The 143,859-nt window shown below is 49.1% G+C and overlaps 3 protein-coding genes across 3 annotated transcripts; 2 read left to right on the forward strand and 1 right to left on the reverse strand.

The window, feature by feature from the left end:
• The first annotated feature begins 18,196 nt into the window (after window positions 1–18,196).
• CD5 (CD5 molecule) lies at window positions 18,197–50,538 on the forward strand. The gene is made up of 11 exons (XM_030810886.1): window positions 18,197–18,550; window positions 37,489–37,527; window positions 40,950–41,255; window positions 41,684–41,746; window positions 42,003–42,344; window positions 44,339–44,632; window positions 45,551–45,676; window positions 46,536–46,589; window positions 47,661–47,780; window positions 48,438–48,528; window positions 48,974–50,538. Exons 3-10 carry the CDS (start codon window positions 41,027–41,029, stop codon window positions 48,524–48,526), a joined length of 1,317 nt encoding a protein of 438 aa, XP_030666746.1. The 5' UTR covers window positions 18,197–18,550; window positions 37,489–37,527; window positions 40,950–41,026; the 3' UTR covers window positions 48,527–48,528; window positions 48,974–50,538.
• A 2,412-nt stretch (window positions 50,539–52,950) lies between these two features.
• VPS37C (VPS37C subunit of ESCRT-I) lies at window positions 52,951–86,670 on the reverse strand. The gene is made up of 5 exons (XM_030810887.1): window positions 86,372–86,670; window positions 61,821–61,919; window positions 56,809–56,980; window positions 55,944–56,026; window positions 52,951–55,233 (listed from the first exon to the last, which is right to left on the reverse strand). The coding sequence occupies exons 2-5, from the start codon at window positions 61,911–61,913 to the stop codon at window positions 54,514–54,516; spliced, it is 1,068 nt and encodes a 355-aa protein (XP_030666747.1). The 5' UTR covers window positions 61,914–61,919; window positions 86,372–86,670; the 3' UTR covers window positions 52,951–54,513.
• A 23,633-nt stretch (window positions 86,671–110,303) lies between these two features.
• LOC115834651 (pepsin F-like) lies at window positions 110,304–124,352 on the forward strand. Its single transcript, XM_030810044.1, is given in 12 exon segments — window positions 110,304–110,356; window positions 111,496–111,538; window positions 111,540–111,653; window positions 113,481–113,598; window positions 113,690–113,808; window positions 115,066–115,265; window positions 117,709–117,825; window positions 120,338–120,482; window positions 120,572–120,670; window positions 121,889–122,012; window positions 123,289–123,365; window positions 124,314–124,352. Coding segments are annotated over 12 exon segments (1,248 nt in total).
• Window positions 124,353–143,859: the final 19,507 nt, after the last annotated feature.

Below are 143,859 nucleotides of genomic sequence, written 5' to 3' on the forward strand. Positions count from 1 at the left end.
GAGTTGGGGAGATCTGACAAATTTATTTGAAAATGAAGAAGGATAGCTAAGAAGTGTTAGAAGCAGAAGAATAATGCCCTTCCCCATAATAAGATTATAGTTCAATCTAAAGATTTACACAATTTGAAACTGGGTATACCATTTTAGGAACAGATTAATTAATGGAAAAGAAGAAAGAATTCAGAAAAGGAAATTCATATCATTTATTTTAAAATTCAGGCCGGGTGCGGTGGCTCACGCCTGTGATCCCAGCACTTTGGGAGACCGAGGCGGGCGGATTACGAGGTCAGGAGATCGAGACCATCTTGGCTAACATGGTGAAACCCCATTTCTACTAAAAATACAAAAAATTAGCCGGGCGCAGAGGCGGGCGCCTGTAGTCCCAGCTACTCGGGAGGCTGAGGCAGGAGAATGGCATGAACCCAGGAGGCAGAGGTTGCAGTGAGCCAAGATTGCGCCACTGCACTCTAGCCTGGGCAACAGAGCGAGACTCCGTCTCAAAAAAAAAAAAAAAAAAAAAAAAAATTCAGTGATGTAGTGCTAATCCTAAGCAGTGGAAGGGAACCTGGAATTTTCAAAAAGTGATGTTGAAGCAGCTGTTCTCCTTTTGGAGAAAACAAACTGAAAAATAAAAAACTTTAAAGGTAATTTTAAATAATTAAAACAAGTCACATCTCACACCTACTCAAAAATAAAGTACAATTGGATTAAAGATTTCTGTGTAATAAAAAAAAAGACACTAGAAGAAAATATAGGGGAAAAATTTTTTATAACTTGAATGTGGAAAATGTCCTTCTCAGCATGGTATAAAAACTAAAAATCATGAAGAGAAAGAATTTGGACCCCATGAAAATTTAAAATGTATGAATAGTGGAAGATATCACAAAAAATAAATAGTAGAAAACAAATAACAGTCTGGGAGAAAATATTTTCAACACATGCAACAGACTAAGGATTAATATCCATTATATATAAACAGCACCTACAAATCAACCAGGAAAGGACTGACAACCCCCACAAAAACAGGTAAAGAATATGAATAGATAACCAATGAAGAAACACAAATGTTTTGTGGACGCAAAACATGTTTAAAAATGTTCAATCTCTCTACTAATTAAAGTAATAAAAATTTAAAACTCAAATGATATTTTATACGTACCATATTAGTAAAAGTCAAAAAGTATTGGTAACATTCAGAATTGAGGACGTAGAAGGTAATCAAAGCTTTTCTTCCTTGACAGTAACAATGTCAATGGTTCAACTTTCTTAAAAGAACCATTTGGGCATTATCTTTCAATATTTTTAAATGTTCATATCCATGCAGCAGCATCATATCTGAAAATCGATCCTACAAGATACTAAACACAGGTGCCTAAAGACATGTTTGCTGTGCTCTCCTTGTAACAGGCAGACAAATTGTTGATGAATGATAAAGAAGGATAAAATAAATCATGGTAGTCCCAGCTACTTGGGAGGCTGAGATGGGAGGATTGCTTGAGGCCAGGAGTTTGAGCCCAGCTTGGGCAACATAGCAAGATCCCCATCTCAAAAAAAAAATTATTGCACATTCGCGTTATGGATGGCTGTGGAGATATTAAAGAGAATGACATAAATCTGCCTGTATCAACATGGAAAGTCACACACAATTTATTGGGAAGTGGAAAAAAAGAAATAATTATATACTAATCAGTATAATATTATCCCATTTCCATTTTGTAAAACAAACAAATAAATAAATAAAGATTCAGACCAAATTTTTAGTGGTGGTTACAGCTGAGGAGTGGGGCTGGTGGGAGTGATAGGAAGATGGAATGTTGCTATTTAAAAATGTATGTTGGTCAAATTGAAAAAAAATAAAAGATATCCTTCACATATTTCAATAATGAAAAAAGCAAGAAATAAGATAAAATAAACGTATTTGGTGCTCTTTGAATGCGTTTTGATGATATCTGCAGTTTTGCACATACATACACTGTGTGTGTGCACGCCTATATAATTAACAAAGAAACATATCCTCACTGGCCCTGTGCAAAGCTGTTACAATGTTTATTTTAGGAATGAGGAAAGAGTCCTGAGTTATATCACTTGCCCAAGAAACTCACATGCTGTGAGTGACTACAAAGGAATTCCAGTCCCAGTCTGAACTGAAAGCCAGGGAGGACCCTTCCCTGCCAACTCACCTGCCCTAAGTACAGAGTGTGGCTGTGCGAATTGCAGACTTGGTGGATGACGGCTATGGGGAGTTAGAGGTAGCGAGTGATCATGCATTGTTTCTCCAAATGCTGTATTTAATAATATTTCAGATCATCAAAACTACTGTAGTCAACTGGGGAAGTATAGAATTGTTAAGAAGCAGGAAAAAAAAATACCAACCCCCAAGAGACAATTACCATTAATATTTTGGAATATTTCTTCCAATATTTTCATTGCGTTTATAAACATGGTTCATATTACACTGTAGGTGTGATTTTACATCTCTCTTTGAAAACAACACTATCAGAGTTATTTTCTTTTGTCATTAAAGTCTTTATAAACAACAAAATTTAAAAACAGATCAATATTTTAAATAGTAGTATTTTACTTACTATTTAATTTCATCCTGCTTACCTACCACCCACCCAAACCCAACCAGCAGAGCACCCAAGTGTCCCATCAAAGATAAAATATACTTGGTACACATATTCTACACCAAGCAGAGAGGTGACTAAGACACGCTGTACCTCATAGCACACAGCAAAATTAACTCTGGGTGGATTAAGGAGCTAAGGGAAAACAAAATCACAGAAAGACTTGAAAAAAGTTGATGAGAGTATTTATCAAACCTCTGTGTGGGGGAGGACTTTCTAACCCTAAAGCTATGGAAGAAACCACAAAAAAAAAAAGATCACTAGATTTGGCTACCTAACATTTTGATACCCTGTAAACAACCTGAACGAAAAAGGTCAAATAGCAAGTGGGGTAAAATCTTTGCAACAAATGTAAAAAAGATTAGTAGTCATCATAAATAAAGAGCTCATACAAATCAATATAAATCCCCCACTGAGACCCAAATGCCTAACTAGGGAAAGGCTTAGGAGTGTGCTATCCAATATAGTAGCCACTAGCCACATGTGGCTACTTAAATTTAAATTAATTTAGGATTTAAATTAAAATCTTAGGTAAATTAAATTAAAACCTTAGTTTTAAATTAAAACCTTAGGTAAATTAATTCTAAATTTAAATAAAATTAAATTTAAATTTTACTCAGTTAACTAGCCATATTTCAAGTACTCAATGGACACATTTGACTGGTTGCTACTGGACAGGCAGATATAGGCCACATGGACCCTATTAAACAGGAAGATACAGGCCATTCCTATCATTGCAGAAAGCTTGATTGGAAAGCACTGCTTTAGACAGTGTGCAAAAGAAGACACACCAGTGACCAATAAACACGTTTAGAAATTCAGCTTCATTAGAAATAAAAGGAATGCAAACTAAAACAAGGTCACATATTCATCTAGTTAGGAGTAAACAGCGTATTTGCTAATTGAAGAGTAAAGAGTTACGGACCATCTGGAAAATAATTTGGCAATATAAGTTAAGAACCGTAAAAACCCTCAACCCAGCAATTCAGTTCCTAGGAATATGTGCAGCCTAAAGAAATTGTCAGAAATACACAAACCATTTTGTGCAGAAACATATTGATTCCTAAATTATTTATAATTTCAGAGAGCTGCAGCCTGAAAGCCCAACCTCAGAGAAGTGATTACACCCATCAAGACCGACCACTCAATGGATGGACAAAGTATCAATACACATTATGTTTTGCCAAGAGGAACTAATGACTTGGAAATACTTACAAAAATAAATTTTAAAAACACCACATTCGAAACTGAATGGTTAGGATAACATCAACTATAAAAATATGAAGACTATGCACAAAAAACTGCCAATTGCCAGAATAAGTATCACTGAGTGACAGGATTCTGAATATTCTTTATGCTGTTCAGTAATTCCTGAATTTTTAACAATGGTCATTTTCTGGTTTTATACAAAACTAGAATGGTCATTAAAAATTCACAAGAGGGATAACCTAGTGATTAATAGCAGGGATCTAAGCTGGCTGAGCCTTCGACGCCCATCCCCTGTTGCTCCCTGGCTCTCAGACCTCAGATGAGGTCAGCTCAGCTTCCTTGTCTGCAAAATTAATAACAACACCTGCCTCATAAGGTTTCTCAAGAACTGAGCAAGATGGTGCCTGCACAGTGCTGGGCAGAGTCTGTGCACATGAGCCCAGAACATACGTGAGGGCTACTGTTTATATTAACATGGGAAATGCTTATGTTACTCTGTTGTTGCGTGACAAACCAGGACCCAGAATCCTCTATAGAACACGCTCTCAACTGGAAAAAATATATGCTTTTTTTTTTTTTGAGCCAGAGTCTTGCTCTGTTGCCCAGGCTGGAGTGCAGTGGTATGATCTTGGCTCACTGCAGCCTCCACCTCCCAGGTTCAAGTGATTCTCCTGCCTCAGCCTCCAGAGTAGCTGGGACTACAGGGGCACACAACTGCGCCCAGCTAATTTTTGTATCTTTAGTAGAGACGGGGTTTCACCATGTTGGCCAGGATGGTCTCGATCTCCTGACCTTATGATCTGCCCACCTCGGCCCCCCAAAGTGTTGGGATTACAGTTGTGAGCCATCGCGCCTGGACAACATATGCTTTTTCAAAAGTCCACAAAGACCAGAAGCTACTCCAAACTGCTCATGGCAGTCACCTTGGGGAGAAGGGAATAAATTTCCACTCTTTGCTTAAAGAAGCATGAAAATATCTTTCTGTGCTTTCCAAATTGTCTCCAGTGAGCATGCTATCTTCACAATGAAGGGGGAAAAAAGCTTTATAAAGAAAGAAAAAAGCTGAAGTAAAGAAAGGTTTAACTGGTTGTGCTGAGGACGTCATCAGCTGGCACACAACTGAGGCACACAGCCTCCGCACCTGGGGGTTACTGGGGAGACCTCTGCCTTGTGGGATTCTGGGCTGATTTAATTTTTTTTCTTTCTTGAGACAGAGTCTTGCTCTGTCACCCAGGCTGGAGTGCAATGGTGTGATCTTGGCTCACTGCAACCTCCACCTCCTGGGTTCAAGCGATTCTCCTGCCTCAGCCTCCTGAGTAGTTGGGACTACAGGCACATGCCGCCACACTTGGCTAATTTTTGTATTTTTAGTAGAGACGTGGTTTCATTATGCTGGCCAGGCTGGTCTCGAACTCCTGACCAACAGCCAGGTGAACTGCCTGCCTCGGCCTCCCAAAGTGCTGGGATTACAGGCACAAGCCACCACGTCCAGCCAGATTTAATTTTTTTCTACATATTTTATGTTTTTCCAAACTGTACAAGAGGTAGTAAATAAGCATTATTTTTCCTAACCAGAAAAAAAGAGGTAGTTAAGAAAACTAAAGAAAACCTGGCCCTCTGCGTTGGGACTGGTGAGAGAGACGAAGGTAGATGGAAACAAGAACTGAGGGGCAGGGTGGGGGTGAGTGTTAGCACAGGGGCCCACCCTGCTGAGCCTGCGGGTGGGGCTGCAGGGCAAAGGCCTCTGAGCCTCCCCTTGCTCCACTCTGAGCCTTGTCTCCTCGTCCACCCACAAGCCCAGGCCCGGCACAGCTGCAGACAGGCCAAGGTGATGGGGGGCACACTACCTGGACTGAGAAGGGGTTCTTTTTTATTTCCTAACCTTCCAATAAAACATCTGTGAATTTTTTCACTGTCAGATCAAATAGGAAAGGAGCTTGCATTTTGCAGTGCGTAGAGCTGATAACAGATCTATTGCATTTCTGAAACGTACAGAATTTTTTTCCTCTTGAGAACCTGGGAGTAGTCGTCCCCACCCTGTCCCCAAAGCTAGGCCTAGTCATGACAAGCACTCCAAAACCCACAGGTCCCAGGTCCCCATACACCTGGGAAACAAAAGCATCTAACATCAAAAAGGACCACGGCCATAAGGAGGAAGAAACACCTTCTCAGGGTGAGGCTGGCCCACCCCCTCTCTGCCAGGCCAGGCTTTACTGTGTCCGATCCCCTCTCCTGATCTCTGAATTCCTCAAATTCCTGGGAGAGATGAAGCCTGTAAGGCCTTTTTGTCCACTAAAAGTAGGGGACCAGTGGGACTTAGTATCAGATCTGTTCGGCTGGTCATACTTCTGAGGTGCTGAATTTAGAATTTTGGTTGACATGAATGGGCTGTTCCTGGAGTCGGAGAAGCCTGTGGTGATGCAAAAAGAGATCAGGAAAATACAAAGGAACAGGACAGTTTTGTGGGACACTCAGGGACTCTGGGGTCAGACAACAGAACCATCCACTCTGGGTCACAGCTGTAATGCACAGACAAGAACCCATGCTTGTAGGGCGGCAGCGTGCAGTAGGTTACACGGCTGCTGCATGAAAAGTACTAGAATTAACCCTCTCTGGCTCCTTCTGTTGTTGCCACAGCAACAGGGAAGGTTGGGGAATAACAGGATGAAAGGACCCAAGATCCAGAACCTTAAGTCTGGACCAGCTACGTGGGCCTGTGTCAGTCACTTGACCTTGGGGGGACTCAGCTTTCTTCTCTATATAACGGATTTATCTCAGCTCCAACTATGAATCAAGCAGGCCCCAGCAACCTACCCGAGTCTCCTCAGAACAGGGGCATCCTCACCTTACTGCAGGAGCTGGGAAGACGAAAGAAATGCTATAATCTCTAGCGGAACAAGCAACTGCACAACGAGCTCAGCAATAAAGACACAAAGCACAAACCCCAGGTCACCAAGCCGCGGTCTCCGAAGTGGGGAGAAGTTGCATTCTCTGCAGCTAAACCTGGCAAACCAACAAAATATGAAACCACACTTTCAGGCAAAGCCGCCTTGTACTGCACCAGAGCTTCTAGAGCCTTTTTTTTTTTTTCCTTTTCTTTTCTTTTTTCTTTTTCTTTTTTTTTTTTTTTTTGAGACAGAGTCTCACTCTGTTGCCACGCTAGAGTGCAGTGGCGCGATCTTGGCTCACTGCAACTTTACCTCCTGGGTTCAAGCGATTCGCCTGCCTCAGCCTCTAGAGTAGCTGGGAATACAGGTGCACACCACCACACCCAGCTCATTTTTGTATTTTTAGTGGAGACAGGGTTTCACCATGGCCAGGATGGTCTCGATCTCCTGACCTCGTAATCCACCCGCCTCGGCCTCCCAAAGTGTTGGGATTATAGGCGTGAGCCCAGCATAGAGCCTTTTTTAGGGGCATGGGAGGCACTGAGGCACAGACTAAAGGTGCGGGCCTTCTCCTCAGAAAAACACACAAATGCCCACCCATGATGTCAGGCAGCTGGTGGAACACTGAAGGACAAACCTGGATCCCAAGGTCAGGATGCCTGTCCCACCAGGGGCTCAGTGTGCCCCTAGACAACTTCCTATGCCAGGGGCACCCTCAGAGGAGCCAGAAACCAGACTAGAGTCCCAGTAGCTCTCAATGAAGTGCCTGGACAGGGAGCTCTATCCCCAGCTCTGAGGCCCATGTGTCGTTCTGGCTACCTTGAGAACCTGGGAGTAGAACCTCCTCCCAGCTCCCTGGGATTCCCAAACTCTGGCCAGAACAAAGGGAGCTCATTAGCTGGGCCCCACAGGCCTCCCTTTAGATTCACTCACGACTGGGAGGCAGTGAATAACAGGACCTCAAAAAAGGAGTTCTCTGTCCCAAGGCTTTTGAGGGTTTCTTGGGCTGAAAGATCCCATTTCCAGGGGTGGCTGCTCCGTGGCATGCCCGACTCTGGACCTCAACATAGAGAAGCTTCTCTGACCCCCGACATCAGCCCTTGTCCCCAGCATGCAGCCTCCCTCTTTGGGATCCAGATGCTGGAAGGACTTGCAGCTAAGCTCTGGACCCCGCAGGAGAAATCCTCATTTGCACTTTAAATAGCCCATTTTCTCCACACATCCTGTATCAGAAATTGTCCTGGTACCTGACTGGACACGCTCTGTCCACACTGTGTATTAGCAGGGTCTGGAGAGGAATGGGCTCTCGGGATTACAGAATTTGAGACTTCTCACTTTTCTCTCCAACCCCTTTGTCAGAGGGGAAAGTCAGAAGGGAGCTTAGAATCCAGAAAAGATGGAGGAAGAAGGAGCAGGCCATACCTCAATGCAGAGGGGGAACCGAGGAGGTCTTCCTGGGGGAGGAAGCCTTGGCAGGGCCTGGCTGAGGGTGAGAGTGGAGGCAGGGCCAGGTCCAGCTTCCTTCCGCCCCCTACACTCCTTCCCACACCCTACCCAGACCTCACCCGTGGGCGTGTTGCCCAGCATCAAGCCTGGGGCTTCCTGCCCAATGCCTGTCTCATCCAGGGACCTCAGCAGCCCTGCACACTGGTCAGATAAACCTCACCAGGGCACAGAGAGCAGGCACTGAGAGTGGCCCCCTGGAGGGCAGGATCCAGCCCCCACAGAAACACACAGCCCAGTAAAGGGGCTCCCCTGCAGCCCCCTCCCTGCCGGGCAAGCCCACAGGCAGGGTGTGGCTTGCATGCCATGGGGCACGCTTTACTTCCAGCCTGGTACACACGCGGCAGAGGGGTCTTGGTACAGAATCAAAGGGACGACGCTCCAAGGTCACAGATTACCCGGCTGGTGCCATCTGCTTCTGACAGTTGGATTGCGTTTTTCACAGTTACAAATCATGTCCCCTCAGGAATATCGGGAGGGGACCTGTGTTCGTAGGCACACACCCACCCCAAGCTGCCCTCCTTGGCAGAGCATGTGGGGAAGTGGGTGAGTAGTGAATGTTCCTGCCAGACGCTGGCCTCTGCTCTAACTACCTCACCCCATTTAATCTTCGTGACAATCCAATGAGGCAGGTACTAGTGTTATTCCCACCTTTCAGAGGAGCTTGCACAGCTGGTGATTGACAGAGATGAAAGGGGGCTCTAGAAACCCATTTTAACCCTCTGTCCCTGCCAGGGAGGCTGCCCCGAAAACCAGTCTGTTCTGGGACCCCTCATCACCTAGTCTCCCTACCAGCCCGCCCTGTCCTGCAGAGAGATTAGGACGCAGGAGCTGTGGGTTCCCACCAGCCCAACCCTTCTTGTTGAGCATCCTGGGGAAGCCCCCTAACGTTGCTGGACCGCCATGCTCCTGTGCGTAGGGCCCCACGGCCTCAGAGTGGGGTATGTCCTAACAGAAGGCCTCCCGTAGAGGACAATGCCTGATCGAGTGGAGGGTATCCTCTCAGCGGGAGAATCAGAAGCCCTGGGTCCCTGTTGGTTCCTTAACTTGCTGTGTGATCATGGGCAGGGCGCTTCACCTCTCTGAAAGACGGGGCAAATGTCATCTTCGCTGTCTTCCTCCCCGGGTTGTTATGAAGATTAGGTCGATCTCGGTGATGAATGTGAAAGTGCCACGCTCAGTGAGGATGACTCGAGGCAGACACAGGCAGGGGTTGTTATTGACAATGGTGACCACAACGCTTGCCCTGCCCGGGAGCAGAGACCCTCCCCTGCTTTGCAGATGAAGTAAAGTGAGGCTCTAGGGAAGGCAGATTTCCACTCCAAAAACATCAGAGACTTGTTTTGCCTTTAAATCCTTCACAGAGGGAGACTCAGATCCCAGACTACAAGTTCCCTGCAAGGGACAGAAAGGATCTCCAGGGCCTCAGATCTCCCCTGGATTTACCAGGCAAGTGGAACGAGGTATAAACAGCCAAGGACTCAGTATCCGGAGATGCAAGTGCAGCCTCTGCCTCTGTTTCTGTTTCAATGGGGGTGTCGTAGTCAGTTTCCTCCTTGATTGCGCGGGGACAGGGCTGTCAGGGACATGAAGTGCGATGCTTCTGTGCAAATGCTTTGTAAAGTGCAGTGCTCCAAGAGAGGCATTAAGAGTGTCCAAACCATACACCACCCAGGCCACCTCGAGGCCACTCTACAATTGGGAAAGCTCCTGCCTCTGTAATTGTGGCGTTGTGTGTTTCACACCCTCCTTGGTCTCCAGCTCTCTGAGAGAAAGTCCTGTTTACTCTGTGATATGCAGGTATCTGCGGGTGGCAGCAGAGCTTCAAGGTTAAAAGATGTAGACTTTGTATGACCAAATGCCTGTCATGGTTGAATGTGTAAATAAATGGTGGTATAGTCACACAGCAGAGTACTATACAGCAATGAAAAGGAACAAGCTCCTATACATAATAACATGGATGAATCATCCAAGCACACTGAGTGAAAAAATCGAAACACAAAAGGTATAAACCTTGTGATACATTTAAAGTTCAAAGAAAAGGGCCCAGCACAGTGGCTCACACCTGTAATCCCAGCACTTTGGGAGGCTGAGGCAGATGGAGCACTTGAGGCCAGGAGTTCAAGACCAGCCTGGCCAACAAGATGAAACCCCATCTCTACTAAAAAAATTAAAATTAGCCAGGCATGGTGGTGCACACCTGTAATCCCAGCTGCTCTGGAGGCTGATGCAGGAGACGCATTTGAATCTGGGAGGCAGAAGCTGCAGTGAGCCAAGATGGCACCACTGCATTCCAGCCTGGGTGACAGACTCTTGTCTCAAAAAACAAATAAAATAAAGTTCAAAGAAAAGGCAAAGCCAGTCCACGATAACAGAAGTCAAGACAGTGGATACCTGGGTAGGGAGCAGTGCGGGGCAGTGGGGAGCCTCCCAGGTGCTGGTTACACAAGCACATGCAGTGTGTGAAGTTACATTTATAACACACTGCATGCACTGTGCTGTGTGTATCCCATATTTAAGTAAAAAGTTGTTGTTGTTGTTTTAAATTAAGCATCTGGGTTCCAGCCCAGCTTTACCACCTGGATGGTGTATAATCTCAGGCTAATTAAACTCTAAGTATCTACTCACTCCTCTGCAAAATAGAATAAAAATGATATCTGCCCCCAAATGCTTCCAAATGTCAATGATTCAAAATTTCCATTCACGTTTACCTTATCCAAGTACCAAGTATTATTTTTACTTGATATTTTTCCTTTAAATCAACTCACTAGTTAATCTAAAAATGAAATGTATAAATCATGAATCTGGTGAGCTAGTTATCTATTTTCAGTATATAAATTAATATAAAGTAAAACAAACACATTATTAAGATAAAAATGTTCATCTGTGAGCCACCTCAAGTCATCCTCCATATCAGTGAAGGTGGTATGTATATATTCACTCTGTCACCCAGGCTGGAGTGCAGTGGCATGATCACAGCTCACTGCAGCCTCAACCTCCTGGGCTCAAGCAATCCTCCCATCTCTGCTGGGACTACAGGCACACACCACCATGCCTGGCTAATTTTTTTTATAGTGACAGGGTTTCACCATGTTGCCCAGGCTAGTCTTTAACTCCTGGGCTCAAGTGATCCTCCTGCCTCGGCCTCCCAAAGTGCTGGGATTACAGGCATGAGCCACTACGCCCGGCCAAGGTGGCATACTCACTCTGGGGAAAGAAAACAAGATAATGTAATTACATAGAGTCCCTAGCACAGTGTAAGCCCTTAGTAAATGGTAGCTATTATCACCATCATCATCATCATCATCATCATAATTGACATCATCATCACCATCATCTTCATCATTTCATCACCATCATCATCATTACTGCCATTATCATCATTCTTATCATTGACATGATCATCACTATCATCATTATCACCACGTATAACACCAATAAGTATTTGTTTCCAGATCATCCCACAGGGTCAACCCAACATGGCCCTGGCCTCAGAAGAGCTTACAGAATTAGGAACACATAACCCATGCTGAAGTGTTGGGGCTTGCTGGGACACATATCGAGGTGAGCGCTCCACATGGGTGTGGATGGGGTAGAAGTTATTGAACTATGCCCTCCCACCCTCCACACCAGACCAGAACCGACTGTCCCCAGATTGCCTTGGGGACCTGCCTCTTGCCGCAGGCCAAGGCTGACTGCACCTGGACCCATCCCCTCATCTCTCAGAACTCCAGTCTCCTCATCTCTGAAACAAAGCTGGTGACCTCGGCTCCTCCAAACCTCCCAGCAATGGGCAAAGGGAAGGACCCGCCATCAAAGACAAACAGAAGTCACTCGAGGAATGTCTTGGACATTCAGTAAATGATCACAAACATGTCTTACTCTTATATCAAATTTGTCCCCCAAGATGGAGTCCTGGACACTCACTAATGATCAGAAACATGTCTTATTCTTACATCAAATTTGTCCCCCGAGGTGGGCCTGGACCTCTTCCACACTGACGGTCACAGGGCACCTAGAGTGCCCATCATGGAACAGAAAAATCCTGATCCCTAAAGTAGTTATAAACCTACTCAAGTGTGTCCCTCTTTAAGTAAACTCAGCCAATCAGTATTCAGATCTACTCGAACTAAGTTGGGATGGAGGTAACTAATTCAATTTTTATAGTGTGCTTTTAGTATTTAAAATGGTCATAATCCTTGATTCAAATAATTCTAATTAAAGGAAATAAGGATATGATTGTGCAAAAATATTTATCACAGTTATTTTTAATAGCAAAAAAAAAAAAAAATGAGGAGCTGGGCAAAGTGGTTCACGCCTGTAATCCCAGCACTTCGCGGGGCTGAGGCAGGAGGATCGTTTGAGCCTAGGAGTTTGAGACCAGCCTGGGCAACACAGTGAGAGTCTATCTCTACAAAAAATTTGTTTTTAAAAATTAACCAAGCGTGGTAACTCATGCCTGTAGTCCCAGCTAAGGCCGAGGAAGGAGGGTCGCTTGAGCCCAGGAAGTCAAAGTAGCAGTGAGCTGTGATCGCACCACTGCACTCCAGCCTGGGCGACAGACTGAGATACTGTCTCACAAAAATAAAAACAAAACAAAAAAAGAGTAAACACCACAAATATCCAATAATAGGGATTGGTTAAGTAAACATCAGAACTTTTATTAGCTATTGTAGACCCATTTTTAAAAACCATGTTGGCCGGGCTCGGTGGCTCACGCCTGTAATCCCAGCACTTTGGGAGGCTGAGGTGGGTGGATCACGAGATCAGGAGATCGAGACCATCCTGGCTAACACGGTGAAACCCCATCTCTACTAAAAATACAAAAAAATTAGCCGGGTGTGGTAGCGGGCGCTTGTGGTCCCAGCTACTCGGGAGGCTGAGGCAGGAGAATGGCGTGAACCCGGGAGGCAGAGCTTGCAGTGAGCTGAGATCATGCCACTGGACTCCAGTCTGGGTGACAGAGCAAGACTCCGTCTCAAAAAAGAAAAAAAAAAAAAAAAAAAGAAACTGTGTTATACAAGTCTATGGCACGACACTCAAGATATACTTTAAGAAAAAAAGCAGGATACAAAGATATCTCTCTCTATATATCTACATATAGATATCTTTGTGTATTATATATCTTTTTAAGTATATTTATAAAAGATATATAATTTATATAAAATATATATACCTCGTACATATAAACATGTATATCACAAATACATGATACTAATTTTGAAACAGTAGATTATCATAATTATAAATTGAAAAGAATAAAATATATAACATATTAACAGTGGTCATAATGAATGGTAGGATTGTGAGTGGTTTCATTTTTTCTTTATATTCTATTCTAATTTTTCACAAAAACATGCATTATTTTTGTTATCAAAAAATCATGTTATAAAAATGTTATATGTTATATATAATTATACAAACAAATACCAGAACTTTTCTCTTTAAAAGATTTTCTGCAGACCCCTTTTATGTGCATAAAATAAAATCCCTACCCAACCTCATGCTACCATCTTGATCAAATCTCACCCCCACAATTAATTTCTGTAAATGTAGAAACTGTTCAACTCATTCATATTTTTATTTTATGAAAATAAGATTGCAATATATAAATTGTTCTGAAATTCAATGTTTTCACTGAGCAAAAATATCATGTGTCAGGATATGGGGATCTATGAGCCCTTTCTTGATGGCTGTATTCCCGACTATTCCAGAGTGTAGCTGGTTTGGAACTTATTTGCCCTTTGCCCTTTCTTTCCATGTTTTATTATCCCTTGGTGACTTCAGCACCCCTGTGCGTACTGCCTTGCACCCTGGTGAGTATAGCAGGCTTCTCTAAAGGTAATAGTGTATATGAGATTTTTTTTTTTAATGTGGCTTTTGCCATTTTGTCCCTTAAAAATGGCTGTATTGATTTTCCAGCTTCTGGTAACTGATATTCTTTAAATGAGATTCCAAGCTTCAACTCACAGATTGAGGAATCTGGCAGACCATCTGGTGCAGCGCCTTTATTTCACAGATAAACTGAGACCCGGGGGAGAGACTCCACCCTAGGCACGGAGCCTGTGAGGGGCTGAGCCAGGATGCTGCCCACAGCTTCCCACTTCTGGACCCATCTAGAAGCCACTACGCTAGCAGGACTCAGAAGTCATTGTCCTCATGCTTCTCTCAGCCTGGAAAATTGATCCCACCACCAAGCTGGAAAAGCACTCATCCTTTGGGTCTTCATCTAGATGTCACCCCCTCCAGGAAGCCTTCCCTGATTTTCCCAAAGGCTGGATTGGACACACATCCCCCTCTGTGCTCCCTCAGGCCTGGCCTTTCCATGCTGTGTCCCAGTTGCCTGTCAGGTAGTCTCCCCACTGGGCTGGAAGCTCAGGGCGGTGGTGAGGGGCACGGGGAGCAGGGTGTGCTTGTCAGTCTGTTTCATGTGTCCCTGCTGAAAGCTTCTCTGTCAGTCATTCATTTGTTCAAGAAATAGCTTTGTGCCGGGTGCTAGGTGTGGGGGAGAGAAGGCAGGAGCGCTCCTGACAAGTGTCAGGCCTTCAGAAACACTAAGCACTGCTCTAAGAAGCTGAGAGCCATGCTGAAGCTCTGCATGCTGACCGCCATGTGAGCCTTTCCACAGGCACGCCCGGCCAGCCTCCCAACATCCCTTCAAGGCAGGCTGTGTTCCACCCATTTTACAGATGGGATCTGAGGCTCCAGAGCCAAGGCTGCCACACGGAGGACACACTGTTGGGTCAGCTGGCCTCCTAGGCCCCCAAGATCTCTACTGTGACACAGCAAAACCCCTAAATGGCCAAGGGAAGCACCAGCCTGAGATGAGAGAGAGGCTGCGCCAGGGAAAGGGGTGCCTGTGGAAGAGGAGGCCTGGCGATCCAGTCCAAAGCTCACTGTTGGTTATCTGTGCACCTTGGAGAATTCACATAACCTCTCTGATCCTCAATTATTTCACACGAACAACAGCCTTCATTAACACCTGTCGTACACTACTAGGAGGCCTTATTTTCTCAACCAAAGCCTATGCCTTATGGTCGAACAAGTCTAATCTTACAGTAGCAGCGGAAGAATGAACATGAATGCTGAGTCCTCAGGGCATCAGGCTGTGGGATGTGTGACTGGTACCCCGGGCTGTGGGCAGGCCTGTAGCAGGCCTGGGTGGGGTGCAGGTAGCAATGGAAAGGGGCTCCAGGAACACAGCCCCAGTGAGGGGAACTTGAGGTGGGCCCAGCAGAGGCGGGGGCGAACGCAGCCTGAGCCAACCAGCCCGCCCACTCCAGGGTACCACTGATCACAGACCTTCCAGAAGCCACAGGAGGCTGTCTAGTGTTGTCTGTGAGGGGCTAGGAAAGTAGGGGGTCGGTGGGGGAGCCTTATCTGTCCCTCCAGGCAAGACGGCCTCCTCCCCAGCTGCTACACTTGCACCTGGACTTGGGGAAAGTACACACACTGAGACACCTTCCCAAACCAGCGGGACCCTGTTCAGGCCACTTGGAATCCTCACTCTTCTGCCCCTCCCCAAAGCCCTGACACTCACTCAACACTCAGCTCCCTCTCACACTAGTGAAAGAGGTAAACCTCCAGGCCCTACACAGAGAAATCCCCCACCTCTGACTGGACTCAGCACGCCAGTCGAACACATTCATGCTGGGTTCCTAGGACAAGAGAGCTGGGCCTCGGGACCATCCAATCTCCACGTTTTGCAGATGAGCCAACCTCGGCCCAGAGCATGACAGGGACTTGACTGCAAAGGTGCCAAAGGTGAGACTCGAATGCAGGTGCCACCAGGCCAGCGCGTCTCCACCACACTTCACGTCACATGCATGTCCAGACCTGGATCCTAGAGCCTCCTTCTCCCCCTCCCCACCCCCCACCAACAGCCAAACTGGGTAGGAACGAAGCTGGGGGAGGAGAGGCACTTCCTGAGCTGGGGGGGATGGGAGTGTTGCAAAGACAGCTCCCTGGATGCCCCCACCCCCACAGCCAAACAGAGGTTTCCAAGGATCCAGGTCACTGAGTCATCCACACACACTTGCAGGCCTCTTCCGCCCTTCTCATCTGGCCACCAGGCCATCCATTATCTTTGGAAATCATTCCATAGATTTCTTCCTTCATTCATTCAACAAACCCTGAGGTCCTACTATGCACCAGTCACATTCCTCAGCCTCCTTCCCCTCCTACCTCCCACCCTCAGCTCCTCCCCTTTCCCCACATCCTAGTGCCCCTTTGCCCCAGTGAAGAGGGCACACCTGGGGGCACTGAGGAGTCACCGAGTCCAGAGGGGTGACAGACACAGGCACACCCCACCCCAGGTTACCTGGTGTGGCCCAGGGCAGCACCGGCAGGCACCTCTCCGGTAGAGGCTGAGGAGGTTCTGACACCCGGCCCTGGGGGCTCAGCAACCCCTTCCCCCACCTTCAGCCTCTACTGGGCCGGGCTGCCTGGAAAACCCAGCCTGGGCTCAGCTGACTTCCTCTTGTGTCATGGAAAGTGCAGTGATGGGGACAGGAAACTCCCGCCAGGGATCTGGGGTCTGAACGGGGACAGGGGCCCAGAGGTTTCTGGACCTAGAGGCCCGGAGGGGTGAAAGGGGCAGGGGTAACTTATGGGGGTGGGAAGCAGGGAGGGAGCCTATAGGGCAGTGTTCTCAGAGGGCAGCGACCCCCTCCACCAGGGTCGAGGCAGTGCCAAGCCTTGGGGGCCTGCAAGACAGAACCCGAGGCCCTGAGCTACTTTCAGTTTTCCAAAACCAAACTAGCAAACAAAAAGAGTAGAAATTGTACTGTGATGAGGACTCCGAGATAAAAGCAAAGCCCAAATGTTCGGTTTGTTTTCTTTTCTTTGGGTAAGGAGGTGGGGAGTGGTGGCAAGGGTGGCAGACTGAGGAAAACGTAGGATCATACTTCAGCATTGACCTCCTGGGGCCGAATACTTTACCTTCTGAGCCTCAGTTTCCTCATCTGTGAAATGGAAAGCTGTGCCCACTCCCATGATAACTGGGAAGACTGAAGTAGCTGACGCCCCTGGCTAGAGGAAGGTGCTTAGTAAAACTTTCCTCACTCTTTTGGGCTGCAATTATGTACACTGAGTGTGGGAACAGGGGCTGTGAAGGGCTGCTTACTGCACACAGCTGTGTGACCCACGAACAGCACTCATCAAGAAAAAACATCCCAGCAGAGTCTTTGGTGCTAAGAAGGGTGGAGCCATGTCTGTCTCTTTCGTCTTCACATCCCTGGGCTTAGCATGGGGCAAATATTGATGAATGAATGAGTGAATGAATGAATGAATGAATGAAAGAGGCTGGGATTTCCAGAGTCAAGGGACCAGGAAGGATGGAGGTGAGGGCAGGGGGCAGGGAACTGGGACAGGCCTGGCCGGGAGGGGCCGGGTGAGGTTTCCCCATCCCAGGCTGAGGCCACCTCTGGCAGGAGGAAGAGACACCTCTGAAGGCTGAATGAGGGATGGGTGTGGCCCCAATCACAGCTACCTTAGGAGTCCTCTTTCCTTGGTCCTGGGGTGGGGGTCAAAGCTTCCCTCTGCTAAAGAGGTTCAAGCACACAGCACCCTCCAGCCCTGAGTGAGCAGAAACCAGGGAGTGTCTAAGTGGGTCTAAGGGAGGAGACCACCCCTCATATTGTCTTATGCCCGATTTCTGCCTCCAAAGAAAGAAAAAGTAAAAACTAAAAGGCAGAAATGAAATCCACAAGCAGGCAGCCCAGCGCCACACCCTGGGCCTGGTAGTTAAAGATCGACCCCGGACCTAATCGGTTATGTTATTTATAGATTCCAGACATTGTATAGAAAAGCACTGTGAAAATCCCTGTCCTGTTCTGTTCTAATTACGGGTGCATGCAGCCCCCAGTCACATACCCCCTGCTTGCTCAATTGATCACAACCCTCTTTTAAGTTGTGAGCCCTTAAAAGGGACAGGAATTGCTCACTCGGGGAGCTCAGCTCTTGAGACAGGAGTCTTGTTGATGCTCCCCGCTGAATAAACCCCTTCCTTCTTTAACTCCATGTCTGAGGGGTTTTGTCTGTGGCTTGTCCTGCTACATTTCTTGGTTCCCTGACCAAGAAGTGAGGTGATTAACGGACGGTCGAGGCAGCCCCTTAGGCGGCTTAGGCCTGCCCTGTGGAGCATCCCTGTGGGGGACTCTGGCCAGCTTGAGCGACGTGGATCCTGAGAGCGCTCCCGGGTAGGCAATTGCCCCAGTGGAACGCCTTGCCAGAGCAGTGTGTGGCAGGCCCCCGTGGAGGATCAACGCAGTGGCTGAACACCAGGAAGGAACTGGCACTCGGAGTCCGGACAACTGAAACTTGGTGAGACTAGTCCTTGGGACTTGCCCACTCCATTTGAGTGGAAGCGTGGCCCGATCACCCACGGCTTGCCTTTATCGGCACTTTGGTTTTGGTTTTGGTTTTGACTTGGTTTGAATTGCTTGACAGGACTGGTCTTTGGAACTTGCCCACTCCATTTGAGTGGAAGCGTGGCCTGATCACCCACAGTGTGCCTGTACTAGCTCTTTGGTTTTTGTTTTTGACTTGACTTGGATTGCTGGATACTTTGGTTTTGGTTTTGACCTGGCTTGGATTTCTTGATACTCTGATTTTGGTTTTGATTCTGATTTGCTATAAACTGTAAAAGTGTGTGTGTGCCCTTTTTACCCGTTCTTTGTTTTGTGGTGTGAGCATGGTGTTTTGTCTTGAGGAAACATGGGTCAGGCACAAAGTAAGCCTACCCCACTAGGAACTATGTTGAAAAATTTCAAAAAAAGGGAGACTCTGGAGTCACTATGACACCAGGAAAACTTAGAGCTTTGTGTGAGATAGACTGGCCAGCATTAGAGGTGGGTTGGCCATCAGAAGGAAGCCTGGAGAGGTCCCTTGTCTCAAAGGTATGGCACAGGGTAACCTGTAAGCCAGGGCACCCAGATCAGTTCTCATATATAGATTCTTGGTTATGGCTAGTTTTGGACCCCCCCACAGTGGTTAAGAGGACAGGCAGCAGCAGTACTAGTAGCAAAGGGACAGTTAGTTAAGGAAGGTTCTCACTCCCACCTGCCGAGGGAAGTCAGCACCAAAAGTCCTGTCCGACCCAACACCAGAAGAATCATGGCAGGAATTGGTACCAGCAGTACCCTCTCCTTATTGAGAGGAAAGTCTCCCCACTCCTGAGCCCATAGCACCTACAACTCCACCAGATAACCACACCCCTAGACCACCCAGAGTAGACAAAACAGGAAGTGAAGCCATGGGAGAAACTCCTCCCTTGAAAGCTCGCTTACAGCCCAAGACTGGAATCCAAATGCCCGAGAGAGCAGTGATATACTGGGGTAGATGAGGAAGGACACATGGTGGAAAGGCGTGCCTTTGTGTATCAACCTTTTACCTCTGCTGACCTCCTCAATTGGAAAAATAATACTCCATCTTACACTGAAAAGCCTCAAGCTTTAATTGACTTGCTCCAAACTATTATACAGACTCATAATCCTACTTGGGCTGATTGCCACCAGCTGCTCATGTACCTCTTTAATACAGGTGAAAGGTGAAGGGCACTCCAGGAGGCAACTAAGTGGCTAGAGAAGCACGTCCCAGCCAATTACCAAAACCCCCAAGAACATATAAGAATTCAGCTGCCAGGAACAGACCCCCAATGGGACCTGAACAAGGGACCAGACATGGAGAGGCTAAGACAGTACCATGAGGCATTAATAGAAGGTCTAAGGAAAGGGGCTCAAAAGGCTACAAATGTAGATAAGGTCTCTGAGGTCATCCAAGGAAAAGAGGAGAGTCCAACGCAATTCTATGAAAGACTGTGTGAGGCTTACTGCATGTACACTCCTTTTGATCCAGATAGCCCTGAGAATCAGCCCATGATCAACATGGCCTTAGTTAGTCAAAGCATGGAATATATCAGGAGAAAATTGCAGAAACAGGATGGGTTTGCAGGTATGAATAATACCTCACAGTTACTGGGGTTTGCGGGTATAAATACCTCACAGTTACTGGAAATAGCCAATCAAGTGTTTGTGAATGCAACCAGCCACAGAGAAAGCTGTAAGGAAGGTGAACACCAGGCTAGGCCAAATGCCGACTTACTGGCCATGGCCATTATGGGAATTCCCCCGAAAGGAGAGGGAAAGGGGGGTTCCAGGAAGAATACCCAGTCTAATCGCCCATGCTTGTAACCAATGCACCTATTGTAAGGAAGTAGGACATTGGAAAGATAAGTGTCCCCAACTGAAGGAAAAGCAAGGTGATTCAGAACAAAAGACCTCAGATAAAGACGAGGGAGCTTTGTTCAATCTGGCTGAAGAGCTATTGGACTGAAGGGGACCAGGCTCAAGCGCCTCCAAGGAGCCCAAGGTCAGGATTACAATTGGGGGCAAGGACATTAAGTTTTTGGTTGATAGTGGTGCTGAACTTTCAGTAGTGACCACCCCGGTCACCCCCTCATCCAAGAAAACCATTGATATAATCAGAGCAACAGGAGTTTCCACTAAGCAGGCTTTCTGTCTACCACGGACCTGCTCGGTGGGGGGACATGAGATAGTTCACCAGTTCTTGTACATGCCTGACTGTCCCTTGCCCTTGCCAGGAAGAGGCTTGCTTAGCAAGCTGAGAGCCACCATCTCCTTTACAAAGCAGGGCTCTTTACAGCTAAAGTTACCGGGAACAGGAGTTATCATGGCCCTTATGTTCCCCCAGGAAGAAGAATGGAGACTTTCTCTAACCGAGCCAGGCCAAGAGATAAAACCAGCTCTAGCTAAGCGATGGCCCCGAGTATGGACAGAGGATAATCCTCCAGGACTGGCAGTCAACCAAGCCCCCATACTCATAGAAGTTAAGCCTGGGGCCCAAGCAATTAGACAAAAGCAGTATCCAATTCCCAGAGAAGTTCTCGAAGGAATCCAGGTTCCTCTCAGGTGCTTGAAAGCCTATGGAATTATAGTTCCTTGCCAGGCTCCACGGAACACCCCCCTCCTGCCTGTCCCTAAACCAGGGACCAAGGACTACTGGCCAGTACAGGACTTGGTCCGAGGAGAAGTTTACAAATGCTCTCCTGAGCCAGTGTTTCAAATTTCTAAGATGAACTAAATGTGCCAGTACCAGAAATTCCAGGAAAAACAAGAAATTTATTTTTGCAATTAGTCGAGCATGTAGCCCAGTCTCTCAGCGTCACTTCATGTCATGTATGTGGAGGAACTGCAATGGGAGATCAATGGCCATGGGAAGCCCGAGAATTAGTACCTACAGACCCAGTTCCTGATGAATTCTCGGCTCAAAAGAATCATCCTGATCATTTCTGGGTTCTAAAATCCTCAATTATTGGACAATATTGCATAGCTAGAAAAGGAAAAGAATTCGCTCACCCCGTAGGACAACTTAGCTGTCTGGGACCAAAACTGTATAATGGTACCACAAAAACAGTCACTTGGTAGAGTTCAAATCACATAGAGAGGAATCCATTTAGTAAATTCCCAAAGTTGCAAACCATGTGGACCCACCCAGAGTCCCACCGGGACTGGACAGCCCCCACTGGATTATACTGGATATGTGGGCATAGAGCTTATGCCAAATCACCTGACCACTGGGCAGGTAGTTGTGTTATTGGCACTATTAAACCATCTTTCTTCCAACTGCCCATAAAAACAGGTGAACTCCTGGGCTTCCCTGTCTGTGCTTCCCGCAAAAAGAGAAGCATAGCTATAGAAAATTGGAAAGATGATGAATGGCCGCCCCCTCAGAGAATCACACAATATTATGGGCCTGTTACTTGGGCACGAGACGGCTTGTGAGGATACCAGACCCCCATTTACATGATCAACCGAATCATATGGTTACAAGCTGTCTTAGAAATAACCACTAATAAAATCAGCAGAGCCTTGACTATTCTGGCCTGGCAAGAAACTCAGAAGAGAAATGCTATCTCTCAAAATAGGTTGGCTCTCGACTACTTAGTAGCAGCTGAAGGAGGGGTCCGTGGGAAATTTAACCTTACTAATTGCTGTCTACACATAGATGATCAAGGACAAGTAGTTGAAGACATAGTTAGAAATAGGACAAAACTGGCACACGTGCCCATGCAAGCATGGCATGAATTTGACCCTGGGGCCATGTTTGGAAAATGGTTCCCAGTGCTAGGAGGATTTAAAACTCTTATAATAGGAGTTTTAATAGCAATAGGAACCTGCTTACTGCTCTCTTGTTTGCTACCTGTACTTCTTCAAATGATAAAAAGCTTCATTGCTACCTTAGTTCACCAAAATGCTTCAGCACAAGTGTACTATATGAATCACTATTGATCTGTCTTGCGAGAAGACATGGGTAGTGAAAATGAAAGTGAGAACTCCCACTAATGAGTGAGATTCTCAAAGGGGGGGGAATAAGGGCAGAGAACACCCCTTATACTGTCTTATGCCCAATTTCTGCCTCCAAAGAATGAAGAAGTAAAAACTAAAAGGCAGAAATGAAATCCACAAGCAGACAGCCCGGTGCCACACCTGGGCCTGGTAGTTAAAGATCGACCCCTGACCTAATCTGTTATGTTATCTATAGATTACAGACATTTTATAGAAAAGCACTGTAAAAATCCCTGTCCTATTCTGTTCCGTTCTAATTACCGGTGCCTGCAGCCCCCAGTCATGTACCCCTCTGCTTGCTCAATCGATCACGACCCTCTCAAGCAGACCCCCTTAGAGTTGTGAGCCCTTAAAAGGGACAGGAATTGCTCACTTAGGGAGCTCAGCTCTTGAGACAGGAGTCTTGCCAATGTTCCCAGATGAATAAACCCCTTCCTTCTTTAACTTGGTGTCTGAGGGGTTTTGTCTGTGGCTTGTCCTGCTACAGGTCTAAGTGGAATCTAAGTGGATGCATCACTGAGCTAGCCTCTCCAGCCCAGGGACGGGGAGGCCCCAGTCCCTGGTGGACCTGGACCAGTGATCACGTCCTTGAACTGCTTCCTACCTGCCTGGGGTGGCCCAGAGTACAGGGAGCCCCAGGAGCCAGGAGCTTTCTCATCTGGGAGCACAAAGGATGTGAGGAAAAAACGGAACCCAGCCCAGCCCAGGGAAACACAGGGCCTTTCCCCTGCCCCAGGCTTCTCCATCTTCTTTGCAGAGACCCTGCCTCTTCTTCAAGGGGGTTGATTCCAGACCCTCCAAGAGCAACAGGGACACGGAGCTCACATACATACCCACACACCAACATGGAGATCACACGCCTCAACACGGAGATCATACACATCAACATGGAAATCACACACACATATATCAAATGGGGATTACACACACATCAACCCCAACAGGGAGATCACACACACAACACAGAGATCACACAAGTCAACATGGAGATCATACACACACATCAACATGGAGATCACATTCACACACATCACATGGAAATCACATTCACACACATCAACATGGAGATTACACACACACATCAACATGAAGATCATACACACAACATGGAGATCACATTCACACACATCAACATGGAGATCACATTCACACACATCAACATGGAAATCACATTCACACACATCAACATGGAGATTACACACACACATCAACATGAAGATCATACACACAACATGGAGATCACATTCACACACATCAACATGGAGATCACATTCACACACACACAACATGGAAATCACACACACACATCAACATAGAGATTACACACACAACATGGAGATCACATCACACACATCAACATGGAAATCACATTCACACACATCAACATGGAGATCATACACACAACATGGAGATTACATTCACACACATCAACATGGAGATCACATTCACACACATCAACATGGAAATCACATTCACACACATCAACGTGGAGATTACACACACATATATCAAATGGGGATTACACACACATCAACCCCAACATGGAGATCACACACACAACACAGAGATCACACAAGTCAACATAGAGATCATACACACACATCAATGTGGAAATCACACACACACACACATCAACATGGAAATCACACACATAACATGGAGATCACACACACATTAACATGGAAATCACACATACACATCAACATGGAGATCACACATACACATCAACATGGAGATCACACACACATCAACATGGAGATCACATTCACACACATCAGTATGGAGATCACACACAACACGGAAATCACACACACATCAACATGGAGATCACATTCACACACATCAACATGGAGATCACACACAACACGGAAATCACACACAACACAGAAATCACACACACATCAACATAGAGATTACACACACATATCAACATGGAGCTCACACATACACCTCAACATGGAGATCACACAACACAGAGATCACAAAAGTCAACATGGAGATCTCTCTCTCTACACACACACACACCCACACACTGGCACAAGCCCAGCATTCATGGCGGAGCCATCTCTTGTACTTGCCAGAAAAACAACACCTGTGGAAAGTCACCTCAAACTTCCAACCTCATCCCTCACAAAGGGGAAATGGAGGGTTTGGTTTTGGCTTTCACTGGAGTCTGCGGCAAGAACTGGCATCATGCTGCCCACTTCCCGCCTCTCCCCACCCAGACCCCTGCCTCAGGTACGCCTGTCCTCAGCCCAGCCCTCAGCTGCAGCCAGGCCTTCAGCCTCCATAGCCCCCGCTCAGGGTCCCCAACCCCTGCAGCCCTGTCCCTCCAGGATGCGTGGCATTGTCCTGTGTGGGGGTGGCCGAGAGCACTGCCCCAGCCCTGGGTACCTTGGGCAGGAAGCTGGCAGAGGCCAGGGCTGCCATTCAAACAGGGGCAGGTGGTTTTGCCAGGAGGAAGTTGACAGTTCAACTTCAAACATGGGTGACGCAGGCCCCACACTGCCTGCTCCCCGTCCCACCCCTCCCTGAGCATGCCGCCCCGCCCTCTCGGTCTCTGAGAGCGAGATACCGAGCCAGACACCCTCACCTGCGGTGCCCAGGCTGAGGCAAGAGAAGGCCAGAAACCATGCCCATGGGGTCTCTGCAACCGCTGGCCACCTTGTACCTGCTGGGGATGCTGGGTGAGTACCCCTCCCAGGTGTCCTGCGAATACCCGGGCTCGCTCCGTTGCAAGGAAGGAGTTCCCAGTTTTACCCAAGGCTGACTCTAGGGTCCACATGTCAGCCCTCTGGAGCATTGTGGAGATATGGGGCCACTGGGATCCCTGCCTGCTCCCACTAAGCTGCAGCTTGGCCCTCTGTCCTGCAAGTCCCACCCACCAGGAGCACAACCTTGCCTCTCTCATGTGCTGTTGAGAGCCCTGCTTTACCCTTCCAGTGCAAGAGAGACTGCAGGGGGGCCCGCATCCGAGAGGGCCCAGATAACTTGATTCCTAGGCTGAGTCGGATTTTAGCAGAGCAGTCAGGCCTCCCTCTGCGGGGTCCCCCACTGACAGCCCAGCCTTTACTGGGTCGCCTCCAGAGACATGGAAACTCGCCATCTCCGAGGCAGCTCTGATGATGCTCTGGACAGACAGTGGGCCGAGGCAGGGTGGAGCCGCCTCCGAGGACAATGTCTGAGCAAATGTCAAGGACTCATAGCGGAAGTCCTAGGCCCTCTCACGCCCAGTCCTGGGTCAGTCCCAGAGGGGCCCAGCCAGGCCGGCTGGGATGAGTACACGCTGGGCCTGCTCTCACTCCAGCCCTGGGTTGTAAGCCCGATCCTGTGTGACCTCAGATAGGTCCCCAAGCCTCTCCAGGCCTTGATCTCCCCATTTATGAAATGTGGGGGTTGGGGCTGTGAACTGGATGAGGCCTGACCACTTCCTGAGGATTTAGAATGTCTGGCAGGGTGACAGAGGTGCGTGACTCTGGGCTGGAAACAGGAGGATGCGAGCAGCTTCCAGGCTGGCAGGGAGAGGGTCCAGAGGCCTTGCCTGCCTGAGCAGGGAGCCTCGGCAGCCTTCTAGGGAAACTGGGTGTGCAGGTGTGAGTGTGGGGGAATGTGTGTGTGAGTCTGTGTGCATGTGTGTGAGAACTGTGTGTGGGGGAATGTGTGAGTCTGTGTGTGAGTCTGTGTTCATGTGTGTGGGAACTGTGTGTGGGGGAATGTGTGACTCTGTGTGTGAGTCTGTGTGTGAGTCTCTGGGTGTGTGTGAGTACTGTGTGTGTGGGAATGCATGAGTCTGTGTGTGTGAGTCTGTGTGTGAGTCTGTGTTCATGTGTGTGGGAGTCTGTGTGGGAGTCTGTGTGTGAGTCTGTGCGCATGTGTGTGGGAACTGTGTGTGTGTGCTTTCATGAGCACAATGCGGCCTCCAAAGGCAGGATTATCTCCCCAACACATGTGACAATGGCACCTGTGCACACATGTTCACATGGCTCTTCTCACATGTAACAACAACAGGTACAAAATGCCTGCTGTCCCACAGTAAGATTGTTGAGACAGACCTCTGGCTGGCTTTGGGGACCCTGCTGAGGAGGGACCAGGCCGTTAAACCCCCCATCTGCTCCTCACCTCTGGCCTCAGACTTCATTGAGATAGGGAGGCTCCCAGCTGAGTATGGGAACCCGTGTCCTGCTCTAGGGCCCTCCCAACTGAATCCCATCATGGGCGAGGCCCCTGATGGCACCAGGCAAGTCCCCTGGCCCAACACAGTCCAGAGTCAGGAAGACTTGGAGGTAGCCCCTTCACCCCCAGTATGGGGACTTCCTTGAACCCCAGGAATACTCAGTTCCCAGTGTCTGAGTGAGCCGGTGGGTACCAAGCATTCCCTTTGTTCAGTGGGTCACTGTTTACAAAGCACTTTTAAAGCCATTTTCTGCTGCAAGCTTCACAACAGCCAATGAAGCAGGTGGCCCATTGGCCCCATTTTACAGTGGGGAAAAGCAAGGCCCAGGAAGGCCGAGTGCAAACCCAGAGTGCAGCAGCTGGTGCACAGCGGAGCCGACCCCAGCCCAGCATTCCTGCCTTCACAGAGGCCCCTCCCTTAGCTAAAAGGGAAGGCCACCAAAGCCACTTCCGTGAAGGAAAATGGCCCTGGGACACAACCTCCACCATCAGAGATACAGCCACCAAAGCTGGGGACACCAAGAGCCAGGGCTGGGGCTGGAGTCAAACAGTGCAGGCACCCTTTGAGCCATTCCAAGGAGAGATGCAGCAATGCCAGAGTCCTGGGGACACCACAGCCTCCTGGCTGGCATCGGGGCTTGGGGACCTTTGGATCCTGAGGCATGAAGATGCCCCCAGCATGCCTGGGTGCTAGTGACAGGCCAGGGCTTCCCACAGCTGCTCCCCTCTCAGCCCCAGCCTGCCTGGACAGCTGCAGGCAGTGAGGCGGGGAAGCAGCTCTAACAACTGCACATCCCTGACTGGCCCAGCCGATGTGACTCTAGAAGCCAGCACTGGGACATGGGAAAGTCATGGACTCTGCAGTTTGAATTCCAGTCTGCCACTTACCAACTGGGCGACCTTGGACTAGTTCTGTAAGCCTCAGTTTCCTCATCTGTAAACTGGGTGCAACAGTGCCTCGTAGAGGCTTACAAGGATTCAATGAATCAATGCACACAGAGCTTAAGTACAATCCTGGCATATAGTATAGTAAGTACTCAGTAAACAATAATAACAGCAACAACCATGATTATTATTATTACCAGGGTCAGCAAGAAACAATGCAAGGTAGGAGCCAATGGGGAGGAGGAGGGTCTTGCCAGAGGCCTGCACAACCATCAATCTCTCTACCCCTCAATCCTCTTGCACAGGTGGTTTATTCACTAATTCATTCATTTTTCATCTACAAATATTATTGAGCATCTCCTGTGCGTCCAGCTCTGTGCAAAACACTGGGGATACAGGGACCAAGGCAGGAGTCCCTGCCCTCAAGGATCTGACCAGCTAACAGGAGACCTGTTAGAGAACACAAGTAAACAAGCACCAAAGACCGGGCACGGTGGCTCATGCCTGTAATCCCAGCAGTTCGGGAGGCCAAGATGGGTGGATCACCTGAGGTCAGAAATTCAAGACCAGCCTGGCCAACATGGTGAAACCTCATCTCTAATAAAAATACAAAAATTAGCCAGGAGTGGTGGTGGGCGCCTGTAATCCCAGCTACTCAGGAGGCTGAGGCAGGAGAACCACTTGAACCTGGGAGGCAGAGGTTGCAGTGAGCCGAGATCGCGCCATTGCACTCCAGCCTGGGCAACAGAGCAAGACTCCATCTCAAAACAAAAAAAAAAAGGCACCCGAAATATTTACACATTTTAAAATACTGAGTGCAATGCGGGGAACAGCAAGTGCCTCAGGCACAATACAGTCTGCACTAGGATAGGAGGACATCTCTTTGGCTGGGCAGGCAGGGAGGGCCTCTCTAAGGAGGCGATGTCTCATCTGAGAATCTGAGACCTGAATGAGGGATGGAGCCAGCCAGGCAGAGAAAAAAGGAAAGAGGGTCCCAGGCAGAGCGGATGGCAGGGCAAAGGCAAGGGGGAAGGATAGGCCTGAGAGGGTGGGGCTCCTACTGGGAGCAGGGCAGCAGGCCCACTGTCCCAGGCTGGGTGAGGCCCTGGTTGGATCATGCTCCTCGAAGACCCAGAGCTGCCCACCTCCAGGAGGGAATGAAGGGACTTGGGGGCCCAGGGGCTGGCACTGGCCTTCCTGGTCACTCTGTCGCCACCAGTTCAGAGGGGTTTTCCCTGCAGTGACCAGGCGGCAAATTCAGCTCAACCTGACAAAATTGATTGAACATCTTCTGTGTGTGTGTGTGTGTGTGTGTGTGTGTGTGTGAAATTGAACATCTACTGTGTGTATGTGTGAAATTGAACATCTACTCTGTGGGTGTGTGTGTGTGTGAAATTGAACATCTACTGTGTGTGTGTGAAATTGAACATCTACTGTGTGTGTGTGAAATTGAACATCTACTGTGTGTGTGTGTCCATGTGCACATGTGCTGTGTGTGCATATGAACACGTATGTGCACAGCCCTGTGGAGGGGAGCTTTGGAGCAATGCAGACCTAGTTTGATTTCCGCCTGGCCACCCACAAGTGAACATCTCTCAGGGTCTCATCTATAAAAATAGGGGTTCCTTGCTGTGCCCACCTCAAAAGATCACTGCAATCATTACATCGGGTTTATTCAGAGACTAGGTATGGATTGAACACCTACTATGTGCCAGACACCGTTCTAAGTGCTGAGTACACAGCAGTGAACAAAACAGTGGAAAATCCCTGCCCTGGTGGATCTGGCATAATAGTCAGGGTGTGATGGGGAGACAAACAAGAGACAAGCTAAGCTAGTGATTATGCGAATACTAGACAGTCGTGAGAGGTGTGGAGACAGACAGATAGAGGAGGGCTGGGACCGGAAGCCTTGGTGGGGTGTGTGGTACCTAGGGAGGATTCAGCGGCTCTCATGAGAAGATGGCATTTGAGTCAATATTTGAAAGAAGGGAGTGAGCCCACCGTGTGGGACCTGAGGAGGAGCGTTGCAGGCAGAGGGGCCTCCAGCTGCAGGTCAGTGGGGGGGTCCACGAGGCAGCCACGAGGGCCACAGATGCCCCCGTGAGAACTTGGGCTTTTTCTCCCATGTGCTGGAGAGCCACAAAGGAGCAGGGAGGTGAGCATAACTCTCACCTCTCCAGGTCCTCAAGTGCATCTTGAACCCCAGGCCAGATGCATTTGGAACTTCAGAAGGTTTCAGATTGTAGAAGGAAATACTGTGTACATACTGTGTGCTCTTAACACATGCAGTGAGGCCTGGCGCAGCACCCTGAGTTCAACATATTTCCATTTCTGCAGTGAAACATGAATTTGCACACTTAGAGGGATGTAAAGACAGCAAACACCCTCCCACCAAATGCATTAGAACAAGACTTTTAGATTTTGGATTTTGAATTGCAGATAAGAGACTGTGGGCCTGGATCACTTCCTCTATAACTACCACTATCACCATGACCAGCAGCATCTTCATCATCATGTACCTTTCAAGGCCTGACTTTCATGGTGTCCAGAGGGACCCTAATACTCCTCTCCAGGGCACAGATATGGTAGGAATAGCGTAAGAAATGGGTGGTGGCAGTCTGCAGAGATGACAAGGGTCCCATGCACTGCCACAGACTCCCACAGAGGCATCTGGAATGAACCCCTCCCTCCTTCTGGCCCCAGTTTCCTCCATCTGTACTCCAGAGCAAGCAGGCTCTGGGGCCTCCCTGGGGTAAGACTCCCACAGGCCCTGTCAGGTGATGGAGACAGGGTTTCTCTCCTGACTCTACCACCAGCTAGCTGTGTGACCTTGGGCAAGTCACTCAGCCTCTCTGAACCTCGGTTTCCTGATCTGAAAATGGAGGTGAGCATGGTCCCTTCTTCACAGGGCTGTGGGTAGAAAGAACGAGCCTAGTGCATGAGAGAGCTTTGGGGTAGGTAAAGCTCTAAACAAAACCAAAGGCTTGTCTCTGTGACAGCAGAGACACCGTATATGATGGAAAACTCATGCAACAGCAGACCACTAGCGCGAGAGAGAAATAACAATTCAAACAGCAAAGGTCATTCTGCCCATGACCCACTGTCCGCTCACTGGGACAGGCCCTGGGTGAGCCAGATTAGAGACCTAAATCTGCTGTTCCTTCCTGCGGGCTCCATTCCCAGGCCTCTCCTGGTGTAAGCCCAGTGTGATTCTATATGTATTTTGCACATAGAAGCCGTCTAATCATAAACCAATCATTTCATCTGTGCTCAACCCAAGAAAGGGAATTTTGGTCCTTTATGACCTTTGTTTCCCTAAAGCCCTGATACAGCTCCGACTCCACAGATGACTGTCGTTTCAGAAAAGAGGGGCTTCTGACCTTTCAAGTCAGCCAACATAGAGGATTCGAAGAAGGAAAATCCAGAATCCTCCCCAAAACACAGGTAGATCGATTGTATTTCATGGACATTGATGGCTGTAGCTATGGGGAGGTCTGTGGACTGTTAGAATGAATCACTGTTTACGGGGAAAAGGGAACACCTGACTTGCAAACTACACTAAATCAGTCATAGGTTTTTATCTGTGGAACAAAGTAGTGATAGCCCCCCGTCCTCTGAGGCTCCAGGAAGAAATGGGGTCTTCTGTGAAAAATCCTCGTCCTGGGGTCTGCACAGGGTAAGGATGCTGTCATTTTATTATCAACGGTTATTATCACAGGCCCCTCCCTGTGAATCTGGGTGCCTGCCGAACCCTAAGCAGGCCACACCCTGGCCTCCACTTCCCAGGGTGCAGGGGCAGCAGGACCTAGGAGTGAGCCAGAGGCAGGGGCCAGGAGTGCAGGTTATGAAGCCAGCCGCCCAGGGCTGAATTCTGGCTCTGCCAAGTTCTCACTCCCATGCACCACAACAGCCTCCTCCTCTGTAAACTGGGGCCCATCATGCAAGTCAACAAATGTTCATCTGTAATTCCAAAGCCCAAAAAATATTTGTAAGTTTCTGGCAAATGTATTTGGTGCAAATCTTGACCTGAACGAATGGGAGGCCATTTATAATCTTGACGCGTCCCACTTAGTGTGAAACTGCGTATGTTTCGCTGCAGACACTGGCAGGTGTTTGAAGCCAGGGCTCTCCAGACACGTGGCGACCGTAGGGTGCCAGCGAGGCGTTGACAAAACAGAAGGCAAGGGCCACCGCCACTGCCTGGGGCTGCCAGAGGCGCGGCCAGTGGAGCCAGGATGTCCTATTTTTCAAAAACACCTGGATCTTGAAATGTGTTTAAAAAGCAAAACAAAATTAAAAGAAACCTTTTTTTTTTCAATTTGGCTCAAAAAATTTTTAAACACTGTGCAGAGCAAATAAAACTCATGGGATGCCGTAATGAGAGCCAAAGTGAGAATTATCCTGAATACTGTGGGGGCAAGAGGAATGAGAGGGACGGGGAGGAGGATATAAATGTCTTGGGGCTGCTTTCGGGAAGGCATCGAATCCTCACCAAGCCCTCAGGGCAGGCAGGGCCAAAAATATTGTCTCTGCCAATGCAAAGACAAGAGACGGGGGCTCCGGGGGTGTGATAAGCCTTCTGACTTCTTTGGCCCTGAGTTTTGCCTGGGTTTGCCCAGTCCAGGCCCTAAATTGTGGGAGCTGCAAGGGGAGGTGGGCAGGAGAAGGAAGGGGTTTTCAGAGAATTCTCATCCGTAGCCCCAGTTGCTGGGGGTGAGGTGTGGCCGGCGGATAAGGAAACGGCATAGCGCTTCCAGGCCTCAGGGGCCTCCTGGTCTCGAGTATCAGGGATTTTGTCCACAGCTTTGGCAATAGCAGGAGCCTCAGGCTTCATGAGGCTAGGAAAGATGGCGCAGGAATAAGCTGTAGACCCCCCAGAGGGGGTCAGGGAGACTCTGAACACAGACCACAGGGCTCAGGGGATGGAGGGTGCTGGTCTGACCCCTGTGAGAAGCAACTAAAAAATGGAAATAGGTTGTGGACCCTCAAAACCTCAATGTTCATTCTGCTCCCTAGATTATAAGTGAAAAACAAGCAAACAAAAAGAAACCTGAACATATTCGTGGACAGGCAGAAAGAATATACACTACACACTCAGGAAGCTTCCAAGTCAGCCGTACATCTCACTGCCCTCCCTCCACCAGCTGCTGAAATCCATCAGGAGCTAAAGATTATAGATCATAGGTGTTTGAACCAAGGGGAAGGTGAGGGATTGCGGAATCTAACTTCCTTACTTTACAGATTAAGAAACTGAGCCCAGAGAGGTTGAGTGGCTTGCCAAGGTCACACAGCACTTCATAGCTAAGTCTTCCCACTGCATGTTTTACCGACTGAATGGAATCACAAGTTCATTCCCTTTGATCAGGATTGCACACCAGGGCCGTGCAGGAATCAATGAAACCTGGGGCAGGCCATCATGGGCTTCCTGCTGGAGGGAAGGGAGGCAGTTTGGGCCTCACTGGCAAAAGCTCAAGACTCAGTGCCAGGCGGCTAGGTTTGAGTTCGGGCCCCAGCACTCATTAGCTGCTTGGACAAGTCATTTAACCCCTCTCAAGTTTCCTGGTCTGTAAAATCGGGACCAAAATAATAGTACCTACTTCATAGCATTGTGGTGAGGACTGGGAGAGTTAATGTGTAAAAGGCCCGGAAGAGTGAAAACTTTTAAAGTGTTGGTGATGGTGACAGTGATGGTGATGACGATGGTGATGGTGATGGTGACGGTGATAGAGATGGAAGGAGAGGAGAGGAAGTGCTGCTCACCTGGGGACCAGACAGGCACCCAGAGGAAGGTTCCAGGGTGACGCTCTAGAACGCATAAATATCTTTTTTATTAAAGCATTTGTTAGAGCATTTTTTAAAGAATTTCACTTGGTTCTCCAGCTTGTTCAGTCTTTCCCGAGAATGTTCTCTGAGCAAGACCTAGGCTGTTCTGTGTGGAATCTGCCAAGATTGTCAGGCCCAGTCCCTGTCCCCAGGCCTTCAGGGTCTGGCTGCACGAGCGTTTCCAGGTCAGATCCAGGTGGTGTTCATCTCTGCATCTCCAAACCTGGCACTCTGGAGGAGGAAGTGGGTGGCTGGGAGCAGAGAGCATGGGTTTTGGAGTCAGACACGTGGTTCAACTCCACCTGCCAGCCATATCACCAGGGACAGGGCATTTGCCCTCTCCTGCCATTTATACCAGGAACGTACTCAACTCTCGTGATGGGGCTGTGTGGAAGATTAACAACAATACCTGTGATGAACCATACCGAGGGCTAAGTATGCAGCAGGTGCTCAACAGTTGGCAGCTGCTGTTAATAATGAACGTTGAGTATGATGACTCGGGAAATAGAGATGCTCCTTGACCTACAGTGGGGTTACCTCTTGATAAACCCATTGTAAGCTGAAAACATCCTAAGTCAAAAATTCATTTAATACCCCAATAAACCCATTGCAAACTTGAAAAGTCATAAGTTGAACCACCTTAAGTCTGGACTGTCTGCGCAAAGTTTCCAAGTTAGGAGAAGGAAGTGGGGAGACCCATGGCTTGGCTCTCCGTGCCCCTGGACAGGGAATTTTCCCACTAGGAAATCTCCCCGAGGGTCTGCCGCCCTGGGCACAGCTTCCCCCAGCCCAGCCTACTGCACAGATCAGTAGCACCAGCTCTGAGCACTGAACACAGGCCAGGAAGGCACTGGGCTAAGCCCTTTACACCGATCAGCTCATCTCATCTACACAACAGTTCTAGAAAGCTAGTCCCATGCTCATCCTCATGCTATGAGTGAGGCAACCGTGGCTCGGAGGCCCAGAGACAGAACAGACGTGCTCCCCAGCCTCTACAGGCAGGAAGTGGCAGAGCTGATACTCAGAACTGGAGCAGTAGAAAGTTATCGGTGACTGAAAACCCATCCTGAGCTGTGTAGCACTGAAGGGCAGATCTTCAGACTCCCACTCCCCACAGGCGGCACTTCAAGCTGCCTTAGCCCTCGAGACTTAGCCAGAAGGATGACTCCTTCCAGGCGGACTGCCCTGCTCCTGATGGGAAGCTGGGATGACAGGGAGGTGGGAATGAGAGGTCAGGAGTGAGAGGTGAGGGCAGGGCCAAAGGGCCTCCTTCCTGATCTCTCTCACTAGCTGGACATCTCCCCCATGGCCTCCTGAGGCTGCCCTGCGCACTGCAATAGATCAGATGATTGGCTGGGCGCGGTGGCTCATGCTTGTAATCCCAGCACTTTGGGAGGCTGAGGCGGGTGGATCACCTGAGGTCAGGAGTTCAAGACCAGCCTGGCCAACATGGTGAAACCTCATCTCTACTAAAAGTACAAAAATTAGTCGGGCGTGGTGGTTCATGTCTGTAGTCCCAGCTACTCGGGAAGTTGATGCAGGAGAATTGCTTGAACCAGGGAGGCAGAGGTTATAGTGAGCCAAGATCATGCCACCGCATTCCAGACTGGGCAAGAGAGCCTCTGTCTCAAAAAAAAAATAAAAAATTGATCAGATGATTGACAACTAGACCATCCGTTTCCACCCAGGCCAGAGCTCTGTACACTTCCCTGTTGATGAGAATAACCTTCCCCTTCCAAGGCCCGTGACTCCTAGAGCAACAGCCGCAAAAGGATCTTGCAGATTCAGGGGAAACTTATCACATGGCCACAATGACTTCATTACAAAGAGTCTTGATTCGGGGACGAGGATGAACTATGGAGCACATCACCCCTTAAAATTCAACTGCCAGCTTGAGAACACTCAAGCAAGAACAGCTTTTTCAAAGCACACCTATTCTTTAAGAGATGGGGTCTTGCTATGTTGTCCAGGCTGGACTCAAACTCCTTGGCTCAAGTGATCCTCCTGCCTCAGCCTGCTGAGTAGCTGGGACTATAGCCTTGAGCCACTGGCCCAGCTAAACACACCTATTTTTTAACACCAAGCAATAATTTCTCACAAACAATTTGAACACAGCCTCTCACTATTAATATATAAAGCAGTCTCCTTGACCCAGTGCCATAAATCCAAGAGTAAACCCAAGTCAGATAGATGGAAATCAAAATACTATACCTGCACCGTAACTGACCATGCTAGGTGGTAAATACAGAGGTTAAGCTTTGAAGCCACGTGAGCTTGCTACTCCACCTTGTCCCAACCTAAATTAAACCTCTTCCCCAGACACAGATGAGCTGCTCTGCTGAGAGCCCCGCAATGGGCCACTTTGCCCCCGCTCCACAGTGAGACAAGGCTACAAGGAGGCAGAGCTTCCACGTGGTCGACATGGGGGAAAGCTGGTTCCCTGCAGACCCATGTTCCCTGGGTCTGTCGCCTTGGTTCCCTTGCCAACTAGCTGGCTACGCTACTGTGGGCAGGTCCCGCCATCTCTTTGAGCTTGGTCTTCTCCAGAAATGGGCAGCTGTTAAAGATAAGTGGCTGTCATTCTTACCCTGCCTTGGGAATGCTAGAAAGTAGCAAATGTTCTCTTGGTTCCCTTTCTTGCTCATTTGTTTCTTTCCTTTTTTTTCTTGTAAAGACAGAATCTCACTCTCTCACCCAGGCTGGAGTGTAGTGGTGCGATCTCAGCTCACTGCAGCCTCCACCTCCCAGGTTCAAGCAATTCTCCTGCCTCAGCCTCCCAAGGAGCTGGGATTACAGGCATGCACCACCACGCTGAACTAATTTTTGTTATTTTTAGTAGAGACAGGGTTTCACCATATTGGCTAGGCCAGTCTCAAACTCCTGACCTCAAGTGATCCCCCCACCTCAGCCTCCCAAAGTGCTTGGATTATAGGCATAAGCCACCATGCTCAGCCCTTTCTGGATCATTTCTCCATTCTCTAGAACTAAGGAGCTCAAACTTTTTTGAGTGAAAGCAACATGCAGGACATTTTTACACTGCAACCCTCAACACACAAAAAGTGATCAGTGCATTCTGACATTCTCTTTTTTATTTATTAAAAAAAAAAAAACAGGGTCTTACTCTGTCACCCAGGCTAAAGTGCTGTGGCATGATCATAGCTCACTGCAGGGTCCAACTTCTGGGCTCAAGCAGTCCTCCCACCTTGGCCCCCTTAAGTGCTGGAATTACAGTCATAAGCCACCGTGCACGGCCTCTCTATTCTACTCCATTTCATTTTTTTAAAAATTGATGGCCTGAGTGCTGTGGCTCACACATGTAATCCCAGCACTTCAGGAAGCTGAGGCACGAGGATCACTTGAGCCTAGGAGTTCAAAACCAGCCTGGACAACATAGTGAGACCCCATCTCTACATACACACACACATACATACATACGTACATACATACATACATACATAGTAAAAAAATTAGCCAGGCATGGTGGCTCATGCCTGTAATCCTAGCTACTCAAGAGGCTGAGGTGGGAGGATTCTTTGAGCCGGGGGTGTTGAGGCTGCAGTGAGCCGTGATCATGCCACTGCACTCCAGCCTGGGTGAGGAGAGTGAGATCCTGTCTCAAAAAGTAATAATAGTAATAATTGATGGTTACATTATTACAAAGGTTAGCATGAGGGAATTTGAGGTAGGGAGTAATGGAACTGGTGTATACCTTGATTGTGATGGTGGTCACACACATCTATATATGTGACATTCACGAAAAATCAATTTCACGTATGTTCATTTTAAAAGTAACGTTTTTTAAGAAGAAAAAAATTGATAGTTGCAACCCACTAAATAGAATTCATGTCACTCAGGGGTTCCAACCTGGAGTATGCAAATTCCTGTCCCTAAAACCCATGATAGTGGATAGGGGGAGGCAGAAAGGGCCATTGCTCAGGCTGTGGGTGGGTGAGCTGGGGAGAAGGGAGAGGGTGGGAGCCTTCACTTCCTGACTCTCCTCTCTCCTTTCTGCAGTCGCTTCCTGCCTCGGACGGCTCAGCTGGTATGACCCAGGTAAGGAAGAGCCACATGGAGAAAGGCCTGGGGCACGGGGAGATCGGGGCTGTGGTTTCATCAGGCCATTGGGGACCTGTCGATGAAGCCATCACTTCTGCCAAAGTGAACCCCACCCTACAGAGAGTGAACCCCAGCATACACACAGGCACATAGATGCAGACACTGCACATTTAAGATGCTCACATGCAGGTGGGTGCCCTCGACAGCCGTAAATCACCCACAAATGCCAGATCTCATGATAATTATTATGACCTGCTCACCATGCACAGAAAACATTCCAGCTCATAAATGTACCTTGCAAAGTCCTATTTCCTACCCAATCCTGACAGACACTCAAAGATGTTTAGAGCGGAGTCTGCAGAGAGAGGCTGCAGACTGATGGTAAAGTGTGTGGAATGTCCAGCCTTAGAGGTTGGAGTTTAGTCGTAGAGGCTGTTTCCCAAATAGGGTTCCATGGAGCATGCTGGACAAAGGGCAGGCAACACCGCATCTCCCACTGAAGACTGACAGTGTACACCGGCCCAGTAAAGGCTCTGAGAAATCCTGCAGCGAAGAAATACATTACACTTTCTAACTCAGCAGTTTGCACCCTTATTTCACCACAGACCTCTCCTTCACATTGACTGGGATAACATCGTGCTGAATGTATCTGGGGAGAATTGTGGCTGAATGGTCTTGAGATGCCACTGTGCAGCCAGACGGGGTGACAGGGGCCTTGGTAGTCCCTAAGCACGATCTGGACCCTCCACTGACATCCTAGCTCCAAGCTTTGGCACACTGCTTGACCTCTTGAGACCCAGTTTCCCCAGCTGTAAAATGGGAAGAAAATCTCTTGCCTGGTGAAGCTGCAGCGAGCCAGCTTGCTGGGCGGACGGCCTGCAAAGCACCCCACCAGTGTTAGCTGTTGAGACGCTCGCGTTCTGCCTCTAACTAGAAAAGTGCCCTTGGCAAGCCCTGGCCCTGAGCTTTGGCCCCAGAGTGTCCTCGTCGGAAGAAAAGGGCAGCCTGACCCGTGGTTCTGGACCAGGGAAAACCTCCCCCTCAGAATCACTTGGGAGAGCCTTTCACATTTCTAAAAATTTCTTGAATCGGTGACATATTCATCCAGCTCAAAAATTTAAAAGAATATAAAAAGATCTGTAGTGAAGAGTCTCACTTCCATCTCTATTCCCGTCTATCCCAGTCGCCCCCGACGTCGACCCCAATACCCCGGGTAATGACCACGTTTATTTATTTCTTGCATATTCTTCAAGAAGCTCTTTATGCAAATACACACACATACCCGCCACACAGACCCCACACACACACGCCACACATACACACAACCGCACCACACACACACCACCACAAACACCACACACACACCGCCCACCACACACACACCCCACACACACCACACACACACCACCACAAACACCACACACACACCGCACACCACACACATATCCCACACACACCACACACACACCACATGCACAGTACACACCACAGACACACCACACACACCACACACCACATACACCACACACACGCACACTACACACACCACACACACCACACACACACTACACACCACACACACGCCACACACACACCACATACACACACACCACACACACCACATGCACACTACACACACCACATACACACCACATACACACGCACCACACACACCACACACACAACACATGCACACTACACATACCACATACACACACCACACACACACACCCCACACACACCACACACACCCCGCACACACCCCACACACCACATGCACACTACACACACCACATACACACCACCTGCACACACCACACACATACACCACACACCACATGCACACTACACACACCACATGCATGCTACACACGACACACACACACCACATATACCACACACACACCACACACCCCACATGCACACTACACACACCACACACACACCACACAAACGCACACCCCACACACCACGCACCACACACACACCACCTGCACACTACACACACCACATACACACCCCCACACACCCACCACACACACACCACACCACACACACAACACACACAACACACACCACCACACACACATCATGCACACCACACACACACTACACCACACAGACACACACACCACACACACGCGTATATTTTTCCCCTCATAGAGTTTGATAAAATCACACAAGACACATGTCTACCCATGACCCAGCAATTCCGCTCCTAGGTATTTACCCAAGAGAAATGGAAACGCCCACACAAAGACCTGTATGTGAATGTTCACAGCAGCTTTATTCATAGTAGGCAAAACCCGGAAACAAATCAAATGGTGAACGGAAAACAAATGTAGCATGTCCATGTAGTGAACTATCATTCGGCGATAAAAAGGAATGAACTATTTATGCGTCCAATGACATAGCTAAATCTCAAATACATGCTAAGCGAAAAAAGCCAAATCAAACAAAATCAAATACATGCTGCATAAGTCCATGTCTCTGACACTGTAGCGCAGGCAAAACTCATCTTTTGTGACAAAAAGCAGATCAGTGTTTGCCCGAGGCTAGATTCAGGGAAATTAACTATAAAGGGGCCTTAGGGAACTTTCTAGATGATAGAAATGTCCCATATCTAGGTTATGGTGGTGATTACATGCATGTATACGTTTGTCAAATTGCATCGAACAGTACCCTTAAAATGAGTGCATTTCACTGTATGTAAATTTACCTCAATAAAATTTTTTTTTTTTTTTTTTGAGATGGAATCTTGATCTGTTTGTTACCCAGGCTGGAGTGCAGTGGCATGATCTTGGCTCACTGCAACCTCTGCCTCCCGGGTTCATGCCATTCTCCTGCCTCAGCCTCCCGAGTAGCTAGGATTACAGGCACCTGCCACCACACCCAGCTAATTTTTGGTATTTTTTCTTTTTTTAGTAGAGACGGGGTTTCACCATATTGGCCAGGCTGGTCTCGAACTCCTGACCTCAGGTGATCTGCCCACCTCAGCTTCCCAAAGTGCTGGGATTACAGGCATGAACCACCACACCTGGTCTAAAATTAATTTTTAAAGATCTCTTAAAAAGCAGACACCAGCCCCAATCTCAGACCCCCTGAGACAGAATTTCTGGGACAGGGGCCATCCTGCTGGACAGTGGGTGCTGAGAACACCTTGCCCATTTATCTGAGCTCCCTTCTGGCTCTGAAATCTGAAGCCCCACCCTCCTGGGTCTAGCTTCAGGGCTGCCTGGGTCAGGGCCCTCTGGGAAGCCCCTGCAGTGCCCCAGAAGGGACGAAGCTCACAAGGGGCAAGGCAGGTAGCCCACGGGGCAGGAGGGAGTTCAACTGGGCGTCCTAGGGAGAGAGCAGTGAGGGGTGCCAGTGGGGAACCCCTCCCAGCCTGAACTCCACCACACCTTTCTGACCCCCAGATTTCCAGGCAAGGCTCACCCATTCCAACTCGAAGTGCCAGGGCCAGCTGGAGGTCTACATCAAGGATGGATGGCACATGGTTTGCGGCCAGAGCTGGGGCCGGAGGTCCAACCAGTGGGACGACCCCAGTCAAGCATCAGAAGTCTGCCAGCGGCTGAACTGTGGGATGCCCTTAAGCCTTGGCCCCTTCCTTGTCACCTACACACATCAGAGCTCAATCATCTGCTACGGACAACTGGGCTTCTTCTCCAACTGCAGCCACAGCAGAAATGACGTGTGTCACTCTCTGGGCCTGACCTGCTTAGGTGGGTAACTAGCCAGCCACACAGGCACCCTGGGCCTGGGCACCAGCCCCGAGGAGACTGCCCAAGGCCTGTGATCTAGGGTCTGAGCAGGCTGGTGGAAGGGGTGGGGGGACCCCAGTTTATAACCACTCCCCAAGACACATACCCAGGAGGGGGACTGGAAGCACCCATCTGTAGGATGGCAATGGAGGACCTAGTTCTGCCAATCACTGACTTCATCGTCACCTCTGAACCTCCATTCTCCCATCTGTGAAGTGGGGTGGTACTTCCTGCCTCGCAGGAGGCTTAGAGACAACGTGTGGGTCAAGTGGACCTGGTATGCCAAGCGGCACTCATGCCAGGAGCTCCTGGTCCTCTCAAGGCTGCCAGCTTCCCCCCGGCCCTCCCCACACCACCTACTCCTCCCTCATCAGAGTGTCTCATTGCAGAGCCCCAGAAGACGACACCTCCACCCACAAGGCCCCCACCCACCACAACTCCAGAGCCCACAGGTAAGAGGATTCTGAACCCCCCATAGGGAGTCAGAGCTAGCAAATAAAAACCCAGGATGCCCAGTTACATTTGAATTTCTGATAAAGATGGAAATGTTTAGTATTGGTGTGTTCTATGCAATATTTGGGACCCCATCACCTCCCAAGGCTAAGCGTTAGTCAGCAGTTGTCCACAAGTTGGGGCCAAACAGCAAGGAGTGCCCAGGAAGACCTCGGCGCTCACGCTGGCTCCCCCTCCCGCTCTCTCCTCTCCTAGCTCCTCCTAGGCTGCAGCTGGTGGCACAGTCTGGCAGCCGGCACTGTGCCGGCGTGGTGGAGTTCTACAGTGGCAGCCTGGGGGGTACCATCAGCTATGAGGCCCAGGACAAGACCCAGGACCTGGAGAACTTCCTCTGCAACAACCTCCAGTGTGGCTCCTTCCTGAAGCATCTGCCAGAGACCGAGGCAGCCAGAGCCCAAGACCCAGGGGAGCCGTGGGAACACCGGCCCTTGCCAATCCAATGGAAGATCCAGAACTCAAGCTGTACCTCCCTGGAGCATTGCTTCAGGAAAATCAAGCCCCGGAAAAGTGGCCGAGCTCTTGCCCTCCTCTGCTCAGGTAAGTGAGACCTGGCCAAGCCCCAGGACACCTTCTGCTGCCCTAGGTGGAGTCACAGAGCATCTCAGAAGGTCAGGGAACATGTGTGCAGCACAGGGCACGATGGAGAATACAAGGGAAGTGGAGGCCTGGTCTTGGCCTCTAAGAGGTAACAAGGGTTGGGGTGGGGAGGATGCATCCACACTCAATGCCTTGGTAATCTCTGCAAAGCCACACACCCCAAGCCCAAAGGAACTGCTGGCTCAGCTGCCACATGGGGAAGGGGGGTCAGCAGGACTTCCAGGAGGAAGCAAGGTCTCTTCGTGGGTCTGGGGGAGAAAAAAAATGTCTAGGTAGGAATTATGGCTTGTGCCAAAGATGGGGCACTTGAAAGGGTGGGCCTTGCAGGATCCCGAGTTGACACTGCAGCAATGGTGAGAGGTGGGAGATCCCTGAGGCCCGGGGTCAGAGCACAGCAGGCAAAGAGAGAAACAGACAGCCCCCAAGAGGGCTCTGCAGAGGGTCCTGCACCATTCGCTGACAAGGTAAAGAGAATGCCGCCGTTGTGTGGTTGAGGGGAGGAGGCAGGTGAGACTGAGTCTGTGAGACCCCAGTGGGCCAAAACAGGATCAATGAAGAAAACTAAAGGGAAGAAACCGCAGCTGAAACGAAGGGAGAATCCTCGCAGCACGCCTCCCTCTGGAAGTAGCGGGTTCCTATGGCCGGAAGTAAAGTCCACACTGTACTTACCGAGAGCTTACTTCATGCAGGGACCATTCCTGGACATTCTAAATTTTTCACATGGCCTTAGGAGGTGGGTGTTATTATTATCATCCCTTTTTACAGTGAGGAGGCTGAGGTTTACAGAGGCTAAACCTCTTGCCCAGTACTATAGAGCACTTGCTGGGATTTCTGTTCAAGCAGGGTCACTCTAGAGCCTGTTGTCTGAGCCTTGGTGACTCAGTGTGGTCCTGGACCAGCAGCAGCTGGTTAGAAATGGAGGTGCTCAGGCCCCAGCCCAGTCCTTCCGAATCAGAATCCACTTTTCAGCAAGGTCCTCAGTGATTTATGTGCACAAATCTAGGAATCACTGCTCAGGGCCACCTGGCTGTCCTGCAGGCACGCTGGGTACCTGGTGTAAATTAGTAAAATGCTGCCCCTCCCCCAGCAGAAGCAGCTCCCAAGGGGCTCTTGGCCTGATAAGGGGAGCAGGGGCTGGCTAGCAGTCCCACCCACCCCTCAGCTACTATCCTTCCTGCAGGCTACAACCTGTAAAACCATACCCAGGGTTCTTGCCTTTGAAGCTTCTTCTAGATTTACTAGGGCTTTGAAGGTGGATGTTGCTATGGAAACTGGCCAAAGCTGGTGAGATCACAACTCTCTCTAAACTGAGCATGTGTGGGCCTCAGCTACGGACTCCCAGGCCCCACCCTGGCAGGCAGAAATAAATGCGTGCCTCTGTTGAGCCAGGCCCCACTTACTGAAAGCCTGGCCCTCAGAGTTCTGTGCCTGGGCGGCAGGATCTGTCTCAATTGTGAACTGCCAGGACTCAGGGCAGTAGGTCTTTCCAACCCCCGGGCCTCAGTTTCCCTCTTCTGAAAAGTCCTCTTTCTTCCTAAAGTGCGGCGGGAGAATGACAGGATGTTTCCAAGTGAGAAGTGGACCTAGGTGGAGCCTATTTCCCACGCTCTTCTCTTATCTCCACCTGGCATGGAGCCGACTCCCTGCTGGTGGCTGCCAACAGCCTCCTTGCAAAAAGCGCCTATGCTGCTGTGTCTCAGGATGGTGGTGGCAGCTGCCCAGAGGCACCGGAGACAGTGCTGGGTCAAGGGAAGAGCCACAGAGGGTGTCAGAAAGAGGGAAGGGCAGAAAGGAAGGCTGCCTCTCCTGGTGGTCCCACACAGTGCCTTCCCCTAACCAGGGCCCCGATTTGCCAGTGGCATGGGGCCCCAGGAAGCAGCACACAGGCTCAGGGTCACACTTGCACCCTCCTTTCCCATTGCTTCCCCTCTCAGGTTTCCAGCCCAAGGTGCAGAGCCGTCTGGTGGGGGGCAGCAGCATCTGTGAAGGCACCGTGGAGGTGCGCCAGGGGACTCAGTGGGCAGCCCTGTGCGACAGCTCTTCAGCCAGGAGCTCGCTGCGGTGGGAGGAGGTGTGCCGGGAGCAGCAGTGTGGCAGTGTCAACTCCTATCGAGTGCTGGACGCTGGTGACCCAACATCCCGGGGGCTCTCCTGTCCCCATCAGAAGCTGTCCCAGTGCCATGAACTTTGGGAGAGAAATTCCTACTGCAAGAAGGTGTTTGTCACATGTGAGTTGGCCACCGCCCACAGTGGGTGGAAGCAGTTACAACTTTACCTCTAGGACCCGGTCAGGGTGCATGTCTCTAAAGGGCAGCCCTGGGGAGCTAGACAGAGAGTCCCAGAGACCCAGAAAGGATGGAGAGAGGGAAATTGGAGGGCCAGGGAGCAAGAGTACTCAGACAGCAATGGGCATGAACAATAATAGGAGACAGGGCAAGCAACAGGCAGATCACTGTCAGGCAGCTGATGAGTCATAGAACTTCTCCTTCTACCTTCTACTTTTGCAAGGTGGAAGCCAGAAAATCAAATGGTAGATAGGACATATTTGCTACATGAATGGTAACTAAATGGCAAGTAAAAGAGAGAAATGGATGGATGGATGGATGGATGGATGGATGGATCAGTGGGTGGGTGGATGGATGGTTGGATGGATGGATGGATGATGGATGGATGGATAGTGGGTGGATGGATGGTTGGATGGATGAATGGATGGTGGATGATGGATGGGTGATGGATGGATGGATGGATGGACAGAAGGATGGATGGACAGATGGATGGATGGATCAAGAATAGAGGCCCAGCTGGCTATTGGTATACGATCATATATTGGTTTATGATGGTATATGATGGCAAGGTGATCACTAATAACTGGCAAGTGGTAGAAAACTAAATAGCTTATAACAAGTGTGGCAAATGATAGCTAGATGATCAACTGTTAGGTGATAAATGGTGGGTGGGTGAGTGGGTAGCAGGGAATTCTAGAGATAGATGGAGGGACAGCCAAATAGATCATTGCCTTCCGTGCATGCTGGTGAATTTCTCAGATGAGCAAGGATGACGGCGGAAGCCAGGCAGCCAGCAGCTTCCCTCCCACAGTTTTTCTCCCCCCAGGGCTGGGACTGACCTAACTCTTCCTCCTTCCCCAGGCCAGGATCCAAACCCCGCAGGCCTGGCCGCAGGCACAGTGGCAAGCATCATCCTGGCCCTGGTGCTCCTGGTGGTGCTGCTGGTCGTGTGCGGCCCCCTTGCCTACAAGCAGCTGGTGAAGAAATGTAGGTGTCACGGCCCTGAGTGGCTCCGTTCCCACGTGCAGAGACTGGAGGGGCTGCACTAGAGTCCCCCGGAGGAGGGGTCGTGCCTCCAGAGAACTGGGCGCGCAGGGCACCTCTGCTTCACCACCCAGCCTTCCCCTCTCCTGCCCATTAGCCATTTTCTGCCCCAAGTAACAGAAACAGAAAGTAAACAAAATTGCAATTGCTGATTTGTCCATCTCTGGAGCCCAGCTGAGACCCACTCCAGGTCAGAGAAAAGGTGTGGCCATTCCCAAGGCTGTGGCAGGCCCAGAGGGTGTTCAGCACGGCCTCTGATGGCAGGAGACACACATCCCAGGCCTAGCTCCACCACTTACCACTGCCCAGGATGCTGATTGGGACACTTCCTCTCTCTGACCCTCAGCTTCTTCATCTACCAAATGGGCGATCGCACACCTTGTGAACGTGGGGTGTTGTTCTACTTGCCTTGCAGAACTTAAGAGGAAATTATTCAGACAAAGAAGTGAGAGGGGAGAGATTGGGAACAGAGGGCCCAGCAGGACAGTGTTGGGTCCTAGTGCCTGCCCAGGTCTAGTTCTAAACGCCTGTGGTCTTTTCTCCTGAGGAGCCGGGCACCTCGACACCATCCTTGGCCTGCTCCTTTGGCACAGGATGGCTGCAATTCCCTTCCCGAGCCAAGTTAGGAAACCGAGGCCTATGAGAGACTCCGGGGGCAGAGCCCAGCAGCCCTGCCCTCAGCTGCACCTGCCGCCACCATCTCCCTCCCAGGCCCAGCCCCATCCCCATCCCCACCCCTGCCTGCCCCCCAACACACACCTGCCCCCACCACTCTGATGTGCCTTTCTTGCCTCTTGCCCAGTCCGCCAGAAGAAGCAGCGCCAGTGGATTGGCCCAACGGGAATGAACCAGAACAGTAAGTGTCCCTGGAGGCAGGAGCCTCCCTCAGGCCCTGGACAGAGGCCATGGAGGCAGAGTCGAGGCTCTCTGCTGACCACAGACGGAGGCTGTGGCTGCTTGAAGCCTCTGATCTCCACAGTGCTTGTCTGACATGTGACTGTGGCCAACAGACATCCCCACACCAGGGAGGGCAGAGGCTTCTTGATGGGCTGATGGCTGAGCGGTTTCTACCGCTGAAGCCTCAAGAGTGTAGAAACATCTCATGGTATCCTTCCTGTCCCTCGCCTCATCTCTAGGGTCCCCAGCAGCCCTCACCTCCTCCAGCAGCATTCCCCAACACAGTGGCCAGTGGATGCTAACAGGCAGCACTCACAAAAGAGGCCTCCCTGATCGACAGATCTGGAAAACCATGAGTTAGGCACAGCTAAGCATGGCTATTTCAGGACTTATAAGAACCTTAATGGGCATTTTTGTATTGCCCATCTCCAAAGCAAGGATACATTAAGAAGGGCTGTCCCAGCTATTTTCATCATGGAACAACTTACAGGGCCAGTATTATGACATTTTGGTGCAGCCAGCCCAACACCATCCCTGGTCTTCATCGTCCCTCCTTCCAGCCACAGTCAGACACCCTAATGGATGGAGACATGGCGCTCTTCCTGCCTCCCATTCCACCTTCTTCCCCCTTCCCAAGTCCAGGGCCAAATCCTTCAAGAGGGCTCTGTGTTGTCCAGCCTTTCTTAATAACATACAGGCCCTCAGCTCCTGGAGGGCAGGGAGCAGATCTGTCCCGTCACCTGTGCTCCAGTCTCCTGCTTGGTAAATGCTTGATGACTGACTCACGGAAGGCCCCACCCTGCCAGTCAGATTGCTGGGTTACCCAAACCTGCTCTAGAAGTCTGCTGCTGATCCTGCTAGCATGAACCTCCCGGGAAGAGAGGAGAGGGGGATGCATTGAAGGGGCTGTGGGTGCCTTTTCCCGCTAACGTCATGGGAATAGGAGATTAAAGTTCTGGGCACCTGCTGGGGAAGGAGGCAGAGGACACAGCCACAAGTCTAATGACACTGTCTCCTACCATCTGCCCAGTGTCTTTCCATCGCAACCACATGACGACCGTCCGGTCCCATGCTGAGAACCCCACAGCGTCCCACGTGGATAACGAATACAGCCAACCTCCCAGGAACTCCCGCCTGTCAGCTTATCCAGGTAAGCACCAGCGGGTGCTACCAGGCACACAGGCAGGGCTGGAGCAGGCCTCCAAGGGGTAAGCACCAGCGGGTGCTACCAGGCACGCAGGCAGGGCTGGAGCAGGCCACCAAGGCAGGTCACGTGATGCCCTTGAAGGTCGGGTGATGGCCCAAAGACAGAATGGAGACCCCAGGGTGCAGGGGGATCAAACGTCGCAGGATGCAGCAGGGGTGTGGAAGGGATGTAGGCTTTACGGGCCCCAGCTGTCCCGTTTTGAGGCCATGAACTACTCATCTGGAGAGAAGAATGCACTCAGAAAGCCATCAACCCCAGCCTTGCTGTGACCTAATGGGCCTGTTTCCCTGCAGGGCCTTGAGGGCCTGGATGGTAAATGAGGCCCCTTGGATTCCTCCGGGCCAGAAGAGAGCCATTAAGTGGGCTGCAGGAGCACTGTACTAAAGGCTCCCTGACTGGCACTACCAATTAAGCCCCAGGGAGCCTGTAGTTCAGCATCATTAGTGAACGTTTGGCTGATTTGATCAAAACAGATACGGGGCTGTCACCGGCTCATAAAGCCCCTGTGATCTTCCAACCCACTGTGGGCAGTGGCTCTAGGATCCAAGGGGCTCTGTGGAATCACAAACCCTCTGCAAACAGCGTCCTTTCTTTCCCCAGCTCTGGAAGAGGCTCTGCATCGCTCCTCCACGCAGCCTGACAACTCCTCCGACAGTGACTACGATCTGCACGGGGCTCAGAGGCTGTAAAGGTGAGCCCATCTCCAGCCTGACCCCAGCACCCAGGGTCCTCCACAGCCCTGGGGGTGAGCAGCAGCCACTCAGTGCCTCCCCTCAGGCCCATCCTGCCCATACATGAATAGGGGACCCCCAGCATCTTGATTCTTGTAAAGGGAAAGACAAACGTCAGCTGTTTAGGTTATACGAGCTGGTTTGACAATTAGAGCAGAGCAATCATGGACCTTAACAATCAACTCTTAAACTCCATTCGGAAGGCCCCACAGGCAGAGTCCCTAAGAGCTCCGTGATGGAATCACACCCCTCTAGAGCTGCTAACCTGCCAGTGGGGAGAAGGAGCCCCTGGTTCAGGACAGCAGCCGTTCCCAAGATGGAGCCCAGAGCATGGGTCCTGTCCCCCACCTCCCTGCATCCCCTCTGCGGTGTCTTACTCTAACACATTTCCTTCTCACCCCACAGAACTGGGATCCAGGAGCAAAAAGCCAAGAGCCAGACCTGTTTGTCCTGAGAAAACTGTCCGCTCTTCACTTGAAATCATGTCCCTATTTCTACCCCGGCCAGAACATGGACAGAGGCCAGGAGCCTTCTGGACAGGCGCTGCTGCCCCGAGTGGCAAGCCAGCTCACCCTCTGCTGTACAACAGCTCGGCCGCCCCTCCACTTGTGGAAGCTGTGGTGGGCAGAGCCCCCAAACAAGCAGCCTTCCAACTAGAGACTTGGGGTGTCTGAAGGGGGCCCCCTTTTCCTGCCCGCTGGGGAGCGGCGTCTGAGTGAAATCGGCTTTGTCCTCAGACTCTGTCCCTGGTAAGGAGTGACAAGGAAGCTCACAGCTGGGCGAGTGCATTTTGAATAGTTCTTTGTAAGTAGCGCTTTTCCTCCTTCCTGACAAATCGAGCGCTTGAGTCTCTTCTGTGCAGCATCCACCCCTGCGGATCCCTCTGGGGAGGCACAAGCAGGGGACTCCAGGGGACCTCTGCAGCCGTGGTGGTCAGAGGCTGCTCACCTGAGCACAAAGACAGCTCTGCGCATTCACCGCAGCTGCCAGCCAGGGGTCTGGGTGGGCACCACCCTGACCCACAGCGTCACCCCACTCCCTCTCTTATGACTCCCCTCCCCAACCCCCTCATCTAAAGACACCTTCCTTTCCACTGGCTGTCAAGCCCACAGGGCACCAGTGCCACTCAGGGCCCTGCACAAAGGGGCGCCTAGTAAACCTTAACCAACTTGGTTTTTTGCTTCACCCAGCAATTAAAAGTCCCAAGCTGAGGTAGTTTCAGCCCATCACAGTTCATCTTCTAACCCAAGAGTCAGAGATGGGGCTGGTCATGTTCCTTTGGTTTAACTAACTCCCTTGACTAAAACAGACTCCTCTAGTACTTGGAGCTCTTGGACGTACACCTAATCCCGTGGGGCCTCGGCTTCCTTAACTGCAAGTGAGAAGAGGAGGTCTACCCAGGAGCCTCAGGTCTGATCAAGGGAGAGGCCATGCGGAGCTCACTGCAGCGGCTCCCTAAGAAGGTGAAGCAACGTGGGAACACATCCTAGGACAGGGCCTTTCTCCATGCCATTTGATGCTGTACCTCCTGGGAGCACAGGCATCAATGGTCCAAGCCACAGAATCCAAGTCTGGAAGAGCAAAAGTGAGATACTAGGATATGGGGTGGGGTGCTCCCAGAATCTGCTCAGCTTTCTGCCCCCACCAACACCCTCCAACCAGGCCTTGCCTTCTGAGAGCCCCCGTGGCCAAGCCCAGGTCACACATCTTCCCCTGACCATGCTGGGAATCCAGAAACAAGGACCCCATTTGTCTTCCCATATCTGGTGGAGGTGAGGGGGCTCCTCAAAAGGGAACTGAGAGGCTGCTCTTAGGGAGGGCAAAGGATCTGGGGCAGCCAGTGTCTCCCATCAGTGCCTTTTTGAATAAAAGCTCATTTGTCTATAGTTTGGCCACCATACAGTGGCCTCAAAGCAACCATGGCCTACTTAAAAACCAAACCAAAAATAAAGACTTTAGTTGAGGAGAAATGAGTCTTTAGAAAACTGTTTTTCAAGGGGTGGCTGACTTGGGTGATGCATTTCAAAAAGATGTTTGGTGATGCGATGTAATAGAAGCATTTTAGTCTTCAAGGTGCCATTGTCAAGTTCCTGCCTTGGCTGGTGAAGGCAACCCACTGCTCCCCCAGCCAGTGTTCAGGGGGCTGGTGTCCATGTCCCTTGGTAGAGGACGCGCTGCCGTGACCTGGACAACCTCCCCGTTCCTGCATCACAGCAACCTGCTAGAGCAGGGCCACCCCTTCCACTCACCTGTGTGTCCCTCAAACCCTGCCCATTCCGTAACTGATGTTTCTGGGTAAATCACGTGACCTGGCCAATGAGTGTTTGGGCGTGCAACCCCTGATTCTAGCACATTAGGTCACGGCTACCAAGGACCAAACAACAAGTCTAGCTTTCACACTGTCACGTGGCCAGGCCTGGTGGCTCATGCCTCTAATCCCAGCATGAGGCTGGGAGGCCAAGGTGGAAGGATTGCTTGAAACCAGGAGTTCCAGACCAGCCTGGGCAACAAAGTGAGACCCCATCTCTACCAAAAAAAGAGTTTAATTAGCTGAGCATGGTGGCACATGCCTATAGTCCGTTATTCATGAGCCTGGTGCAGGAGGATCACTTGAGGCCAGGAGTTTAAGGCTGCAGTGAGCCATGATCTTGCCATTGCACTCCAGCCTGGGAAACAGGCTTTTTTTTCCCAAAAAAACCCACATATATACAAATAACTAGCCAGGCATGGTGGCACACACCTGTAATCCCAGCTACTCAAGAGGCTAAGGCAGGAGAATCACTTGAACCTGGGAGAAGGAGGTTGCAGTGAGCCGAGATGGTGCCAATTACACTCCAGCCTGGGAGCCAGATGAGTGAGATTCTGTCTCAAAAAAAAAAAAAAAAGTTATCATGCACCCAGGGATCTGGGAGTACAGAGCAGAACAGAGAGCTGTAAGGACATGACATTCATATGGCCTCACCACATCCAGCAAAGTGTCCCAAGCTAGGAATCTCTTGAGACTCTAAATTTGATGCTCAGGGTCTGTCCCCCTACAGCGGGAGGCCCACTGTAGTCTGGTGAAAAGCAGCCAGTGATCTCCCAGGGATGCAGAGAGGGAGGCGTGAGGAGCGCCTGTGTGTGCTGCCCTCTGAGGTGAGGTGGCCAGGGAAAGGGGGAAGCAAAGAGCACAGGGTGGGACACGCGGGCTGACCAGCTGAGGCAGCTCATGATGGTCCTTTCTTAGAAAGTCAGCCCCTCCGTGCCCCCTGCCACCACTCTGGCACCAACCCAAGGCAGGTGACCTGACTATGCGCCTAGAGGGAGATTTGCAGCCTCTTCCTACAAAGCCAAATTGCTTCCAGCTGTCCCTGATGTCCTGTGTCCTCAGCCTTGGGCACCTGCAAGGCAAGGCCAGAGTTCAGCTGGGGGTGAAGGGCAGTAAACATTTGACCAGTGCCCAGCGACTCTCAGCTCTGTCCTCGGGAGGCACTTCTGGTACCACCAAGGCAGGGGGGAGGAGCCCCTACAGCCTCTGAAATCCAACCGACCCAGTCCAAGTCCCACCTCCTCCTAAGGCTGTGCAACCTGCTCACCGAACCACCTGCCCTGTGGTTTCCTGCCATTTAAACTGGGGATGAAAGGGCTGTTGCGAGGACTCCAGGAGATAATGCGCCTGAAAGCACAGCACAGCCTTCAGCCATAGCAACTCAGGGCAACTCTAGGCATCCTCCGCAGGCAGCCGCCCGGTCACCTTGCAGGGAAGAAGAGGCGGAGGGCTGATATGAGGGACTGTTAGAAGCCCGATCTTCAGACTCCCTCCAAGCTGCCCTTCCTGCTGAGCTGAAGACGCCCTCCTCGGCCTCGGGATAGGCAGCTCAGCAGCAGAGCTCAAGGCGATGCTGGGGAGGGAGGCAGGCTGGGCCAAAGCCTAGAAGACTGTTGGTGCCGCAGCCAGTTTAGCGGCCTGCTGTCCCTCTGAGCCCATCCCGCAAGCCCAGGTTAGAATTAGATGGCTCACAGACAGGCCCACACGCCAACATCCCGCCAGCCCGGCAGGTGGCAGGAACACGGCACCTCCCGAGCGGGCTGAGGACCAGACGCCCCCTCGTGGCATCCTGTGGCCTTGCATGCCATTGCTCTCAGTCCAGGACCAGGCAAACGCAGGCTCCAATAGGAAAACGGCTAAGAAAGAAAGCGGAAGAGCGGGAGAGGGAAGGTAAATACTCCCAGGGCCAGCCCTGGGGCGAGCGGGCAGGGGAGGGCTGACATCCAAACGGATGGGGCTTTGGGACGTGAATCACAGAGGCCCCTCCAGAGAGCACGATCTGAAGGCTGCAGAAGAGTTCAAGGCACCCACATGCAGCCACGTCTTCACTCAAACCCACCAACACCACACCACATGTGACTCACCAAAGTTTATTATGGCAATTAATTACACAAACATACAGGCGGTCGGTCATCCAGCTCAGAAGCACTCAAACCAGTAGAGTCCATTAGTGATTTCTCTTTATAAATAACTTAGGAGAAGCAAGCACATTTGGTAAAGAACCGGCAGCGCTGACCTAGTGTCATGCGGATGGCACGTAGGCCGGGGAGGGGCAGGCACCAGAAGGTCAAGGTCCCTCCTTGGCCCCAGCAGCCCCGGGCCCACCAGATGCTGCGTCCTCAGGTAGTGGACATTTCAAGGCACATACAACTTCCTAAGCGATAGCAGCTCCAGGCTCCTCCCTGAGACCTGGTTTACCTCTGGAACAACCAAGTTAACACGCATCACACCCCCTTTGTCTACTGTATTCATTCTTATTTCTGAACATGCCCCAAACCCCACAGTGCAGGGGGCTGCATATTAAAGAGAGACATAATCCCCGCCCTTTACATTCTGAAGACAGGGAGGTGCGAAAAAATTGCCCCTAATGTAGTGATGGTGTTTTTTAAAAAGCACCATTTGGGAAGTTAGGTTAGGGCCTCTTTTGATGCCTGTCTTACGATGGACACTGAGGGTGGGAGGATTACATCAAACGAGTCAGGAGAAGGGGAGGGGAAGGGAGGGAGCTGCTTGTGAATGAGATTCAAGGCACTAAAGGAGTGGATGGATGCATGGGCCTCAGGCAAAGTTGCCCTAAAGTGGGGGGCCCCAGAGGAGAGAAGGGTGGCGGGGAAGGTGACCTGGCCCTCCAGTCCTAAACAAGCCCCAATGTGACCACAATCTCCAGGGCTAGAGCTGCCCCCTTCCCTCTGGCCAGAGGGCCCAAGGCAGCCCCCTGGGTTCTCCAACCAGTGCAAGCAAGGTCTGGGGACAACCTTCATAACCCCCAGCCTTCTTGCTGGGCTGGCGCTGCTGCCACTCAAATAGGACATAGGACAAGCTTGTCTGACATCAACTACTGGAGTTAAATTATGGCTTTATAGGACTCAAACCTGTTGTTTTTCCCAACTCTGTTCTCTCCCTCCAATCCAACCCCTGCCACAGTGCATGGGCAGGCTAGCCTTGAGTGTACTGGACAGACACCAACACCTGCATCCCTTGGCATGGGGCTCCATGTCAAATATGCCAAACCCCAGATGAGATGGAGGGGGCTGGAGACCCGGGGCCTCCTTATTGAGATAACTCTGCACTGGGTTCAAATGGCCCTGAGTGCAGCCGCAAGTAGATACTCATAAATGCGCACATGCGCTCACTCACACAGACACCAGCAAGAGGTGCTGGACTCCAGCCTGGCTAGCACCACTGCAGCCAGGCAGTGAAAGGAGGGGCTTCCAGGAGGACCTCCGGCCAGAAGGCCAGCAAGTGCCATGACCAGTCACACTGCCCAGTGCCTTGTCCCTCCAAGGCCTCTGGGTGCCGACGCAAGTCCACAGGGAGCACCAACGCCACTTCCAGTTGACCCTCGAATCTCGGCGATGGCTGGGCCAAAGGTTGAGCGTGGGTGGGACTAGGGAGGGGCCGAGGGCCAGGAGTGTGTCTAATACCCAGGCCAGGCAGGCCCCGGGGGTGGTGGAAACCCATAGGGAGGGGCGGGCCCGGGGGGATAAGGGGGCTGCAGGGGCACTGAGGGCTGGGGCTGGCCTGGGAAGCTGGGGAGCTGGGGCTGTATTGGGTAGGGAGGTTTTCCTCCTGTTGTGGGGTATGGGGACTGTTGAGGATAACCAGGACTGGGAGCCCTGCCTCCCGCCAAGGGGTACCCAGGCCCAGAGGCACCAGTTGGGGTCCCAGGATAGCCCGGCCGGGGTGGCGTGCTCCTCTGTGGGGACCAGGAGTAACCCGCAGCACCCCTGGGTCCAGGCTGGGCTGCCGGGTAAGTGGGGCCCAGAGGGCCGCTGTAGAAGGAGGGCTGGGACACCACCGGGAAAGGGGCCGGTGGCAGGGCTCCATGGGCAGTGGGGCCCACAGGCAGGCTGGGGGACGGGCTGTAGGGCAAAGGGTAGGGAGGCACGGCTGATGGTGGCTGCGGCTGCTCTTCAACCACAGGGGGCGTTCCCTGGGGGACTGGGCGCACCAGGGGTGGTGGGCGGGGTGGAGGGGCATCACCAGCCAGCTCCTGGGAAGCCCTGGGCTTCCTCAACACTTCCTGGAGCTTTTCCACACGAACCCGGCGCAGGTGGGACAGCATCCTCATGGAGGAAAAATTCTCCAGGAATGTTTCCAGGGGCACCTCGCCCTCCAGGAACTTCTCAGCCATGGCCTGGAAGACATAAGGTCCAGTGACAATAGGGGCCAGCTGGGATCAAGGCCTCTTGTTTTTCCCCGGGGTCTGAGTTCAGCTGCAGCCCTCCCACCTCACGCCGCCTCAGGCACCCCCTCCTCTTCCCTGGCCATATGCCCCTTCTCACAGCTGACATATGGTACATGCACTGTCTCCCTCACTAGAATGTCAGTCCCTTGAGGACTGTCTCTGTCGTGGTCACCTCTGTCCTGGCACCCTGGCGTCATGCCAGGCCCACAGTGGCCACTGCATATATGTGCTGAACATCTGGATGAGCACTAGCCCAGGGACTTGGAGGGCCTAGAAACTTCTTCCACCCAGACACAGAGTGGACAGCACCAGTTTGCCCACAGAGGCTGAAGAGGTGGCCGGAGGGAAGCAGGAAGCAGGGAGAGTGGAGTAGGGAGCTGGCCTCCGCCCCTGGCGACCTCCTGCTGTGCTGCCCTACCATCCAGGGCTGCGAGCTGCCCTTGTCCACTGTCACCCGTTTCTGCTTCAGCTAGTGGGACTGGGTTCCTGTTATTTATACCCAAAAAGCCTCCCCAGGACTAAAGATGTCCTTCACCTCTGCCATCTACGAAAGCTCCCTTGTTCCATGCTTTGCAGACATCTGCTCCTCCTTCCAAGGGCCCCTGCTGCAGGGACTGACACCCCATCCAGGGAAGAGGGGTGTCACCTCGCCCTCTCACCTCGGACTCTTCTTCGATCTTCATGCCTTCCACCTGCAGAAGGTCTAACAAGGTCCCTGGCTGCAGTGCTGAAGAAAATTTCTCTGGAAGGGAGGGCAGAACGACTGACATTTGAAAAGTGCTTCCTGATTCGGTGTTAAAGGCACTTTGCATGCCCTCTGTGTGCATCCAGGCCCAGCCACCACCCCAGGGTCCACCAAAGGGTCCTTTCGGGTGGGCTTGATGAGCACTTTTGGTCCAGTTCCTTAGACTACCTTCCTGAGCAGAGAAGGGCCCAAATGAACCCAGCCTAGACCTTGGCCAAGCCTCCCCTACACCATCCTGGGAAGGGAAACGACTCGGGCTTCAGAGCCCAATTGACCCAGTTCTGTCTGCCAGCCAGGGGAGGTACCTAACCTGAGTGTCAAGCTCTCTCACCATCAAGACAAGGACCACCCTCCCACCTTCCAAGGTGACAGTTCCTAGGACACAGAACCCAGAGCAGCTCAAGAGCAGCTCAGTAAAGCATAGAAGCTGAGCTGCCAGGGGTAACAGCAGCAGCAAAGGATGCAGGCTGTCTCGATTCAAATCCCAACTCCACCTACTTCTAAGCTGGGTGACCTTAGTCAAGTTCTTGAATCTCTCTGAGCCTCATTTTTCTTACCTATAAAATGGAGTAACAACAGTACCCACCCTTCTACAGCTGTTGTGAAAAAATGTACATAAAGCACTTAGCACAGGGCTGGGAACATGGTGGGCCTCGGTAGCTATGGGCCTTGCCCATCCTCGGGGACGGGACAGGGAATCTATCCTTCATGCTGTTCCAGCTGCTCAGCCCCGTCCAACCCTGAATGGGGACCCTGAGTTCACAGAGGAACCACCCTACCCAGCTTTGCCTTCTGCTCCTGGCACCGCTCCACAAGCTTCCGGAGCTCCTGGTATTTATCTGAGAGGTTTGAGCGGCTGATCTCCAGGGGACCCTGGAACTCCAAGTTCCGTTCCGCCAGGCTCCGGTTGGTGGCCAGTGCCATCTCCCGTTCCAGCTGCAGGTCCTGGACCTAAAAGGGCAGAACAACAGAACCTAAGGAAAACGTCCATCACCCTTAACCTCCTGGCAGTCTGGGTCAGGGGCTTTGGGGGCACATCGCTCACCCTGGGGCGGAGAGGCTCATCCTTGGGGTGATACTCAGCCTTCCACTAGTCAGACAAAGCCAGGTTCAAACCCTGAATGAAGTACTCTGCGCCTCACTTAATCCTTAACTCACAGCCCACGAGGTGGAGACGCATGGGAACCTGGTGCTGAAGGTGAAGAGCTCGCCCAAGGCCACATGATTGATATCCACGATGGAATGTGCAGAGCCCCAAGGAGGGGGTGGACCAATTTACACGAGAAAAATCAGAGGCTTTCTAGGAGGGAAGGGATCAAAAGTCCCAATTACTTATCCCCAAGCTTCAGAGTCAAGAGACCTACCATGGGTAGGTGGCCCTGGCCAGATGCACAGGCAAGACATATAATGAGGCCCCAAATAAAGTTATTGTGAGGGGTGAAAGAGCCAGGTCCCTGGACCAGACCATGCCACTGACTTAGGAGAGACCCGGACCTGCCTCCTGTGCCGCATGTGTGTCCTGCAGAGAAGCTGCGCAGATGAGCCAGAGGGGCCACCCTGGACATTCCCTGCTGCAAACACTTCCCCAAGACAAGCGGCACTTTACCCCTCTGCCAGGCTCTTCGTCGCTGCCAGCCAGTGAGGCACACTCCAGGGCACCCTTCCCAGCTATTGTGATGTGATGCCCCACGCACAGGCCAAGGAGTCCTCTTCCTAAGAGGAGGGCGGAGGAGTCAGACCTGCACACTGAGCCAGCGGTGACGGTACACTGACAGCAGCATGGGGCACCAGAAGAGAGGCCTCGGCACCTGCCACAGGGCGCAGAGAACAGCTCAACAAGACTGACTCTTAAGTCAGGCCCTCACTGTGCAGCTTCTCTGTGCAGCTTCTCCACCATGGTCAGCATGTGACAGACCAAGCCAGACTGGCTCATGTCCCAGGAGACATAGGAAGCCTGTGGGCACTCTGGAAGAGGAGGCTTCAGGGAAAGCCTACCCCTTCTGCTGTCCCAGCTACAGGGGCCGAGGCTCTGCACTCCGGGGCAGGCCCATAGCCTCTTCTTCGTGCTCCAGATTGGAAAGAGGGATGTCACAGTTCCCTGCCCTCCCTGAGCCCTCCAGACGAGGCTGCCAGGGTTCAGGGATGTAGGGCCCAGGGTTTGTCCAGTCTAGAGCCCACGCTGCTGCCTTCTACAGACATGGTCTCATTCTGTCGTCCAGAATGAGTGCAATGGCATGACCATAGGTCACTGCAGCCTCACACTCCTGAGGTCGAGCCATGTTCCTGCCTCAGCCTTTCCAGTAGCTGGGACTACAGGCACGCACCACCACGCCTGGCTAAGTTCTTTTATTTTCTGTAGAGATGAGGTTTCCCCATGTTGCCCAGGCTGGCCTCAAACAATCCTCCCATCCCATCCTTCCAACAGCTGGGACTACAGGCACAAACCACCATACGTGACTCTCAATCTAATTTTTATTAGCCATGGAAACTTTACTTACATGGCTGACCCAGAGTGAAAGGCCTAAAGACCTCCTGCTCACCCATCCCTTGCAGGGCCCATGGATCCTCTGGCCTTCCTATATGTCCACTGCCCTTTCCCTGGGTCTAAACCAACAAATCGACGCTGTATCATTTTCCCCTAAATCTTGCCCTACTTATTTCTGCTCGCTGTCCCCACAGCCTTCTCACATCTTTCTCCATGAAGTGGGTCAATGGGTAAAAATATACAGGTAGATAGAAGTAAGTTCTAATGTTCAACAGCTGAGTAGGGTGACTATGGTCAGCAACAATGTATTGTATATTTCAAAGTAGCAAGAAGCGTAAAATGTTCCCAACACACAGAAACCACAAATACTCAAGGTGATGGAGACCCTAAATGCCCTGACCTTAATTACACATTCTTTTTTTTTTTTTTTTTTTTTTTGAGACAGAGTTTCGCTCTGTTGCCCAGGCTGGAGTGCAATGGCGTGATCTCGGCTCACTTCAACCTCTGCCTCCCGGGTTCAAGCGATTCTCCTGCCTCAGCCTCCCTTGCAGCTGGGACTACAGGCACGTGCCACCACGCCTGGCTAATTTTTGTACTTTTAGTAGAGATGGGGTTTCACCATGTTGGCTAGGCTGCTCTCGAACTCCTGACCTCAGGTCATCCACCCACCTCAGCCTCCCAAAGTGCTGGGATTACAGGCATGAGCCACTGCACCCGGCCTGATCATCACACATTCTATGCATGCAACAAAGATTCTCATCTTCCCCATAAATATGCAAAATATGCATCAATTTAGAAAACTGCATATCGATGCATATTAGGGGTTCAGTGTGAAGTCCTCCCACTCACTGAAATGCGGTCAGTAAGACTAAAAATAGGTAAATAAAAGATGTTTTCACATGTTTTGCTGCTTCTGAATTCAATCTACCCTAGTATATTACTTTGGTGGAAATAAGCAGGAAGAATCTATACTCATACAGATAAATAGCTAGAACAGGAAGGAGTCGCTACTAACCTTTATAGATAATTATCAATTTTCTTTGAATCTACAGCAAAACTCAACAAGAAGTATCTAATAGTTCTCAAAAGTTGCTACGGGTCGGGCGCGGTGGCTCACGCCTGTAATCCCAGCACTTTGGGAGGCCGAGGCGGGCGGATCACGAGGTCAGGAGATCGAGACCATCCTGGTTAACACGGTGAAACCCCGTCTCTACTAAAAATACAAAAAATTAGCCGGGCGCAGTGGCGGGCACCTGTAGTCCCAGCTACTCGGGGGGCTGAGGCAGGAGAATGGCGTGAACCCAGGAGGCGGAGCTTGCAGTGAGCCGAGATTGTGCCACTGCACTCCGCCCGGGCTGGGCGAAAGAGCGAGACCCCACCTCAAAAAAAAAAAAAAAAAAAAAAAAAGTTGCTACGTAAAATTTGAAAATTAGCCGGGTGTGGTGGTGTGCGCCTGTAGTCCCAGCTACTTGGGAGGCTGAGGTGGGACGATTGTTTGAGTTCAGGAGGTGGAGGCTGCAGTGAGCCATGATGGCGCCACTGCACTCCAGCCTGGGCGACAAAGTAAAAATCTGCCTAAAAAAATAAAAATTAAAAAAAGTTGCAAAGTGGGAGATAAAACCATTTTGACTAACTTTCCTTAATAAGTTACAGTGTTTCCTTTCTATATCTGGCCCCCAACCCAAAGCAGCTCCTCTCCACACACCCCTCTATGCGCCCTCTTCTACATGGAGAGAGCCCCTGCCAACTCCCTTCTCTCCTAGCCATGTCCATGTCCCAAACTAAGACAGAGCTCCTGTCTCTTCTCACAATCCCACCGTGACTCAATTACTGTCTTACAGCCCACCATAAAAAAGTCTGCCAAAGGTCTGAAGTCTAAGTGGCTTGTCCAGCTTCATTTCCACCTGATCCACGAGTGTTTTTTTCCCTCAGAGAGTTCAGATCAGTGGGACAGGTGTGGCTGCACACCACAAAATTCAAATGCCTTCTGCCCAAGAGGTCGCTTCTGCTCACATTTTCCGTGATTCTCTGCTTTCTCACAATTCTGTCAGCCTGCTCAGCTCTGCACACTCTAGAAGCAGGCCTTGGGCTCCCCATGGCACCATGCTCACAGTGCTTAATACGTGACAAAGGAACGCAGGCAGAGCTGCACTGTGCCCAGCACCAGGCCGGGCAGGAGCAACGCCCTGGCAGAGCTCACAGACTCACAAGCCATTTGAGTCGGCCCTGGGGCTTCGACAAGCAAGCTTTGCTCCACGTCCTTGCTGAGGACTGAAAAAGCCCTAGGGTGCTAGGATATGGCCCATGGTGTCCACCTCTCCTCACAATCTGCCCACCAGGAGGTCTTTTCAACCCAATGTTCAGACACCTCCAACACCAGTGAAGATTCCTCACTTAGGCAGTAGAGCAGGCAGCAGGTGGCAAGAGCACAAGCCGGAACAGGAGCAGGGGACTCACCGGCCTGGCACCCCCCATGGCATGGAAGCACGGAGACACTGGATGGGGGAGCATCATTATTTTTTTCAAAATACAAGTTCACAGAAGAGACACACCATACCTGCTCATCCGTGCAAGTAAACATGTACTCCAAATGCAAATCAAAGGAGCTGGCATTGCTTGCGTGCGTGTCTCTCCCTCACATTAGGGACAGGAAGCGGGAGCTTCCAGAACAACGGATGAGCTGCAGCCACTCAATGGGTGACCGTAGGTATTTCTGGCTGTGTGGCCTGACCTCTCCCATCTCACAGGGGACATCCCAGGGTCACAGGAGATGCTAGGGGCAGGGAACGTCCTTTATTAAGTGTAAATCTCTGCACAGGCAGGATTCTGTTTCTTTCCACAAGGACTCTGTGATTAAGAGCGAGAGGATTAGGGGCCAGTTATGAGGAGAAACAGGATCAAATGGGAGATGAGCTAGATCTCAGCCCAAGAATGGCTCCTAGAAGCCTTAGAGCCACCTGGAGATATGGGATCGCACAAGGCTCTTGGGGAAAAGTGGGTACAAAACCATACCAGTGCTTTGAGGAGCTGCCTCCAGATTTGGGCTGGAACGACAGTGTGGGGACTCCTGGGGTATCTGGGTCCTGGAAAGGCACCAGGAGGCAGTGGACTCCCCAGCACTACCAAGAACTCCCAGGAACTGTTCTGAAGCCTCAGGGATTCCTCTGAGTCCAAACCAGGATGAAGTTCCCAGAAAAGGGAGATGAATTTGGCCAAAACTTTCAATAAGCCAGCATCCTTAAAAAGCGCCTCTTAACAAGCCTCATCTGCTGGCCTCTGTTGGGTCCCATACCAGCCTCCCTCTACCTCAGGGGACTCCAGGGCCAGCTGGTCAATCGCCTCCGAGTCATTCTGCAACTCCTCCAGCTCCTGCAGGGTCTTATCCTTCAGCGTCTCCATCCTTCCCTGTGAACACAGTGACACCAAAGTAACGAATGGGCAGCCCAAGAGGAAGGGACCCCCGAGCCTGTACATACGATTTATCAAAAACAAACTGGAGTTTTCCTGCGATAATACCACTCCACCGGGAGGCTCGAGGAGGGGCAGAGATCTCTGAGAGCACATTCCTGTGGCTCAGCCTACCCCCTCCCCAGGGAGACCAAGGAGCTGCTCCCTCCACCCTCTCATGAGCAACAGGATATGTGAAAGTACTTGCAGCCAGAAGCAAAACCACAATCCTCGGGTGCTAGATGGAGCTCCCCAAGGAGCAGAGAGGAAAAGGCAGGAGGAGAGGGCCAGGCAGCAGGGATGGAGACTAAGTTTGGCCCAAGGCTGCCCGCAAGCACTGATGCCATCATGCCCTCTGGTAGGTATCTATTTCTATCTGAACCCGAAATACACCAAGCTCCACACATGGGGGCTTTGCTGGCTTCAACATCACTAGTTCAACTATGTCACTGCTTGTTATATTTAGTGCTCCAGAAACCTCAGGTTTCCCTCCAGAATTCCCCTTAACTGCAGCCCTCTCCATGTGCCACCAAAAGGGACTGTCATATGCGCATCCTCATAGGAGCAGGAAAAAAAAAAAATCAGCCAGTTGGCCTCACAGGCAATCAGGAAGGAAAGAAATTGACCGACCCAAAGAGGACATCTGCTTTGACAGAGAGCTGGTGTCAGCGGCCCTCTCCCTGTCACTCTGCCTGGAGGGCTATCGATTGTCTGTGTGGTAGACGGGTCACAGCCAGGCCCAGGAGGGAACCCCAGGGACTGAAGAGAGGAAGCACAAATACACCCGGGACCTGCTTCCTTTCTGCTGACAGCGTCCTCCATTTTCATCTGGTTTGTATCTTTTCCAGACGTGCATTCCATAGCTTTTTTTTTTTTTTTTTTTGAGACATGGTCTCACTCTGTTGCCCAGGCTGGAAAGCAATGGTGCAAACAGGGCTCACTGCAGCCTTGACCTCCTGGGCTCAAATGATCCTCCCACCTCAACCTCCCGATAGCTGGCACTATAGGTGTGTGTTACCACCTCCAGCTAATTTTTAAATTTTTTTTGTAGAGACAGGGTCTCACTATTTTGCCCAGGCTGGTCTCAAACTACTGGGCTCAAACGATTCTCCTGCCTTGACCTCCCAAGGTGCTGGGATTACAGGTGTGTGCCACCATGTCCGGCTCCATAGCTTTAATGTTGGTTTTTCTCATCACAAAGGTTATATTAGTTTTCAAAAGATTCCAGCACCACAGAAATCTAGGGTCCTCCACAGCCCACCTGCACCAGCACTCAGCTAGGGTGAGCCAAGGCTGACAACCCAGCTGAGAAGGTGTTCTAGAATCAAGAACCAAGGTTACAGCTATGTGGTCAGATGCAACCTTCTCCAAGTCTCAGTTTCCCCATTTGCAGTAGGAAGCGAATGGCATCTTCTAGGGTCATCAGAAAGGTAAGAGGAGGACTGAGAAACGACCACATGTTCCCATGTACCAGGAAGTCCCAGTGCACTCCTCAGGGGACCCCCGCCTCCACCCACTCAAGGGTGCCCTGGTTTAAACAACAAATCATATGGCCACTGATAAAGAGCTATCCATATAGGGACGTGACCAGTATTTGTTATGTCCTGAGGGTTAAAAGTGGCCCCCAATCTCTAAGCAGGGATTGCCAAACTTCAGTGTGCATCTGAATTCCAGCAAAGCTCACTGACGATACAGGTGGCCAGCCCCTCCCACAGAGCTCTGCATCAGTAGGTCAGGGCAGGGCCCAGAAATCCGGAATCCCTCCTGGAGAGACTGACAAAGTTGGTCCAGGGCCAGATTTTGAGAAGATGACAGCTCCATGCCAGTCCTATCACAGTGGAGACCCCTGGTTTCTGAGTACGGGCAACGTCAGTTTTCCCTGAGCTGTTCTCCCCTAAAAAGGAGAGGTAGCAGCAGCCATGTCATATGCAGACAGGGTATCAGAAAGGTTAGAGTCACAGCCAGCAAATGGCAGAGCCAAAATTCAAACCTGCATTCTGTACACACCTCACCTGACTGCTCCAAAACCCTTGGTCTAAAAGCCCCAGAGCCAGGTCGGACACAGTGGCTCACACCTGTAATCCCAATACTTTGGGAGACCAAGGTAGAAGGCTCATTTTCGGCCAGGAGGTCAAGAGCAGCCTAGGCAATGTAGCATCTGATTGTAAAAATTGTAAAATGAAATAAAATAATGAAAGTAAGTAAAAGCTGGGCCAGGCGCAGTGGCTTATGCCTGTAATCCCAGCACTTTGGGAGGCCGAGGTAGGCAGATCACCTGAGGTCAGGAGTTCACGACCAGCCTGGCCAACATGGTGAAACCCTGTCTCTACTAAAAATACAAAATTAGCCCGGCGTGGTGGCACGCGATTGTAATCCCAGTTACTCCAGAGGCCGAGGCACCAGAATCACTTGAACCCGGGAGGCGGAGGTTACAGTGAGTGGAGATCGTGCCACTGCACTCCTGCCTGGGCAACCGAGCAAGACTCGGTCTCAAAAAAACAAAAGAAAAGAAAAGAAGTAAAAGCTAGAGCTGGAGCAGGGGAAGAGCAGCCTGCAGATGGCCTGGGCTGGAGCAGAACTCCGGGAGGAACACTGGCAGCACACCCCAAATCCAAACCCAAATGAGTTGGCCATAAGCAGAAGCAACACTGTGAAGACACCGAAACACATCGGGGCACAGGCTCCAGCCAGCCAGACAGCTGGAGTCCAGGCCCTGCCCCTCGCAAAGGTGGAACCTCCCTGAGCCTTGAGTCCTTCACCTGCAAAATGAGACTCACAACAGCCCCTCCCTCACAGGGCGGGTGCGAGGTTCAATGGGATAGCACAGGCAAAGTGCTGGCTCGGTGCCAGGCCTGGCCTGGAACAGAACTTGCAGGGCCACAGCAGCTGCACCCATATCGGCTCCACCCAAGGGGAGGCCCGCCACTGAGCATCTGCTCACTCCTGCCATCAAGGCTGAGCACTGCAGGTGCAGCCAGGTGGAGGACGGAAGCTCTGTCACGGGCAGCTAGCTGACCACACACAAACAGCACAGTCAGCACCACCATCTGTGAAAGCACCCAGCAGGTTCAGGACTCAGTCTCATACACCGAAGTCTCCACGCGTGGGGAGGCCCCGAGAAGAGCCAAGATTCGCTGGGACAGGCACCAACTCCCCTCCAGCTGCTTACCACGGGAGGTGCCACCAGATGTTTGACAAGTATCACATTTAATAAGATAACACAGCCTCCAACAACACATCGCAAACGTTTTGGTCTCAGGACCCCTTTTCACTCTCAATGTTAAGGAGGACTCCAAGAGTTCTGTTTATGTGGATTATAGCTATCGGTATTTACCATGTTCGAAATTAAAAGTGGAAGAAAAATTTTTTTCAAACAGGGTCTCGCTCTATCGCTCAGGCTAGAGTGCACTGGCATGATCTCAGCTCACTTCAGACTTGATGTCCCAGACTCAAGCAATCCTCCCACCTCAGCCTCCTGAGTAACCAGGACTACAGGCATGTGCCACCACACCCAGCTAATTTTTTTTAATTTTTTGTAAAGATGGGGTCTCACTATTTGATCCAGGCTGGTCTCAAACTCCTGTACGCAAGTAATCCTCCCGCCTTGACCTCCCAAAGTGCTGGAATAACAGGTGTGAGCCACCACACCCAGCCGAGAAATTTTTAAAATACAAGAATACACAAACACTACCTTCCATTAGCTGCCAGAATGACAACATGATCATGGGTCATGCGGCCTCTGAAAACTGCACTGTATACTCATGCAAGAAAAGAGAGTGAAGAAAGAAAATAATGTCTCAGAATGATTACGGAAACCACTCTATCCTCATGGATGGCCTGAAAGGGTCTCTGGAAACCTCCAGGAGTCCCCCTGAAACACGCTTTGAGAGCCACTGGTCTAAAGGTTAAGAGATGAGACTGGAGCCGGACTGCCTCGGTATGAACCCAGCTCTGCCACTTACTGTGTCACCTAACCCCTTTGTGCCTCAATTTCTCAATCTGTAAAACAGAACAGCATGTGGAACATAGTAAGCACCACTAAGCATTTGCTGCTATGAGGACCCTGGCAACCATATTACACAGTGGGCATCAATATCACCCCAACCTCACAGGGGAGGCTGAGAGAGGTGACGTTACTTGCCCAAGGTCATGCAGTTTGGAATGACAATGCCTTTACTGGTCCAGGGATTCTCAACATGTGCTTCATGGAGTCCCTGAGTCCTAAGTCCTCCTCCAGACCTAGAACTGTAGAATCTCCAGGATTCTTTATTTTTTATCTTTTATTTTTTTGAGATGGAGTCTTGTTCTGTCGCCCAGACTGGAGTGCAGTGGCGCAATCTCAGCTCACTGTAACCTCTACCTCCTGGGTTCAAGCAATTCTCTTGCCTCAGCCTCTCGAGGATTATAGGTGCCTGACACCAGCCTGGCTGATTTTTGTATTTTTAGTAGAGATGGGGGTTTCACCATGTTGGCCAGGCTGATCTTGAACTCCTGACCTCAAGTGATCCACCTGCCTCAGACTCCCAAAGTGCTGGGATTACAGGTGTGAACCACCACGCCCAGCCAATTCTTTTTTTTTTTTTTTTTTTTTTGAGATGGGAGTTTCGCTCTTATTGCCCGGGCTGGAGTGCAACGGCACAATCTTGGCTCACGGCAACCTCTGCTTCCCAGGTTCAAGTGATTCTCCAGCCTCAACCTCCCCAGTAGCTGGGATTACAGGCATGCAACACCACGCCCAGCTAATTTTGTAATTTTAGTAGAAACAGGGTTTCTCCATGTTGGTCAGGCTGGTCTCAAACTCCTGACCTCAAGTGATCCACCTGCCTCGGCCTCCCAAAGTGCTGGGATTACAGGTGGGAGCTACCGCGCCCAGCCGATTCTTAATTTTTAATGAAGTTTTCATTTTAACTAGGCTACCTGGATATGACTAGTTTGGCATCCATTATCTTATTTTCCCCTTTCCCCAACACTCTGGGGGAACACAGGTGGAGGCAACCCCATCTGACAGAGGAAAAGCAAAGACCCCGGGGGAGAAAGGGCCTTGTCACCCAGTCACGGCAGAGGCAGGAGGAGAACGCAGGCAGTGCTGTTTCTACAGAGTGAGTCCCCACCAGGACCCCAAGGGCACTTCCTAAGGCTTGGCTCTGTGTGGGCACGGTGGGACAGGTGACACCCAGGTGCACAAGACAGGGGTCTTCATGCTGGGATTTAGGCTTCAGATTTGCAGTGACATGACAATCCACATCACAGAGGGAGGCAGCATCACATACGATAAAGAGCAAGAGGCAGAACGTCGTGGCCACAGCTCATGAGACGAGTGCCCAAGCTCTGGCCAGCTCCACAGGGGAGATTCATGTGAAAACAGTGCCTGCCATGATGTCAGGCTTCTAACAGGCCAGGAGTCCCCCCTACACGGAAGCTAAGTCTGGGAAGGGGACCGGGGCCTCCACCAAGCTGCTACCTCCTCTGCTCATGGGGCTCCCATTTCAGAAGGCACTGGTGGAATGTGCCAGACAAACATGTCCCAAATGAGGAGTGCTCAGAACCCTACTCCCAACTTTGCCAAATAGCTGGAGGCCAGATTTTCGTTTTGGGACTCAATTTTCCTTATCTGTAAAATGGGCAAACAAACTCTTACATGGCTCTTCTGAAATCAAAGCCCTCTGTACTATCACACTAGTCTTTAATTGAAACAATAAATAAAGAGACCAAAGCCCTCTGTAAACTCTCCTGTTAATTTACATAACCTCTCTGGTATGTAAAGCCAGCATGAGCTTAAGCGACTCCTATTTCAGAGATAAAATGAATCCCAGAAAGAAGCAGGAAGGATACTGCACCCCTGTGTGGGTGTTTTCATTTCACCAACATCTTTGCCCCACCTGCTCGGCCCATCAGAGGGTTGCAGTGAGGATAAGGTGTTTAGCCATAAGGCCCGAGATCCAGAGATTAGAAGCCCACGCAAGCACGCCGATTATCCCATCCCTCCCTGTCCCTGCCTCCGGTTGGGGGAGGCCCACCTCACCGCCCTCATACAGCATCTCAGGCTGGGCAGGCAAGTGCCACCTTGTGGGGTTTACCGCAGCATCACCCACCCCTGGAAATTACAGGTCCCTTTCTCTCACCAATGCCACAGCCATCACCTGCTCCTCAGAGCCACCAGCAAGGCTGGAAGCAGCAAGCACTTCCCTGGGTCCCTAATACAGAGAAGGGAGAACAGGAAACTATTTTGCCCACAGCCCACAGAGCTGCTAAGAAAGTGCCCTTGAAGCTTGGCCATCCACTGCTGGTGGCATCTAACTCCATCACCCAACACAAGGGACACGTCCAAAGTGACACTTCTCGGAGTGACCTCAGCCACCACAGATATCTCAAAGTAGAGAACTAGGGGGTTCCTGAGATGTCCTCAGGGACCCAGAGTCCATGGGCTTTTGCTGCTGGAGGGTGTGACGAGTCCAACTACCTGGGCCCCTCAGTACCAGGGCCCTGGCCCAGAGCCCCTCCCACTGCCAGGATGCCCGGGAGGATGCAGCACTGCTCTAGTGACCTCTGGGGTTTGCTGTGCAGGAGTAGGGAGTTGTTGAGGGTGAGAGTAAATCAACCCCTTCAAGACAAGGAGAATGTCTCACTCATCTTCGTCAACCCAAGCCCAGCAGACTGGCTGTCAGATAGCTCACAATAACGTTTGCCCAAGTGATGGAGACAGGAAGGAGAGAACAAGTCAGTGAAGACGTGGGGACAGAGAACGGGGCATTCTTCCCCTCAGCCCTGCCCGCTCGCATTTCTCCACTCCCTTACTGAATCAATACTTACGAAGCAATTGCATTTGCGAAGAATACTGAGAGATCCACATCAAGGGAGGAAGGATAAATGGGGGCAGCAGGATGTGAGCAAATATTTGGGGGGTTCTTACTATGAGCCAGACACAGCATTCACAGGTAAGAGCTGATCCTAACTCTCAAGTAACTCAGTTTCATTTTAAAAAGCCAAAACTATTCACAATAATTCATCATGAATACAGGTGAGAGCGGCGTAACAGAGGCAGACACCAATGGAGTACGGAGAAGAGATGGGCCGCTCTGTGGGCCTGGAAAGCTTGGCCACAGGGGCCTGCGCGTGCCATGCCAGGAGCAGCACAGCCCAGGCGGGAGCCACTGCAGATCCAAGGGGCTGGGAGGGGAGGAGGAGGGAGGGCTGCGGGGCAGGCAGCTGCACAGGTTCACAGGTACAGCAGAAAACACCTTTTCTGGGGCAATATCATCAACTCGAGAATGATCTGGCTGGGAGAGAACAAGGTGAGAAAGCTATGCGTGAGCCAGTCTGTGTTCCTTGCACAGAGAAGAGGAACAGTGCCCCTGGTTCCTCACTACCAGCCCCTGAGAAGGAAGAACACTTGTTTTTGTTTTTTCCTTTTGCTTTCTAAAGTTGTCTCTCTGCAGTTTTCACCCCCACCAGAGGTCCCAACCCCAGTGGCCTACAAAGGCCAGGCCGGCAGTAGGAGGCCAAGCGCCAGGCAGGGAGTGTGTCTGGCTGGAAAGCAGCCCTGGTGATTCTAGGCCCCTCCTGCAGCCTTGCCAGCTTTCCCAGACCTATCAGCTCTCCAAAGGGAGCCAGAAATCTACATCTAGGTGCATCTTCCCATTTTTAAATTTCAACTCAAAGCTGTGAGAAACTGGGTGGGCCATCAAAACCCACAATTCAGGTGTGTGACCTGAATTGACGCCATATCCTCTATGGGAGACAAGTGCAAGGGTACAGATCACAGAAAAGGGGGTGGGGCAGAGGGGAGAGGTGACAAAGACATCCCACAAAAATCCTGGAGCCCCACCGTTTGCCACAATGCACTGAAAGGAGGTTGGGGGTGGGGGCACAGGCTGAACGCACTGGAGCTTTGCTATCAGAACCAAGGAAGCAGCATTTCTGGGTGCAGCCAGACCGGCCATCTGGCACCTGTTGCTTTGATCTCTGGTCTCAACTTCTTTCCATTACTTTATATCTTGACTAAATCGATCCCACAGGTCTTGAGCACAGGGTACACGATCTGGTAAAAGATAGCACAGGGCCAGTGGATTTACGCCAAAGGCAGCGCCACATCCCCAGCAAGGGAGGCCACAGAACTTCCTAGCAGACCAGGGTGGAAGGGGGACTCTGGGGAGGGTTCAAACTTGGGGCAGCCTTCCAGATCTGTTTTTGTCGGGGAAAAAAAAAGTCATGCATAGATGGTTTTGCTCAACGAGCTAATCAGCTCAAAAACAAATCGTTTCCACTGATCAGAGATCCTTTCCAAAGATAACCGTCAAAAAAAAAAAAGCTGGACTGCAAAATGCAGCATTTTCTAGACAGTGAGGGCACTGAGATCAGAGTGTGGCATGCCAGCCCTAGAGACAACTTGCACTGCCCCTCACCCCTTGCCTCTTAAGTGGTTCATGCCAACTCTCTCCCCAAACTCTGTGTCTGCACAGAATTCTGTCCTGTGCAGACATGGAATTTGAAAACAGATGCCTTGAGTTTGTGCTTTGGCTCCACAGCTCTTTTAACTGTGTGACCTTAATCAAGTCCTTTAACCTCGGTTTCCTTAATGGGGCACCGTGATGATAATCCCACCTTAGGGGTTGCTGTGTGGCTCAGATAAGCGAACAGCCCAGAAAGAGCTTTGCAAACCCCTGAGCACTGAACAAATATAAATTATCCCACCTCCTGGGGTTACTCCTGCAACCCCTGGGCTGCAATCTTGTGTCAAGTGAAATGGCTGCTGAGACTGGGCAGGAGGATTCCAGTCTCCACCGGCTCCAGCATCTGGGAGCTGAAGCACGGCTCCCACCACTCCCCTCGCCTTGCCAGACAACACTTACTTGCCAGTGACCTCAAGCCCGAAATCACACTGCAAGAAGAGCTGTGACATCCCTTGGTTTCTTACAAATTCCCCACATCCATCTATGGTACCAGAAGAAGCTGTTACCAGGGCAACCTGCAAAGTCCAACCTGTACGTGTTAAAAAGGAACTGGCCCCATCTTACCCCATATTTCAGAAACACCTGCTGTTGCCTTAGAAACCTTCCTAATCAGTACCATGCTGTTTTGGTTACTGTAGCCTTGTAGTATAGTTTAAAGTCAGGTAGCGTGATGCCTCCAGCTTTGTTCTTTTGGCTTAGGATTGACTTGGCGATGCGGGCTCTTTTTTGGTTCCATATGAACTTTAAAGTAGTTTTTTCCAATTCTGTGAAGAAAGTCATTGGTAGCTTGATGGGGATGGCATTGAATCTATAAATTACCTTGGGCAGTATGGCCATTTTCACAATATTGATTCTTCCAACCCATGAGCATGGAATGTTCTTCCATTTGTTTGTATCCTCTTTTATTTCATTGAGCAGTGGTTTGTAGTTCTCCTTGAAGAGGTCCTTCACATCCCTTGTAAGTTGGATTCCTAGGTATTTTATTCTCTTTGAAGCAATTGTGAATGGGAGTTCACTCATGATTTGGCTCTCTGTTTGTCTGTTATTGGTGTACAAGAATGCTTGTGATTTTTGTACATTAATTTTGTATCCTGAGACTTCGCTGAAGTTGCTAATCAGCTTAAGGAGATTTTGGGCTGAGACAATGGGGTTTTCTAGATATACAATCATGTCATCTGCAAACAGGGACAATTTGACTTCCTCTTTTCCTAATTGAATACCTTTTATTTCCTTCTCCTGCCTGATTGCTCTGGCCAGAACTTCCAGCACTATGTTGAACAGGAGCGGTGAGAGAGGGCATCCCTGTCTTGTGCCAGTTTTCAGAGGGAATGCTTCCAGTTTTTGCCCATTCAGTATGATATTGGCTGTGGGTTTGTCGTAGATAGCTCTTATTATTTTGAGATACGTCCCATCAATACCTAATTTATTGGGAGTTTTTAGCATGAAGTGTTGTTGAATTTTGTCAAAGGCCTTTTCTGCATCTATTGAGATAATCATGTGGTTTTTGTCTTTGGTTCTGTTTATATGTTGGATTACATTTATTGATTTGCGTATGTTGAACCAGCCTTGCATCCCAGGGATGAAGCCCACTTGATCATGGTGGATAAGCTTTTTGATGTGCTGCTGGATTCGGTTTGCCAGTATTTTATTGAGGATTTTTGCATCAATGTTCATCAAGGATATTGGTCTGAAATTCTCTTTTTTGGTTATGTCTCTGCAAGGCTACAGTAACCAAAACAGCATGGTACTGGTACCACAACAGAGACATAGATCAATGGAACAGAACAGAGCCCTCAGAAATGATGCCGCATAGCTACAACTATCTGATCTTTGACAAACCTGACAAAAATAAGAAATGGGGAAAGGATTCCCTATTTAATAAATGGTGCTGGGAAAACTGGCTAGCCATATGTAGAAAGCTGAAACTGGATCCCTTCCTTACACCTTATACAAAAATTAATTCAAGATGGATTAAAGACTTATATGTTAGACCTAAAACCATTAAAATCCTACAAGAAAACCTAGGCAATACCATTCAGGACATAGGCGTGGGCAAGGACTTCATGTCTAAAACACCAAAAGCAATGGCAACAAAAGCCAAAATCGACAAATGGGATCTCATTAAACTAAAGAGCTTCTGCACAGCAAAAGAAACTATCATCAGAATGAACAGGCAACCTACAGAATGGGAGAAAATTTTTGCAACCTACTCATCTGACAAAGGGCTAATATCCAGAATCTATAACGAACTCAAACAAATTTTCAAGAAAAAAACAAACAACCCCATCAAAAAGTGGGCAGAGGACATGAACAGACACTTCTCAAAAGAAGACATTTATGCAGCCAGAAAACACATGAAGAAATGCTCATCATCACTGGCCATCAGAGAAATGCAAATCAAAACCACAGTGAGATACCATCTCACACCAGTTAGAATGGCCATCATTAAAAAATCAGGAAACAACAGGTGCTGGAGAGGATGTGGAGAAATAGGAACACTTTTACACTGTTGGTGGGATTGTAAACTAGTTCAACCATTGTGGAAGTCAGTGTGGCGATTCCTCAGGGATCTCGAACTAGAAATACCATTTGACCCAGCCATCCCATTACTGGGTATATACCCAAAGGACTATAAATCATGCTGCTATAAAGACACATGCACACGTATGTTTATTGCGGCACTATTCACAATAGCAAAGAGTTGGAACCAACCCAAATGTCCAACAACGATAGACTGGATTAAGAAAATGTGGCACATATACACCATGGAATACTATGCAGCCATAAAAAATGATGAGTTCGTGTCCTTTGTAGGGACATGGATGAAACTGGAAAACATCATTCTCAGTAAACTATCGCAAGGACAAAAAACCAAACACCGCATGTTCTCACTCATAGGTGGGAATTGAACAATGAGAACTCATGGACACAGGAAGGGGAACATCACACTCCGGGGACTGTTGTGGGGTGGGGGGAGGGGGGAGGGACAGCATTAGGAGATACACCTAATGCTAAATGACGAGTTAATGGGTGCAGGAAATCAACATGGCACATGGATACATATGTAACAAACCTGCACATTGTGCACATGTACCCTAAAACCCTAAAGTATAATAAAAAAAAAAAAAAAAAAAAAAAGAAACCTTCCTAATCGTGCTACTGAATGAGGAAATATTTGCGGGCCGGATCTGGTTTTCTTTTCCCGGAATGATTCCAGCTGTGCATCCGAGTACCAGACTGTTTTGTTTCCTGACTTCCCACAGGAGGTTAAAAAAAAAAAAAAAAAAAATCAAATCATCAAGTTCTTCTCACCTGACCCAAAGCAGCACCAAACTGACCTTCCTCACAAGTGGAAAAGTTACAGTGTAAACCATGGAGAGGGAGGCATTTTTAGTTTCAATTTTTTGCGTTTTTAGTTTTCTTTTTTTTTTTTTAAGAGATGAAGGACTCACTCTGTCACTCTGTTGCCCAGGCTAGAGTGCAGGAACGCAACAGTAACTCACTTCACAGCCTCAAACTCTTGGGCTCAAGCAATCCACCTCACCTCCCAAGTAGCTGGGAGTCCAGGCCTGTGCCACCGCCCCCAGCTGGTTTTCATTCTAAGGAATTGCTGGGGTTGGGGCTGGATTGGGGTTGGAGATTCCTCCCACCCACCAGGGATAAATAGTTAAGACTACCCAAAGAGGGGTCGGGTGCGGTGGCTCACGCCTGTAATCCCAGCACTTTGGGAGGCCAAGGCAGGCGGACCACTAGGTCAGGAGATCACAGACCATCCTGGCTAACACAGTGAAACCCCATCTCTACTAAAAGTACAAAAAAAGTAGCTAGGTGTGGTGGCGCGCGCCTGTAGTCCCAGCTACTCCGGAGGCTGAGGCAGGAGAATGGCGTGAACCCGGGAGGCGGAGCTTGCCATGAGCTGAGATCATGCCACTGCACTCCAGCCTGGGCGACAGAGCAAGACTCCGTCTCAAAAAAAAAAAAAAAGGCTACGTGAAGAGGCTTTGGAGACAAAAACTCCTAGATTTCAATCCCATCCTGACCTTTCACTAGCTATATCACCATGGGCACATTATTCAGCCTTTCTCATTCTGTTTCTCATTTGTAAAATGGGGCTAATATTACCAACATCATGGGGTTGTAAGGATTAAATGAAAATTAAACAAGACCACCAAGCAGCATGTCTGGTGCCGGGCAGTATTAATTCCCACTCCCTCACAACTTAATTGTTAGGAAATGCTGCCTGTCAACTGTGCCAGGCACCCAGCTAGGTCTGGAACCAGAGGACTCTGAAAGAGCAGATCCCAGTCAGAAGCAAAGGGTGTGGCTTTCTGAAACAAGCTCCAAACCAATCTAGACAAGAGTCCTCAAATATAAGCATACATGGGGGAATGTACAATCTCTCATAAGGAAATTGCTTCATGAAGGAAACCGTCATCTTTACATAAATATTTATATAACAACTGAATGCTCCTCAATCCACTGAAAAACTCCATCTGACCCCCCTTTGCCCAGACGCAGGGCCGTCAAGTGAGAAGACTCAAGAATAATAAGCCATTCACTGTGCCAAATGGTGGGAGGCACCCAGAGTGGCAGAAGACTTCAGGAAATTAAGCCACTCGGCTGGCTGGCTGGGAGGCTCTATCAGCATGCGGCAGGCTGCAGAGCCCAGCACTCACACCCTGCCCCCTAGGTCGCTGGCTTGGCTTTGCTGACCCAGTCCGTGGGGGACTCCTCCCAAACCTGCTGAACCTCCACACACACCTGCATTCCAGCATTCCTAGATCTCCACTCCCACTCCTCTCACTCTTCTACCAGACTTTCCTCCCAGCCTCCGTTTCTATCCATGACTTCAGCTCCTGGCCCTGACTTCCAGGCTTCCAGGTCAGCTGAGACATGTGGGTCCCCCCACCCCTGATGTCCAATCACCACGTTTTAGCTAGTCAGTGTTCCAAAATCTCTCACACACACCCATCCCTGCCCTATGCAGGCTGCAAACTAGTCTTCTAGTCTTCAAGGTCTCTTTCTCACAACCATCCCACCAGGCTCCCCGGATGAATGTGTCCTATCTTCTCACTGCTTCCCAAAGGCTGGCCGTCTTGCCCCCCTCCTCCCCTCAGCCCCCCACCTGTCAATGGGTGGTGGTGGGAGGGGTCGAGTAGCCTAACCAGTGTGGACAAGACACCTCCCTCCTCTGCCCATTTGCCCAGTTTGGCCTAATCCTGTCACTTTCAACCTTCTTCAAAGGAGTTTGTTTTTTTTTTCCAAACAGAACATTTAATCCAAACCCTACTGCACAGAACACTTCACAACACATATGCTCTGGGCAAACAGGTCGGGGGAGCCCTGTTCTCACAGCTCAGTTTCCCCTTGACCTAGAGTTGGCCCCTGAGACCACCGCCCTAACCCCCTACCCCTGCTGCTCCCAACCCTCACCAGCCCCTCCCCTCGTCCCCTCCTCCACTCCCTTTCAGCTGTGATGTCTTGCCAGCAGCGTAGAGTGTGGGGAGTCACCAAACCAGGCCTTACCGCCTCCTGCCCAGTTGCCCTCCAGAGCCTCACTGTGCCATCAGTGTCAGGAACTGGGAGAGGCCCTGCGTCTGAGGTTTAGAGGCTGCTCACAGTCCAGAGGCTGGCCCGGGTGTTCCATACACCGCAACTAAGGTAATCCTCACCGCTCCTAAGCTGCTGTCCATCCTCAGGCTTTTCTCATTTTAAATAGGAGAAAACTGAAGTTCTGTGCCTGCCCACAGTTTCCCAGGGAGGAAACGCAGGGCCTGAACTGCAACAAAGCCCATCCAGCTTCACGGCCCACACGCCTCACTGTGCTCGGCTGCCTCGATCAAGTCTACATCCACAGAACACCGGGCTTGGCTCTGGGGACCAACTTCATCAATGGTCATTGGTACAGATATCTTCAACTAGATCCCTAAAGAGTAGGATCTGTTCTATTTCGTTCAGAACCCAGCATGATGCTGTCCTAACAAATACTAAAGTGGTAACTACTCTCGTTCACCAGCCCTCAGACTAAAGTCCAAACAGATGTACAGGCCCAGGAGCCCCGGCAGCACAGGAGCAGTGCCTCCTTTGAAACTCAGCTCTGCAGGGGACACCCAGGGATTAAAGGCTCTGAATCTGTAAGACAGACAGCCCTGCACTCTTGCTTACTGGCTGGGGAGACCTTGGGTGGGTAATTTAAAATCTCTGTGCCTCGGTGTCTTCTGTAAGATGGAGCTTTTGTACGGACGAATACAGTTTCATGCCTAGAAAGTCTAAAGTCTGGCTCTCAGGCAGGGATCAATAAACAGTTGCTCGTGATTTCTATCACTGTGGCTGAGGGCAGACACTCAGCCCATTCTTACCTCTGCAACTCAAGCACTTCCTGTGTCGACGCAGGACAGAGAATTTAAGATTCCTCCAGAGCTGGCATCAGTCAACAGAGGAACATAACTCCAAAGGCTGGATGTAATCAGACCAACAGCATTCAGCGTCAATCAAAATGATGGCCAAGAAACAGGTGATTTAATAGGTAGCCGGTTTTTGAAACTTCCTGACAGTAAAGCCAAGCCACTTGGCAAGGCCTCTTCCTTCTCTGGCCCATGAGTGACTTGAAGAGGAAAACATACTGACTTCACACCAACTTCCACTTGTATCTCCTTTGTCCCTACTGTTCAGATGACTCAGAAAGGATTTCAATCTGCAGCTGTCCATCCTCCCCCAGCCCACTTCTAATCTGCACAGAGCGAGCTGAGTAAGTGGATTCAACTGTCCCTTTAAGGAGGGATCAAGAAGAAGGTCAAGGCAAAGACACATTCAGGACAAACATCCAGGAGTGTGCACCAGTCATGCAAGGTGTATCTGTTCAAAGCCCAAGATGATGAGACCGCTGTTCTCACTGAGGTTTGGCCATCCTAGGCTGATATAAAGTGGGGCAGCTGCAGACCCTACCCCTGCCAGTGATAAGCCAGACCCAGAACTTCCGGGTCCAGCGGAATCATCCACAGGCAGACAGGTATAGCCACAGAAAAAGAGAAACCAAGCCAGGGCCTTCTCAAATCAATTCTTGACTCAGGCAGGAATCCACGAAGGCCATTATCAAACAAAGGGTGGCAAAGCTGTATCCATGACCGCACTGAGCTCTGGACTCATTTTCATCCTTGTACAGAAAGTCTGCCCTAAGCCCGCCTCGGCCCTCTCCAGCCCTCTTCTACACCCCCCCAGTAACCTCGAGAGAACACAGTCAGAGCTCCCATGGCCCTCCCATGGCTCCCCAGCATTTGGTATTATGTTCCAAATCTTGTGCTCCTTGGCTTGGTATACAACGCCCTGTATCAGCTGACCCCAAGCCTCTATTTCTCCATGGGTTGCTCACTCCATCCCAACTCTTTCTGTTCTACCTACTAGTCCCAGAACAAAAACCACACTTCCAGTCACTTGACATATATTGATCTCTAAACATCAGTAAGACAGGGATCCTGCCCAGCAAGGAGTTCACAGCACAAGCTGTTCTGCCTTTGCTCTTGCTCTCCACTCTGCCTGGAATATTCTTTCCTACACTTTCCCCATCTAGAAAATGCCTGCTCCGTCCCTCAAAAGCCAGCAACTCTCTAAAGCTTTCCTTGCTCCTTCCTCCCAAAGAGTTCATCCTGCCTTCCATGGTACTCTGTACACAGCACGTAGCATTTCTTATTTAGGAATCAGCATGCTTCTCCAGCTAGAGTGTGAGCTCCCCAAGGGCACAGCCCATGTCGTGTTTGTTTCTGCATCCCAGCGCCTAGGTCAACACTGAGCACATACAAGGTAATATGGTTTGGCTCTGTATCCCCGCCCAAATATCATCTTGAATTGTAATCCCCATAATCCCCACATGTGGAGGGAGGGACCTAGTGGGAGGTGATTGGATCATGGGGGCAGTTTCCCCCATGCTGTTCTCATGACAGTGAATGAGGTCTCACGAGCTATGATGGTTTTATAAGTGTTTGACAGTTTATCCTACTGACACTGTCTCACCTGCCGCCATTAAGACAAGCGCACTTCACCTTCCGCCATGATTGTAACTTTCCTGAGGCCTCCCAAACATGCCGAAGTGTGAGTCAATTAAACCTCTTTCCTTTATTAGTTACCCAGTCTTAGGCAGTTCTTTTTATTATAGCAGTGTGAAAAAACGGACTAATACAACAGGCATCCAAGGAATGCTGACTGGACAGGGACTTCCGCTTTTGGCTAATGTGGAGGGAGAGGCACTAGATTTACTCTCCTGCCTCAAAAAACTAAAAAGCCAGACAAAGCCAAACAAAACACATAGAATGACAGTTTGTAAACACTAGACATCAGACAGCACAGAAGAGTGACCCCTGACAATGGGAAACAACCAAGCTGAGTGCTATAGTTGCTCCAAGTTACTCCTAGAGGGACTTCAGGCCCAAGACACAGGGAGTGGAGGAGAGGAATGCAAACTCCAGGGAGGCCAGGGTAGCCAGAGTTCACAGGGCAGAGTACCAGAGAGGAAAGGGCCACACAGAGAACCCCAGAAACCTACGGAGGGTCCCCCTCCAGTTCTCAGCTGGTACTGATCTGTACTAGTCCAAGGCAACAATCCTTGGACCTCAAACTGAAACAGAAATAGTCTTGTGTGCCTACCAGCCACAGTGGAAAAACCTCATCATTCACAGGACATTGGTAAAGTACTAAGGACAGTATTGCCCCGGTAGTGAGGAAAAATCAGGCCTGGGCCTAAGGCTGTTCTGATCCCAACTAACAAGCCTTGAGAGCAGCTTTAAAGAATCAAACCGTTCCCAAGGAACTTAACAGTGTCCCAAAACAATGCCAGGAACATTTATAGAAATACAAAAATATCCAGCACCCCACAAGGTAAAATTCACAATATCTGATGTACAATAAAAAATTACCAGATATACAAAGAAACAAGAAAATAAGACCCATAATGAGGGAAACAATAGAAACAGACCCAAAAAATAAGCAGATAATGGAATTAGCAGGCAAGGACATTAAAACAGTTCCTAAAACTATATTCCATATGTTCATGAAGCTAAAGGAAAGATTAAGCATGTTAAAGACAGAGAAGATATTTAAAAGACCCAAACCAAACTTCTAGAGATGAAAACTACAATGTCTGTAATAAAAAGTATACTGAAAGGAAACATCAGCAGATTAGACAATGCAGAAGAGACCAGTGAATTTGAAGACAGAGCAATAGAAACTATCCAGAACAAACCACAGAGAGAAAAAAAAAAGGGACTACTGGGAAAAATGAATGATCAGAGAGCTATGGAACAACCTCTAGCACCCTTACATACATGTAACTGGAGTCCCCGAAAGAGAGGAAAGAGAAAAGGGAATAAAAAAATATTTGCAGAATTACTGACTGAAAAATTTCCAAATCTGATGAAGCTATAAACCCACAAATCCAAAAAACTCAATGAACCCAAGCACAAAACACATGAAGAAAACTACACTACACAAAAGCGCATCATCATTACATTGTTTAAACTCAGTTAGAAAACCAGTTAGGGCCAGGCACAGTGGCTCACGCCTGCAATCTCAGCACTTTGGAAGGCCAAGGTGGGAGGATCGCTTGAGCCCAGGAGTTTTCAACCACCCTGGGCAACATAGTGAGACCCTGTCTCTACAAAAAATAAAAAATTTGCCTGGCATGGTGCTACACACCTGTGGTCCCAGCTACTTGGGAAGCTGAAGTGGGAGGATCCCTTGAGCCCAGAAGCTTGAGGCTGCAGTGAGCTATGATCACGCCACTGCACTCTGGCCTGGATGACAGAGTGAGACTCTGTCTCCAAAAAAAAAAAAAGCTGGGGCAGGGCGGGGGAAGAAAGAAAAGCAGTTATAAGGAGAAAAGATACATTACAAACAGAAGAGCAAAAAATAAAAATAAACAGACCAGGTGTGGTGGCTCATGCCTGTAATCTCACCACTTTGGGAAGCCGATGCCATAGGATCACTTGAGGCCAGGAAGTCAAGACCAGCCTGAGCAACATAGCAAGACCCTATGTCTACAAAAATAAAGAATAATCATTAAAAAACAACTACCCAGGCATGGTGATACACAACTGTAGTCTTAGCTACTAGGGACCCTGAGGTGGGAGAATCACTTGAGCCCAGAAGTTTGAGGCCACAGTGAGCTATGATCATGCCACTGCACTCTGGCCTGGATGAGAGAGTGAGACTCTCTCAGATTACTGATATGAAACAATGCAAGCAGAAGACACTGGAACATCTTTAAAGCACTGAAAAAAAAAAAAATACTTAATCTAGAATTCCAGACAGGGAAAATGCCTTCCAAAAACAAAGCCAAAATAAAGACTTCTCTAGACACCCAAAAGCTGAAAGAATCCATCACTAACAGACCAGCACCACAAGAAATGTTAAAAGGACGTCCTCAAGTCAGAAGGAACATGAAACAAGACAGAAATGTGGATCTGCATGGAGGAATAAAGAGCACCAAAAATGTTAAACGAATGAGTTAATATAAAAGAACTTTACATTTTAATCTCCTTAAAAAATAATTGACTAAAGCAAAAATAACAATGTGTTATGGGATTTATGGCATGTGTAGAAGTAAAACAGGTGACAACAGTACAAAGTCCAAGAGGAAGGAAATGAAAGTAAACTATTGCAAGATTCTTACACTAAAGTGGTATAATATCGCTTGAAGATAGGCTGTGGCAAATTAAAGATGCATACTATATACCTTAAAGCAACCACTAAAAAAAGTGTTAGAATTAATAAACCAACAAAGGAAACAAAATGGAATCATAAAAATTATTCGATCCCAAAGAAGTCATAAAAAAGGAAAAAGGGAACAAAGCACATGGGACAGATTGAAAACAAATAGCAAGAAGGTAGATTTAAACTCAAACATATCAATAATCACATTAAATCTAAATAGTCTTAACGCCCCAATTAAAATGCAGCTTGTGAGATTGGATTAAAAAGCAACCCCCGGCCAGGTGCGGTTGTTCACGCCTGTAAACCCAGCACTTTGGGAGGGGTGGGCAGATAACTTAAGGTCAGGAGTTCAAGACCAGCCTAGCCAACATGGTGAAATCCCGTCTCTACTAAAAATACCAAAAAATTAGCTGGGCATGGTAGGCACCCGCCTGTAATCCCAGCTCTCAGGAAGCTGAGGCATGAGAATCATTTGAACCCAGGAGGAGGTGGTTGCAGTGAGTCAAGATCACACCACTACACTCCAGCCTGGGCAACAGAAGGAGACTCTGTCTCAAAAAAAAAAAAACAAAAAAAACAAAAAACCACCACCCATCTATATGCTGCCTACAAGAAGCCCATTTTCAATATAAAGACACAAATTGTTTAGAAGTAAAAAAACTTTTTAAGAGATATACCATAATTTTTAAATCCTCTATTTTTAAAAACTGTTTTATATGTAACAAAATTTAACCATTTTAATCATTTTTAAGTATACAGTTCTTTCACATTAAGTACATTTACTTTGTTGTACAACCATCACCATCATTCCTCTCCAGAAGATTTTCATCACCCTAAACTGAAATTCTGCACCCATTAAGCACTAACTTCCCATTCTCCCTTTCTCCCATCTTCTGGCAACCACCATTCCACTTTCTGTCTCTACGAATTGGACTACGCTAGGAACCTCATGTAAGAGGAATCCAACAATATTTGTTCTTTTGTGACTGGCTGGTTTCACTTAGGATAATGTCTTCAAGGTTCACCCGTATTACAGGATGTATCAAATGTTCTTTCCTTTTTAAGACTGAATAATATTCTATCTAATATATATAACACATTTTGGTTATCCATTCACCTGTCCATGGACACTTGCATGGCTCCCAACTTTTTGACTATTGTAAATAATGCTGCTACGAACATGGGTATACAAATACTTGTTCAAGTGTCTGCTTTCCCTTATTTTGGTATATACCCAGAAGTGGAATTGCTAGATGATATGGCAATTCTATGTTTAATTTTTTGAGGAACTGCCATACTATTTTCCACTGGCTATACCATTTTACATTCCCACCAAAAAAGCACAAGGGTTTCAATTTCTCTACATCCTTGTCAACACTTATTATTTACTGTTTTTTTAATAATAGCCATCCTAATGGGTGAAGTGGTAGCTCACTGTGGTATTGATTTGCATTCCATAATGACTAGTGATGCTGAGCATCTTTTCATGTGCTTATTGGCCATTTGTGTATCTTCTTTGAAGAAATATCTATTCAAGTCCTTCGCCCATTTTTGAACAGCGTTGTTTTTTGTTGTTGGGTAGTAAAAGTTCTTTACATACTCCGGAAATCAATTCCTAACACTATTTTTTTAAAGCTGAATTAGCTATACTAATATCAGACAAAGTAGATTTCAGAGCAAAGACTATTTCCAGGGGCTAAAAGGGTCATTTCATGATCAATGATATAGCTTGGATATTTGTCTCCTCCAAATCCGTTAAAATTTGATTTCCAATGTTGGAGGTAGGGCCTTGTGAGACATGTTTAGGTCACAGGACAGATCCCTCATGAATGGCTTGGTGCCCTCCCACAGTAATGAGTTCTTGCTCTCTTAGTCCACATGAGAGCTGGTTGCTTAAAAGGGCCTGGCATCTCTCTTGCTCCCTCTGTGGCTGTGACACACCTGTTCCCCTTTCACCTTCTGAGATGAGTAAAAGCTTCCTGAGTCCTCACCAGAAGCAGATGCTGGTGCTATGCTTCTTGTACAGCCTGCAGAACCGTGAGGCAAATGAATCTCTTTTCTTTATAAATTATCCAGCTTCAGGTATTCCTTTATAGCAATGCAAAACAGACTAATGCAATACAATAAAGAAGGTCAATTCATACACGGAATATAATACTCATAAAGGTTTATGCAATTAACAACAGAGCTTCAAAACAATGTGAAACACAAATTGATAAAACTACAAGAGGAAATGGACAAATCCACAATTACAATCAGAAGTGTCAATGTCCCTCTCTCAATAACTGAAAGGACAGAAGACCAAAAATCAGTAAGGACACAGAAGACTTGAACATTACAAGCCAACCTGCCTAAATTGAAAGTTATAGAACACTTGACCTGGCAACAGCAGAAGATGTGATCTTCTCAAGTGCTCACAGAACATTTACCAAGACACACCATAGAACAAGTATCAGCAAATTTAATAGAGAAGTATGTTCTCTATTTAAAAGAAAATAAATTAGAAATCAGTGTTTACCAGATAGGAGAATAAAGTAATCCTATAATGCTGACTTTATCTGTGACTATTTGTAATCCCGCTTGAGGTGGGACCAGATAAATCAGTAGCGGAACTAAAAATACTAACAGGTCTTCAAAGGTAGGGCCTACCTGCCTGAGCTATCTGTTTGAAGTTCACTGGGGAGACTCACCCTCCTCTCCAGCCCATCCTAAGCCCCAGGGGTCCTACTTGTCAGCCCCAGCTAAATCAACACAAACCTGCTTGATATTTGCTTGCTTAAGTCTTTCACATAAACCAGTAAACGAAGATAAAGAGGTGAGATATGAATTGGAAGGAGCACCTACTAAGTAAACATGCCTTTAAAGCTAGCAAAACCTCAGACAGGGCTGCCTTTAGACACCTCTCTGTCATTCGGTAAGCACCTGGGAACAGACCAAAACCTTGTGGAAACGCCACATCCTTCAAGGACACTTCTAACAGAATTTCCACACAACAGAGATCCAGCTGGATAAAAAGAGCTAAATCCATTAAATCAGGTCTTGAGTGATCTGATTTTGTCAGCCTGGAAAACCCCTACTATTACTGGCCAACAGTGTCCAGAAATGATTCATATGGCTAGTTAACCCAAAGGCCTTTTAAGGGCAAATTAACAAATTTCAAAGCAATAAACAAAAAGAAAACATGAATCCTCAGGAATAATGTCACTTCCAAGCTACCAGTGGCCCAGCAAATCTACAAAGTTCTTAAAGGCGATGTTTACCAAACTTGCCTTACCGTAAGAATCACCCAGTGCGTTTGTTAAAAATAGATTTCTGGGCCCTCCTCCAGACAATAGCCCAAGAATCTCTAGAGGTGGACCTCTGTATTTCTAACAAGCATCAGAAATTATTCTTAAGGTCCAGCATCTCTGGGAAACTAAAGGGTCTGACAGGCAGTATCACAGAGTTAAAAGCACATTAACTTCGAAATGAGACTGATGGGTTAGAAATCTCACTTGCGGCCAGACGCAGTGGCTCACACCTGTAATCCTAGCACTCTGGGAGGCCAAAGCAGGTGGATCACCTGAGGTCAGGAGTTCGAGACCAGCCTGGCCAACATGGTGAAACCCCATCTCTACTAAAAAATACAAAAATTAGCCGGGCGTGGTGGTGGGCACCTATAATCCCAGCTACTTGGGAGGCTAAGGCAGGAGAATCGCTTGAACCGGCGGGCGGAGGTTGCAGTGAGCTGAGATCACACCATTTCACTCCAGCCTGGGCAACAGATCAAGACTACGTCTCAAAAAAAAAAAAAAAAAAAAATCCAAACTTGGCCACTTACTGGCTGTGTGACGCTAGCCAGGTTATCTAACATCTCTGCAACTCACTTCATCTGTAAAATGGGATCATCGCCTATTTGGACATGTTCGCAAAATTCAGTATGTTCAGAAAGCCCTAGAGCAGTGCCCAGCATATGAAGCCAAGCAACAAATCACAGCTATTGCTACCTGCAAAACAGCGGCCAGAAACTGCTCAAAGTCTACAATGAAAATGTCCTACTTAATGGAAATTACAAAGGCACGGAACCACATTTCCAAGATAATCTAGGAAAAAGGCTTTTCTGGGCACTATGACCGCAAAGAACAAAGACTCACTTTAGCGTCCAGTATTTTCATTGCAACAGTCCCCAATCCCACCCAGAACTACAGAGTTCAGGTCTCTGCAGGGTTGCAGCTTTGGACAACAAAGTAAGAGTCTTTCTTTCCCCAGTTCCTCGGTCACCACCACCTCCAGCTCTAAGGCCAAGAGTCACAGAACTGAGAGTCTGGTGGCAGCATCTTGGTGCATTAGTAGGAAATGAGACTCCTGGAGCCAATAAAGAGGGTGGAAAAGGCCTTAGGCAGCAACAGAACTGAGGTACTGCTGGAGCGAAGGGAAATGAGTCTGGGAAGTTTCTGGAGCTGAAGACTGACGTTCCCAGGGTAAGTGAGCCCAGACAAGGTGTAGCTGGGAAAGCACTGCCTCAGCTCAGCGACTGAAACCTCAGGTTGTAGAGTCAACTCTGCCAGTAACTCACAAAACAGCTCCAGGTAACTCCTTCTCCCATCCGTAAAGTGGGAAATCGCCTCATCGGCTGAGGAGGAAATGGAAAGGAACCAGGCATATAATGGGTATGTATACATCACTGCCCTTTGAGCCCAGAGGGTCCCGGGGTAAGAAATGGTCAATGATGCTGGGAGGTCCAAGTCTGACTCCTGAACAAAGCCAAAGCTGAGAGTCCCATCTCTCAATGCTGTGGAGAAAGGGCACAAGCCAGTAAGTCAAAGACCAAAGTCCCCCCAGCCTCCACTCTGCCACTGGTCTCCCGCGTGCCCTCTGGCAAGTCCGACCCTACTCTTAGGCTTCAGCTTCCCCATCTATACAATGGGCTAATAGGCTCTAATGTCATCAGAATTGTGACCGCATGATCCTCACATATGGGACGAGGGCCTGCGGAGACGGAGAAAAAAGGGTGGCGGTGAGGGGTGGGGCGGAACTGGAGGTACGACCCGCAGGGGAGCCGGGGCGGCGCCTCGCGCTCTCCCTCCCTCCCACCGCGAGGGGCAGGGGCGCCGGCCCCCGGCGCGAGTCACGCGCCCCTCGTGCCCAATCACCGGCCTCTGCCAGGATGAGGCGGGCAGGCGGGGGCGCTCCGGGAGCCACCGCCGGCGCCGCCCCCACCGTCGTCCTCTGCCCCGCCTGCCTGCGGCAGAGCCGGGACCCTCCCCAGGCCCCGCTCACCTGCCAGGGCCGCCGTCGCCGCCGCCACCGCGGGTTAAACCGCAGCCGCGCCCACACTTCCGGGGTCCGCCAGGCCCGCCCCCTACCGGATGTAACCCCCTTGCAACGTCCGGCGCCCCAGTGGCGCGCGTGCTCGCCCCGCGACCTCGTTTGGGCGCCCGGCTTCGCGCGCCTCTGAGTTACCACGACATCGTGCCACACACACACGCTCGCGGCCGCCCGGGCCACAACCACAAGAGCGCCCACGAGACCCCTCCCGCGCGCGCCGCACGCCCCGGCCCCGCCTCCGGTAAGAGGCCCCGCCCACTGGGCGGAGACCAGGCCGCTCTGGGCGAGTGCGCCGGCGCGGACATCCGCCGCCTTCCGAGTGGCCAGCGAGGACTCGCTCTGTACACAGCTCGATCTTGGGAGGCTTCTCAGAGGGACCCAAAAGGAGGGGGAAGCAGATGGAAGCCCAAAACCTAGGAGGAGCCCCAGATAGGCTGAGCTCAGACTGAGGAGCCCCAAGGCCACCACACGCTCATTTCCATTTACTAGTTAATCTCTTTCCCCCACCCATTCATTCTACAGAATTACCGATATTCCCCATCTCCTGCCTTCCCCCCGGAAACAGGAGATTCCAGCATAATAAGGAAGCCCCCTCTGCTCTAACCCTTAAAAAAAGGAACCTGAAGTGACCTGATGTTAACTAATCAGGTTTTTTTTTCTATTCTGTTTCCTTTCCCACCTATGAAACCCACTGCTCTATTTCCCAGGGGAATTTGAGACCAAATAAGTCTATTTTCAATGGTAACTGATGTCAATGTCTAAAGTTTCCAACCTCTCAAAATCAAGAGGTTGACCAAAAGGGGAGAAGTGTTCAGTTTAGCCTAAAGTTGTCTCCTGGCATATTTTAGGTTTGTCCTAAAGGTTTCTCCGTACATAGTGAACTGGAACCTACTCATACCAATCACAGAATTTCAGCCAATCACAGGCAGCCACCTGTTCAAACCTTGTTCCAATAAGGCAAATGTCAATCTGTCATTGGTAGGGAACCAAACTGGATCCCTTTGCCCTCAGAAAGCCAAACACCGAAGTATCAGGTTTTTGTAGAGGGAAAGATTTGTTGCAAGTCAACTGGCAAGGAGACATGCTCAAATCTGTCTCCCCAAGCCGGGGGCTGTGGCAGGTGTTATAGGCAGGGGGTAATGAGCCGTGATCTGATAATCTTGCAATGAGCAATGATCTGACTGGATCTTGCCATGGGATGATGCCATGGCTCAATCTGATTAGATCATGGCTTGTACCATGTATCTACTTCTTAATTCTGTTCCGGTTCTTTGGTCTGAGCATTTAGGTTGCACCTGTGGTTGCATGCTTGATTCTTCTGGGCATGCTCAGGTTACGTAACTTGCAACCTGGGATCATGGCAACTGAAAAAACAACTCACCACTTTATTACACAAAGTTGAATCAGATGGGGCTGGTTCTGCGCTTACATAACTGGTCCAACTGTTTCTGTACCTCGCTTCTGTTTTCTGGACATCTCTTTCCTTTTTCTTTTCTTATTTTTAAATTTTAATGATTGTTATTTTTTAATAGAAATGGAGATTCGCTATGTTGCCCAGGCTGGTCTGGAACTCCTGAGCTCAAGCAATCCTCCAGCCTCGGCTTCCCAAAGTGTTGGGATTACAGGCATGAGCCGCCACGCCCAACCTACTTTCCGTTTTCTATCCCTAAATGTTATCCAACCACGTGGCAGCCTCAGAGTCACTCTGAACCTATTCTGGTTCTGGGGGCTGACTGATTCACAAATTATTATTTGCTCAATTAAACTCTGTCAAACTGAATTTGTCAAAACTCCTTCTGATAACAGAAGGGGTCCATGAAGAAGGCAGTCTCAGCTGCTGACCCTTCTGAGACACTGGTGACTCCTTTGAGCGGGGGCATGTTGGTTTTGCAAACGTTTCACTTGGTACATAATGTCAGAGTGACTCCCATTGACGGCACCTGCCTGAAAGCGAGGTTGAAATTGTTTCTGAGGGTTAGGGAGGGCCAAGGCAGATGACCTTAATTTTTTGTCATAAGCCTTTTTGTGCTATGTGATTTTTTTTTTTTTTTTTTTTGATGCGGAGTTTCACTCTTGTTGCCCAGGCTGGAGTGCAATGGTGCGATCTCTGCTCACTACAACCTCCGCCTCCTGGGTTCAAGTGATTCTCCTGCCTCAGCCTCCCAAATAGCTGGGATTACAGGCACCTGCCACCACACCCGGCTAGTCTTTGTATTTTTAGTAGAGACAGGTTTTCCATGTTGCCAGGCTGATCTCGAACTCCTGACCTCAGGTGATCCACCCACCTCAGCCTCCCAAAGTGCTGGGATTACAGGCGTGAGCCACTGCGCCCAGCTGCTATGTGATTTTTAACTCTGCATGTGTTTCATTTCTGAAGGGAAATAATTAGGAAACACTATTGATGGATTAGCTTGAGTTTATATCCAGCAATCTCTTCACTGATTGGTACCATGTTGGAAGGTGGAACATGGACATGATGGCTGGAGCAAGTGTAGTCATCTTGAACCATGAGGCGACCATAGGAATAGAGGCCACACTAGTGGCACAACAAAATAGAAGGAACCTGAGCCCTGATTCCATAAAGGACCATGACACTGCTGGATGGCTGCCTCTGGGCTCTGTGTTAAAGGGAAATAAACCACCTCGTGTCACTGTTGTTTTGGGTTTTCTGTCACTTGTGCCCTTTAAATCTTAGACTCTACTTCTGGAAAGCCCCTATACCCTAAGACTGGGTAAGTTCCCCCCTTGTATGTTATTCAAACACCCCACCCTTCAACTCTTTCTTAGCATTCTCCACACTTTTCTGTAGTTGACCTTTCACTCCCCCTAGATAGTAACTTCTCTAAGGACAGGCAGAGACTCTGTTTTATACATCATTTTATGCAGATGCTGGAAACTGCTAACGCTAAAAAAAAAAAAAAAAAGAAGAAGAACTTGTGAATGTGACAGACACGATGATTGTACCAAGGGTGTTGAGGGGAAATGACACACAGCTGCCTACGCTCTCTCTGCATGTCCTGAGTCGTTGCCACATTATCTTCTGGGGCCAGAGGGTGCTGGCCCTCCTGAATAACCAAAGATAGAGAATTAGGACAAAGGAGGGAGGAAGAGAAAATTGCAGGAAATTCAGGTCATGGGAGGGAAGTGGCGTTGGGAAAAAGGGTGCTCTTTTTATTTAGTTCCTGCTATTTTCCACTTTGGGCCTTTTGCAACTTCCTTTGGCTCTAGCCCCTCCTCCAGTCCTGGTCTCCTATCGCATACACCTATGTTCCCACGTTCTATACCTCAATTACACCCAATTTCATTCATAACTGGAGTGGCCCTGATTAATCCAAAATTTAAAAAAAGTTATAAACACAAACAACCCCTGTTAGAGAAGGTGGTACCTTACTCTCTTTCTCCCATTCACTTCATTCCTTTGTTCATTCCACGTGCATTCACTGAATACCCACACTGCTAAGACCTGCGGATACACAGATGAACAGATACCCTCTCCAGCCTCAAGGAAGTCACATTTTTGGTTGAGATTGGAGAGAAAACAAGGTATCTCTAGCCCAAGATGCCTCAGTCCTTCAAATGACCCTGATCAGGAACAAAAAATATGACACTACGTTGAAGTATACATTGCATTGCCTCTCTGCCTCCTTCTAAAAAGTGAAGGTTTCAGTTTGCTTCTTTGCTTGCTTGTTTGCTCAGCTGCTCAGCCCCGGACCTTGTCATACTGGTTGAATGGATGGACAAGTGACGTAAACAAGTAAGGAAGACAAGACAAGGAAGTTAAGAGTTCGAGGTAACGAGACATTTGAGAAGCTGAGGTATTGCGAGAGATTTGGGAACTGGGTTGGAAGAGCAGTTTTGTTGTTGTTTTGGGGGTTTTTTGTTTGTTTGTTTTTGAGATGGAGTCTCGCTCTGTCACCCAGGCTGGAGTACAGGGGCACGATCTCGGCTCACTGCTACCTCCGCCTCCCAGGTTCAAGCAATTCTCCTGCCTCAGCCTCCCAAGTGCTGGGACTATAGGCGCGTACCACCACGCCTGGCTAATTTTTAATATTTTTAGTACAGATGGGATTTCACCGTGTTAGCCAGGATGGTCTTGATCTCCTGACCTCGAGATCTGCCCTCCTCAGCCTCCCAAAATGCTAGGATTACAGGTGGGAGCCACTGTGCCTGGCCGGAAGAGCAGTTTATAAAGGAAGTTTTAGTATGTGGCATGTAGAATCTCTAGTTTGGTCTTCAGAGGATCGCCAGTGAAGAGTTACTTTATCTTTTTATTTCTAGAGTTGGGAGTCAGATCTGTCTGGCTGGTTTCTCACTTCTGCTTCCTCCTTGTGGCTCCCACGCTGTGCCGAGCCATTCAGCCTGCACAATCCAGACAATGGATTTGCCTCTGAGGTAGGGGCTGGCAGCTGCCTACAAAATTATCCGTTCTCTGTTTTTCCTTAAAAACAGTACATTTCATTCAGGATAGCAATGTGTCCAGTCAGCTAAAGGACTGCATTTCCCAACCTCTTTTGCTGTTAGTTGTGACTAGGTGACTGTGATATAAGCAGGAGTATTGAGGGGGACTTCCTGGAAGGCTGCTTTAAAGGAGCTGATTCAGCTGGGATGTGAGCCTTTTTGCCTTCCCCCGCCTTCTAAGTACTCACTAGGTTTCAGATGTGCTGGCTGGAACTCCTGCAGCCATATTGGACTATGAGGTGACTTTGGGAATGGAAAGCATTCAAACTCTGAACAGCCTATCTGCAGATTTATTTAAGGGAGAAAAAATAAGTTTTATCTTTTTAAAATTGTGGTTATTTCAGGTTTTCTATAATGTGCACCTAAACTTAAACCTGATACTACTGGCCGGGCGCGGTGGCGCATGCTTGTAATCCCAGCACTTTGGGAGGCCGAGGCGGGCGGATCACGAGGTCAGGAGATCGAGACCACGGTGAAACCCCGTCTCTACTAAAAATACAAAAAAATTAGCCGGGCGTGGTGGCGGGCGCCTGTAGTCCCAGCTACTCGGAGAGGCTGAGGCAGGAGAATGGCGTGAACCCGGGAGGTGGAGCTTGCAGTGAGCCGAGATCGCGCCACTGCACTCCAGCCTGGGTGAAAGAGCAAGACTCCGTCTCAAAAAAAAAACAAAAAAAAAACAAACAAAAAAAAAACCTGATACTACTACACAGTTACTGTGTGTCTTAGTCTGCTCAGGCTGCCAAAAAAAAAAAAAAAAAAAAAAAAAAGCACAGACTATTACAGGCTCACGCCTGTAATTCCAGCACTTTGGGAGGCCAAGGCGAGTGGATTACCTGAGGTCAGGAGTTTGAGACCAGCCTGGCCGACATGATGAAACCCCCATCTGTACTAAAAATACAAAAAAGTACCCGGGCATGGTGGCGGGGGCCTATAATCCTAGCTGCTCCAGAGGCTGAGGCACGAGAATTGCTTGAACTCAGGAGGTGGAGGTTGCAGTGAGCCAAGATAGAGCCACTGCACTCCAGCCTGGGTAACAGAGCAAGACTCCATCTCAAAAAAAAAAAAATGCACAGCCGGGCGCAGTGGCTCACGCTTGTAATCCCAGCACTTTGGGAGGCCGAGGCGGGCGGATCACGAGGTCAGGAGATCGAGACCACGGTGAAACCCCGTCTCTACTAAAAATACAAAAAATTAGCCGGGCGTGGTGGCAGGCGCCTGTAGTCCCAGCTACTCGGAGAGGCTGAGGCAGGAGAATGGCGTGAACCCGGGAGGCGGAGCTTGCAGTGAGCCGAGATCACGCCACCGCACTCCAGCCTGGGTGACAGAGCGAGACTCCGTCTCAAAAAAAAAAAAAAAAAAAAAAAATGCACATATACATAATCATGCATAAATGCAAATTGTGATTATAAACGATGGTTAAGCATAGTTTGGGGATGTTTTCTTTTTTCTCTTTGGTTGTTTGGTTGGTTCCCCTGCTTATTGACAGCCTAGTGCATGTCCTCCTGTATAATCTCATCCAAATCTGCATACGTTGGCCAAAAGAGGCTTAGAGTGGGGGTGGGGAGAACCAAAGGTGAGTGAGGCATGAGCACGTAGGTGAAAGGTGTGGCCATTGTTGCTCTTCATAACCGCAGCAGCAGAACCACACTTCCCCTCCCTCTTCCAAACCACCATCCCCCTCCCACCCTCATCCCCCTGCCACCCAACCCCATTGGTCAAATTTACTTTGGCCAATGGAATGTGAGCAGAGGTGGTGATGTGTGTCACTTCCAGGTGGAAGCCTTTAGGAACCGGAGTCCCATTTCTCACCCATCCCCTTCCCCTGCATCAGGACAGAGCATCTGTCAGCCGGAGTCCCTGCGTGGCTGTGAGGAGCAGAGCTCCCTGCCAGCCCAGGTCGGCTGTGAGTGAGAAATCAACCTTAGTTGTGTTGATCTTCTGAGATTTGGAGGGTGGAAACCAGCTTATCTTCACTGAAGCAGGAGGGTATAACAGGAACTGCTCATCATCTACTTCCTCCAGTAATCAAACGCTAACTTTCACCCTAGTCTGTGGCCACCTAGCTAAAGACTACATTTCCCAGCCTCTCTTTCACCTAGAAGTGCCCCTGTTAACTTCATTATGGCCAGTGACATATGAGCAGAAGTAATCTTTGCAACTTCTGTATTATGCCTTTTAAGGAAAGGGGCACGTCCCACTTCCCTTTCTCTATTTCCCACTGGCTGGAATGCAGATGTAATGACAGGAGCTGAAGCAGCTATAATAGACCAAGAGATGAATATCCTGTGTTGAGGTTGGCAAGGCAGCAAGAAGGAATTTGGGTTTCAATCACTAGAGAGCCACCTGGACTATTATCTATTATATGAAAGATAAATGAGATGTTTGTTTGTTTGTTTGTTGAGATGGAGTCTCGCTCTGTCGCCAGGCTGGAACGCAGTGGCTCAATCTCGGCTCACTGCAACCTCTACCTCCCAGGTTCAAGTGATTCTCCTGCCTCAGCCTCACGAGTAGCTGGGGCTACAGGCGTGCACCACCACGCCCAGCTAATTATTTTGTATTTTTTTAGTAGAGACGGGGTTTCACCAAGTTGGCCAGGAGAGTCTCGATCTCTTGACCTTGTGATCCGCCCACCTCGGCCTTGCAAAGTGCTGGGATTACAGGTGTGAGTCACTGCACCCAGCCATGAAATTGTATTTTACTTAAACCTCTGTTATTTGGGCTTTGGTTACAGCAGTTGAACCTGCAGCCTAATTCCTGGATGTTAGCCTGGTTTTGACAATTAGACTTATGGCAGGTAGAGACCATGGACTTGAAGTCAAGTGAGATCCCTGCCCTCGGGAACATGTGGTCCAGCCAGGGGTTCAGAAAATCAGGCCGGGGCAAAGCCACACGGCAGGGAAAGCTTCCAGGTGCTCTAGGAACTCATAGCTGGGGTCTCAGTGGCTGCCTGAAGGACACTGTCTCAGGTCAAGCTCCCCAGAAGTAACCAGTGAGATGAGGTTTCCTGTACAAGTGATTTATTTCAAAGGTGGTTCAGGAAACCAGTGAGGGAGGGAGCAGGGAAGCAGGACTGGGAAGAGGATGAAGCCAAGCCAAAGTGTGATTTTATGCAAGTCCTGCAGAGGGAAGCTCCAGCCTGATCCCACAGGGGAGCCCTGGAATGTAAGTCATGCCTCAAAATTGCCCCAACCTAAGGCAAGCAAGCTGGGCTTTCACACTCCCACCTGTACCCCTCAGTCATTGGCTAAGGGCCACCCTGCACCTGTGGGCCAATGTATTCTGTTCTCCAAAGACAAGTCATAGGTGCCATGAGAAGCAAAAGCACCTCAAACCCGGTGAAAGTGCAACCTCAGGTGATGTTGGGATGTTCCACACCTCTTCTACTCCCATCAACATCATATCAGGAATCCTGCAAAGGCTTTGAGAGAGAGAGCCTTTCTGGTTCCCAGTGGCCAAAACCCCCTCAATGGAACAGAAAAGACATAAAAACATTCCCTTTTTTTAAGTTTTGTTTTTTGTTTTTAGAGATGGAATTTTGCTATGTTGCCCAGGCTGGTCTCAAACTCCTGGCATCAAGTGATCCTCCTGCCTCAGCCTCCCCGGTAGCTAGGATTACAGGCGTGTCCCACTGCACCTGGTAAGAAAAGATATTTCTGGTGAGCTATGGAGAAGCCAGCAGCTGGAGGAAGAATGCATTCAACCCAGTGGCACCCATGGCATTTAAATCCCTGCCCCCCAACACAAATTTTTTAAGAGCAAGATGCAGGGAGTGGCGTGATTGTTACAAAGCTTTCGGCCAAGACCAGCCAGCCTCCGTCCCATTAGGTTGAGCACCCAGGAACTCTGAGCTTTGGCGGCCACTGCAGCTCCCTACACTTGGATCCGTATTGGTCTCTGGGCAAGGACCTGCCCAGGAACGTTGCAAAGGTTCTCAAGTCTTTGGAAACGACATGGTATCAGCTGATAAGGCCATAGGGAGTCAAACAAATCCCCCCAACCCCTAAGGCTAGCTGGACATCAGAATGAAAGGGCAATCTCTCTTCTGGGCAGCATCCCAGAAGAGCCCTCAGACCAGCTGGAGGTCAGACAGCCTCTGCTTGATCCTCGTGCAGGCATGGAGGCTCCCAAAGCAGCCCGTTCATTCCTTCCTCCCACTCCATAGAATCCTGTGAGATTTCCAGACCATAACAGTGTCAGAAAAACTAGGGGGAAGCAGGGTGCAGTGGCTCACGCCATAATCCCAGCACTTTGGGAGGCCGAGGTGGGAGGATCACTTGAGGTCAGGAGTTCAAGACCAGCCTGGCCAACATGGCAAAACCCCATCTCTACTAAAAATACAAAAGTTAGCCAGGCATGCCAGCGGGCACTTGTAGTCCCAGCTACTCAGGAGGCTGAGGCAGGGGAATTGCTTGAACCCGAGAGGCAGAGGTTGCAGTGAGCCAAGATTGTGCCACTGCACTCCAGCCTAGGCAACAGAGCAAGACTCCATCTCAAAAAAAAAAAAGAAAAAGAAAAAAAGAAAGAAAAGGAAAACTAGCGGGAATGGGGGCTGAGTTTAGACACCATGCTGATCACCCTCTTAGCCACAGCCTCCTCTGCCACAGGGTGACATGGCAATGCCTTCTGTCACTGGGCAGGTCACTGAGATGCCACTCCAAGGGCCCAAGCCAGGACAAGGACAATTCCTAGGGTATCCTGCCAGCTCCTCCCAAAGCCACATGCTCAGAAATGAGACTCTGGCATCTACCTACCTAGGATCATAAGTTCTGCCTCTTTCTGTGGCCCAGAATTGGGAGCATAACCAGCCTCAGCTGTGTAAGGAAGCCATCACCCCTCTTTCCCCCAGAGAAGGCTTCCTCCTTCTTTCATTTCTGGGGGGATTTTTTGTTTTCTTTTTTTAGATATGGAGTCACACTCTGTCTTCCAGGCTGGAGTGCAGTGGTGCAATCACGGCTCACTGCAGCCTCCAATTTCTGGACCCAAGTAATCCTCCCACCTCAGTCTCCCAAGTACCTGGGACTACAGGTGTGTGCCACCACACCCAGCTTTTTCCTCTTCGTTTCTAACATGGCACTTACCCCTCTATTTACCTCCCCATTCTCATTTAACTTCATCTTCTAAACACTGGCTTGGGTGGGGGTTTTCTTCAGTACAGTCCTAGAATACCACAAAGTCATTAATTGTCACCTGTCACCCTCAAAGCACAGTCCTAGCCTGCAGTATTAAATATTCATTCATTCTTTCCTTCAGCCCTGAGAACAGGAAGGAAATTAACATTTCAAAACATTACACGCCTCTTCACCCCTGCAAGGTGCTTGTACATAGTTCAAATAAAAAGCTTAAGTTGATAACAGAAGTTATCAAATAAAAGTTGAATCCACCTCCCTATAATTCCCAATATTTGTCCCTATGCTACTCTGAACATGTGCCATCGAATAAGTCTAGTCCCTTGTTTTTGCAAAAAACTTTTAGATATTTGTGGTTGGCCCTGAAGCTCCACCGAAGTCTTGATTTTCCAGTCTAAGCAACCCCTCAAAATGTCTGTCTGGTCTCCGTCTTCCCCACCTCCTCCCTCCATCCCTTTCTCCCCAGTCTCTCTCTTTCCAATGAAAGGGAGGGTTGGAGGCCGGAGGGCCTGACTTTCACTCACTGTCCAGCGCTTCCCCAACCCGTCTCTCCAGCTTCCCTCTCTGTTTGATGTTTCGTACTTCCTTCCTCTTCCTTTGGCTCTGGCGCCCTTCTCATGTTTAAACCTCACTTTCCTCTCTTCTGCTCCCTTCTTTGTGGGCTCACACCTCATCCATCCACCCAAAGCTCCTCGTTGCCTACAGAAAACATTCCAAGTTCCTAACCATGGCACTCAAAGCCTACTGTGATGTGGTCCTTGCTCTCCTTCCCCATGTTAAGCCGTATATCATTAGCACTGTTCTCCAGATTTTCCTAGTCCTCATTCTAAAACCATGTTGAATTATACTTCCATAATCCCTTGAAATTTGGCGTCGCTTGGGCCAATGAAATGCAAATAGTAGTGACCCATTTCACTCCTGCAGACACTTCTGGTGTGGCGGGTGCATGAGTTGGCATGTGCCTCTCCCCCTGCTGTGGCCACCAGTGACACCATAGATGGTAAAGTCTCCATCAGTCTGCATCCCTGAGTGAAGACGTCTCAAACCACAGCCCTAGATGACCTGTAATGGACAAATAGGGAAAGCAAAAGAGAAACCTTCTTATCGTGAAATTGGGTGTTGCTTGTTACTGCAGTACAACTGCCCATGCTGACTAATATCCTGCATCAGTTGGGCCCATGACCCTTGCCGTCTAACCTTACCAGGTGACTTACAATCCTTTAGGTCTGTTATCATGCCAGTGCTGCCCTCTTTGGTGTTCCCTCCTCCCCATGCCCACTTGGCAAACTTCTCTCATCCACTGAGACTCAGCTCAGTTGCCACCTCCACTAGGGAGCCTTCCTAACTTTCCATCTAAGGCAGCGTTGGGCATCCTCTTTGCAGGATGCCCAGGGCATGCCTCTATTGCAGTGCTGCCACATTAGCTTTCTAAATATTTTATTTCCTGGACTTCGGGGCCACTGCTAGCCCATTTGGAGCCTTCGTTAGATTCAGAAAAAGCTGACCCCCTCCAGGTGGCTGCAGCTGCCCAGGTGCATGGCTCAGCAGTGAATCATGACCTGACTTCAGGCCTCCTTCCCCCATGGCCTGACACCTGTGTTCTGGGCACAGTTTGTACACTGTCCTCCATGGCCCTGTCTGCAAGGCTATTCATAAACAGCGAGCAATTTATGAACTTGGCTTCGAGCACCCTCAAGTGTTCACTGAAAGAACGAATTTTCCTAATAGATGAGACCTGTCCTCAGTTATCCCCTCCTCCTCCCACCCGTCCTCTCCTCCTTTTGTTCTGCCTCATTTCCTGATCTCCCAAGCCCAGTACTAATGAGCTGCAGAGTGGCCAAGAGCCTAGAATTTGTAGTCAGACAGACCTAGTTCAAATCTTGACTCTACCACTTACTTGCCATAAGTCCTTGAGGCAGTTACTTAGCTCCTCTAAGCCTCAGTTTCCTTATCTATAAATTGGAGACATTATCAGCCTCACAGGGTGCCCACAAAGAGCACATGGGAAAAGGCGTTCAATAGGTGTCTCCAGGGCTCCTCCAAGTCAGGCTCTACAGCTGGGAGACCAGAGTGGCCACGGAAGGCATCACTGAGGAGGGAACATTAAGATGATGGCTGAATAGCCGTCCACGCAGAAAGCTGGGAGAAGAACCTTCTAGACAGGGGGAACAGGAATTGCAAAGGCCCAAAGTAACCAAGTTGAATAAATGGCTACTTTTCCATCTCCAGTCTTCCGTCCACACCCGAACACACCATCGTCAACCAGGCCATCGAGGCCACAAGTTACACACCATGACCTCATCACACACTTGATTTGTTGACTCGGAGCAAATTACCAGCAATGAATTATCAATCCCTTTCCCAGAATGGCAAGCCCTGGGGCTACGTGCAAACTGAGGCAGGAAAATAAGAGGTGTCAATAGAGCTGAGTTTGCTCTGGGCCCAGGGCCATGTAGATAAGCTGGTTATCATCAGCAGCTCCAGCTCCAAGAGGCACAGTGGGTGCCACTGCCACCACCAGGAACCCTAGGGTTTGCTTGTCCTCCTGGGTGGAACCCCCAGCACACACATAGGGCCAGGAGGAAAGTAAACGCTCTTGTCTAATCTCCCCCAGTGGGATCACAGGGGCCCCCTGAAGGTGGCTGCTCCTTTGGCAGGGTCTGGTTCTTCCATTCCTTCTTGGAAGATGGCCATGGGGCATCAGCACCTGACCATGATGTCTGGTGGCTAGAATTCAACTTGAAATCAGTTGAGACCCAAGTAATGCCCGGGCTTTCCCGGTGGGTTTTCCTTGATCCATTCTTTGTCTCCAGACAGTGAAGCCCCCAGAAAGCATGAGTTGTTCATCCCTCATCAGGGCCTTCAAAGTTCCAAGGTCTTTCTTGAGCATCAGAGAGGCAACAAGTCCTTGAATGCACCCTTGTCTGACCCTCCCAACTCAGCCAAGGGTCCCCTAAAGACGAAATAGAACATTGGGTTTCAATTGTCGAAGTCTGACCAGAAGATGTTCCTTACTCTAAATACAGGCCAGTGCCACACCAACTTACAAGGGTCGGTGTGGTATGAACAAGGAGGGGAAGTTATGGGGCTGCCAAGCTGGGCACAAGTCAAGCACTAACCGGCACCACTGCCTCCTGCTTCCTGGTGCCACTCCAGCCGGGGCTGCCCCCACTGTGTCTGGCAGCTTCCAATATTGCCTTCCTGCTGCCATAAGACGGCAGGTCTGGCAACAGAAGTGGAGCCGGACTTAAGGAGAAAGAGGAAAGAACTTCAGCTCTGGCACCTGCAGACCCCCGAAAGTGACCTACGGAAGCTGGCAGCAGGGACTGCAATTGAGCATTCTCTCACCTTTCCCTTCTCGGAGTTCCCCAAGCCTATGCCCTGGTGGGAAGAGGATTACCTGAGAGCCAAAAGTCCTGGGTCCCAGCACTTCACTAACCTACCTTGCATCCCTTCTGTAAATTATACACCCCAGCTCTCAGTTTCCCCATCTCCAGGATAACAGACTGGACTAGTACAAGAATAGCAATCATTCCCGATCCAGTGCCGATGCTGGTTGCTAGAACACGTGGCTGAAAGGATTGTATGTTGCTCAGGATTCTGGGGCCACATCCAGTGGTCGGGGGTGCTGTTGTTCGCTGGCAATATCTGCCTTGGACTCAGAATGGAGCATGGTAGACCAGGTGCCACGTCACTGACATGTAGGAGCTAAAGGACCTTTGCACCCCTGCCCGATGGAACATTCCAACACTTGGATTCTGTGGGATGAGATCTGACAGCCATAAGGCAGAAGTTACCAACTGGGAAGCTCGTGGATTCTTTAACGGAAACTCGAGTCAGGCTGATGAATTACCTTTACTAAAGGAATGAATAACAATAAAAAAATTCTAGGTCCAAGACATACCAAGAAAGATTAGATATATTAGACAATATTTTAAAAGGAGAGATGTTTTGGGTGACCTGCTGTTTTGCTGTCCAGCTTGAGATGATGCCAACGGCCACAGTGTAATAAAAGGGCCATTGAATGTGGCCTCTTTCCCATGGCTCACCAGCAGCAAGCATCTCTACCACCTCCATGTCTGGAGCAGGAATTCCAGCAGGAAGGATGCAGCCTCCAGCACCATTTGACCAGAAGATCCAAATGCGACTGGACTGCTGGTAGGTACTACAGAAATTCTAGCTCTCTCCTCCCCACAGCCAACTGTTCTCTGTTTAAACTTGACTCACTGCGTATGTCCCGCTGCCAGAGGAGGCCCTTTTCCAACATCTTGTTCCTCTCTGCAGACCCTCTGTTCACGCCCCTGGGCCTCTCTCCCATCCCAATCTGTCTTGCATCCTGTGCAAGCTGCCCTCCTCTCTGTTATTTAATTATGAATCCCTCCTCCCTTCCCTTCAAAACTCCACTGCTTCAGTCTTTGGCTCCCTCCCTATCCGGGCCCCTGCCGCTTCCCTGCAGATGATACTAAAGCAGACAAAGCCAGGGAGGGAGACCCCCATTTTGTTGTTTCTAAAAATGTTCTCATCCTTTCCACTTCCAGGCCCTGATATGGCTCTTCAAAGTCTCAAGCTGATGGTCAGACAACCTCAAGGGGTAGTGGTGGGAGACAGCAGGACGAGGGCCGGAGCCGTGGGCAGGGGAGGCTCAGGAGCAACTCGGCCAGTGTGGGGCCCACCGAAGTCGGCCTTGCTTGGGACCCTCGGGATACCACTAAAGACAGAAACTACAAAATGGAAATGTTTTCAACTTATTACAAAAAAGGATCAAACATAAAAGTAAAAATGAATAGTGTCATGGACCTCATATTCCATCACTCAGCATCAAGAATTACACTGTTTCTGCAAATCTTTGTTTTATATACACCCCCCTTTGTTTTTTCTTTTGTCTCACTTTGTCACCCAGGCTGGAGTGGACTGGCGTGATCCCGGCTCACTGCAGCCTCTGCCTCCCAGGTTTAAGTGATTCTCATGCCTCAGCCTCCTGAGTAGCTGGGATTACAGGCATGCACCAACACACCCAGATAATTTTTGTATTTGTAGTAGAGACAGAGTTTTGCCATGTTGGCCAGGCTGGTCTCAAACTCCTGGCCTCAAGCAATCTACCTGCCTCAGCCTCCCAAGGTGCTGGGATTATAGGCATGAGCTACCGCACCTGGCGACACTCTTACTTTTTTTAAATTTTATTCTTTATATATTTATATTTGCTGTAATATTTTAAGGCATACGGCTTACCATTTCACTGTAAATACTTTATTGTACATTTCTAGGAGATAAGAGTTTTATATATATATACATATATACACACACACACAGCTGTAATTAATATATATATTCAAATATATTTATTTATAGCAGCAATGCTCTTTTATTCCAAACAAAATTACCAACTGTTTTTTAATTACCAACTTTAATATCACCTAATAACCAGTCTATGTTCAAATTTCTTTGATTCTCTCAAAAATGCCTTTTAACAGTTGATATATTCAGATCCGGGATCAAGATCTTGAGATTATCCGCATGTGTTGCATTTGGTGGCTGTTTCTTAAGACTTTTAATGGGCTGGGCACGGTGGCTCACACCTGTAATCCAAGCACTTTGGGAGGCTGAGGCAGGTGGATCACCTGAGGTCAGGAGTTTGAGACCAGCCTGGTCAACATGGTAAAACCCGTCTCTACTGAAAATACAAAAATTAGCCAGGCGTGGTGGCAGGCACCAGTAATCCCAGCTACTCGGGAGGCTGAGGCAGGAGAATTGCTTGAACCCAGGAGGCAGAAGTTGCAGTGAGCCAAGATTGCACCACTGCACTCCAGCCTGGGCAACAAGAGTGAAACTCCATCTAAAAAAAAAAAAAAAAAAAAAAAAAGACTTTTAGTAGATAGCAGTCCCCCTTTATATGCCATTAATTTATTTATAAAGTAAGTGTATGGGCCTGTTAGAATGGCCAAAATCCAGAACACTGAGAACACCAAATGCTGGTGAGGATGTGGAGCAACAGAAACTCATTCGTTGCTGGTAGGAATGCAAAATGGCACAGACACTTGAAAAGACAGCTTGGCAGTTTGTTATAAAATTCAACATACTCTTGTCATATTACCCATCAGTCACACTGCTTGGATTTACTCAAAGGAGTTGAAAATTTATATCCACACGAAAACCTGCATATGACTATTTATAGCAGCTTTATAATTGCCAAAGCTTGGAAGAAACTAAGATGCCCTTCAGTAAGTGAATAAGTAGATAAACTATACTCCATCCAGACAATGGATTATTATTAAGCACTAAAAAGAAATGAGCAATTGACTGGGCACGGTGGCTCACACCTGTAATCCCAGCACTTTGGTAGGCCAAGTCAGGTGGATCTATTAAGCTCAGGAGTTCAAGACCAGCCTGGGCAATATGGCGAAACCCCATCTCTACAAAAAATAGAGAGAGAGAAAAATTAGTCAGGCATACTGGTGTGCACCTGTAGTCCCAGCTACTTGGGAGACTGAAGTGGGAGGATGGCTTGAGCCTCGGAGGCAGAGGTTGCAGTGAGCCAAGATGGTACCATTGCACTCCAGCCTGGGCAACAGAATGAGACCCTGTCTCAAAAAATAAAAATGAAAATAAAAATTAAAAAAAGAAAGAAATGAGATATCAAGCCATGAAAAGGAGGAACCTTAAGTGCATATCACTAAGTGAAAAAAGCCAGTGTTAAAAATGTATATGTGAATACATAATAGTTGTACACATTTATGGAGTACATGGGATATTTTGATTTCAAGTATGCAGTGTGTAATGATCAAATCGGGGTAACTAGTATATCTAGCTTGGTTGCTGTGAATAGTGCTGCAATAAAAACAGGAGTGCAGATATCTCGTCAATAGACTAACTTCGTTTCTTTTTTTTTTTTTTTTAGATGGAGTTTTGCTCTTGTTGCCTAGGCTGGAGTGCAATGGCACGATCTCGGCTCACGGCAACCTCCACCTCCTGGGTTCAAACAATTCTCCTGCCTCAGCCTCCTGAGCAGCTAGGCCTACAGGCATGCACCACCATGCCCGGCTAATTTTTTTGTATTTTTAGTAGAGAAGGGGTTTCTCCATGTTGGTCAGGCTGATCTCGAACTCCCGACCTCAGGTGATCCGCCCACCTCAGCCTCCCAAAGTGCTGGGATTACAGGCGTGAGCCACTGCGCCCGGCTAATTTTCTTTCTTTCGGATATATACCCAGCAGCAGGATTGCTGGATCATATGATAGTTCTATCTTTAGTTTTTTGAAGAATCTGCATTCTGTTTTCCATAGAGGCTGTACTCATTTAAATTTCCACCAACAGTGAATGAGCATTCCCCTTTCTTGGTCTCCTCACCAGCATTTGTTATCTTCTGTCTTTGTGCTCACAGCTGTTTAACTGGGATGAGATGATAACTCACTGTGGTTTTAATTGGCATTTCCCTGATCATTGGGAATGCTGAGTCTTTTTTTTCTCCACCTGTTGGCCATTTGTATCCTCCTTTGAGAAGTGTCTATTCAGATCTTTTGCCCATTTTTAATCAAATTATTTGTTTGTTTGCTATTGAGTTTTTTGAGTTCTTTATATATTCCTGGTTGTTAATCCCTTGTTGGAGGAATAGTTTGCAAATATTTTCTCCCATTCTGTGGGTTGTCTCTTCACCTTGTTGATTGTTTTCTTTGCTGTGCAGAACCTTTTGGCTTGATTTACATCCCATTTGTTAATTTTGCTTTGTTTGCCTGTGTTTTTAAGGTCTTATCCAAGAAATCTTTGCCCAGACCAATGTCCTGAAGCATTTTCCCAATGTTTTCTTCTAGTATTTTCATAGTTTCAGGTCTTACATTTAAGTATTTAATCCATTTTGATTTGAATTTTTTGCATGATCTAGTTTCATCATTGTTCTGCATAGCATACCCAGTTTTCCCAGTACCTGGAGTGAAATGGTGCGAGCTCGGCTCACTGCAACCTCTGCCTCCCGGGTTCAAGCGAGCCTCCTGCCTCAGACTCCCGAGTAGCTGGGATTACAGGTGTCTGCCACCACGCCTGGCTAACTTTTGTATTTTTAGTAGAGACAGGGTTTCAGCATGTTGGCCAGGCTGGTCTCAAACTCCTGATCTCAGGTAATCCCAGCACTCGGCCTCTCAAAGTGCTGGGATTGCAGGAGTAAGTTACCGTGCCAGGCTTTTTTTTTTTTTTTTTTTTTAAGACAGAGTCTTGCTCTGTCACCCAGGCTGGAGTGCAATGGCGTGACTGATCTCAGCTCACTGCAACCTCCACCTCCCGAGTTCAAGCAATTCTTGTGCCTCATTCTCCCAAGTAGTAAAGATGGGGTTTTGCCATGTTGGCCAGGTTGGTCTTGAACTCCTGGTCTCATGTGATCCACCCACCTCAGCCTCCCAAAGTGCTGGGACTATAGGCGTGAGCCACTGCACCCAGCACCCCCAGTAGCATTTACTGAAGAGACTATCCTTTCCCCATTGTATGTTCTTGGTGCCTTTGTTGGAGATGAATTGGCTAAGAAGCCCATCTTAAAAGGCCATATACTGTATGATTTCAACTATATGACATTCTGGAAAAGACAAAACTATGGAGACAGTAAAACAATCAATGGTAACTAGGGGCTGGGGGGAGGGAAGGATGAATAGGCAGAGCACAGAGCAGTGAAGCTGTTCTGTATGATTTGTGTGTGTGTGTGTGTGTGTGTGTGTGTGTGTGTGTGTGTGTGTGTGTGATGGAGTTTTACTCTTATTGCCCAGGCTGGAGTGCAATGGCGCAGTCTTGGCTCACTGCAACCTCTGCCTCTCCAGTTCAAGCGATTCTCGTGCCTCAGCCTCCCGAGTAGCTGGGATTACAGGCATCCACCACCATGCATGGCTAATTTTTGTATTTTTAGGAGAGATGCGGTTTCACCATGTTGGTCAGGCTGGTCTCGAACTCGTGACCTCAGGTGATCCACCTGCCTCGGCCTCCCAAAGTGCTGGGATAACAGGCATGAGCCACCATGCCCGGCCTTCTGTATAATATCATAATGGTGGGTACCTATCACACATTTGTCCAAACCCATAGAATGTACAATGCCAAGAGTGAATCTTAACGTAAACCATGGACTTGGGGTAATAATGAAGCATCATCATAGGTTAATCAATTGTAACAAATGTACCACTCTGGGGCAAGATATTAATAATGGAGAGGCTGTGCATGTGAGGTGGGGTGGCGTGGATATATGGGGAATCTCTGTACCTTCTACTCAATTTTGCAGTGAAGCTAAAACTGCTCTAAAAAGTAAAGTCTGTTTTTTTAAGTAGGGGGAGCATGGAGAGGTCATTTGTCCTACAGGATGTCCCACGTATGGGATTTGAATGATTGTTTTTTTGTTCCTTTACCTACATTATTATTTTTTGTTCCTTTACCTACATTATTTCCTATGCCTGGTCATGAGATCTAGACTTGAATTCAAATTTTTAATTAAAATACTTCTTAGGTAGTTCCATATATTCCCTATTGTATCACATAAAGAAGCACATAATTTCTGACTGTCTCACTCTTACAGATGCCAGATTAATCCGTGGATCCTGGTGCTATCAACCTAATCCATCCAATCCTGAACTTACCCTTCAACATTCCACCTTACGGTTTTGGCATCTGTTGATGATTTTTGCCTAGATCCATTGTTTCATTAGAAGTTGCAAAAAAATGAGTTCCAAATTCTACCGTTCCTTCTGAATTTAATCATTGGAATTTATTATTTATTTATTTATTTATTTATTTTGAGACAGGGCCTTACTCTGTCACACAGGCTGAAGTGCAGTGACACCATCATAGCTCACTGCATCCTCAGCCTCCTGGGTTCAAGCCATCCTCTTGCCTTGATTTCCCAAAGTATTGGGATTACAGGTGTGGGTCACCATGCCTGGCCAGGATTATTGGGTTTTTAATAGAAGAGGATCCTCTGTTAACCTGTAACCTTTGCAGAGAGGCAGAGAGGAACCAGTTAGAGCAAGAGTTGCCATTTCTATAGGTGCCCCCCCCGCGCTTTTTTTTTTTTTTTTTTTTTTGAGAAAAAGTCTTGCTCTGTCACCCAGGCTGGAATGCAATGGCACAATCTTGGCTCACTGTAACCTCTGCCTCCCAGCCTCAAGCAATTCTCCAGCCTCAGCCTCCTGAGTAGCTGGGATTACTGGCATGCGCCACCAAGCCCAGCTAATTTTTGTATTTTTAGTAGAGACAGGGTTTTGCCATATTGGCCACGCTGGTCTCGAACTCCTGGCCTCAAGTGATTCACCCACTTCAGCCTTCCAAAGTGCTGGAATTACAGGTGTGAGCCACCACACACAGCCACGAATTTTTTAATAAAACAACTTTTTTTCCTTATTCCTTAAACTGATGTTTTAAAAAAAACTTTTTAGTCAACTATTTGTGATTACCCAAAATATAGTTCATATAGAAAAAATTAATATAAGTATTGATTATAGTTTCCCTAAGTCTACTAATAAGCTGATGTCCTGTGATATCCCATGGTGACACATTTGGGCAGTAGGGGTAAAACTGACACAGAACCCCAGCCGGGCACTGTGACTTATCCCTGTAATCCCGGCACTTTGGGAGGCCAAGGCAGGAGGATAACTTGGGCCCAGTTCGAGACCAGCCTGAAAAACATGGCAAAAGCCTGTCTTTACAAAAAAAAAAATGCAAAAATTAGCTGGGTGTGGTGGCGCATGCCTGTAGTCCCAGTTACGAGGAAGGTTGAGGTGGGAGGATTGCTTGAGCCAGGGAGGCAGAGGTTGCAGTGAGCAGAGATTGATTGTGCCACTGCACTCCAGCCTGAGTGACAGAGCTAGACCCTGTGTTAAAAAAAAAAAAAAATGCAGAGCCCCCACGTCATTTGCAACCCAACCCTGGGGATCAGATCAGCCTTGGTATTGCTCTACCCAAGATGGGCATGAACTGGATCTGGATCTTGTATGGGAACATGAGGGCCCTGGAAGTCTCAGAAGGAGCCACACCATTCCATTTTCTTTACTTCACCTGGAATAATACCAGTTTAAGAAGGCAGCTCTTCTCATCTCAGGCAAGCAGAAGCTCCTGGTGGTCCTTTATTGACTTTTTTGATTGGCAATACACTTTAATTATTTCTTTTTATTTGGCAGACAAAATGTTTCCAGCCTGGATCCTATCAGGGGAATTACAGCAGGTGCTCATCAAGTGGGAGCTCTCAGTAAGTCAGTTGGTTTATCTGACCCTGGTAGTCTTTCTTTACAAGTGGAAGGAAAATCAATGCATTCCATCTGTTATTCATTCAACAAACATGAATTGAACACCCTCCGTTTCTATCCCTTTTCTACTCTCCCTTTCCAGCCCTCTACACCTCCCTTTCTAGCCCCCTTTCTACTCCCACCTCTAGGCCAGAAATAGAAACCTGCACATCCCACAGTTGCTTCAGTATTGGCCCACACAATGTTTCTTGAAAAACAAATTAATTAGCTGCTAACATCTAAAGATGAGGGATTTCACATAAATATCCAGACTTTTGACTTCTTATTTTATGTGTGTGTATATATATATATATGGATATATATATGTGTGTGTGTGTGTGTATGGATATATATATGTGTGTGTGTATATGGATATATATATATATATATATACACATACACACACACATCAGTTTTCATCCACAGTTCCTGGCTCATAACCCGCATAGCCCTTGTTACAGTCTTTTGTTATAAGGTTGGAGTGTGTTAGGCCTCTAACCAGGCCCCAGAAAACAGAATCTTTCTCCCTGACCGCCTTCAGCCTTCTTTTCATCTGCTCCTTTTTCTCTCTAAGGCAGGCCTTAGCACCTAAAAATATATTCTAATCCTCCCCTGCCTCTGTTCATAAAGAAATTCTCTGACTGGTCTTGCATGACTGCAGGTCATAAAACTCCACTTCAGAGGGGTCCTGCCCCACACCCTGCAGGAAGGAAAGCTGCACGGAGAGACCAAGAAGAATCTCAACAGACAGGCACGGCTGGGCTTCCCCACTGAAGTCTATCAACACTGGATCTTTCCCTTTTTGTTCAATTACACTTTTTTTTTTTGAGACAGAGTCTTGCCCAGGCTGGAGTGCAATGGCGTGATCTCAGCTCACTGCAACCTCCACCTCCCAGATTCAAGTGATTCCCCTGCCTCAGCCTCCCGAGTAACTGGGATTACAGGTGTGCACACCACGCCCGGCTAATTTTTGTATTATTGAGAGGTGACAGCATGCTGGCAGCCCTCACAGCCCTCACTTGCTCTCGGCACCTCCTCGGCCTTGGCGCCCACTCTGGCCATGCTTGAGGAGCCCTTCGGCCCTTATTAGTAGAGACGGGATTTCACCATGTTGGCCAGGCTGGTCTCGAACTCCTGACCTCAGGTGATCCACCCACCTCAGCCTCCCAAAGTGCTGGGATTACAGGTGTGAGCCACCGTGCCCGGCTATTCAATCACACTTCTACACAGCTGTCTGTGCTTCCGTCATGCCTATCCAATGAAGTCTCCATAAAAGGCCCAAGAGGATGGAGTTCGGAGAGCTTCCATAGAGCAGAGCACGTGAGGTTCCTGGAGGGTGGGGCGCCCAGGGAAGACATGGAAGCTTCACACCCCCTCTCCCATACCTTGCACCATGCAGCTCTTCATCTGTATCCTTTGTAATATCCTTTATAGTAAACAGGCAAATGTAAGCAAATGTTTCCCTGAGTTCCGAGAGCTGCTCTAGCAAATTAATTGAACCCAAAGAGGGGGTCTTGGGAAGCCCGACTTACAGCCAGTTGGTCAGAAGCACAGGTCAAACAATCTGGGGCTTGCAATTGGCATTGGAAGTGGGGCCCAGTCTCATGAGACTGAGCCCTTAACCTGTGGGATCTGATGCTATCTCCAGGTGGATGGTGTCAGAATTGAACTGGAGGACACTAGCTGGTGTCTGCTGCAGAACTGACTGTGAGCTTGTTGGTGGGGAGAAAAGCCCCATGCATCTGGTTTAAGAAACATGTTACAAGAGTGTAGTAAGAGAGGCCAGGCATGGTGGCTCACATCTGTAATGCCAGCACTTTGGGAGGCTGAGGCGGGCAGATCACCTGAAGTCAGGAGTTCAAGACCAGCCTGGTCAACATGGTGAAACCTCATCTCTACTAAAAATACAAAAATTAGCCGGGCATGGTGGTGCACACCTGTAATCCCAGCTACTCGGGAGGCTGAAGTAGGAGAAGCACTTGAACCTGGGAGGCAGAGGTTGCAGTGAGCCAAGATCGTGCCACTGCACTCCAGCCTGGGCAACAGAGCGAGACTCCATCTTAAAAGAAAGGAAGAAAAAAAAAGAGTGTAGTAAGAGAAACACAATTTGAGTTTTTCCCACTTACACGTCTTGAAAACTTGGCCAACCTGGCATCACAGCCCACCTGCCAGTGTGGCAACTGATGGTGGAGCAGAGAAGGGCTGCCCCCTTGTAAGGAGACAGTAGTGACCGTGCCCGAGATGCCCACCCAGCCCTTCCATTTATTTCCTTTGCTGCCTGGGTCTCGAGCTTGTGATTCCTGCTCCAGACTGCAAACTCCCTGAAGGCAAGGCCTGCCCGTGTCTTATTTGACTTTGATTTCCCAGCATCTATCCCACTCTCCAGCACACAGCAGGTCCTCAATAGATGTTTACTGGATACAAACAATATTTCTGGGTTGCATGCTTCACATTTCTTCCAATATTAAAATTGTGCGATCGTCATACTGCTCTAGCCTGGCTCTGTGAAGCAGATTGGCAGCATAAGTGGCTCTGCTGTGTGCCATGCCGCCACCTAAATCCGCTCATATGTCAGTAGGGCGCTCCCAACATTTTCACTCTGTGATTTGACCTCTCTTCCTCCTAGCAATCTCCTCCTGGATGAGGACAGCAATGCACACCTCACAGGGTCACTGGGAAGACTGCATGAGATCATAAATGTCAAGCATAGCATCTAACACTTATTTTTATCACATTATGCTCAGTGCCTTTATCTCCAAGATAGCAAGAGTCTCCTCGCGCTTTGTTGGCTTATATGGTTTGATTTTGTTTTTTCAGCCAAGCCCCAAGGAAGAGATTAGAATAGAAATCTCTGTATTCTGAGAATTTTCTAGGTCCTCTCCTCACAAACATGAAGCAGGTAAAGACTTTATTGGGAAGGTTTGTATTTCTTACCAAGTCAATACTGGCCCTCAAGGGGATGATTAGGGCAGATCCGAGTGTATTTAAATGAGATCCTCTTGACAGCCACTGCGTGCTCAGAATTCACTCTTTCCTGAGCGCTTTAAACCCAGGAAGGAAGTATGAAGTGGCTTATGATCCTCAGGTTGGTGGCTCTCTCAGAATGCTTGGTCAAGTATGAGACGCGTGACATCAGCTGCCTCTCTGGGCTCCTTCTTGCCCTCTTCTTCTCTTGCCTCTTATTCTCCTTCCAATGCAGGGATGGGGAAGGAAACGTAATCATTTTCTGATGCTCATATAAAGTTTAAGTCTCCATTTATTGATGAGTAGCTTGCCATGTGTGCTGCGAGGCCCAAAGGTCTTGGGGCAGGTCTGCAGGGTTGCACAATTCCAGGGGCACCAGTCACATCATGGGCTATGTGAATGGGATGCCCTAGAATTGTTCAGTGCACAACCTGTGCAGCTGTACATGTGGTCCCATCTAGAAACAGAATTTCTTCTGTGCAATTTTCTAGGTTTTCTCTCTACTCCCTCTCTGTTTCCTTATATATGTGTCCCTTTGGCTACACCTCTGTCTCTGCATCTCTCTTAGCTCTCTATTGGGTGTCTCTGTGTATGCAACACTGTGTTTCTTTCTGTTTTGACTCATTCTTGTTTCTCTACTCTCTTCGTTTCCCCACTTTATTCCCAATCTCAGCATTCATGACTTTTCTCACTTCTTGGCTTCCTCTCTAACCCCTTACTTCTGGTTGAACCCTGGAGAGATCAGGAGGGCTACTTCTAGGCCCAGGTTTGCCACTGACAAGCAATGTAACCAGAGCCAAGTCACAAAGTCCCTCCATTTCAGATTCCTCCCCTGTAAAAAGAATATAATGATTCCCCCTCTACCACCCTCCCAGGGCTGCCTGAGAAAGAGACATTGCGATGGCAACAGCAATAGGAAGGGCTCTCACTATCAGGATCTGCTATATGGCAGGCGCATTATATCCACTGTCTCACTTAACACCTCCAAACATTCTATGCTAGGGAGGGTATCATCATTTCATCTTTTTTATAGATAGATAGGGAACTGAGGCTCAGAAAGGTCATATGACCTGCCCAAGATTACGCAATAGAACCTGGAATTAAACCTAGATCCATTGCCATGGTCTTTCCATTGCATTGGGTGTCTTTTCCTGATAATAAGATAACAATCATTAAAAAGCTTGGAAAATGCACGGTGCAATTACAATGCAAAGTGTGACAGTCACATTGTAGCAAGGGGCAGCCGATGACTGTCTCTTATTTGTTTCCCTTCCCAATGCTCGGTTGAAGAATCCCTCTGATGACCAAATCCATTCGAGAAAACCTCCGGGAAAAATGGCATGCTGAAAGATTATCTTGAGAAATATCCTTACAACCTGGCCTATAAGTTTCTTCATCAATATCAGGATAACAGAATATCTTTGGAACCCATGAGGAACTACCTGGATGTGAGTATGCTGGGAGGATGGAGCTCCAGAGCGCCCCCTAGGGCCCCTGGAAAGCACTGGGGCTCATCTGGGGCTGTGAGCCAGCGGGTTAGGGCTGGGGCTTCTGCCAACAGTGGGGAACAGGGACCCATTTCCAGAGGAGAAGAAACTCCTACCCTCTGTTGTTGGTCTGTGGTGACTGGGCCCAGCAATGACCAGGTGCCAGGTAGCATCCATTTCTGTGCCAGTGATAGTGTCACTGGGCACCCTTGAACCAAGACAGTGCTTGTTATGGGAACTTTGCCCTTTCTGAACTAAGGCTAATCCCTGAGCTGAAGGAGCCACACTGAAGGGTGATCCATGTCGGATCAAATGACAACAAAGAAAACTGCAAATCAAGTTTGACACCCTAGGTAGAAGTTTAGGCCAGGAAAGGTGACTCACACCTGTACCCCAGCACTTTGGGAGATCAAGGCAGGCGGATCACATGAGGTCAGAAGTTCAAGACCAGCTTGGCCAACATGGCAAAACCCCGTCTCTACTAAAAATATAAAAATTAGCCGGGCATGGTGGTGCATGCCTGTGATCCCAGATATGCAGGAGGCTGAGACACGAGAATTGCTTGAACCCAGGAGACGGAAGTTGCAGTGAACCGAGATTGCACCACTGCACTCTAGCCTGGGCGACAGAGTGAGACTCCATCTCAACAACAACAAAAAAAGTTTAGCCTTTGCAGCCCCCAGAATCAAACCAATAAAAAAGTTGTTGAGGCCAGATGCAGTGGCTAACATCTGTAATTCCAACACTTTGGGAGGCCAAGGTGAGAGGATCCCTTGGGCTAGGAATTTGAGACCAGCCTGGGCAGCATAGTGAGACCATGTCACTATAAGAAGGTTTTTTTTTGTTTTTTTGTTTTTTTTTTTTTTGAGACAGAGTCTTGCTCTGTCGCCCAGGCTGGAGTGCAGTGGCGCTATCTCGGCTCACTGCAAGCTCCACCTCCCGGGTTCACACCATTCTTCTGCCTCAGCCTCTCCGAGTAGCTGGGACTACAGGCGCCCACCACCACGCCCGGCTAATTTTTTTTTTTGTATTTTTAGTAGAGACGGGGTTTCACTGTGGTCTCGATCTCCTGACCTCGTGATCCGCCCGCCTCGGCCTCCCAAAGTGCTGGGATTACAAGCGTGAGCCACCGCGCCCAGCCTATAAGAAGTTTTAAAAATTAGCTGGGTGTGGTGGTGTGCACCTGTAGTTCCAGCTACTTGGGAGGGTGAGGTGGGAGAATCACTTGAGTCCAGGAGGTCGAGGCTGCTGTGAGCCATGATCATGCCACTGCACTCTAGCCTAAGCAAAAGAGAGAGACTCTGACTCTAAAAAAAAATTAAGTTATTGAGTCCCTGTGGTGTGGGATGCTATGATAAACTAACAATATGGTTATTGTTACTTATGCAACCAAAGGTCCATCTCTTCTTCAACAACTCATAGCCCATCCAGAGGAGTAGGCAAAAGTAAGTAAATGTCAGATAAAAGGACCAACTGTGTGGTATTAATATTATGTGATTCGAGTTTAAAGGAAGGAAGAGCACAGTGGCCTGGGCAACCTAGGAGGGCTGCCTGGAGGAGGAGGCACTCAGACTGGGCCTTCAAGGGTGGAAAGGATTTGGAGAGCTGTGGGGAACACTGGAGAGCTTCTCAAATGAAGGTGGTGGCTTGAGCAGAGGCTGTGTGGTGGGGCTGTTGGAAAGTGATTTCAGGAAACATGGAATGCCTGATGAGGGCAGGCACCCTGGGAACCAGGGGCATGGCCAGGATGCCAGGCCTTCCCTCACCATCCCTCCCGGGTCCTGGTAGCTGGTCTACGTTGGCATCATCACCATCGGAACACTGCCTCAGGAATTCAAGGTCATCCTGGACACAGGCTCCACTGACTTGTGGGAGCCCTCCATCTACTGCGTCAGTCAAGCCTGCAGTGAGTGCTCCCTCCCCCGTCTCATGTCCTCCCAGCACCTCCTCTTCGGTCCCCAGCAGGCCTGACAGATGCCCACCCCTTGTGTCTGCAGCTAACCACAACATCTTCAACCCTCTGCTGTCCTCCACGTTCCAGGTCTCAGGCCGGCCCATCAACATAGCCTGTGGCACTGGGCAGATGTTGGGATTTCTTGGCTATGACAATGTTAAGGTAACGTGGAAACCAGAGGCAGAGGCGGGGCTGGCCTTAGGTGTGACCGTCACTTACAGGACCAGACGCAGAAGCAACTGGGTGTGTCCATCTCTCCTAAAGCCCATCAGCAGCTGGCCGCCTGCCCTGTGGGGCTGTGACCCTGGAGAGATGGTGCCCCCGCTGGCATGCACTCTTCTCCAGAACAGCCTCCCCAGAGAGCGGGACCATCCTGCTGGAGGTGCTCGGGTGAGGGAAGCACAAATCTGCAGCCCCTTTTCCCACAATGAGTACAAGGCTGATTTTTCTGGGCACAGGGACAGAGGTGGGTGGGTAAAAACCACCCAATTTTGTGCTCTCACACTGTGGCAGGTGCCATGCTGGATGCTTCCACTGGAATAACTTGCTTAATCCTCACGACCACCCAGCATGGCAGACTCTACTATTATCTCCATTTTACATATGAGGGAACAGAGAGAATGAGTGCCTTGCCCAAGGACACACAGCTGGCAAGCTGCAGAGCTGGGAGGCAAAGCAGGACTTACGTGGGTGTGGAGTATTCTCGGGAGAGGGTAGAACTGGTCTGGGGCCGAGGGCTCCAAGCACCAGGCAGGGAAAACAGGGGCCACAGCTTCAGGGAAGCCCTGCCTCATAAATGGGTTCTTCCCATTTGTCTTTTAGAAGAAGGCAATCCTGCTGTCTATCTGTTTGTCCTCAAGTGGGAACCGTGTGGTCACGCTCAGAGTCTAATAAAAACTAGGGACTCCTCCCCAGAAGTGCCTGCACACACACACACACACACACACACACACACACACACCCCCAAAGGAGCATTTCTCAGGCAGAATTTTCCTAAGAACCCTAGCGGCTACATGGCGTAATGGACTACTGCTTCCCCCAGGGGATGTAGAAAAGACGACCTTTGGAGTTTGCAATGAATTCTGTTTCTGTCATCAGATCACAGTGACACCAGAAAGGGGACAATCCTGCTCTCTACCCATTTGTCCTCAAGTCGGAACCGTGTGGTCACACTCAGAGTCTCACCTGTGAAAAGGGAATGTGGCCTCTGTGGCTAAGTTCGGACGATGTGAAGGGGGCGTAGGGGTTGGTTAGAATCACAGCCCACAGGAACCCATGCTTGCGTAGGTGCCACTCACGGCACAGTGGCCCCAGGCTTCCCCTGTGAAGTTAGTGCTATCTCCTCAGCCACCTGCACCCCCGCCCAGCCCCAGCCTCACTTCCCAAATCTTTCCACAGAAACACCCTCCTCTCCCACAGATCGGGGACCTTGTGGACATAGGCCGGGGGTTCAGCCTGAGTGTCAAGGAGCCCGGCAAGTTCATGAGATACGCGGTCTTCGACGGCATCCTGGGACTGGGCTACCCCGGCCTTGACGTAGAAGGAGCCACCTCCGTCTTTGATAACCTGTGGAACCAAGGCCTCCTTTCTCAAAACCTCTTTGCCTTCTACTTGAGTAAGTGTGGGCTAGACGAGCCCTTTCTCCAACTCGGCTGTAAGAAGCTTTCACTTGCATGAAAAATTACAGACTCTCTGATCCAGAAGTTTCCTGAGAGATAGTCTGGTCCAGGGAGTCAGCAAACTATATCCTGGGGGCCAAACCTGGCCCGTCACTTGTTTTTGTAAATAAAGTTTTATTGGAACAGAAGCATGTTCATTCGTTTATGATTGTCTGTGGCTGCTTTTGAGCACCAATGGCAGCACTGAGCAGTGCAACAGAGATTGTGCAGCCTATGAAGCCTAAAATAGGGACACACTGGCCCTTTATAGAAAGTGTGCTGACCCCTGTAGTCCAGTCATTCAACAGATGAGGAAACAGACTCAGAAAGGGGCTCTGCACAAGACTGCCCAGTCAGGTACTGGTAGTGGCAGGACTTGAACTCAGCCCTCAGGACTCTCCCCCATGGCAAGTGGTCCATCCATCAGCAAGCCTCCAGTCACTGCGCTTGGTAAAGGAAAGCTGGTCTCCTGACTGACTTAGGGTCTGGTGGAGGGTAGGGGAGAAGGAAGAAGCACAGACAGCAGGACAGCCCTGTTGACAGACTGCGCCCTCCCCACAAAGGCAGTGGTTGATCCCCCAGATCCATGTAGGAAGCAGGACAGTGTGGTGGTTGAGGCTGCAGGCTCTGGGAGACATGAGTTCAAACCCTGGCTCCATAGCACGACCTTAAGGTGTTTAACCTCTGTGAGCCTCAGGAACACTCGTACTCAATCAAAGGAGATGATTCATTGAGCACCTACTATGTGCTGGGTACTGTCTGTACACATGAAGGAGACACACAAGAAGTAGAGAAGGCAGACGAGAAATAAGTAAATAAATAAAGGAAAAATATAACTCTGATAGCAATTGGTTCTGTAAAAGCAACAAATCAGGGTGATAGAACAGACAGGGATGAGGGTGTGAGATGGGCGGTGGGGAAGTCCTCCCTGAGCTGAGACCTCATAATGGGAAAGAGCCAGTCTTGAGTGACTAAGTGCCTGGAGCAAGGAAGAGCGAATGCAGAGGAGAAATGAGAGCGTGCAGCATCCGAGGACCAGCAAGGGGGCCTGTGTGGCTGCAGCACTGGAGGCGGAGGCAGGGGCAAGGTTACCCTGGGGTTTTGCACTAAGTGGAGTGGAGGCCTCTGGCAGCGGGGTAAGCAGGGAAGAGACATGATCCAATGTACAGTTTTGAAAGCTCAGCTTGGGTGCCCACTGGAGGATGCCCACTGACCAGAGTGGAGGCAGAGAGGCCAGGGAAGAGGCTACATAGCCTCTCTAGAAGAAAGAGGTGGTAGCTTGGTCCAGGGAAGGGGAAGAACAGTGCAGGGAGTGAGAATGCGTGCTGGAGGAAGAGCCAACAGGATGTGCTGACGGATTGGATGTGGAAGGAGAGGGGTCTGCAGAGCTGTTCCTCCCTCGCTATGATTTTACTGTGAGCCCAGAACCAGCTACACAATTTGCAGGGCCCAGTGCAAAATGAAAATGCAGGGGCCCTTGTTCAAAAAATGTGAAGAATTTGAAGGCTGGGCATGGTGGCTCAAGCCTGTAATCCCAGCACTTTGGGAGGCCGAGGCGGGCAGAGCTCAGGAGTTCAAGACTAGCCTGGGCAACATGGTGAAACCCCATCTCTACAAAAAATACGAAAATTAACCGGGCATGGTGGTATATGCCTGTACTCCCAGCTACTTGGGTGGTTGAGACGGGAGGATCACTTGAGCCCAGTAGGTCGAGACTGCAGTGAACCATGATCATGCCACTGCACTCCAGCCTGGGTGAAAGAAAGAGACCCTGTCTCAAAAAAAAATAAATAAATAAAAAATAAAATAAGAATTTCAAGACAGCAACAGTGGCGGCTCACACGCCCATGGAGACAGCCCTGGGTGAAAGAAAGAGACCCTGTGTCAAAAAATAAAATAAGAACTTCAAGACAGCAACAGCAGCAGCTCACATGCCCATGGAGACAGCCGTGTGTGAGCCTGAACATGTGACCTTAGTCCTCCGTGGTCCTCTGTTTTTCCAGAAAATGACAGGCTGGGTGAGGTGGAGGTCAGACCCCTCTCTCCATGGCACCCTCAACTGCATCTCAGGGTCTGCTCTGATTGCTGGAGGAGACCTGGCGCTTCACAGAAGAGTGGGGTGGCCAGAGCCCATCTCAGAAGCCAGACCATCCAGGTTCAATCCTCAGCTTTACAACTTGCTACTGACCTTAGGCAGGTATTCAACCCCTCTTTGCTTCAACTTCTCCATCCATAAAATGGGGAGCATAGTAGTGCCTGCTCCATAGGGCTGCGTGAGTGTGTGTGGATTAAGTGAGTAACAATAGCAGTCCCTTAGACAGTGCCTGGTGCGTCTCTGAGCCTGAAGAATGCTACCCATCGCTCTCCACTTGCAATGAGCCATTCCTGTTTCTCTCCCCTCCAGCAAGGAAGAGAAGGGCAGCATGCTGATGCTCGGTGGGGTGGACTCCTCCCACTATACCAGAAACCTGAACTGGGTCCCAGTGTCCAAACTCCTCTACTGGCAGATAGCCATGGACAGGTAAGCCCCTGCCTGTGGCTCCTGCCCCAAGTGATGCCACCCCCCAAACACACACACACACACGCACTCACAGACGCATGCAACCACACACACACACATGCCTCACAGACGCATGCAATCACACACACACACACGCACTCACAGACGCATGCAATCACACACACACACATGCACTCACAGACGCATGCAGTCACACACACACACACGCACTCACAGATGCATGCAATCACACACACACACATGCACTCACAGATGCATGCAGTCACACACACACACACGCACTCACAGATGCATGCAATCACACACACACGCACTCACAGACGTGTGCATTCACACACACATGCACTCACAGATGCATGCAATCACACACACACACGCACTCACAGACACATGCAATCACACACGCACTCACAGACGCATGCAATCACACACACACGCACTCACAGACGTGTGCAATCATACATACACTCACAGATGCATGCAATCACATACACATGCACTCGCTGATGCATGCAATCACACACATGCACTCAGACACGTGCAATCACACACACATGCACTCACAGATGCATGCAATCACACACACACGCACTCATTGACGCATGCAATCACACATACACACACGCACTCACTGACACGTGCAATCACACACAAACACGCACTCACAGACGTGTACAATCACACACACAGATGCATGCAATCACACACACATGCACTCACAGACGCATGCAATCACACACACATACGCACTCACAGATGCTTCCAATCACACACACATGCACTCACAGATGCGTGCAATCATACACACAAACACGCACTCACAGATGCGTGCAATCACACACACAAACACGCACTCACAGATGCGTGCAATCACACACACACATGCACTCAGACGCATGCAATCACACACACGCACATGCACATGTGGAGACACATCCAGTCACACAGGCTCACAGTCACACATGCACACAAACACGTGCAGTCACAAGACACGCGCACACCCACAGCATACCCATGGGCTCAGCATCCCTCCAGGCTTCCTGACCAGGGTCTTGACCAGAGAGAACGAATCAGGCTGAGTCTTGGCACCAAACAAGGGAAGGGGAGACCTGGAGCCCTGGGGAAGCTGGGATCTCTGGGAAGAGGCCCGTGCAGTGGGGCGGGCGGGGAGTGTGGTCTGAGGACACTAAAGTGCAGTGAAAAGGCATCACCAAGAGGTCCACCAGGCTTAACAGAGGCATGATAAGTGACCAACCGTCCTGATTTATCTGGGATCGAGGGGGTTCCCGGTACACAGGACTTTCATTTGGAAAACAGGGAGTGGAGACCTAAAAGTAAATCATACTAAAATACACTCCCCACTCCCCCCATCCCAGGCACACAGCAGGGCAGGCAGCTGTGACAGGGTCAGGAACCTGGTTCCCCTGAAGTGCCTGGGAACACAGGGACAATAACTGACCGGACTCTGGGTGACACCATCAGACAAAGGCTTAAAATATCTTCAGAGGCTTCTGTAGCCTGTGGCTTTCCCCTTGGGCTGCCTTGGGCATGGCCCTGGCCAGGGCCTCAGCACCTGAGCCTGGGACTGCCGGGGACACAACCTCTTCCAGAGCAGCCTGCAGCCCCCTTCCCATCACTCTGAGCATCTACTGCCCACGAGCGCTAACTGCTTCAGAAACACAGGTCTCTGGTGTCCCTCATTCATTCATTCAACAAACATGTTGAGCATCCACTGTGTGCTAGGCACATACCTGAGGGAGGCACTGAGTTCACAACCTACTCTTACAGCCCTCACTGTGCAGTAAGGCAGGCGTGCAGGAGCCGAGACACACAAATCATACATTCCCACATTGAGACCTGCTAGAGGCTGACCAAGAGGGGACCCAGAGCTGGTCTGCAGGCAAGTCATCCCTGAAAAAGTGACAATTCAGCTGGCGCCTGGAGGATACAGAGAAATTAGCCAGACAAAGGGGGTGGGGGCAGTTCTAGGAAGCGAGACCAGCATGGGCAGAGGCCCAGAGGCAAGAAAGAGGCTGGCGCATTCAAGAACTGAAAAGTAGGCCAGGCACAGTGGCTCACGCCTGTAATCCCAGCACTTTGGGAGGCTGAGGCGGGCAGATCACCTGAGGTCAGGAGTTCAAGACCAGCCTGGCCAACATGGTGAAACCCCGTCTCTACTAAAAATACAAAAATTAACCGGGTGTGGTGGCACATGCCTGTAATCCCAGCCACTTGGGAGGCTGAGGCAGGAGAATCGCTTGAACCTGGGAGGCAGAGGTTGCAGTGAGCTGAGATCACACCACTGCACTCCAGCCTGGGTGACAGCATGAGACTTTGTCTCAAAAAAAAAAAAGAACTAAAAGGCAGACGAAGGTCAGCATGACCAGTGCAAAGGGAAGCCGAGAGAGGTGGGCATGTGCTGAAGGGCTGCTCTGGAGACAGCCAGGGAGGGGTGGGAGGGAGGGGGTGCTGTAGAGTGAAGCTAGTGCCTGCTTTGCACCCCGTCTTTCAGCATCAGCATAAACGGGAAGGTCATTGCTTGTGATGGCAGCTGCCAAGCCATTGTTGACACCAGGACCTCTTTGCTGATTGGCCCACAGAACTCTATCCATGACATCCGGAAGAAGATCAATGCCCAGCATTACTTCAGTAGTGAGGTAAAGGGTCAGGCCCGAGGGTCACTCCAGGGCTGTCCGAACACTGCAGGGCCAGCGGGACCAACCTTCTCTCCCTCTCTCTCTGACAGTACATCATCAAATGTGACACCATCAACACCCTGCCTGACCTCATCTTCACCATCAACGGCATCAATTACCCAGTACCAGCCAGTGCCTACATCCAGCAGGTGAGGGGCCCAGCCCTGGGGTCTGGGCCTGGGATCCTGGGACTTGTCAGAATCCTTGGGCTGCAGCTAGAGGAAGAGGTCCTGTGGAGGCCAAGCTGTGCCACTGCAGACACTGCAGAGTCCACCTGGCTGGGCTGGTGCCTGCCACCAAACAAGCTTCTTGATAGTATAATAAAAAGCAGGCTGGGACATCCAACGTCTCTGACAAATGTTGAGCGATGGTCACCCCGTGCCAGCACAGTGCTAACACTAAGGAGGGAGGGACCCTAATGACCTTTGCCCCAAGGAGCTTCAAAGGATAAACACGGAGCATTGGCTATTGCAATCTCTGAGATCATCTGAAGAAATAGTGACAGGCAGGGTTGGCTGGGGACAATCCCATCACAATTATTAACAGTGCTCCTTTCCTATCCCCAAATGCTCCTGGTTTAGATGATAAATCACATGGTCGCTCTAGTCTTAGGCCACAACTTTACCTTGCTAAGCCCCAGTTCCCTCCTCCGTAAAATAGGGTCCCAGCCCCTCTTTGTGGGGTGGTTAGGATGTTGACGTTTAAAGAGGATATACAGGGACCATGCAGCCCCCTGACACATAGTTGAGGGTCAATCAATGTCAGTTCCCCAGGGAAGTCCAGGGGGAGGCTGAATGGGTTAAAAGAAGGCTTTCAGGAAGAGACAGAATTTAAAGGATTCTAAATCCACAGTCTCACACAGGCAAGGGGAGCATTGCTTGGGTTGGGGTCAGATCTAGGCTGGACCCCATCCAAATGGCACCCCAGGGAGCTGTGCAAGGAAGTGGCTTGGGGCAGACAAATTGACAGAGTAGGGCCATCCGATGTGATGAGGGCTGGGGACACACAGGTGCCAGGGGACCACTGAGGAAGGTCATCCACCCCAGCCTGGGTCCCAGGAAGGCTGCCCTGAGGGGCTGCTGGAGCTCAGTCTTTAGGAATGAAGGGGGTTAAAAGAAGAAGGAAAGACAGTCTCTCGGAGGGAACATCACGAACAAGGGTCAGAAGGAGAGACACAGCACAGTGTGAGGGGAACCACGAACAGTTCTGGGTCCTCGGTGGGCAACCCACTTCTGCTGCCGCAGAAGAAAGCCACTTGGCTCCTGCGAAAGGAGGGGAACGGAGCTAAGAAGCTTCCAGGTCTGGATATGGAAGGGGGTGGCAGGGGAGGACGTGGGCTAACCATTGAGAGTTTCTGTGTTCTCCAGCATCGTCCAGACATCTGTTACAGCAAATTTGAAAAGTACGTTGACCCATCGCCCAACGCAAACACCTGGGTCCTGGGAGACGTTTTCCTGAGGCTGTATTTCAGCGTTTCTGATTGGGCAAACAGTAAGACTGGCCTGGCTCCTGCAGTGTAAAATGCTGGACCTTCTCCAGAAAGCAACCAAGCCCACCTCAAACACATATTCAAACACTCGGGGGGATTCCTGCCCCGCGGGGGCTGACCCCAGCTGTGTTTGGTACTCTGCAAAGTACTGTTCTCAGGGGATAATAAAAGATTTTATTTCAGATGGTGCTAATATTCACAGTTGCTTCTCTTTGGGTCAGGGAGGTAACATGGGAAAGAAGCAGGACTCTAGAATCTAGTCCAGACCACAAGTTAGATAAGCATCTCACTTGTGAATGAAAAGGGAGGCTTAGGGAAGGATACAGGGGTCGCTGCGGGAACCAGTACAGGTCCAAAGACCTCAGTGACCGGACTCAAGAAACCAAAAGCCATCAGCTCGCTCTTTCCCTCCCTCCTTTCCTTCTTTCATCTTTGATTCTCTTTGCCTGAGAGCTTTGTTTTCTCAGGCTTCTACCCAGTGGAGGACTTTGCCACTAGGACTTTAACATCCTTAAGGCAACTAGGCAGAAAGGAAAAAACGCTCGGCAAATTCCAGGGTGCCAGGGAGGACTCTGATTGGTCCACCTCAGGTCATGTGTCCATCCCTGGACCAACCATCATGGCCAGGGAATGGGGCACGATGATTGGCTCTACTTGGTTAGCTGGCCTCGCCTATGACCTGGAAGTGATTGACAGTTTCCTCTAGAACCACATAGCTGGAGCTAGGGAAGAACTGTCCCCAAAAGAAGTGGCAGAGGCAAGCTGTAGACAGATGGAAGAGCTTGGGACTGCCCCACCAACATCTGTCACCTCCTCATTCAAAAGGATGATAAAGGAGAATTTAAAATAGACTCCAGGACAGGCGTGGTGGCTCACACCTGTAATCCTAGCATTTCGGGAGGCTGAGGCAGGAGGATCACCTGAAGTCAGGAGTTTGAGACCAGCCTGGCAAAAACGGTGAGATCCCATCTCTACTAAAAGTATAAAAGTTAGCCGGGTGTGGTGGCACACACCTGTAATCCCAGCTACTTGAGAGGCTGAGGCACAAGAATTGCTTGAACCTGGGAGGTGAAGGTTGCAGTGAGCCAAGATTGCACCACCACACTCCAGCCTGGGCGACGGAGCGAGACTCCATCTCAAAAATCATAATAATAATAAAAGAAAAGAAAAGAAAATAGAATCTATTCTTCCCATCTTCACAGGACCTTTGACAGATCCTTTGGTGGGCTCTGAGTGGGGCCCTTCCCACTGGGAAGGCTCCACCCTGGCTTCCTACAGCAAGGCAGGGAAAGGACCCCAGCCACCAGCTCTCTGCCACCCACAGCTGCAACGCCCTTTCCAGTCCTGCGTCCCATGTGAGGGGCCCTTGTGGACACCCAGGCCATTCCCATCCCACAAACACCCAGCATGGCCCTTCCCTTGGCCTCAAAGACTGTCTTGGGGAGGGAGTCTCTCATATAAAAAGGGACCAAAGGGGCCAAAGCCTTCAGCCTTCCTAAGCATGCCATCCTGGTCTTCCTCCTGGGCACTGCTATGAGCCATTTGGTTTGAGCCGCCACCGTTTTGGAAGTTTGGGGTGAGGGAATCACTTCCTCTTGCTTGGAGACCCCAGGCAGAGGCCCAGGACTAGGGTGGCTGGGGCCAGAAGACAGAGGGAGGGGAGCCCAGAGGGAAGAAGGAGCAGGAAGAACAAATAAAATGGAAAACAATGCCCATCTTCATGCATGGCACTGCCCTTTGCTCAGGGGAGACAAACATCATCAGAAGTGATTCTTTGTCTTCCTTCCTTCACCATCCTTTCATTCAGTACATATTTATATTTCCATGTGCCGGGTGCAGAGGTGGACCTCTGGGGTAGAGGGCTGGATTAGGAAATGCCATTGAGTCATGGAGACAGAGACAAACTGTAACAGCTAGCAGTGAGGGCCTGATGGAAGGAACGGCAGAGGTGACAGGAGGAGGTCAGAGGAGCGATGGGCTTTGTCTTCAGGAAGCCAAGAGAAGGTTTCCAGGTGGGTGATGCTGAGCTCAATCTTGAATGATGGCAAGGAATTTTCCAGCTCTAGAGGCGGAAGGCTGTTCCAGGTCACGGAGGCATGTGTACAAAGACATCAAGTCACAAAAGGACAACTTCTGGGTTTCAAGGGACCCTTGGACTAGAAAAGACTCTGAAGGGCCACCTTGCCTGATGTCCTGCCTCCCTCGGGGACATTTCATAAAGGAAAGGCTGTCCTCCCTGTGACAGTCCCAGAGGTCATCTGTCCCTGGACCCTATTCCCACATCCCATATCCCTCGGCCGTAGAATATCGTCCTCACGGATTTCAACAAACTCCACTCCTAGGCAAGTCGGCCTTAGAAACATGCTTCCTGGGGTTCCCCCAAAGACTGGCAGCCCCCTCTTGCCAGCCCGCCCTGAAACACACATCAGTGTGCAAATCCACTGCGTGTACATGGCTATGTGTACTCCTTCCCTTTGGGACGACATAGGGTTCCGATCACATAAAAGCAAGGAAAAGGTGAGATCAGAATTGCTTACATATATATATATATATATAGAGAGAGAGAGAGAGAGAGAGAGAGCGAGAGAGAGCACATATAGAGATATATAAACAATATATATAAACTATATATGTTGTTGCTGTTGTTGTTGTTGTTGTTGAGACAGTGTCTCTCTCTGTCATCCAGGCTGGAGTGCAGTGGCGCGATCTCGGCTTCACTGCAACCTCTGTCTCCCAGGTCCAAGCAATTCTCATGCCTCAGCCTCGGAGTAGCTGGGACTACAGGCGCCCACCACAATGACTGGCTAATTTTTGTATTTTTTTAAGTAGAGATGGGGTTTTGCCACGTTGGCCAGGCTGGTCTCGAACTCCTGACCTCAAGTGATCCACCCACCTCGGCCTCCCAAAGTGCGGGATTACAGGCATGAGCCACTGTGCCTGGATGCTAATATTTTTAAACAATAACTATAAACTGGGCTTAATGGAGATTCAAGTTTGTAAAATTGATTTTCCAGGGCCGGGCGCGGTGGCTCACGCTTGTAATCCCAGCACTTTGGGAGGCCGAGGCGGGCGGATCACGAGGTCAGGAGATCGAGACCACGGTGAAACCCCGCCTCTACTAAAAATACAAAAAATTAGCCAGGCGTGGTGGCGGGCGCCTGTAGTCCCAGCTACTCAGAGAGGCTGAGGCAGGAGAATGGCGTGAACCCGGGAGGCGGAGCTTGCAGTGAGCTGAGATTGCGCCACTGCACTCCAGCCTGGGTGACAGAGTGAGACTCCATCTCAAAAAAACAAACCAAAAAAAAAAAAACTGATTTTTCCAGCTAGGTCTTCATGGAACCATAAGTGATGTCTCTCTTGGTCAGAAACCACCAATAAGAGTATGAAGAGGCTGGGCGCGGTGGCTCATGCCTGTAGTTTCAGCACTTTGGGAGGCCGAAGCAGGCAGATCACGAGGTCAGGAGTTTGAGACCAGCCTGGCCAACATGGTGAAACGCTGTCTTTACTAAAAATACAAAAATTAGCTGGGTGTGGTGGCACACGCTTGTAGTCCCACTACTTGGGAGGCTGAGGCAGAAGAATCGCTTGAATCTGGGAGGTGGAGGTTGCAGTGAGCAGAGATCACGCCACTGCACTTCAGCCTGGGCAACAGAGCAAGACTCTGTCTCAAAAAAAAAAAAAAAGTAAAGAATAGCTCAGTTGATTTTCTGAGGGCTTTACATATGTTTTCTCATTGCAAGGCAAGTAATGTTGTCCCCATCGTACAGATAAGGGAAGTTTCCTCAGATCTGTCTGGCTCCAGCACCGAGTGCCAGGCACACAGTAAGCCCTCTGTAAACATGTGTTGTATAAATGCATGGATGACGGGCTGGCTTTAGCTCAGCGGTTACTTCAACAATTCTATGATAAATGGGTGGATGAGTAGTAAATGTCCCCACTATTGCACCTCGTGCTTCTTGGGCAGGAGACACATATGGTGTCAGCATGGCTTACTTCCATTATATCAACCACAAGAGGTCAGGGTTTGCACCCTTAAATGTCTGTCTTTGTCTTCGGGGAGCCAGGGGAAGGTTTCCACGGCACAGGCTGGAGCTGGTGTCTATTAATGATTCAAACTACTTTTTTTAAGATTCATCAAGTGCAGCGGAGAGAAGGAGGGAGTTACACTCTTTTTGAGGCAGGGCTCATGCCTGTAATCCTAGCACTGTTGGAGGCCAAGGCAGGTGGATCACTTGAGGCCAGGAGTTTGAGACCAGCCTGGCCAACACATTGAAACCCAGTCCCTACTAAAAATACAAAAAATCAGCTGGGCATGGTAGTGCACACCTGTAATCCAGCTACTTGGGAGGCTGAGGCATGAGAGTCACCTGAACCCGGAAGGCGGAGGTTGCAGTAAGCCGAGATCCCACCACTGCCCTCTAGACTGGGCGACAGAGTGAGACCCTGTCTCAAAAAATAATAATAATTAAACAAATAAATAAATAAAACTCTTTTTGAAGTTCTGTATTTGTAACCTGTGCCAAAAGCATGAGGATGAATTTTGATCTTCAAGGCAAAACCCTGGCCAGGCATGGTGGTGCATGCCTGTATTGGGGGAGGCGGAGGTGGGAGGGATCGCTTGAGCCCAGGAGATTGAGGCTGCAGTGAGCTATGATCATGCCACTGCACTCCAGCCTGGGCAACACAGCGAGATCCTGTCTCTAAGAAAAATAAAATAAAATAAATGTAAATAACAAAGCAAAATTCTGCCCCCTCCACTTTTATCCTTTACCAACTGCAGACCAAACAGATTCATAACCTTTGTTGAGAGAGAATGTGGAGAAAAAGATGGCTCTTATCAAAATTAAAATTTCTCTCTTTAAAACGTTTTTGGATTGTAGGATCTCTGTGTTGTATGGAACCTCAAAAAGATAACTGAGTATATCATTCCCAATTCTGGTTTTGCACCAGAGTCCTTAAGCTTGGGAGGCTTTTTATTATTCATGCACATGGCCTGGGATTAATTTCTAATCTTCTGAAAAGAATCTCAGCCTATTCTTCTCATTATTTTTATGCTGTTTCCTAAGAAGTGAGAAGAAATTAGAGCAAGTGACTATAACGTCTATCAGTAGATTGTGTTGAGTAAACGTCCTTAGTTCTAGGTGGTGTCATTAGCCTACAGTTTATAATTTGGGGATAGTGAAAAAAAGCATTAAAGCATATTAAGAAATAAAGCACTTTTTTTTTTTTAAAGACAGCTCTTGGACACTTCTTGTGAGTGTAAATTGATACAGTCTTTTTGGAGATGATTTGTCCTTAAAATGTGTATGGCCAGGCCGGGCACAGTGGCTCACGCCTATAATCCCAACACTCTGGGAGGCCAAAGCGGGTGGATCACCTGAGGTGGGGAGTTCAAGACCAGCCTGACCAACGTCGAGAAACCCCATCTCTACTAAAAATACAAAATTAGCCAGGCATGGGTGGTGCATGCCTGTAATCTCAGCTACTCGGGAGGCTGAGACAGGAGAATCGCTTGAACCCGGGAGGCGGAGGTTGCGGTGAGCCGAGGTCACACCACTGCACTCCAGCCTGGGCAACAAGAACAAAACTCCGTCTCAAAAAAATAAAAAATAAAAAATAAAAAAAAAGTATGGTCTTTGTCCCAGCAATTTTGCTTTCAGGATTTAGGCTAACTCAATGGTCAGAAATGCCCAGAGACATATATAAGCAGGGATGTAATCTTCAGAGTCTCTTACACAAGGGAAAATCTGGAGCCTCCCAGTGTCTGTTAAGCAGAGTGCCCCCAGCATAGGTAGACAATCATGCAGCCATCTTTTTGGTTTTTTATCATTTTTGTTTCTTCTTTTCTTTTTTTAATGTTTTTTTTTTAAAGTGACAGGGTCTCAATATGTTGCCAAGGCTGGTCTCAAACTCCTGAGCTGAAGTTATCCTCCTGCCTTGGTCTCCAAAAGTGCTGGGATTACAAGCGTGAGCCACCACACCCAGCCTTTCTTTATTTTTCTTTTATTTATGTTTTTATTTTTTTTGAGACAGGGTCTCACTCTGTTGCCCAGGCTGAAATGCAGTGGCATGATCACAGCTCACTGCAGCATCAATCTCCTGGGTTCAAGCAATTCTATCTCACCCTCCCGAGTAGCTGGGCCTACAGGCATGCGCCACCAGCTCTGGCTAATTTTTTTTGTAATTTTTTGTAGAAACGATGTCTCATCATGTTGCCCAGGCTGGTCTTGAACTCATAGGCTCAAGCAATCGTTCTGCCTCAGCCTCCCAAAGTGCTGGGATTACAAGTGTGAGTCACCACACCTGACCTTTCCTACAAAATATTTTTAATTTGTTTTTTTCTGCAGCCATCTTAAGTCACATGACCCCAGTCTTGCTGAGCGCACATCAATGTTAAACTTTCTGCATGTGAAGAGTGTGACATTGCCCATGTAAGCAAATGTCCTTGGAGACACACACTAAAGATTTAGGAGCAAAGGATCATGATGTCTGCAAGCAGCCAGGCATGCGGGGCCCAGAGCCTTTCTGCCCGAGTTCAAACCCCAGCACTGATACATACGAGTCACGTGACCTTGGAAAAGTTTGTTTCTGAGCCTCAGTGTCCTAATCTGTAAATTTGGGATAAGAATAGTCTCTTCTAGTCATGGGTAAGGGCAAGAGTAGGTATGCTAATACGTGTGGGTTTCTTCCTGGGGTACTGGAAATGTTCTGAGATTAAATCACGGTGATGCTTTTACAACTCCGTAAACATGAAAAAGACCACAACTGTACACTTTAGATGGGCAAATTTATGATATGCGAAACACACCTCAATAAAGCTGTTAAACTTTATAAACAACAACAAAACATTACAGGGAAGAACAGTTTCTGCCTTCTAGGACTACAGTGAGGACTCAATGAATTTATCATATAAAACATTTAGAACATGCCTGTCACCTCGTAGCATGAGCTATTTCTATTTTTTTTTTTTTTTTTTTTTTTTTTTTTTTGAGGCGGAGTCTTGCTCTGTCGCCCAGGCTGGAGTGCAGTGGTGCGATCTCGGCTCACTGCAAGCTCCGCCTCCCGGGTTCACGCCATTCTCCTGCCTCAGCCTCCGAGTAGCTGGGACTACAGGCGGCCGCCACCACGCCCGGCTAAATTTTTGTATTTTTTAGTAGAGACGGGGTTTGCACCGTATTAGCCAGGATGGTCTCGATCTCCTGACCTCGTGATCCGCCCGCCTCGGCCTCCCAAAGTGCAGGGATTACAGGCGTGAGCCACCGCGCCCGGCCGAGCTATTCCTATTTTAAACAACACCAAAGACCAAAAAGTTAACCGTTAGCCAAAGGATTTAACACTCATTCTATCCAAAAGGCAGCTGTATGGACAATTTTTTTCTCCCCTTATACTTTTCTGAGTTTTTTCCGTGATTGCTTTTAAGATCCTGGGAAAGCTAAGCATTATTCTATAAAAGAGAGGGAAAGACCCCCAATAAAGAGGAGGCTATGTCTTTGCTGGGGTTGCCTGGGTTCCTGCTGGAGAGAATTGTTCCCCAGAGAAGGCCATCAGGAAGCCGACTGTCAGTGGAGGACTGACGCCTAGTGGCCAAGGCGGATATTACATGCATACATGCATTGGCACACACTCCGCGTGGTGGTGGGTGGTCTTAGACCCACCATTGGTTCCATCTACTTGAACAGTTACTTAGCGACATGAAACCACTGTAATATAAACTCTCCTACCTTTAGACCTGCGAATCCCATTTGAGAAATACATCTCACATATGTAAATATATGTTTATTATTAGTAGTTATAAAATATGTATTAGCTGCAAAGATTTTCCCAGGGAATCTATTATCAGTGAAAGATGGAAGGCACCCCAGATTCTAAAGGAAATTATCAATAGGAAAGAATCTGCTCCTGGCTCTTTTTCTTTTATTTATTTATTTATTTATTTATTTATTTATTTATTTATTTTGAGACAGGGTCTTGCTGTGTCACCCAGGCCAGAGTGCAGTCCACGATCTCGGCTCACTGCAACCTCTGGCTCCCGTGTTCAAGAGATTCTTTCGCCTCAGCCTGCTGAGTAGCTGGGACTACAGGCACGCACCACCATGCCTGGCTAATTTTTGTTTTTTTGTTTTGTGTTTTTGAGATGGAGTCTTGCACTGTTGCCTGGACTGGAGTGCAGTGGCGTGATCTCCATCTCAGCTCTTTGCAACCTCTGCCTCCCAGGTTTAAGCGATTCTCCTGCCTCAGCCTCCCAAGTAGCTGGGATTACAGGCACCCACCACCATGCCCAGCTAATTTTTTGTATTTTTGTAGACATGGGGTTTCACTATGTTGGCCAAGTTGGTCTCAAACTCCTGACCTCGTGATCCGCCTGCGTTGGCCTCCCAAAGTGCTGGGGTTACAGATGTGAGCCCCCGTGCCTGGCCTGCTCCTTGCTCTTAAAGTGATGAGCGTGGACTACATCTGCTCATCCGTCTAAAGAAAAGCACAGACCATTTTTACAAATACAGAATTTTGATATGTTGCCAAAATGTTTTGTGTAGAACAGAATACAATGAAAAATTAGCTGCCTGAGTTTTCATTACAAAGATTATATGAACTATAGAATACAGTTTTACAATAAATATATTTCCTAAAGAAAGCCTACAATTAATATTATCTTCTAAATAAATATTATGACTTTTAAATGTTTCCAATGGTCAAATGCTTATATATTTGACTATTTAAAAATATTTCCTAGGTAGACAATGTTTTACTTTAAGGTCTATTCATTTACTTTTTAAAGTTTTTAAATTTGTTTCTTGTTGAGACAGGGTCTCACTTGTTGCCCAGGCTGCAGTGCAGTTGCACAATCATGGATAACTGCAGCCACAACCTCCTGGGCTCAAGCCATCCTTCCACCTCAGACTCCCAAGAACCTAGAACTACAGGCACACACCACCATGCTCCATTAATTTTTAAATTTTTTATAGAGATGGGGGTCTCGCTATGTTTCCCAAGTTGGTCTAGAACTCCTGGGCTTAAGCAATCCTCCCACCTTGGCCTCTCAAAGTGCTGGGATTACAGGAGAGAGCCACTGCACCCAGCAAGATCTAATAATAAGAATGTAGCCGGGCGCAGTGGCTCACACCTGTAATCCCGGCACTTTGGGAGGCCGAAGCAGGTGGATTGCCTGAGGTCAGGAGTTCAAGACCAGCCTGGCCAACATGGCAAAACCCTGTCTTTACTAATAATACAAAAATTAGCTGGGTATGGTGGCAGAAGCCTGTAATCCCAGCTACTCCAGAGGCTGCGGCAGGAGAATTGCTTGAACCCGGGAGGTGGAGGTTGCAGTGAGCTGAGATCGCGCCATTGCACTCCAGCCTAGGCGACAAGAGTGAAACTCCGTCTCAAAAAAAAAAGTATGTAGACACGTAATGGATAAACAATGGAAAGGATAAAATGCGAACTAAAAAGATAAAGTTGACTTGCCTATAAAAAGAAAGAAAAGAAAAGCACAGCTCAAATCATAAGTAACAAGCACTCTCCCTCCCTCACCTCCTTCCAGTCTCCATTCACACGCCCCCTCTAGGGTGGGGCCCTCTGTGGTCCCTCTGTCTAAAATGTCAACCCTCCTCACACTCCCCGTCTTCTTCCTTACTGTAGTTTCTTTCTGGCTTCACAGAATCACATTCTATGATTTGTTTATTTATCTTGTTGGTTATCTGTCTCCTTCCCTGGTGTGTAAACTCATGAGGGCAAAGATTTGGGTCTGTCCTGTTTCTTGATGAATCCTCTGTGTCTAAAATAATAGCTGCTCAATAAACACTTTTGGAATGAACATCAGGTGAACTCAATGTTAAGAAAACCCAACGTCATAGGTTCACACTGAGTGCAACTCCGCAAAAGCAGGAAGCGTGGACATTCCCGCCTGGATGAGTTTGCTCAGGCTGCCACAACAAATGCTACAGACGCCGTGGCTTAAACAACAGAAATCGCTGGGTGTGGTGGCTCATGCCTGTAATCCCAGCATTGGGAGGCTGAGGCAGGGGGACTGCTTGCATCCAGGAGTTTGAGACCAGCCTGGGCAACATGGTGAGACCCCATCTCTACAGAAAATCAAAAATTAGCCAAGCATGGTAGTGTATGCCTGTAGTCCCAGCTACTCAGGTGGCTGAGGTGAGAGGGTCGTTTGAGCCTGGGAGGCTGAGGCTATGGTGAGCTATGATTGCACCACTGCACTCAGCCTGGGCAACAGAGTAAGACTCTGTCTCAAACAAAACAAAACAAAACACAACACCCCCCCAAAAAAAAAACCCCAGAAATCTATGTTCTCACAATTCTGGGGTCTAGAAGCCCAAGCTCAAGTGTTGGTAGGGTTGTTCCTTGTGAGGCTTCCTTCCTTGCTAGTAAATGGCCATCTTCTTCCAGTGTCTTCACAAGGTCTTTGTGTGTGTTTGTGTCTTAATCTCCTCCTCTTATAAGGACACCACTTATGTTGGATTAGGGCCCACCCTGATGACCTCATTTAACTTTTTTTTTTTTTTTTGAGATGGAGTCTTGCTCTGCTACCCAGGCTGGAGTGCAGTGGCTCAATCTTGGCTCACTGCAACCTCCGCCTCCCAGGTTCAAGTGATTCTCCTGCCTCAGCCTCCCCAGTAGCTGGGATTACAGATGCCCGCCACCACACCTGGCTAATTTTTGTATTATTAGTAGAGACGGTTTCACCATGTTGGCCAGGCTGGTCTCGAATGCCTGACCTCAGGTGATCCACCTGCCTCGGCCTCCCAAAGTTCTGGGGATTACAGGCGTGAGCCACCGCCCCAGCCCTCATTTAACCTTAATCACCTCTTTAAAGGCCCTGTCTCCAAATACAGTCACATTCTGAGGTACTAGGGGGCAGGACTGTTATATGTAAAAATGTTTATTTAGAAACAGAATGCTTGTTCCCCAGTTCTGCAAAGAAATGGTACTTGAACATAAATTTAATTCTCTCAGCAAGGCCATTTTTACTTTCTGTAGAAAGAGTGCTCGTCACAGATGGAACAATGGCGAGAGCACACCTGAACAAAGGAGGGAAGCAATTTTTAATCTTTACACAGTTTGTCCCTGCTGCTGTGTCCTGTCTTCATTGGCTGGAGCCAGATCTCACAATCTAAACTAAAACTCGATTGGCTAACAGTTTAAAACTTTTCTAAATAGGTAAAAGTAATGGAAAAACAAAGGAAAAGAGGAAGTTCCTTATGCCAATTAGGGAAGGGGCATAGGCTGCGAGCTGGAACGTGACTGTGAGCATGTCCAGCACAAATATATTGGTTAAGGTACAAGGACATAGAATGTACTACGAGCCTATGAGCATGTTTAACAGCTACATAGGATAGGGCCCAACAAAGTTATTTGCATAAAGTAAGGAGGCTTGAAGGAAGTTAGTTTTTAAAAGAAACTGTTATTTTTAACACTTATGATTTATTCTTTAACAAGAAGGGAAACTTTGAAGAGGAATTTTTTACTTTCTACAAGGACTTCAATGTATGAATTTTAGGGGGGACACAGTTCAGCTCATAACACCAAGAAACACAAAGAATGCTGGAATGTGTTTAAAGAATACTGGGCAATTTAAGCATGAAAATAAATGGCAATAATGGATTAGAACTCACTGACCAAAGCAGGAATCTATGACACCACACTGATCAAGAAATACAAACAGATAGGTAAATAAATAGCAAGAAGAAAAGCTCTTCCTTACCATAGAATGCCAATTAAAAATGTAAAATGTAAAAGAAATGATAGAATTAGAAAGTCACCCCTAGGCCGGGCGCGGTGGCTCACGCCCATAATCCCAACACTTTGGGAGGCCAAGGCAGGCAGATCACTTGAGGTCAGGAGTTTGAGACCAGCCTGACCAACATGAAGAAACTCTGGCTCTGCTAAAAATACAAAAATTAGGCTGGGTGCGGTGGCTCACACCTATAATCCCAGCACTTTGGGAGGCTGAGGTGGGCAGATCACCTGAGGTCAGGAGTTCAAGATCAGCCTGGCCAACATGGTGAAACCCTGTCTCTACTAAAAATACAAAAATTAGCTGCTTGAACTTGGGAGGCGAAGGTTGCAGTGATTGCACTCCAGCCTGGGCGACAATAGTGAAACTCCATCTCAATAAATAAATAAATAAATATATATATAAATAAATAAAACTCCATCTCAATAAATAAATAAATAAATATAAAAAAATTAGCCGGACATGGTGGTGTGCACCTGTAATCCCAGCCACTGGGGTCGCTGAGGCATGAGAATTGCTTGAACTGGGGAGGCAGAGGTTGCAGTGAGCCAAGATTGCGCCATTACACTCCAGCCTGGGCAACAGAGCGAGACTCAGTCTCAAAAAATAATAATAATAAAGAAAGAATACATCAAACAAACCCTAGTTGAGGGACATTCTGCAAAATAACTGGCCTATACTCTTCAAAAGTGTCAACGTAATGAATGAAAAAGGCAGAGGGAGGGACTGTTCAAGACCAAAGGACACCCGGGAGACCTGGAACCCAAAAGAATGTGTGATCCTGGACTGAGCTGTGGATCAGAAAATTAAAAATCACAAAAAAGAACAATTTTAGGACAACTGGTGAAATCTGAATATGTGCTGTGTATTAGATAATAGTATCTTATCAATATTAGCCTTACTGCCTGTGGTCATTTTGACATCATCCAGGTAAGCAAATGTCTTTAGGAACACACACTAAAGATTTAGGAGCAAAGGATCATGATGTCTGCAATTGACTCAAATCATTCAGCCAAAATAATAATAATACACATGTATGCATGTGCATGGAGAGAGAGACAAAGAGTAAATTCAGTAAAATGTCAATACGTGAATCTAAAAGCAATTATAATAATAATAATGAATCTGAGTGAAATATATATGGGAATTTGTGGGAGGTGTTGGTTGGTTGGTTTGTTTGTTTGTTTGTTTGTTTGTTTTGGAAGGGAGTTTCGCTCAGTCACCCAGGCTGGAGTGCAGTGGTGCCGTCTTGGCTCACTGCCACCTCCGCCTCCCAGGTTCAAGCCATTCTCCCACCTCAGCCTCCCTAGCAGCTGGGATCACAAGCATGCACCACCACACCCGGCTAATTTTTTGTATTTTTAGTAGAGATGGGGTTTTGCCATGTTGGCCAGGCTGGTCTCCAACTCCTGACCTCAGGTGATCTGCCCTCCTCAGCCTCTCAAATATGTGGGAATTTGTTGCACTATTCTGGCACTTTTTCTGTAGATTTAAAATATTTTCTTTTGTTGTTGTTATTGAGACAGGGTTTCACTCAGGTCACCCAGGCTGGAGTGCAGTGGCACAGTTATGGCTCACTGCAGTCTCAACCTCCTGGGCTCAGGTGATTCTCCACCTCAACCTTCTGAGTAGTTGGGACTACAGGCGTACGCCACCATGCCCAGCTAATTTTTTCTATTTTTAGTAGAAACAGAGTTTCACCATGTTGGCCAGGCTGATCTCGAACTCCTGGACCCAAGCAATCCACCCACCTTGGCCTCCCAAAGTGCTGGGATTACAGGAGTGAGCCACTGTGCCCAGCCCTCCTTGCCATTTATACATACTGATATCACTGGGCTCTGTGCCAGACTGGGGTGGATGTTGGAGGGAAAGGATAAGACCCTGCCCCTGCCCTCGAGCACAGGGTCGACTGCAGGTGGTCACGCGCCATCTGCTGGGTGCTGGGGGGCAAGGCGGCAACAGGACATGGGAGGAAGGTACAGGGGAGCAGGGTCTGAAGTAGAGCATTAGCGGGGTCCCTCCTCCTCCTCCTGTCTCCTGCCTTCCCCCGGGATCTGCCTTGCTCTGAGGCCGAGAGACTGACCTCCAGGCTCCAGTACCCTCCACCTTCAACCCAGCTCGAGCTGGGTCCTGGCAGTGCTAGTCCCTCCCTGCGCTCCTTTCGATTTTCCACTGCTACTGGCTCCCGGTGCCTCCACATCGCTTTTGGGGTCCTTTACCCTTGCCCACCCCCTCACTAAATCTCTTCAAACCTCTAGGTGGGCCACCTGTTTCCACAAGGACTCTGACACTCTAGGTAATGACAGAGAAACGCTTTCAAAGGGAACAGCCTGTGCCAAGGCTCAGAGGCAGGGGAGGGTGTGGCCCAGTGGGAGAATTCAGACGGCCCACGGCAGGAGGGCAGGAAGGCAAGTTGTTCTAGCCCAGGTCACAGCTCTCAGCATTGAAACTGGGAACTGTGACACCTCCCACCTGAGCCCCACATCCACCACCCCCAGAGGACCCATTGGCCAGGGCCTGCCTACAGCCTTACCTGAGCCCATCCTGGAGCATGGCCTGGGACACAGGAGCAGGCTCCAGGCTCCACTGTGGATGACACAGGCACACCGCTTCCTGAGGTCGAAAACAGGAGGCTTGTGTTCCTCCTCCACAGTGGTGTGATTTTGGAGCCTCCAGCCAGGCCCAGAAGCCTCCTCTACCTTTCCTTTCTTTCTTTTTCTTTCTTTCTTTTTTTTTTTTTAGACAAAGTCTTGCTCTGTCCCCCAGGCTGGAGTGCAATGCTGCAATCTCGGCTCACTGCAACCTCTGCCTTCCGAGTTCAAGAGATTCTCCTGCCTCAGCCCTCTGAGTAGCTGGGATTACAGGCACGTGCCACCATGCCCGGATAATTTTTGTATTTTTAGTAGAGACGGGGTTTTACCATGTTGGTCAGGCTGGTCTTGAACTCCTGACCTCATGATCCATCCACCTCCACCTCCCAAAGTGCTGGGATTACAGGCATGAGCCACCATACCCAGCCCTCCTCTACCTTTTCTAGCAATGAAAACTTCGTACCTGACAGTCAGCCTGAATGCTATTTAATGCTCAACCATTCACTCAACATCTACACTGCCCCGGGTCCAGATCCTTGTAAAAATGAGATGTTCCCCTAGGAAGGAGGAACACACTCCTGGGCTGATTTCAGCCTCCAGATACTAAGACAGTTTAAATGCCTCCTCCTCTATGATGACCTCCCATATGTCCCTTGGAAGTGAGCTCCTTTTCTTGAATGACCCATAGCACTCTGTCCCTTTTATACCCTTCTTAGTGTCTGCCCTAGTTAATAATTTCTTCTGTTTTCTGCCTTTTATTACAGTCACTAAGGTATGGGTCTTACTTCTCCCATTCAGATGTAAACCCACTGAGGGCAAAACTCATGGCTGATTCATCTCTATCAAGTCTACTGCCTGGCATGTGGAATGAATGAATGAGAAGATGAACAAGGCAAAGGGCTCATAAGCCTGGCCAGTTTGGCCAGGGAGTAGGCTGTAAGAAGATGGCAGAGCCTTCTGCTTGAATCTGCTGCCTTGCCGCCCACCCCAGGCTAAGGCACAAAGACCCTCAAAGCTGCTGCTGCAGGTCCTTTGGAGGAGCAGGCAGCTGGGCTCCCTGGCTCTCCCATCTGGAGCAGGAGGCCCAGGACAGGTGCTTTAAATACCCTCTGGCCACACCCCCAGCCTACTGCCCCTGGAACCAATGGTGGCAGAGTCACAGGTCAGAAACCAGGATTCAGGTCACCCCTTAGAAGGAACAAGGCATAGATGGGGTCAGATTGGATCAGAAAAGGCTGAGGAGGCCAGGTCCTCACCTGTGCACACCTGGGAGTGACACGGTGTTTGAGATACCGAGGACAAAAGAGCTGCGGCCGTGGGGGACAGGACCCACTATCAGGGGACCTTAACCTCTGTCCCCAAGAGGGGTTCACACCCCAGGCCACCAGCTTCAGTGGGTTTACACTGGGGCTCTGGGCAGGTACAGCTCAAGGCAGGTGCTCTAAGTACAGCTCAAGGCAGGTGCTCTAAGGGAGAGCAGGGCTGTGAGGGGCTGGGGAGGCTGGCCCAGAATCTCCCCGTGCCCGCCTGGAGACTGCAGGCCAACTTCCTGGTCATGCCCCAGTTCCCAGGAATTTTCCAGCTCCTGCTTAACAGCTCCGTCCTCCCTCCATCTGCCCCCAGCCCACTCCCAGTTTCCAAATATTTTCTTTTCTGCTTCCAGTTAACCCTTGCTCTGCCCAGTACCGAATTTCTGTCACTGCCTCCTCCAAGACCTTCTCTTTTATTTTGCCCAAAGCAAGTGTCAGAACCTTTTCTGGGGGCAGAGCAGCTTGGTGTTGGAGGTCTGTGGTTGAGATTCTCGGCTCTCCTACTCCCTTCCCAGGGCTTGGGCACATTCTTGCACCCAGTGCCTCCTCTCTGCTTCCTGACTCTCCCTTGAGAGCTTGGACAATAGACCCCAGCACCCTTCCTGCTCAAAGACACACTCCATTCTGGGTATACACTCAACAGAAACACATACATATGTTCTCTAAAAGATGTGTATTGGAAGCCGGGCACAGTGGCTCACGCCTGTAATCCCAGGACCTTGGGAGGCCAAGGCAGGTGGATCACTCGAGCCCACGAGTTTGAGACCAGCCTGGGCAACATAGGGAGACCCCGTCTATACAAAAATAAAAAAATTAGTCAGGCATGGTGGCACACGCCTGTGGTCCCAGCTGCTTGAGAGGTTGAGGTGGGAGGATTGCTTGAGCCTCGGAGGTCAAGGCTGTGGCGAGCCATAATTGTGCTTCTACACTCTAGCCTGGGTGACAGAGCAAGACCCTGTCTCAACAACAAAAAAAAATCTGTATTAGAATGACTGTAATTAGCAATAGTATGTTCTATAGTTTGAAATATCTAGAGGGAGGATATTGAATGCTCCCAAAACAAAGGAATGATAAGGCCAGGCGAGGTGGCTCACACTTGTAATCCCAGCACTTTGGGAGGCCCAGGCGGGTGGATCACCTGGGTTCAGGAGTTCAAGACCAGCCTGGCAACATGGTGAATCCCCATCTCTACCAAAAATACAAAAATTAGCCAGGCTTGGTGGCAGGCGCCTGTAATCCCAGCTACTCGGGAGGCTGAGTCAGGAGAATCTTTTGAACCTGGGAGGTGGAGGTTGCAGTGAGCCGAGATGGCGCCATTGCACTTCAGCCTGGGCAACAGAGCGAGATTCTGTCTCCAAAAAAAACAAAGGAATGATAAATGTTCAAGATGACAAATATGCTAATTACTCTGATCTGATCACTAAACATTATGTGTACGGAAACATCCCTATGTACCCGTAAATATGTACAATTATTACATGCCAATTAAAAAGAAAAAAGGCACAGTAGCTCATGGTGTAAACCCAGCACTTCGGAAGGCCAAGGCAGAAGGACTGCTTCAGGTCAAGAGTTCAAGACCAGCCTGAGCAACATAGCAAGACTTCATTTCTATTGTTTTTAAAAAATAAATAAAAGGAAAAGAAAGCAGATGTGTATAAAAGAGAACGTTCATAGAGCACTGTTCCTAAGAACTCCACACTGGAAGCTACCCAAATGCCTATGAACTGAAAAAGAGAAAAGTAACGGGTATATTGATGCAGTGGAATAATACACAGCAATGAAAATGACTGAGTGACAACTCCACACGACGCCATTTGTGGATGCCTCTCCTAAACATGATTTTAAGCAAAGAAGCTCAACGCAAACAAAAGTGCTTGTTATGTGGTACCGCTTAGCAAAAGTACAAAAGCAGGTGAAATGAATCTTTGCTGTTTGGAAATCAGAGTAGTGATACTTGCTTTGGCACTAGGATAGTGACTGGGAAGAGCCTGGGGTGGGGTCCGGGGGTACCTGACATGCTCTTTTGCTGGCTCTGGGTTGTGGTTACACATGTGTGCTTGGTTTGTGAAAATTCATCAAGCTGTTTCTTATGATATGCACCTTTCTGTGGGCATGTCATATTTTGAAAAAAGTTTTAAAATGATAATGTAGATTTCTAAAAAATCACTTGGAAAATATAGGACCATGATTTTTCTTTTAAAAGCGGGTTCAGGTTGCAGATACAGTAGCGCAGCAGAAGCAAGCTGGGCCCATCAAAGCGGGTTGGTTGCAAAACAACATGTGCCATAGCTTGTGGTTCTATAATTGTAAGTAAATCAATATATTCATTTACTACGCGAATAGTGGTTAGTTCTGGGTAGTGGGATTGTAAGTCATTTAAAAAATTGTATTTACCTATAAATAGTCTACAGTCATCATGTATTACTTCTATACTTGAGCCAAAAAAGTTATCATAAATTTAACTTTTAAAACCTGCATGCGTCTCTGGAGAAGCAGCCCGGGTCTGGGACTGGGGAGTGGAAAACCCAATGTTCTCTTTGGTGTTGGAAGATCGTGTCCCTGGGGTGAGACCTTGATTGAAAGCTGCTAGGGGACCAGCCGCCCCAATGCCTATCAGACCAGTTTGATAACACTTATCGTACTTAAGTGCTCTGTCTCAGGCTTGCCGTGATTAGGTTCCTTAGATCTCATTCCATTGCTTGATTTGATTGGTTCATGGAACATTTCTGAACACCTGTGCCCTTGGCAGGGGCTGCCCTGCATTGGAGACACTGCTACCAGTGCCCCTGAAAGCCAGGCACTACCATACTGAGTGCCAGGCAGGGCTAATTGCAAAGCAAACGTTGTTGTCTAATCTTTCTGCCAGGCGAGTCTGGTACAATGAGATGATGTGGCTTCCTTGCTGGCAGCCACGGATCAGCCCTGGCTGACAATCAGATCTCATGGGAGCACGTGGTTGCAGAATCAGGATTCCCTTTTCCATCCCAAGGGTTCCTCTGGTCAAGGGGGCTGAGTGGAATGGCTTCTCCAATTGCCCCTGGGATGGAGGCTGCAGCCATCATAGAATGTTCATATCACACACTAACCCATTAACAGAAACCAGGTGGATGTACATGGTCACATAGTCTGGCCAGGGACCAGAGCCTCCTGTGACCCAGGTTCAGGTCCCATCTGTGTCATTACTTAGTTATGTGAACCTGCACTGATCACTTAACCCCTCTGAGCTACGTCCCTTGGGAAAAAGTGGGAGTAATAGTATAATAATTCTTTTTAAAATAATTCATAGCATTCAGAAAAGCACAAATAGGCACACAAATGTAAGCACTGCTATGTTGAAGGAGGTTTGCAGATGACCTGACCAACAATGTCACCTCCCCCTTTTTCAGATCACTCACATTGCCTGAGCAGAAAACCACCTAGCAGAGCACTGAAATGGTCCCCAAAGAGGGAAGAGCAAGAGGCAACCAGGTGGATCTTTTTGGAGTTTTCAATGATGTTTCCAGTCCTGTTTTCTATTGCTGATGACAAGTTAACACACATTGAATGACTTACAACAACTCACATTGACTGACTATCTCACAGTTTCTGTGGGTCAGGAATCCAGGCTCACTTCAGCTGAGGCCTCTGTCAGTCAGGGATGTCAGCCTGGTCTGTGGTCTCATCTGAGGCTCGACTGGAGAAGGATCTGCTTCCATGCTCACACGGTTGCTGGCAGGATTCAGTTACTTGCAGATTGTCACACTGAAGGCCTGAGCTCCTTGCTGGCTGTCGGCTGGAGGCCACCCTTGGTTCCTTCCCCTTGAGCCTCTTTATAGGGCAGCTTTCTTTATCAGAGCCAGCAAGGGGAAGAGTCTACACAGAGAGTGTGCTAGCAAGACACAAGCTACGAGCCTGTATAATGTCATCACAAAAGTGACATCCCATCTACTTCGCTGTATCCTGTTGGTTAGAAGCAAGTCCTGCCTATACAAAAGGGGAGGTGATTATACAGGGGTGTGAACACCAGCAGCATGAATAATTCAGGGCCATCCTAGAGTCTCTCTGCCATACCGCTGAATTGGTGTCAGCAAGTATGCCAGCATCCCTCAGTGTGCTATAATCTCTAATGTGGAGAAACATTATCATCTTCACCAATCCGAGAGCTTCCCCTCAATGTGATCCTAATATCCATCCAGGTGGAAAGAAAGAGCCCCTTCCACACCAGCTTTCCCTTGAACTGACCACAAACACGTCAAGGCATGGCCTAGTCCTACCATGCTCAGGGATGTACCCTCAGCAGCTAAAGCATCCCTGCACGGTACACAGCAAGTGCACAATAAGGCATTTGAATGAATGTGTAAAGGGGCTTGCAGGTTTCTGCCTGGGGAATCTTCCTTCTGCTTCCCAAATATACTTCTCCTCTGCTCAAAATTCCCATGTGGGCCCCAGACAAGCTGTGCCCCCAAAATCAGTGCCCATCCTTGGGCTCCAAGCTCCCTCCCTTCCATCTGGTGACAGCCTTGAGGGAGGGGATTCCATCTGGTGCCCCCAGAACTTAGGCAGCATCTTCAGGACCATCAGGTTCTTCACATGAGTGCTAGGATCAACCCATACTTAGGTGATGGATACTCCAAATACCCTGACTTCATCATTACTCTTTCTATGCATGTAACAGAATATCACGTGTACCCAAAAAATATGTAAAGTATTATGTATCTATAAAGAGAGAGAGGGCCAGGTGCAGTGTGGTTCACTGTAATCTCAGCACTTTGAGAAGCTGAGGCAGGAAGATCGCTTGAGCCCAGGAGTTCGAAACCAACCTGGGCCACATAGTGAGGCCCTGTCTCTACAGAAAATACAAAAGTTAGCTGGACATAGTGGCTCATGCCTTTAGTCCCAGCTACTCAGGGCCTGAGGCCCGAGGACTGATTGAGCGTGGGAGGTTGAGGCCGCAGTAAGCCATGATCACGCCACTACACTCCACCCTGAGTGACAGAACAAGACCCTGTCTCAAAAAAGGGAGAGAGAGAGAGAGGCTTGAGAGGGAGGAAAGAGAGAGGAAGAGAAGGAGGCACCAGAAGACGTGAACGTGGAAAATACAAGGGCTAGTCATACTGGAGTGAGATGCACAGTTAAAAAAAAAAAAAAAGAAAAGAAAATGGGCCCAGGATTCACATTTGGGGCACAAAGATGTCAACTAACTGGGGAGTCTGAAATGTCAATGTGTTTTCTGCTAACCACCACTGTCCCTGAACTTATCCACACTGCCCACTCCCGAATACTCACCTGGAGGCACTGGGGGCAACCTGGAGCTCTTATAGAACCTGTGGCTCTCATGGCTGGACAGTCTGAGGATGCCCCAGGGGATCTGATTTCAGAACAAGACCCTGAGACAGGGCTTCCTGTCTACCTGGTGACCTCCCCCTCCCCTGTCCTCCTCCCCAGAAATTTATGCATCAGAGTTTTCACTCTACTTTGTCCACTGAATAAAATCTCACAAAGTGGAGGATCCATTGGGTTGGTAAGCGTCCTCTTTCTTTTTTCTTTTTCTTTTTTTTTTTTTTTGTTTTTTTGTTTGAGACGGAGTCTAGCTCTGTGGCCCAGGCTGGAGTGCAGTGGCAAGATCTCGGATCATTGCAACTGTGTCCCAAATTGGTTCCTTCCGGTGGGTTCTTGGTCTTGCTGACTTCAAGAATGAAGCCGCCGACCCTCGCGGTGAGTGTTACAGTTCTTCAAGATGGTGTGTCCGGAGTTTGTTCCTTCAGATGTTCAGATGTGTCTGGAGATTCTTTCTCCCAGTGGGTTTGTGGTCTCGCTGGCTTCAGGAGTGAAGCTGCAGACCTTCACGGTGAGTGTAACAGCTCTTAAAGGTGGCGCGTCCAGAGTTCTTCGTTCCTCCTGGTGGGTTCGTGATCTCGCTGGCTTCCAGAATGAAACTGCAGACCTTCACGGTGACTGTTACAGCTCATAACGGTAATGCAGACCCAAAGAGTGAGTAGCAGCAAGATTTATTGTGAAGAGTGAAAGAACAAAGCTTCCACAGCCTGGAAGGGGTCCGCAGCAGGTTGCCAGCTGTTGGCTCCGGTGGCCTGCTTTTAGTCCCTTATTTGGCCCCACCGACATCCCACTGATTGGTCCATTTTACAGAGAGCTGATTGGTGCATTTACAATCCTTTAGCTACACACAAAAGTTCTCCAATTCCCCACCCGATTAGCTAGA

The sequence above is a fragment of the Nomascus leucogenys genome, chromosome 4 (assembly GCF_006542625.1).
Source record: "Nomascus leucogenys isolate Asia chromosome 4, Asia_NLE_v1, whole genome shotgun sequence".
Taxonomy (NCBI): Eukaryota; Metazoa; Chordata; class Mammalia; order Primates; family Hylobatidae; genus Nomascus; species Nomascus leucogenys.

Excerpts from the sequence above, each read along its gene's own strand:
- VPS37C (XM_030810887.1), bottom strand. The coding sequence starts at position 61,913 with ATGGAGACGCTGAAGGATAAGACCCTGCAGGAGCTGGAGGAGTTGCAG. Across the intron at positions 56,981-61,820 it reads TGGCCCTGGAGTCCCCTGAG|GTCCAGGACCTGCAGCTGGA; the intron begins GTAGAGGGAGGC and ends CTGCCCTTTTAG. Across the intron at positions 55,234-55,943 it reads AGATCGAAGAAGAGTCCGAG|GCCATGGCTGAGAAGTTCCT; the intron begins GTGAGAGGGCGA and ends TATGTCTTCCAG.
- CD5 (XM_030810886.1), top strand. The coding sequence starts at position 41,027 with ATGGTTTGCGGCCAGAGCTGGGGCCGGAGGTCCAACCAGTGGGACGAC. Across the intron at positions 42,345-44,338 it reads TCTTGCCCTCCTCTGCTCAG|GTTTCCAGCCCAAGGTGCAG; the intron begins GTAAGTGAGACC and ends TTCCCCTCTCAG. Across the intron at positions 46,590-47,660 it reads AACGGGAATGAACCAGAACA|TGTCTTTCCATCGCAACCAC; the intron begins GTAAGTGTCCCT and ends CCATCTGCCCAG.